We start from the raw sequence: 144179 nt of genomic DNA, 5'->3' as shown, positions 1-144179 counted from the left end.
TGTTCACTCAGGCTCCCATTCCCCTATGAAATAACTTTAACTAATTCTGACTGCAGAAGAGCAAAAGGACATTTTGGATTAAAACTAATGCCTCCAAACAGCCAGCCAGGAGCCAGCCCTGCATACAGAGCACAGTGCGGTGTGCTCAGCATATGATATCACAGCCCTGGAGGTCCACCCAGTGCACCAAGGTAACATCTGTGCTATTCACAGTGTCTTTCCTTCCACGATCTCCAAAATCAAGTCTGATCTAAACGTGAGACACTGCAAGGAGAGTGATCTCTAATGAGCATGTAGATTGCATAGCAAAGCACAGTCTCTTCTTTAGTTGCATTAAATTGAAGTACGTAATTAGAGCAATGCATAATTGATGGTTCGTTTTCAGGAGAGGAGATTTTCCTCCACGTGGTATGTCAGTTTTGGAGTCTGTATGACAGTGAAGATTTGATGAGAAAGGGGCCTCTACTTAGCAAACTTCTTTCAAGAGACCAGACTGATCAAAAGAACCCAGGCCATTTCCTCTTCCAAAGCATGGCGTACGGATTGCTCCATCACAGGCCAACTGTGGGACCGCTGGCCCTTCATGTCTGTCCAGCAAAAGGAGAATCATCTTCCTCATCTTTTTCTCGAGGGGCCTAGCTAGCTTTCACACAGGTTCAGCGTATTTCCCAAGGTGACTCAAGCCAATACTCAAGCCTTCTGTCTCCCAACCCAGTTCTTTGTTCAAAGCTCCACATAGTCACTCAGAAAAAGAGGGTGTCATCTTTATGAGTTTCTCCCCACCTCATAGAGAATGCATGCACTCTGCCAGTGGTTACTATGGTTACCATGGTGTGGTGACTCTTGCATGCACCCCTTCTTCTCCACAGTACATGCACTGTGTGCAGAACTTTGGTTTCATCGCATACATGCGTCCACATGCACACACACACACACACACAAATTATAATGAGTCATGGAGACAGGAAGATAGTTCATGGGAGACTCATAGTTCTGCCCAACACAATATCCTAGGGTTTTGTAATCTCTCTCCTTAAAAATCAATACTTTGGCCACCTGATGCAAAGAACCGACTCATTGGAAAAGAGCCTGATGCTGGGAAAGATTGAGGGCAGGAGGAGAAAGGGGCAACACAGGATGAGATGGCTGGATGGCATAACTGACTAAGTGGACGTGAGTTTGAGCAAATTCCAGGAGATGGTGAATGACAAGGAAGCCTGGCATGCTGCAGTCCATGGAGCTGCAAAGAGTCCAACACAACTGAGTGCCTGAACAACAGATGGAACTCGTTACACATACACATACAGCCAACACCTACCCCTTCCCCAGGTTCCTAATCACTAGCCTGCCTTCCAGGTCCCCCACCATGGTCAGAACTGGCTTTCTCAATGCCCAGCTCAACCAGGCTCCACACATAGGTCACACGTGGATTAAGAAGTAGGAAGTAAGTGCCACCCCCTTTCACCTCATCAACCATTTAGAACCAGCCCTTCATGGGGAAGGAACAGCACTGGGCCATAGTGATTCAGAACTGAATTGAGGCCGCATGGAGTTGGAGTGAGCCTCCGACTCTCAGTCTACGGTGCTACCCCAGGGAGCACCATCACATTGTCGCCTCCAGGGGGCGCCATTCACAAACTGCATTGTGAATGACACGTGGGGGCAGGCCACTGTCCGACCACTAACCAGCAGTGAACTAGCAGAGCTACTTGAGTCAGTGCTTAACAATCCTGATCCTCAGTTTCCTGTTATTTATAAAGTAAATAGTGTCTACATCAAGGCAATGGCACCCCACTCCAGTATTCTTGCCTGGAAGATCCCATGGACGGAGGAGCCTGGTAGGCTGCAGACCATGGGGTTGCTAAGAGTCAGACAGGACTGAGCGACTTCACTTTGACTTTTCACTTTCATGCATTGGAGAAGGAAATGGCACCCCACTCCAGTGTTCTTGCCTGGAGAATCCCAGGGACGGAGGAGCCTGGTGGGCTGCTGTCTATGGGGTCCCACAGAGTTGGACACGACTGAAGCGACTTAGCAGCAGCAGCAGTGTCTACATCTCTGACTTACTTTTTATTAATATTTAAATTCTTTATATTGGAGTATAACTGATTAACAAGTTGTAATAGTTTCAGGAGGACAGCAAAAGGACTCAGCCATACATATATGTGTATCCTTTCTCCCCCAAACTCCCCTCCCATTCAGGCTGCCACATGACATTGAGCAGAGCTCCCTGTGCTATCCAGGAGGTCCTTGTTAGTTATCCATTTCAAATATAGCAGTGTGTACATGTTGATCCCAAACTCACAAAAGATCCCTTCCCCCTACCCTTTCCCCAGGTAACCAGAATCCAACTTATTATTTTTATAGTCACCCAATTTAGGATCATGCCCACAACAAGGACTGTCAGAGGGCTTTGCTTTAAGGGCTTCGTAAAAGGAAGTGTACAAGCCAAAGGTTTCCCATCCCTACCTGTGAGCCTTACTTAATTTGCCAGCCAATCTCAAAGCCAGTTAGCTTTTTACTGCCTAAGTTCTTCATGGAAAGGAGTGAAGTCAAGGAGAACAAAGCTACTACAGGACATATGGAGTTTTGATTAGGATGGTAAGGAGCCACACCTTCCACCCCTAACCTGCCCCAGTGGAACCAAGGTCATGCCACCTGAGCCTCAGAAGAGAGGAACCATGAGACTCTTACCCCACTCTTCTCTTGAATACAGAATTAACAAAAATAAGTCTTGGATACAAAGGAAAATAACCTCTTACATTTTTACCATATTGTACATGTCCTATATTTTGTGGCCCTTCCCACCTAAGGTTCTGGGAGAGAGCTATGCTCTAAGGCTAAAGCGCAGATGCCTTCATAGATGCAAACATACACATCACATGTAATGAGTCGACTTCTCTCCTACTCATGGTACTATGCGTGTATCATGATTAAGAGAACTAAGAAAATCACCACTCAAGTCGTCTTCAGTGTTCCTCAGTTAGGTTGAGGAACCTAGGAGACAAGTAAGGAAGACACAATTATTCCCAGTTTACACATGAGAAAACTGAGTTTAGGAAGGTGAATCACCCATGGTGACTAGACGGATAAGTGATAGAGGTAGAACTTGGTCTCCAAACTCCAAACCAAATGTTCCCAAAGGCACTCACAGAGGTGCCCAAGATGTATCTTAACTCAGCAACTCTAATCCTCAATCACGAGTGCAGGAGTGCAGAGACTTTCAAGGAAAAGGGAACTTAAAGTTCATCTGCTGCAATTCTCTCATTTTACTGATGAAAAAACATTTGAACAGGTATCACTGTAATGTCCATTTCTTTCTAATGAGGTTGCTTCCACGTCTCAGTTAATAGTTCATATTAATACAGCTTTGCTAATGTGGGCACAGTGGAGGCTGCTAAATAAAAAAGAAAGATGCAATGGTATCTATTCTTTTTCACTAACTGAATCACTCGGACTCGATGGACGTGAGTCTGAGTGAACTCCGGGAGATGGTGATGAACACGGAGGCCTGGCATGCTGCGATTCATGGAGTCACAAAGAGTCAGACACGACTGAGTGACTGAACTGAACTGAATCACTCTGCTATACACTTGAAACTGAGAAAGCATTGTTAATCAACTATGAACTGAACTGAACTGAACTGAAGTCGCTCACTCGTGTCCGATTCTTTGCGACCCCGTGGACTGTAGCCCACCAGGCTCCTCCGTCCATGGGATTCTCCAGGCAAGAATACTGGAGTGGGTTGCCATTTCCTTCTCCAGGGGATCTTCCTGACCCAGGGATTGAACCGAGGTCTCCCGCATTGTAGGCAGACGCTTTAACCTCTGAGCCACCAGGGAAGCCCAACAGGCCTAGAGCCCCGAGTGCATCCAGTGGCCCAGAGTCCTCGGCGGCAGACACAGAAGGAGGCCGTGTCAGCACGGTCAACTCTGCTCCAATATAAAATAAAATTTTAACTAATAATAACAATAATGATAACAGTAAAGATAAAAAGATGCAATGGTAATAGACGGGTTCACAAGTTCTGTCTTTTTAGTGACATATTTATGTCCAGTGCCTCGGCTGGCCACAAACTGGCAGGGTGACCTGAGGAAAGTCACTTCAACCTTTCTGGCTGAAGTTCCCTCATTTGAATAATGAGGAGCTTGGATTGGCAAATTTATTTTCCATTAAGGTCCCTTCCAATTCTAAAATCCCTTATCTGTGAAAGTGCATTAAGAAGTCATCTCCTGCAGCCTCCCTCACCCCTTAGAAGTAGCACCTCTTCAAACCATTACTGGTAAGAGAAATCTTAGTCCCAGTTCATCCTTCTGTGTGTCCTCATTCTGCAGATAGCTTTGGTGAAGGCACTTAGTTAAAATCTGTAAGGTCCAAGCAACATTAACTCCAAACAGCCAGACCAGCCTTTCAGACATTAGATGACAAGAGTGTCCCATTCCCTAGATGCAGCCCTAAAGCACCCAGCTCTGTACCAGAGGGAGTGATGTCTATACTCACATTGGCAGAGTCTTCTTTTTCAGGCACCCTAGATTTACTGCTCTAATCTCAGGCAGCCACCTGCTTCAAGCCCTTCCATCTCCTGGAGAGGAAGCTGGATGCAAGGTATTCCCAGCAGCTCAGTCTTAGGGTCAAAGTCTGATAGTTGCAGTTCTTCTACAAGAGAAAGACTACCAGTTGTCCAAAGGAAGTATTGAAAACAAGAATAGGAAGTCAGGGTAGGGAGTCCAATAGATACTATGAAGATGACAGCAGCAGGTAACAGGTTGGACAACACATGATGCTTTTAGAAACAAAAAGCTTCACTCAAAATTGAGGGGTTGGTTTTAAAAAATTTTTGTATTTTTAAAAGTATAAAAACAGAAAGTAAAAATACTAAACTACCAAACAAAGACGATAGTTTCTCCACTCAATTAAAAATTAGCCTTGTTACATGTGACTGTCTAAATGATAAAAAGAAACAAAACCAAATAAAATATACAATATCCTTTATAGACTACTCTCTGGCCTTCCCCTTTCCGCAAGTCCCCAAGACTCCCCACACAATCAGACACGTACCACACACACACACACACACACACAGAGACATACTTAAAAGACCATTTTCATGAATTTAGGGTCTAATCTTTCAAACCATTTTACAACTTAGTTTTTGTACCTATGTCTACATATTTAGATCCACATTTAGATTCATTTTATAACTGATCACACTCTCTGAATTTTTCATTGCTGGCAATGCTTTGGGAGATTTTTGCACTTAAGATGCCTTTTGCTTATTCTAAAATATATTGATTTCCATTGTACAAATAGCATGTCTGCGTGCCAAATTACTTCAGCTGTCAACTCTGCAAACTTATGGACTATAGCCTACCTGCCAGGCTCCTCTGTCCATGGCATTCTCTATGCAAGAATGCTCGAGTAGGTTGCTTTGCCCCCTCCAGGGGACCTTTCCGACTCAAGGATCAAACCCACGTCCCTTACACCTCCCACACTGGCAGGTGGGTTCTTTACCACTGGCACCACCTGAGAAGCCCATACAAATGTATATATATTTGCAAATGTATATATGTATATGCACATAAGTGACATAATATGCCTATTTATTCCACTAATGATAAGGCACATCTAATCAGAGGTTCACTCAAAAATACCACACAACTTCTCCTAGCAGTTCTTTGGATTCCTGTGTCTTCTGTCAGGTCCAAATAGGCCAGGTTCCAGAGTGCCCACCTGGTGTTCTTGTCTAGCAGAAAAAAAAGTTATAGTAACAGAAGTTCACAGGGCATCTGATTTTAACCGAGAACTAATGTATATAATTTTTTAATGTATATAATTTTGTGTGTCTTTTGACATTTCCTTAGAGTAAGAAAAGTAATCCATTTTATTTGGGGACCACTGAAACAATATCATTATTGTCATAAATAGAGAAGGATCAGAGAAACACCAGCTCCAAAACTTACCGTCTTTCCTGACCTTAATCACTAGCCAGCCTCCCTTCAAAGGCAAACAATCATACAGGCAGTGAAACACTGTCCCTTGAAGGATCTCCAAGACCTACTTCCGGATCTCCAAGAACTACTTCAACCTCTGGTTTTGCAGTTGAGCCATAGAGGATGAGGGAAGTGTCCAGTGCTGGGAAGGGGTACAGAGGCTCAAGTTCCAGATTGGGGTATTGGACTTCCCAAGTCATGTGACTCCTTTTCCCAGAAAGCTGGGAGTGAGCAGCAGGTTCTAGCCATAAATCCTAGAGTGGGACTTTGATTTTCAAATAATCCTTCAGCAAAGGAGATTCATCCAACTGCTTCATCAACAACTTATGGGGAAAGGGCTCTCCAAAAACCCAACTCACACTTCAATCAGAGCAATACCAGCCTTATCCAAGCTTCAAGAGAACCTTTAAATTAAGGCTTGTGCCAATTCAACCCACTGGTAGTAACTATGTCAAGTACTGTGTTGAAATATTGAGACCCCTTTCAGGCTCTGCAGCAAAGAATTCTGTGATCAGTTAGCAATGTCTATCATTGCCACTAAGGGAAAAAAGCATGATGCTACTAGTGTGCAATTTTTATATTGAAAGAATGATAAAAATATTAATATTCCTGTTGGATGCTAAGTGGTTTCTTTACTAACATTCCTCTTCAAACTTTCATGTGCATGCTCCCTAAAAACTTTTTTAAAATCTATGTATTCCTGCATCCTTCTTTAGCTAACATCTAAATTTCTCATCATAAGTTTAGAATCACAAAGGGTGATTTATTAAATATTATAAATATTAATATTTTAAAATAAATACTCATGTTAGTAATGTAAGTTTTATGAGATGGAATTTAAGTAACATAATTTACTTTTCACCACTATCCATTTCTTTAAATACATGAACAATTCTTTGTGTCAGGATATTTACAACACTCGTTTTTCTCCTTGATTTTAGTTTCTTTCTACTTCTCCACAAGATCTTATCCTAATTAACATTTTACTTGCTTAAAAATGCTTTATCAAAATTGACTACAATAAGATATGTACATTATGTTTTAGGTATTTGATAAACTATAAGGCTTTATGAATTTAAAATTTTTTTCCTGGATTTTAGTTATTGTTATAATTATTAATATAAAATTGATCAAAGTAACATGAATATATTAAAATTTTTGCTAATTATTAAATGCAATTTTTTAAATGTTATCTTTTAATGAGATTGATGAGGCTGGTTTCTTTTTCAATTAGAGCTTCAATGTGAAAATAAAAATTACTTATAGCTAAACTGAGATAGTTTAGAATCCATTTAGGAAAATTGTGAAAGACTTTGACACAGGCAACAAATATTATTGGGTCTTCTTTCAACGAAAAGCTGTGTGTTGTCTAGAAAGATATCCCTGCCCCTACAGAATTTATCTGGTTCTATATGTGACTTTGGTTGTCTTTGACTGTTTACTACTCTGTAAATTGTTAACACATTGAATGTAATAAAAATTATTCTTATCCATAAAAAATGTAAACTAATTCCATCCAGTAGAGATGCAGTTGATTTCTGCTTTTTAGAAAACATGGCTCCAAACATTAGATTCCATTGCTCTAGAAGATAATAGCAAGTTTTTCATCTATCATCACATTCATTGTAGCATTTATGATTGCCTGCATATATGTATGATTCAGGATTTTTCATTTTTGAAAATTATCTTGTAAAAACCAATTATATTTATACTTTGTGTTTTTATAGACAATAGCACTAACTTTGTTCTTATAAATTTGTGATTCATATATATATATAATAAACTTTGTTCATATATATATATGTAGTGATAGGAATGAATTTTTAGTTACAGCAGTGTCACTCTATTTGAAGTTCTGAGTTATAGGTCAAAAATCATATAATAATCTAAAATAAAAATTTATTTTTGTGGTCTTAGAGCTGAAAACGCAATTTAGTCCTCTTTCAGTTTTGAGCCTCACAGTAAGACTTAGAATGGGAGAAACTTATTCATTTATTTTGTAAAGTGGAAGAAAGATAGTTGTAAATAAGAAGGTAAGAGAGAAGCACTACAGGTCTGTTTAAGAGAGAAATCTTAGGAGAGAAAATGTTTATGAATCAAGGATATGGATACTGCTTCCCTTAAAAATTCTCTGGAAAGTCTTTGTGAACCTCCATGAACATATGTGTCCAGCATGAAGAGCATTCCTTTAAGTCACTTGGGGAGAAAAGCCACCCCAGGCTGAGCAGCTTGATTCAACAGACTCAGCTGAGAGTTCTCCAGACTTTGACTTTGCTTTCCAATCTGCCATTTTTTATTCCTTCCTGCTTTACTTCTAGCATCCACCTTGCTGGACTTCAGGTTTCTTCCAGCAGTTTCTCTACAAGCTTTGCTTGCTTTGCCTCAGGATAAAGATTGACTCACTCTTTGATTCACTAATTTCCTGAACTCACCTGACCCTTTGGGTTTGCTTTTCTCCACAACCTTGCATTTATGCCAGGGAGTATTTACAAAATGCATTTTAGGCTTCCACCTCCAAAGCTTTCAAGCATTAAAACCTGTGAGAGTAGAAGTTATAGCCCAGAACACCCCACAAAGAGCACAAATGTATTGTCTCGCGCTTTAATTTAAACTTTCTTTTGAACTTTGCCTTCTATTTCACATTTTATCAACATTCATCTTCGTTTCTAAGATATTTAAAATCACCTGCCACTGAATAACAGAGAAGGCAATGGCACCCCACTCCAGTGCTCTTGTCTGGAAAATCCCATGGACGGAGGAGCCTGGTGGGCTGCAGTCCATGGGGTCGCTGAATCAGACATGACTGAGCGACTTCACTTTCGCTTTACACTTTCAAGCATTGGAGAAGGAAATGACAACCCGCTCCAGTGCTCTTGCCTGGAGAATCCCAGGGACGTCAGAGCCTTGTAGGCTGCCATCTCTGGGGTCGCACAAAGTCGGACACGACTGACGCGACTTAGCAGCAGCAGCAGCAGCAGCAGCAGCCACTGAATAAAACTGATGCTGAAAAGGACATGTCAGGAATATCTTGTGACTCAGTCACCTGTTTGCATTTCACTGGGAAGTTCTACTTAAAAAGTAGATCACGAAGCCATTAAAAATCATGACATGACATGTAATCAGATCAGACTTAGCCAGAGAGCTGAGAGAATGAAGCACAAGTTTTAAATTTAGGAAGAAGGTGGATAAGAAGGATGGGAACATACAATCCTTCCACTCCAAATGCATGTTGTAATGGAGTCCGAGACAGTAGGTGGGGGGAAGGGAAAAGAAGGCATGGAGAGAGGAGAAAGAAGGCACATAGAAATATACTAAGAATAAAGGTCAACAAAACCACTGGTGGTAGTCAATAGCACATAATATAGGCAGGAAGGCGTCCCTGATAGCTCAGTTTGTAAAGAATCCACTTGCAATGCAGGAGACCCTGGTTCAATTTCTGGGTCGGGAAGATCTGCTGCAGAAGGGATAGGCTACCCACTCCAGTACTCTTGAGCTTCCCTTGTGGCTCAGCTGGTAAAGAATCTGCCTGCAATGTGGGGGACCTGGGTTCGATCCCTGGGTTGGGAAGATCCCCTGGAGCAAGGGAAAGAAAGGTTTACCCACTGAAATATTCTGCCCTGGAGAATTCCATGGACTGTATAGTCTGTGGGGTCCCAAAGAATTGGACACAGCTGAGCGACTTTCCCTTTCATAGGGAGGAAGCAGAGCTAATGCTTCTATTCAGACTTCTAAGAAGCATAACCCCAAAGCTTCAGAAATAGCCTCTGAGTCAGCAGCACTCTAAGGAAGGAGATCACTTTATTTTAAACTTTTTTTATTTCTTTTTGCTATTTTCAAGGGTTTGTTTGTTTTTCTTCAATATGTATTTAATTTGGCTGCCCTGGGTCTTAGTTGGGGCATGTGGAATCTTTAGTTTCAGCATATAGGATCTAGTTCCCTGATCACGGATCAAACTTGGGCCCCTTGCATTGGAAGCACTAAGTCTTAGCCACTGGACCACCAGGAAAGTCCCAAGGATATCACTTTAAGAAGTGACAAGAGAAACACTGACTCTTCCTCACCAAAAAAAAAAAAAAAAGGCAGTATCAGCCTTGCCTTTCATCTCAGGCAGAGTTAGAACCATATGTTCACTATTTGCATGGTTTCAGAGGGAGAAATAAAAAACTGCCTGTTATTTTCATACCTCATTTGCATAATGGACAAAAAAAGAACACACAGCCCGCAGGACGATGGCAGCCTCTTCAGGCCCTTGGGATGACCGGAATCAGCTGCATCCTTGAAGCCCAGCAGAGGGCAGACACACACTCCCACAGGTTCACGTTACAGCAGACGTCAAGACCTTAGCTTACTTTATTGATAATAATTGTACAGGCTCCCACCAGCCTCTAAATCACGGAGCATCTAACGATAATGCACTGGGTCTTCGTTGCAGCACACAGGCTCTTTGTTGCTGCCCGCGAGCTTTCTCTAGTTACAATGAGCGGGTGCTACTCTCCTTTGCGGTGCATGGGCTTCTCATTGCGTTGTCTTCTCTTGCTACCAAGCACAGGTTCTAGGCACACAGGCTCAGTAGTTCTGCCAGTTGCCCCTTGGCATGTGGGATCTTGGTTCCCAGAACAGAGATCGAACCTATGTCTCCTGCATTGGTAGGCAGATTCTTAACCACAGGACTACCAGAAAAGTCCCCAAAATTCAATAATTATTGATCCAAGGGCTAGGGCAGGGCAACTGGGTGGAAGCCACACAGACGCAGAAGGCTTTATTACTGCCCTCAAGTAGCTTCCTTCTTATGCATGCAAGATGGCCAACAGCCAAGCTCATTAAATATGAACATACTGCAAATAGGATCCACCCATCAATATTTGTTACTCATCTACTCGGTATCAAGAACCACACGAGATGCTATGAGAGACTCAAAGAGGCAAAAGATTTGGAGCCAGACTTGAAAATGTTCACAAGCTGGTTGGGCGAATGGGATTCACCTACAGGTGACATTTATTGAGCAATGAAGAGATAAAGTGTTTCACAGGCTGGAATGGGTGTTCAAAAAAAGAAGGGGTCTATGAGGCCTGGAATAGTCCCAGAAGCTATGAAAAAAGAGACGTTTAACCAAGCCAGTAGGGTAATTAGCAACTGGACTGACCTGAGCTAGAAGACGCCTTTACGAAGACAACAGTCAGAATGGAGGTACTGAAACAATAGACATGACAGGAACCAGCGTGGGGTGGGAGGCCCAGCAACAGACCATGATCATGTGGACAGTTTGTGTCAGGAGTGGGGGAAGCAGTTGAATGAAGGAAGGTTAGGCAGAGAAGGTAGGCTTGAGAAGGTCATCAAAAAGAGGTTACAATTAGTTCTTGAGTAAAGGAGGGACATGGGGCTTCCCAGGTGGCTCAGTGATAAAGAATCTGTCAATGCAGGAGATGCAGGTTTGAACCCTGGGTCAGGAAGATCCCCTAGAGAAGGAAATGACAACCCACTCCAGTATTCTTGCCTGGGAGATCCCATGGACAGAGGAGTCTGGCAGTCTACAGTCCACAGGGTCACAAAAATGTTGGACAGGACTTAGCAACTAACCGACAATGACAAAGGAAGGGACATAGAAAAGCAAAGTCTGAAGAAGATCACATGGAAATAAGTGTGTTAATCGAATTGGATATGTTTACCTTATAGCTTAATCTGGAGAAAATGCTGGAGGAGGTAAGCTGCAAACTCAATTTGCGGTGTTCACAGTGCTGAGTGCATGGCAGTTGGCCTTCGTTCAGTTAGGCATTCAGCAGAAATGGAGTACCTACTGTGTTCCAGGCATTTTGTTTGGCACTAGAAATGCAAACATAATGACTAAAATACCATTCTTTTCCTGGAGTCCATAAACTTCTCACTTTGGCATTGTTCGGTTGACTTGGTCCTAATTCTTTATGCATACACATCCTTATCCTGGTGTCATAGCAACTGGGTATATTTCCTGGCTCCACACACTTTGGCCTTGGCCAGGTGACTTCCTAGGTCAATGGTGTGTAAGTGATATGACACAGCAGTAGTCTGAAGTATGCTTGTGTGGCTGGACAAGCTCTCTTGAATTTCTGCTGTCTCCATGAGATCTTCCCCCATAGACCTTCTGTCCCTTCAACCTGGATACAGAATGAACAAGTACAGCGCAGAGGTACCCAGTCAATCCACAGAAGTGAAGCCCAGAGAAATATCAGCTGATCAGCAGATATACAGGAAATAAATGCCCATTGTTAGATGCCACTGAATGCTTGTGTTTGTTATACAGCAATAGCTGACTGATACACTTGCTCTCAAAGTGAAAGTGTTAGTTTCTCCGTCATGTTCTACTCTTGGCGACCCCATGGGCTGTAGCCCGCCAGGCTCCTCTGTCCATGGGATTTTCCAGGCAAGAATACTGGAGTGGGCTGCCATTTTCTTCTCCAGGGAATCTTCCCAACCCAGGGATCAAACCCAGGTCTCCTGCATTGCAGGCAGATTCTTTACTGTCTGAGCCACCAGGGAAGCCCACTTACTCTCAAGGCTCTCCTTAACCAAGCCACAGTCTACATTTACAACATTATCTCCTACTTCCCCTCTACGCATATCTTATAGTCCAAGTAAACTGGACTATTCACGGGGCCCTCAGCCAATCCTGCTTTCCCACGTTCATGTATTTATTTGATTCAAATCTTACTACCAACATCAATCAGTCTCTACCTGTCAAAATCCTAGTCATCCTTTTAAGTGTCATCTTACATGCTGTCTTCCTTGAGAGTTTTTCCTTATACTAACTTTATGGACATTAACCACCCTAGATTTACTCAAGCCTGACTATCTCCTCACCCCCAGTCTGACTCACCTGTCTTACATCCCAGCCAGACTGATCTTAGTAACACCTCATCTTGTTTCTACGATCACAAAGCCCAAACCCTCTCTGCTACCACCACAGACCAACAGGCACTTACAGGTAACAACTATGTCTGTGCCTTGGACAGACTGGACCCACTGAGGCTCTGACCTCCCCAACAGTCCTTGAGGGCTGGATAACACAACCCAAATCTGGGAGGTTGTTGGGGTCCACAGAGTGGATTTTGACTTAAAGACAAAGAGAAGAGAAGCAAGAGCTCCCTCTCCTTTCTCTATGATGCACAGATAACAGTCCAGAGCAATCTCTCTGAAAATGGCCCATGTGATGGAGCAGCCATCTGGTTTTCTGCAAAGCTCCAGCCAGCTTGGTAATGCAACATCTTGCATTTGCTCCTCCTTTTTGCTTCACTGCTGCTTCCCTGGGATTGTACCACCAATAGAGTATTGCCATATGAGATTTTGCTTCAAGTTCTTTTTTCCTAGAGCATCAATCAACACACTAAATAAATACAATCTCTTCTTCCTTTGACCCCCAAATGGCACTTTTAACATCCCATTGATGACACTCATTTCATTTTGCTTTGTATTAAAGCTATGTCTGATGGGTCCACCCACACCTTTAGATGTAGTGGGCACTCAGTAATGCTTTGGCGCTCAGTCGTGTCTGACTCTGCATGCTCAGTCGTTTCTGATTCTTTGAGACCTCATGGACTGTAGCCCGCCAGGCTCCTCTGTCCATGGAGTTTTCCAGGTAAGAGTACTGGAGTGGGTTGCCATTCCTTCTCCAGGGGATCTTCCCAACCCAGGGATCAAACCCATGTCTCTTGCATCTCCTGCATTGGCGGGTAGAGTCTTTAACCACTGGCACCATCTGGGAAGCCAGTAGTGCTTTAGTTAGATGGAATTAAACTGGTACCATTAGATTCCAGTCAATAAGTAAAAACGACCAGAACAATCAAAATATTTTGCCCCATTGGCCCCATGAACTATGTTACTTTCAAAACTCTACTCCAGCTTGTGCTTTTCCCAAAAACATTGACACAAAATACCTTTTTGTTCCATTGGACCTCACTACAGATACCAATACTTGCAACAACTTCATGAGGATGAGAAAAGGCAGAGAAAACAGGTAACTAATTAATGAGGGACAGTTAGTATTTTCCAAATCCTCAATAGAATAGCAGAGTTATCACCCCCTTGTCACCACCATGACAACCTCCTCCTTCTACCTCTGTGTAAAGGTCTAATTCTAGACCTTTCCAAACACATCGCGTTCTCATAAATCATGGTGGCATTAACTGACTCGCCTTAGACTCACAGTCTATCACTACAATGATGACAACGGGAAAAATATTACAAAACTCAATGCATTATTGATGCATTCTGTAACAAACGCCCATTCAGTAATTACACTCCCTCTTATTAAAAATGCAGGATAGTGTATGTGGCAAGAATTTAAATGTTTCTTAAAAGCTATAAAAATAAATTTGAGAATTTTCTGATTCATATGCATGGTGGTTGTAATGTAGGCATATTGATGCCAGGATACATATAAAGCACCATTACCTTAGCATAAGTAGTGATTCACTGGTTGTTTTTACCCACTCTCCATAATCCCCTTCCCATGCCTCCACCACCAAATCCTCATTTGTGGCTTAGGACATGACCAAGTGAGTAACGACAAGGTCAGGTCCCTAAATGGGACAAGAACAAGGAAGGTTTCCAAATGCTGCACATGGGTCTGCAGAAAAGAATGTGGACAGAGCCATGGCAACAGGACAGCTAACAAACAACTGCATAACTACTCCCTTGCACTCCTGCTTTGAGGCCCCACAACCCCCGGGGGGTGGGAGGAGAGGGGTGGTCTCTGTGTAGAAAGGACTCATCATTCACTGTGGCCACAAACAGGTCTTAGAGATTCGACTCCACCAACATAAATGCACTGGAGGTTCATGTCCCACCATTCAGACTTCACTCCACAGGTTGCCCTCTCGTTGTTTCCTTTGCTCTCTGAGTTTGGTTAACGTTCACGCATTTTCCAGAACAATCATTTTGCAGACAGAAGAGCAGGCGATACAATGCTCTGGGATCCTGAGAAAGCCAGGGATGGAGGCAGGCGAAGAGAAGCCTTTGAGAAAAGGAGGTTTCAGTTCTGTGAGACAGTGAGGCACTTTCATATTAACAGATAAACAGGACTTTTAAGTTTCATTTGCCTGAAAACATTCTTTTGAAACTGACCCTTTCTAACACTTACAACTAGTAATGTTTTATTCTTAGACTCAGAGAATAAAAGATAGTTCCCTGAGGGTCATTGACAACCTGGATCCTGTGAATGGAAATGAACTGGGTAAGGAGGAAACAGGAAGCTTTGTTCCTTCAAGAACAGTTAAGGGGACTCAAGTACTGTTCTAGGTTGAGTTGTGTCTCCCAGAAATGACACTTAAAGCCTCACCTCCAGAACCACAAAATGGGACCTTATTTGGAAATAAGGCTGTTGTAGATATAATTACCGAAGTTAAGGTGGTGTCTTCAGAGTCCCTTGGACTGCAAGGAGATCAAACCAGTGAATTCTACAGGAAATCAATTCTGAATATTCATTGGAAAGACTGATGCTGAAGCTGAAGCTCCAATACTTTGGCCACCTGATGCGAAGAGCCAACTCACTGGAAGATTCTGATGCTGGGAAAGACTGAAGACAAAAGGAGAAGAGGGTGGAAGGGGATGAGATGGTTAGGTAACATCACCAACTCAATAAGCATGAATTTGAGCAAGATCCAAGAGATAGTGAAGGACAGAAGAGGCTGGAGGGCTGTAGTCCATGGGGTTCCAAAGAGTCTGACTTGACCTAGTGACTGAACAACAACAAAGATGATGTCATGCTGCAGTAGGCTAGACCCTTAATCCAATATGACTGGTGACCTGATAAGAAACGGACAGAGACACAGAGGGAGAATGACCATGTGGAGACACAGGGAAAATGCATGTGAAGAAGAAAGCAAAGATAGGAGTGATGCACTTACAAGCCAAGGACCTCCGAGGATGTCTGCCATCTCCAGAAGCTAGAAGCATGAAACAGCTTCTCCCTCCAAAGGCTCCAACACTTGATTTCACACTTCTAGGTCCTAGAACTATGTAACAATAAATTTCTGCTGCTTTAAACCACACAGTTCATGGTACTTTATTACAGCAACCCCAGGAAACAAGTATTGGTTCTTACCAAGGAAATGCCTCCCCACATGAGATGACCTCTACATCAAGCAGGGTGTACACTCCCTCTGTGTGGGACCAGCAAGAAGAAACACTGGCTGCAAGAACCACTGGCTGCAAGACATGGTTCAACATAAAAAGAACCATGTAATAATTAGAGTCGCTCATCTCACTGAGAGTGGACCACCCAGAAGTCCATGAGACCCACTGTATTTTAACTGTTCCTACAGAATCTAGATGACGTTTTATAAGTGGGAATGGTACAGGTGGTTCATAGGTAAGATCTTTTTACCTCTAAGATGTTTTAATTCTATGTGGTTCTCACTAATACGGTTTGCCACATTCCCATCCTGTTCCCCTAAAGAGAGTCATATGACCTAATGAATATCTGAACACCTGGACCTATATGGCCCTGAGGTGCTTGTGTGTTATATATATTTGCTAACATACTCACGTTTATTTTGTTTCATGATAGTCGTAACATAATGGGTATGCATTTCCTAAATACCCACGAGTTTCATTTTGTTTTTCATAGGAAGAAATGCTGTAATATGCTGATGGTGGTGGGAAATGGTGGTTAGTTTGCAGATGAATGATCAAGCTTAAAAACAGGAAAAATAAAAACAACCTTTGGCATCAGGACACAGGATGCTGTTTAGTCCATGGTGAGAGGGTTTGTACATCTTGCTTCAACAATTACCTAAAACCAGTCAAGACAATTTTGGCACTTTGTGGGTGGCTTTTCCCAGCTTTGCAATAAAATGCTATTTGCACTACTTTAAAATGTAAGCATTGAGGGTCAGTACCATGTCTTATAATTAATGAGTTACATTTAAACCTGAGCAGCCACTCTGTGTGAGCTCCAAGTCGAACAGATCGGAGAGGTCTTGTAAATGAAATTGCTATTCAGCAAACATATGTCCTTGGCAGTCCCATTTGAGGACAGCCAGTGGGAAAATAAAAACAATAAAAACCGATTACTGCAATTTGTACACCAAGGACTGCATTTGATCAATGCATAAAAAAATTCCTGGGTACAAATGGAAAGATGGCACTTAAGAGGTTTCACCATCTTCTTTACTGATGACTTTTCACGAGCATCAAAGGACAGAGAGTGAGAAAAAGTAAGGGAAAGAGGCTCATGGTAACATCCAGTTACTTCCAGCCTCTGGTCTTGGTTACTGTGCTCCACAATAACAACAGTGAGATGGGCATTCTAGCTGATAGGAAAGAGACTGAGAGAACTTGTTAGTGACTAGTTCAACCAAATGACTTGGACTCCACTTCCACCCCATCTGGGTATCAGTTCAGTTCAGTTCAGTTCAGTCGCTCAGTCGTGTCCGACTCTTTGCGACCCCATGAATTGCAGCATGCCAGGCCTCCCTGTCCATCACCAACTCCCAGAGTTCACTCAGATTCACATCCATCAAGTCAGTGTTGCCAGCCATCTCATCCTCTGTCGTCCCCTACTCCTCCTGCCCCCAATCAGAGTCTTTTCCAATGAGTCAACTCTTCGCATGAAGTGGCCAAAGTACTGGATTTTCAGCTTTAGCATCATTCCTTGCAAAGAAATCCAGGGCTGATCTTCAGAATGGACTGGTTGGATCTCCTTGTAGTCCAAGGGACTCTCAAGAGTCTTCTCCAACACCACAGTTCAAAAGCATCAATTCTTCAGCGCTCAGCCTTCTTCACAGTCCAACTCTCACATCCGTGCATGACTACTGGACAAACCATAGCCTTGACTAGACGGACCTTAGTCGGCAAAGTAACATCTCCGCTTTTGAATATGCTATGACTCAATTCTGACACTAACCATCCAGGATTATTACCAAACTCCATGGGTTTAGGGATTCAGTCCTCCACAAGACCAACCTACTCCGGCTTCCAGCCACAAGTTACAGGGGTCCCAGGCCACCCACATGTCTGACAAACTTGTTACAAATTTGGAGGTTCTTAGGACCCTCTTGGGTTCAATAATTCCCTAGAAGAGCTGACAGACTCAGGAAAGTGCTAACTTACAATTGCAGGGTATTACAGAGGATCCACCTAGGGCTGGGCCTAGGAGGGAGTCACAGCCTCTGGCCCTTGCCCTCAGGCATATCTTCCTCCTAGCACAGCAATTTGTTCATCAACCAGGAAGCTCTACTGAGCTCCATGGACAGAGTTTTTACCAGCATTTCCTTACACAGGCACAATTGATTCAATCATTGGCCACAAGATTGAATTCAATCTCCAGCCCCTTCCCTTCCTCAGAAGGGAGCTGGTCCAAGGTTCCAAACTCCTAATCACATATCTAGTCTCTCTGTTGACCAGCCTCCATCTTAAAGCCATGGAGGAGTCCACCTCGATTAAGCTCATTAACATAAGAAAGACACTTAGGAAATTCCAGGGGTTTTTGAAGTTCTGTGTCCAGAACCAGAGATGGATACTAGATATCTTCTTTATGTTATTCATATGTTATACCCCACATTCAGTTATTCCTCTATACGATACAAACTTTTTCAAAATGTCATCGACTTGACCTTCACAATATCTTCTATATCACTAAGTACAAACCAGTTGCCATCTGCCATAGTAAGTGGAAAGGGACAGACAGAATTGTTTGAAGCTGAATTTGTCATCATCTCTCACTAGGTTCAAATGAGGAAAGACCTAGGAATGAATGCTTGTTCTGCTTATAGACATATTGTTCTGGCAGAATTGAAATGTAAGCAGTTATTCCTCTTCACTAAAAATTCCAGAAGTAATCATCACTAACTTTTATTGAGCACTTATTATATGCTAGGCATCCTAAGCATTTTATATGTATTTAATTATTCAAGCCCCTCAAAAATCTTATGAGGTATTAACCAATCCCCTCTTGATGGACAGTTAGATTGTTTCTGATGTTTTTCTTAACAAAAAACAGTATTACAATGAAAGACAAGGGTAAACCCCAAGGTTTGACTGTCATGAACCAAAATTTCACCCACTTATTATTATGTCCATTTTGTAAATGAGGAAAGCAAGGCACATAGAAAGTAGAATTCTGGTTAAAATTTCAAAAAATATGGAAATAAGTTAAAATTCCCCTCCCCCTTCAACTCTCAGGCTACTCACTAGAACTAACAACCACTAACATTTTCTTAAGAATCCTCCCTTATATGAAGAATATCATTCCAGAATTTTTTTTATCTATCAGAATATTAAAATAGATGATAGAAAGAGATGGATTATAGATAGATAGCTCTTTACAAAAATGGAATCATAGTAAAATATATATCCCTTTTTACTTAATGCTATTAATTGGATATTTCTCCATAGTAGCACATAGAAATTTACTTTATTCTGTTTAATGATGATGTATCATAATTTAACCCATCTTCTCTTGATGGACATTTAGATTGCTTCCAGCTTTTTTCTTAGTAAAGCAATATTACTGTGAAAAATGACAGTAAACCCCAAGGTTTGAGTATCACAAAGTAGCACCCCATTTATTCCTCACCTCTCACCCAAGAATGCAGTAGAATTACAGCTACGCTAACAATATTGGCCCTGAGACAGCACCAGAGTCTATACCCCAGTGGTCTTCATGAAGCCATGCAAAAAGCATCTTGGGTCTGTTTCTGCTCAGTGCCAGGATGCAGACTCCAGTTGGAGAGCTGTCCTTCCCACTAAAACAAAGTAGAAGATAAACCTTTCCAATATTTCAGAACAGCAGAGAACACAGAAATAAGGCACTCAAGCAGTTGGCCAAAATGCAGAATACTTACATCAGAGTCAAGCCCAAAGCCTAAACTGGACCTTCCATAAGGGTAAGAACATCCTAAGAGGAAGGGCAGGTATTTCAGAGTCAGGAGCCACTGTGAACTTGACTTTTACCACTATACTGACCTGGGCATTAGCCCCATTTCCTAATGTCTAAAAGGCAAAAAGGAGTAACAATTTGGGGCATCCAAAGGAAAAATATACACAAAAATGTTACATAAAATACTATGAAATACCAGCTAATGACATCTTCTAAATATTCACTCGCATATGCCAGAGATGTTTGTTATCATCTTGTCTATGCAACGCTTCATTCAGACACTTTAAATCTGCAAGCTGCTTCATCCTATAAAAAAGGATGATATTAATCTTCCTCATTTTACATACCTAAAAAGCATGGCAGAGTTAGAGAGGTATGTAAGGGACAGGTGGATGTGGTTATAGCTGAAGACACTTGACAAGGAGAACCAGAATCAGAATGCTGCTGGCTGCCAACTCAGGGCTCTTTCTGGACATTTACATCGTTGTTTTCTGCTGTGGGCATCAGCACACAATATAGTGCCATATTCTATCATCTGTGGCCTGGAGTAAAAGATGTAGCAAAGTATATCATTATCATTATCCTGTGCTCATTTTTATGAATCTATTTGCCTCTTTTTTCTATGGTGGCTTAATTCCCCTGGATGCAATCACTGGCCACAGATAGGTGTTCCAAGAATCATAGAGCCACAGTTAAGCTGAATGATTGATGGTCGTCCTGAGTTCCTGCCTCTCCTGGCCGGGGCAGCTCGTAACTTGCCAGAGCCAGACCCCAGAGGTGCAGGCTCCATTCGCATAAGAACAGATGAACCCCATCAGCATAATGCAGGGCATGACCAAGGAATGCGGAGTGTTATTAGGCTGGATCTCCTCTCTGGAGAGTCTAAAGACAGGGATCAGAAATGAAAGGATTAATAATGCTGGACAGTCCCTAGGCATTTAGCATGATGATTCATCAACCTTATAAAGCACTTAACAGGACCCTTGCGGTGTAACTATATTTACTTTCAATGCAGAATGGCACAAAACAAAAGCAAAGACTCAGACTTCAGAGAGCTGGTTTCTAGTACAAGTCTTGCCACTTTTCAGCTGTGAGACTTCAGGCAAGTGTCTTACCTCTCTGGGCCACAGTTTACTTATCTGCAAAATGGTGATAAACGATACCCGACTTGTCTACCTCTGAGATTGTTGGGAGAATCAAGTCAGATCACTCACATGACACTTTTTTATGAACTCAGAGACAGGACATAAAAGTGGTTTCGAAGACACTGTGATAGTGACGATTGATGGATCGATTGATTGATTAATTGATGGTATCCTTCTTTCCCAGAACTAGCATTCCCCTTCAGTGAACAGGAGAATCATGATTAGACTTTTGTGGAAGAAATTTACTCCTCACAGGATGCTCTTTCTAGAAATGAGTTTGCAGTAATAATCCTACAGTGAACCTTCCTGGTGGGAAGAGACTAGATTCCAGAATTTTCCACTTTTTCAAAGCCCATTCAAGAGGCAGTGGGAAGTCTGCCACCAGATCCTCTGAACTAAAAGTCAATGTCTACGAGCAGCTAGTAAGTTCGAGCATATGTGTACCTCTCTTTCCATGCTAAATTTTCAGCTTAAAAGATCTGTCATTAGAACCATTAGCTTTGAAAGTAGATTTGCTGAGCCTGACTCTCTGGCTTGATAGGCAATATTTTGCAAATGTAAATGTCATCTGCAGAACTGCAAGTATACTTTTATTTCCTAAAGTCGTAGTAAAGGAGATGAATATCCTTGTTCTAGGAGAGTCACAGGCACTATGAAGTTTCTTTCTTTTTTTTTTTCTTTCCTGTTCTCACCACAAAAAAGAAATGACAATTATGTGTCATGACCAAGGTACTAGCTAACACTACAGTGGCAATCATATTGCAATATATAAATTGTGTACAACACATTGTACACCCCAAACTTACACAATGTTGTGTGTTAATTATATCTCAGTAAAATAGGTAGATAAAAATAGAGAGATGATAGATAGATAGTAAAGTATGATAAATAGATATATTGATAGGTAGATGTGTGCATGCTCAGTCACTCTGTTATGTCCAACTCTTTGCAACCCCATGGACTGTAGCCCACCAGGCTCCTTCTGTCTATGGGATTTCCCAGGCAAGAATACTGAAATGGCATGCAGTTTCCTTCTCCAGGGGATCTTCCTGACCCAGGAATTGAACCTGAGTGTCTTGCATCTCCTGCACTGGCAGGCAGATTCTTTACCACTGAGCCACCTGGGAAGCTCTTGTCTCTTGAACAATGTAGGGGTTAATGACGCTGACCCTCCATCCAGTTAAAAATCTGAGTATAACTTTGCAGTTGCCACCCACCTCCATATCTATGTTTCCACATTTCCAAGTTCAACCAACCATAGACTCTCTAGTACCACAGTACATATTTAGTGGGAAAAAAATTCATGTGTAAGTGAACGCTTGCAGTTCAAATCCCTGGCATTCAAGAGTCAAATGCAGTTACAATATATTTTTTTCTTGTGGCAAGAACTTTTACCCTCTTCAGTTCAGTTCAGTTCAGTCACTCAGTCGTGTCTGACTCTTTGTGATGCCGTGAATCACAGCAGGTCAGGCCTCCCTGTCCATCACCAACGCCCAGAGTTCACCCAAACTCATGTGCATCAAGCCGGTGATGCCATCCAGCCATCTCATCCTCTGTCGTCCCCTTCTCCTCCTGCCCCTAATCCCTCCCAGCATCAGAGTCTTTTCCAATGAGTCAACTCTTCGCCTCAGGTGGCCAAAGTGTTGGAGTTTCAGCCTCAGCATCAGTCTTTCCAATGAACACCCAGGACTGGTCTCCTTTAGGATGGACTGGTTGGATCTCCTTGCAGTCCAAGGGATTCACAAGAGTCTTCTCCAGCACCACCAGTTCAAAAGCATCAATTCTTCAGCACTCAGCTTTCTTCACAGTCCAACTCTCACATCCATACACGACCACTGGAAAAACCATAGCCTTGACTAGATGGACCTTTGTTGGCAAAGTAATATCTCTGCTTTTCAATATGCTATCTAGGTTGGTCATAACTTTCCTTCCAAGGAGTAAGCGTCTTTTAATTTCCTGGCTGCAATCACCATCTGCAGTGATTTTGGAACCCAAACAAATAAAGTCTTACACTATTTCCACTGTTTCCCCATCTATTTCCCATGAAGTGATGGGACCAGATGCCATGATCTTAGTTTTCTGAATGTTGAGCTTTAAGCCAACTTTTTCACTCTATCTGAAATACAGTATTAACTATAGTCACCATTCCATACATTACATTTTACATCTTCTTTACTTGTCTATTTCATATGAAGTAACCTGAATGTTCTTCCCGTAACAGATATATTAACCCAAAAGACTCGTGCAACTCTTTCACACTTCTCTGACAGATCAGAGCTTTAGGGGACAATATACTGGCTGGTCCTGCTTGTTCAGTCCCTTGGGACCCAGGGTGGAGCCAGGAAGGGTGAAAGGGGGTCACAAAGAGATCAGTAGAGAGATTCGTGTGCTGTGTCCTGCAGCAGACCTGGAGCTAAATTGGAAATGGATATTAAACCAAGTTGTCGACCCTGAGGCTTTAGCCAGCAATGGCATAAAGGCAACCGGCCAAAAAGGGACATTAAAAATGAGGATGCATCCCAGTGTCACTACCTGTGGGAGCATCTTGTCAATTGCTGGCATCCATTCACCAATGTGTGCCAGCTTCGCCTATGTGAATTAAGACAATATAATCCAGGTAGCACAGTGGTAAAGAATCCACCTGCCATGCAGGAGATGCAGAAGAAGCAGGTTTGATCCCTGGTCAGGAAGATCCCGTGGAGAAAGAAATAGCAACCCACTCCAGTATTCTTGCCTGAGAAATCACATGGACAGAGGAGCCTGGTGGGCTACAATCCATGGGGTTGCAAAGAGTCAGACACAAATGGGCATGCACACACAGGCTCTCTAACACTTTGTGAGTGGCATGACTCCAAAAATCTGCTTGTCTAAATATTTTTAAATCCCTTGTTTAAAATGTGCATCTCTACTCTTTAATATGGATTCAGAAAGGTACAGTGTGGGACCAGCAATTATCTAATCAGTCTCCCTGCCTATAGGCAGACTTCCTGCATGTATTCCCAGCAGACAAAGTCTGTCCTCAAGGAGTCCAAAGAAGACAAGCTCACCACTTTCTCAGGTAATTTTCCTATAAATTTAATCATGTTTACCAAAAAGAAACTTGTCCTCCTGGCATTGTGCTTCCCAGTTCTGCAATCACCAAGCCCATATTTGCTCTCCCCTCTTTCATTTTTTCTTGATTTCTGCTCTATTTCCCTAACGACCCTTTCTCACCTAGCTTTTACAATGCACCAAATTTCCTTTTCTTATTTCCAAGGGCATTAAAATAGATAGTATATGCTTAAAATTGTATTTGCCAGAAACTATGTAAAAAAAAAAACAAACCTAAACTTGACTTAATTTATCAGGCAGGAAGGTGGAAGCTCCCTGGCACCTAACTAAGGACACGTGCACAGTTAGAACAAAAAGATGCATCATACTCAGTCTAGCTGGACACATGCCATGGCTGAAGCCAGGAAAGAGATCAACAGAGCCCCCATCCAGATCTGTGGGCTCTCACTAAAAGGCTCAGTATTTACCTCTCCTTCCACAGGTCACTGTCCTTACACCAACCATCCCAATGACACTCCTTCTCTGAACCTTTCCTTGAAAAAGGAGCTGGGAATGCTGCCAAGAGTCACATCTTCCAACTGAAAAATGGATCCCAGGGGCCTTTGTGCATTGCTGCCAGGGTTGGCTTATCCCTCTAAGTCAACTTAACAGAAGTCCCATGGTGCTAGACTTCTAGATTATGTATTTAGGGAAAGGAAGATGCTTCCAGCTTCCCTATCACCTTGTCTTCCCAACACCCCATCCCCCCAAACACACACACAGAAGGTCACTGATAGACATCTATTGGCCTCCTGGAGGAAGTATGACCCTGTCTGCAGGACTGCAGAGGTTCCATTTGCATTTAGAATTATTATACTAGGTCAAGAACTTATTAAGAGTATAGTATACACATATAAAATAACATATCAAATATCCCTGGCAGGCAGTCCTGCTATTGTACAGATTCACTTGTTAAACAGAATGCTGAAAGCCTTAGTAATAGAAGTTGCGGCAACAGTAGTAATAGCTTATAGCTACCATTTACTGGCTGCCTCCTATGTATTAGATATTGTTCCGGGTGTTTCACATCCATAATTTCCAGTCATCATGTTCATCCTTCCACTTAAGTTTTTGATTCTTCTAGTGATGCTGAAACGGAGGCTCAGAGAAGCTTAGAAGTATGCTCAAGGTCACAGTGTTCATCATCAGGGAGACAGAGCCAGGATGCCGGTCCTGCTCCATTCTGGTCCAAACCCTGGGCTCTTCACACTGCACCACATCCAAGCTCTCTTCACAGTGAGAACGAGGGAGAAAAAGGAATGTGTGGGTTCCACGTCCAACATGTCCGTTAGCTAAATCTCCTTGGATGTAATTTATGACCCCCTTACTTGGTTGAAATGAGTTGGCTTCTTTTTTGACTTTTTCCCTTGCAGACATTTTGGCTCTCTCCTCTGAATGCTTTTCTCTCTTCTTAATCTACTTTTAGCCTGTGAATATTGGCAGATATAAATCATGCCCCTTCTTTGCATCTCACCTAGGCACACATCATAATGCTCTTGGCTATACTGTTCATCTTTCACCGTATATTCTCTGCTTTGCCAGTCCCATGCCTTTCTCTTCCCTTTTTCCAACTCAGTCATGTAGGATAAATAATGCACTTGCTCTGTAATTGAAAATTAACCTGGGAACAGAAGGATAAGTCACAGTATGTGAGGAGGACAGGTTCTGGGGAATAGTTCATCTCTTTCCTTATACTAAATGGTTTCACCAGATGTTATGAATGTAAGGATATAAATCATAGCCCCCAGAAATCTGAGTTCATAAAAAAAATTTAATTAAAAATAACAGAATAAGGGCTACTGTAAGTGGAAAAGATTGCCAAGCTATAGACTATGTTATTTAATAATAGGCTCTGCATCTCCAAATTATCATCAATTTTATGAACCTAGGCACTTTTTAAAACACTGCTCTGTTTAACATTCTTCCTCACTTTACCTTAAACAATCCTACTCTCTTCCCTGCCCTACTTTTTCCTGCCTTAGCTAATTTAACTTATCTGTTGGGGCTCGTGTTAGCTACCAGTTTTCCCCAGAAGTCTGTAGACTCCCCAGATCTGAGTTAGAAGACCTGCCTATGGAGCCCCAAAGCGCTGTATACTCCCCGCATTATAACTCTTTAAGTCCTCACTCCCAGCCCTTCTTTCCACTCTTCAGTTCAGTTCAGTTCAGTTCAGTTCAGTTCAGTCGCTCAGTCGTGTCCGACTCTTTGCGACCCCATGAATCACAATACATCTCCATCACCAACTCCCAGAGTTCACTCAGACTCACGTCCATCGAGTCAGTGATGCCATCCAGCCATCTCATCCTCTGTCATCCCCTTCTCCTCCTGCCTCCAATCCCTCCCAGCATCAGTCTTTTCCAATGAGTCAACTCTTTGCATGAGGTGGCCAAAGTATTGGAGTTTCAGCTTCAGCATCAGTCCTTCCAAAGAACACCCAGGACTGATCTCCTTTAGAATGGACTGGTTGGATCTCCTTGCAGTCCAAGGGACTCTCTAGAGTCTTCTCCAACACCACAGTTCAAAAGCATCAATTCTTCGGCACTCAGCTTTCTTCACAGTCCAACTCTCACATCCATACATGACCACTGGAAAAACCATAGCCTTGACTAGACAGACCTTTGTTGACAAAACAATGTCTCTGCTTTTGAATATGCTATCTAGGTTGGTCATAACTCTCCTTCCAAGGAGTAAGCGTCTTTTAATTTCCTGGCTGCAATCACCATCTGCAGTGATTTTGGAGCCCCCCAAAATAAAGTCTGACACTGTTTCCACTGTTTCCCCATCTATTTCCCATGAAGTGATGGGACCAGATGCCATGATCTTCATTTTCTGAATGTTGAGCTTTAAGCCAACTTCTTCATTCTCCTCTTTCACTTTCATCAAGAGGCTTTTTAGTTCCTCTTCACTTTCTGCCATAAGGGTGGTGTCATCTGCATAACTGAAGTTATTGACATTTCTCCTGGCAATCTTGATTCCAGCTTGTGCTTCTTCCAATCCAGCATTTCTCATGATGTACTCTGCATATAAGTTAAATAAGCAGAGTGACAATATACAGCCTTGACGTACTCCTTTTCCTATTTGGAACCAGTCTGTTGTTCCATGTCCAGTTCTAACTGTTGCTTCCTGACCTGCATATAGGTTTCTCAAGAGGCAAGTCAGGTGGTCTGGTATGCCCATCTCTTTCAGAATTTTCCACAGTTGATTGTGATCCACACAATCAAAGGCTTTGGCATAGTCAATAAAGCAGAAATAGATGTTTTCCTGGAACTCTCTTGCTTTTTCGATAATCCAGAGAATGTTGGCAATTTGATCTCTGATTCCTTTGCCTTTTCTAAAACCAGCTTGAACATCTGGAAGTTCACGGTTCATGTATTGCTGAAGTCTGGCTTGGAGAATTTTGAGCATTACTTTACTAGCATGTGAGATGAGTGAAATTGTGTGGTAGTTTGAGCATTCTTTGGCATTGCCTTTCTTTAGCATTGGAATGAAAACTCACCTTTTCCAGTCTTGTATTTCCACTCTTACTCCTAACCAAATCCTAGGAGATACACATGTCCATGAAGATTAACCACTCAACAAAGTGATCTTGAAGTTCGTGGATCTCCCTAATTCTGCTTGTTTTCTCCACTGCATTTTGACCACCCATCCTCATGGCCACATCCTGGGTTTTGTCACCACCCCAAAATCTCAAACTCCAATATTCTGCTCTCTGGTCCTTTGTCTATCCTCTAAGTTTTCATAGTTTCTTATCCCTACTACGCTTGCTCCCTGGCCTGACAGGTATTCCAATATCTTGACTTCTCAATTTTTTTTTTTTTTTTTTTTTTGCAATCAGCAATACTTTTCCTTCCCATTCAAGCCTACATACCTGGATAGGTTACCCAAACTATCCTGTCTGCTAACCTCGATTTCCTTGCATTGTTATCTGTCTACCACGTTTCTTAGGAATATTCCAACCCTGAGTCAATCCTTCAGTCCTCTTTCTCCATCCCTGTACCCAGCAGCTGCACCTGATAACAAAAACCAGGCAGCTCTCAGGGTTGGTTCCACTATATATTCATGGCTTCCAAATTCATCTGATCTCTAGCGCCACCCAACAAAGCTTTCGCTTATCTTTGGTCAGCACCCTCTTCCATTCTCTGCAATAATTATTGCCAATGTTGACCGGTCTATTTCTATCCTTATCCCTTAGATTTCCTTCTGTCAGTAGATAATCTTACCTATTCTCCACCAGTGAAGCTGAGGTTATGAAGTGTGATCTCCCTCATCTTTTCCCACAATTATCTGTTAATTTATTTACATCCACATCACCTTTGATTCTTTCTCACCAGTCTCAGAAAGTATGGTTTCCTTTCACCTAGGACCTGGCTCCTCTCTCCCTGGACACCACCTCCTCCAGAAACTTTCTCCACAACTTATCCTCTCTCTTCCACAAAGACCATGAAAGAAACACAATGCAGCACCCCAGCCCTCAAATAATTTAAAATCTGCTTAGAAACACACGGTAAAGAGCATTGGGCCAAACAATAAAGCAGATGAGTAAAATCCTCAGCCTAGGATTCTACTGCTGAATCTACTGCTGCTGCTGCTGCTAAGTCACTTCAGTCGTGTCCGACTCTGTGCGACCCCAGAGACGGCAGCCCATCGGGCTCCCCCGTCCCTGGGATTCTCCAGGCAAGAACACTGGAGTGGGTTGCCATTTCCTTCTCCAATGCATGGAAGTAAAAACTGAAAGTGAAGTCAGTCGTGTCCAACTCCTAACGACCCCATGGACTGCAGCCTACCAGGCTCCTCTGTCCATGGGATTTGCCAGGCAAGAGTACTGGAGTGGGGTGCCATTGCCTCCTCCTCATTAATCTACTACCCAATCATAAAAGTCAATACTGAAAAGGACTACAAGGTTGTCTGATACCCACCCCAATACTATAGGGATATCTGTTCCAGACAGGCATCCAAGTAAATGAACCAAGGAAGATAGTTGTCTCATCTTACTAAAATCCTCCAGAGATGGAAATTCCAATAAGTTTCCATCCCAAAGTGGCTGTTGTACTTCCCTTGAGAGCACTCAGAGGCATATATTTTGATGGTGAGCCAAACATCTCAATTTTCTCCTATTTCTTAAAATGCCTCATTCAAAGGACCACAAGACAATCAACCAAAATTACTTCCTGGAAATGAATAATGTGAAACTCTGGGAAAGTATAGTCAGCCTTGGGACCCTCAGAATTACAATAGATCAATTTCTTCTTGGAGAACTTGAAGATAGCTTAGAAGAATAGAGTGATCTTTGCCTGGTAACCAAGAGTAACCCATATCTGGAGAGTGGGACACACACACACACACAGGCCTATTGCCCCAACCAGAATCTTGTCCCTCTCTCCATTTCTCTGCGTTTTCATTTCTCCCTGGAAGACTTAGTCTAAAGCCCTGAAATTTGCCCAGCCTGCCTGATGGAAGTTATCCAACTCTATGCAGTGACTGGTAGAGTTTCTGCAACAAGGTCATTAACCCTTGGTCATCAGCCAAACCCAATGCAAGAATCACAAGACTGATGTTCTCTATTAGCCATGGAACAAATCCACTGTTCCTCTAGCCTACAGCACCATAGATGCGAGACACAGCCAGACGCTAGAGTCTAACAGCAAGGACCACTGCACAGTGGCAGCTAGAATTCTCCAAAGAAGATCCCTGCCAATGAATGTGAGACCATCTGTAATAGTCATTAGTAAAGCCATGTTTTAAAGTTCCTGCTTAAATTATATAGCCAAACGTTATGTCCAAGATATATAGCCCCCAAATTTTCCACTCCTAAAATAGTTTTCTTTTTTGGAAGGATGTAGTTACTGAAATGCATGAAGAAGGCTTGAAATGATTGGGAAACAGAGTAGTGGTATGTATTAGAGGGCAGGGAATCAATTTAAGGACAGGACTGAGAAGCTGGACCTGTCTCCACCACTAATGTAGGGACAACAGTGACCAAGCTGGAGTTCTCTGTATCCATGACCACAAAACAGAGAAAAATTAGAGAACTAGGAATACAATGCAAGTAACTAGAAGTAAATGATATAGTTTAATATATATGAGTATAAATATATATACACATATATAACATTACTGCTGCATATTTTTAAATGGACTTTGCTTTTAATCAAAGAAATTAAACAATTGGATGATTTCATTTATCCATTTCAAATCACTAGCTCCTCCCACCAACTCTGAGAAGCATCATAACATGTAAGAAAAGAATGCTACATGGGCAGTCATTTAAATTCATTTCCCCATGAGATATCCAAGGCCCAGAAAAGTTAGGTGACTTATCTGAGATCTCACAGCTTTTAAATAGCTGAGTCCAAATTCCAACCCAAGTCTTCTGATTCCAAACTGTGGTGAAAATGCTGCAGGTTCTCACAACTTGTCACTGAGACTCACCAGTTACTGCCCCTCCTAGAATATTCTTCCAAATTACAGTACCACATGCCTCTTGTCAAGCAAGCTCTACACTAAGTTTAAAGCTTCCTGGAAGCCTTCCAAGCTCTGCCTGTTCTAGCAGGTCCAGGGCCTCCAGCTTCAGTACTGAAAGTATGGAATTTTGTAAAATTATTTGCATATATGACAACTATTCAAAAAGAATGGGACTTGAGGAAATTGCCAGTACAACAAGTGCAACGGGGATTCGGCTGGGAGCTCCGTACCCTATTAGAAATGTGTATCTGGTATTACCTATGGCTGTTTTGTTGTATTCTTCAAGAAAAATGGCCATTTTTCTAGGCTATAATGGTTAAAGTGTTCTAATAGAAAAAGTTTTAAAAGAAATACTTTTATATTCTTATCATCAACTTACAAAGTAAGTTCTCTGGAATATAATTATTTAAAAGGATAGGTTAAAGCAATGTCGTTGAATACAAGTATAATGCAAGTAATTTCGAATCTCATGATAGCCACAATTTTAAAAAGTAAAAGGAAATGGGTGAAATTAGTTTTAATAATACATGCTATTTAACTCAATATATATTGAAAATATTATCATTTCAACATGGAATCAACAAAAATTATTAAGACAGTTTACATGCTTTTATTTTAATTCTAAGCCCTGGAAATCTGGATTAGTCACATGTCAAGTGCTCAATACCCACACATGCCTAGTAGCTACTGTACTGCACAGAACATTAGGGAAACCTGGTCATTTGGTTTCCCTAGGAAAACCATTCCCTGGTCATTTCACCCAAGGGAAATGCAAAGTAGAGGATATTAGATAATAAGAGATCAAGTTTAAAGGAAAAAAGGAACCTACAAGTGTCAGGTATGCTTACGTAGGCTTGCATGAGTATGAAGAAAGATGTTGAAAACTATATTTATCAGGCTTTTAATACTGTCTATTTCAACAGAACACAATTTGAAGAGGCTGTGTTATGCCCAGAGTCCGAGTCCCCAAAACTGAGAGAATAAGACGTCCACAGCAATGCAAAAGCATAAAGGGGTTTATTACAAGCTCGAGCCTGGGCCTAGGTTTCATCCAGCACAGTGGAATCTGACAAAGGCCCTGAGCTCTGAATCACATATACTTTTATACAGACGGTTCTTTGTTTCTGTAACAGCATAGCTGATTGGTTAAACCATACGCGCGCGCGGGACTTTTAAACCTCGCATCCCTATCTGGATTGGCTCGGGTCTGGCGCAGGCGGGGGCTATGGGGATTTTTTCTGATTGGTCGAGCTACACTGCCTGCGGGAGTTCCCAGAGCCTCAGCTTTTCTCCGGCCTAGCCTCCCAAGTCTGTCCCGTTTGGTCCTAACAGCTGGATGACAGAATATTACTAGCTATTTTATATACTTTTCAGGTGGCACTAGCTGTAAAGAACCTGCCTGCCAGTGTTGGAGATACAAGAGACTCAGGTTCAGTCCCTGGATTGGGAAGATTTCCTGGAGGAAGGCATGGCAGCTCACTCCAGTACTCCTGCCTGGAGAATCCTATGGACAGAGGAATCTTGCAGACTACAGTCCGTAGGGTGACAAAGAGTCAGACATGACTGAAGCAACTTAACATGCACACATACATACAGCTTTGTATTGTTTCACACACAGTGCAATGAGCCTGTATTAATTTTACACTTTGTCTTCAATCTACTAAACTGGCAAATGGTGAGGGTAGGATGGGCTTTAGAAGAGGAGAATTTTAGTTGATACAGCTATCAGAGCTGTTTTCAGAGCTGTTCAAGTTTTGAGAAAGAAAGGAAATTAAAGAATTGTTTTTATTTTGCTCTGCACACTTAATGCTCGGAGACGATGCAGGAAAACAGTAAGTTGTCACTGAAATTTCAGAACCAAATATGAGGGAATCAGAAGCCAATGCCTCCTCCTGCCCCATCCAAGAAATTCTTCCACCTCGGCTTGAAAGGAAAACATTTGTTTTACCAGATGTACCCAGGGCCCAAATGTCACTTCTCTGCCAAGAATCCCATTCCAACTCAGCTGTCTTCCTCACGCTAGTTTTTCTTCACATTTCAAACAAAAACACCAGAATTTAAAGTGAATAGTGAAGTGTTTGTTGCTCAGTCTTATCTGACTCTTTGTGACCCCACAGACTATAGCCCGCCAGGCTCCTCTGTCCATGTATTTCTCCAGGCAAGAATACTGGAGTGGGTGGCCATTCCCTTCACGAGGGCATTTTCCCCACCCAGGGGTCAAACCTGGGTCACCAGCTTTGCAGGTAGATTCTTTACCATCTGAGCCACCAGGAGAGCCTGTAGTAGAGCAAAAGTAAAATAACATTGCCCCAGTCAGTCCAAGGCCATAGGCTACTCTGAGAAATGGATAGCAGACAGCAGGGTATCGATACAATTCTGAAGGTGGATGAGGATCACCAAGCCCAAACCCATCCCAGCAGAGAGAGGCCAGAAAAAGGCTAGAGGAAGGAGTTCCAGGAGGACTCAGAATAGATCCTCAAGATCACCCTCCCCACTTCCTCTTGACAACTCTTCTTCTTATTCCTATAATTCACCAGATTACAGCTTAATATTTGCACAGTGCAAACTGAAATGAAAAACTGTGTCAACAATGCTAGGAATGCTGACAAAAATACAGCCTAAGACACACAGTTGCCTGGATGTTGGGAAAGCTTCCCCTCCGGCATGACCCACTCTAGGGCATTCATTGCCTGGTTTCCTGGCCTGTCTCCCCCACTAGCCAGATGTTCCGTTTCAGCACTCGCTGTCTCTCACTCAGCTTTGCATCACCAAGGCCTATTATGGTGCCCAAGACTGATGCTCAGGTAATAAGTTTTTTGATAATACCAAAATCTAAATCTTATTAGCTGTTTACCTTGTGCCAGGCACTGTGTAAAAAAAGAATGAAAGAGTAAATTGTTAATGAGGAATGAATGAATACTGAATGGGAAACCTAAAATAAACTACATGTCATCCATCATGGTCATAATTGTACTAATTATCTCAATACTGAGCATATTCTTAAATATGCAATGCAAAGATTAACAATTTGTAAAAAATGTGTACCCTATTGTGATATTGTAATTATAATAGATATGTATTTGGGTCATCCTTCTTGGTTTTTGGCTCACCTCCCGAAACCTTTGGCAATGGGATTGCCTTTTTCTATTCTATTTGGTCCTTTGTCCTCAGTTCCTGAAATCTCTTCAGAACCATCAAGGTGAAATGGGTATCACATTATTCATAACAAAACTCTTTCCACCACAGCTGAGTTTATGTTAATGAGGAGACTTTTGGAATCACTTAAGGATAGGAGCTGGTTGCCAAAGGGAATCAACCCAAAGAGAAGGTTGGGATTTTCATCCCCACTCCCTGATTTCTGAGGAAAAGAGAGGGACTGGAAGTTAAATCAGTAACCAATGGCCAGTAATTTAATCCATCATGCAAATTTAATGAGGACTCCATAAAAATCTCCCAAAAGGACAAGTTTCAAAGAGCTTCCAGATTGGTGAACCAGAATGCTTCTGCATGCCATTGTGACAGGACCCAAATTCCAGTAGCACAGAAACTCCTTTGCTCAGGAACTCATGCTATGGATCTCTTCACCTGGTTGTTGCCTCCTATCTTTTAATATCCTTTGTAATAAACCAGAAATCAAGTGAGTTAACTGGTTTTCTGAGTTCTGTGAGCAAATTAACTGAACCCAGTGAAGGGGTTGTGGGCACCTGTGATCCTTAGTCAGTGAGTCGGAAGCACAAGTGACAACCCAAACTTACAAGTGGCATCTGAAGGGGCAGGCAGTCTTGTGGGAGGGAGCCCTGAAACTAAGGGATCTGCCACTCTCTCCAGGTAGGTAGACGGTGTCAGAAGGGACTTAAATAGTAGATCACCCAGCTGGTGGTGTCTGAGAATTGCCTGGTGGTGGGTGAAAAAAGCCCACACATTGTAATTGGCCCCAAAACTGAATCCATGAACTACATCTTACATTGAAACTTCAGTGAACATAATTTGTCCACCCATCACCATTATGGCTTCCCAGAGCTAATGGTAAAGAACCCACCTCCCAGTGTAGGAGACCTAAGGGTCTAGGGTTCAGTCCCTGGGTAGGAAAGATCCCCTGGAGGAGGGAATGGCAATTCACTCTAGCGTTCTTGCCTGAAGAATCCCATGGACAGAGGAACTTGGCAGGCCACAGTCCATGGGGTCTCAAAGAGTCACAAAGAGTGGGACACAATGAAGCAACTTAACAATACACAATACTACAGAGGGGCCATTTAAGGTATTTCCATCTTTCAGGGTCATTATTAGGAATATCAGTTATCACATTTCATGGATGAGGGAAGAGTTGCTTGATATTCGGTTCTTATTGATAAAACACTGGGAAAACATCCTTTTCTGAGGCAAAGACATAGTTGCTACACAAACTTAGTCACTTCTGAACCCCTGAACCAGAGAAAGAGGATCACAAATTTCCCCCTCCCCCAAGAGGCAATTACCATGGGCCCAAAGAGACATTTCTGTTTGGTACTTAGCCTAGATTTTACGCAAGGGACTAAAATGTTATACTATTTCAGTCCAATCCATCAAAACTAATGAGCCCTCTGCACTTTATGGCTCTTCCTCTCCATCATAGACTATTATCGGCGACCTATGAGTTCGCCCCTTCTAAGAGCTGCCTGGGGGTTCATCCACATAATTCGGGCATAACTGCTTTGCAGCTGTGCAAGCAGCCTTGCATTTTCGTGCAGATGGCCGTGCTGAGAATCAGTTCATCAGACAGCTCCAAAGAACTCTGTGCAATTAAGGATATGCAATCTGGAAGAGTCCCGAGCCCAGAGAGGGTGCCCAGTGCTCTCTGTCCAGTCTTCCAGTGATCCCTGGCTCAGCTCTGCCCCTCCAGTGGTGAGAGGAGTGACCTAGAAGGAAAGGGGCAGGGTGCTCCTGGACAGTGCGTGGTGGCCATTCTGAAATTACAGAAGGAGAACAGATGGAGAAGTAACCTCAAATAAATATTCATAAGAAGAAAATCAATTATCCACCTTATGTGCCACCTGCCCTACCAACCCAACTTAGCACACAGCTGCAGGAGGCAGAGAGGGCACATGCGAAAATTACAGGCTTCCCCTTGAAGGTATGCATGCAGTCCAAGGGGCCAGTGCCAAACCAGGGATTTTGGCCCACCTGATCTGAAAAGATGGAATATTTTGTGTGTATGACCTTTAAATCAGGAACCAAAGCCATAGAAAGATGACATGGGGTAATGGAAAGAGCAAAGCTTTCCAAGTCAGACTGGCCTGGGCTCCAATTCCAGAAGTGACCTTTCTTACCTCCTGCCACTTAGCTCTGATTACACTGGACAGGGTACCAGACTCTGAACCTCACCATTCTCACCTGCACAGTAGGGAGAGACACCTACCTGTGCTGATGAGGGGCGAGGGTCAGGGCACAAGGACTGAGATAACAGAGATGAAGCATCTAGGCACAGCCAAAATGAACAAGGATTAGTTCCTCCTGCCCCCAAGGATACCATGCCATAGGTGAGAGACTGGAGTTGCCCATGTCAAAACCATTAAAATTGTTTGGCTTCCCCTGGGAACTCGGAGGTAAAGGATCTGCCTGCAATGCAGGAGACATGGGTTCCATCCCTGGGTCGGAAAAATCCCCTGGAGAAGGAAATGGCAACCCACTCCAGTATTCTTGTCTGGAAAATCCCATGGGCAGAGGAACTTGGCAAGCTACAGTCCACGGGGTTGTAAAAGAGTCAGACATGATAAGGTGACTAGCAACAAGAGTGATGGACGAAGGTATGTAATTTCTAGAAGTTTATGACTCCACAAATCTTTAGGTACTCGAGATATAGCTAAACGATTTGGTATTAATATAAAATGTTTCTTGACTATTTTTCAGTTGTTATTTTTAATAATGTAGCTGCAGACTTCCCTGGTGGCACAGTGGATAAGAATCCACCTGCCAGTGCAAGGGACACGGGTTCTATCCCTGATCTGAGAAGATTCCACATTTGACATTCTGCAGAGCAACTAAGAGCGTCCAAGGCTGTGCACAGCTACTGAGCCTGTGCTCTGGAGCCTGTGAGCAGCAACTGTGGAGCCTGAGCCCATGGACTGCAATTACTGAAGCCCACATATCCTAAAGCCTGTGCTCCGCAACAAGAGAAGCCGCCATAGAGAAAAGTTCATGCACCGCAAGTAGAGAGTAGACCCTGCTCACAGCAACTGGAGAAAGCCCATGAAAAGCAATGAAGACTCAGCACAGCCAAAATGAGATAAACAAATAATGGAGCTCCCTAACATAAATCCTTTGTTCCTGCTCCCAGAGCTATGACATGGACAAAGCCACTGTTACCAAGTCCAAGCTCGCTCTGCTCACCGCACGATATAGGCCAATGAATCTGAGAGATGAGGTGTTGAGGCAAGGAAGAGACTGTAATCATGGAGCAGGCAGACTAAGAAGATGGCAGGCTAGCACCGCAAAATAACTATCTTTTGGGGGCCTGGATGCCAGGTTCTTTTATCAGTTCAGTTCAGTCACTCAGTCATGTCCAACTCTTCGTGACCCCATGGACTGCAGCATGCCAGGCTTCCCTGTCCATCACCAACTCCCAGAGCTTACTAAAACTCATGGCTATTGAGTTCAGTGATACCATCCAACCATCTCATCCTCTGTTGCCCCCTTCTCCTCCTGCCTTCAACTTTTCCCAGCATCAGGGTCTTTTCCAGTGAGTCAGCTCTTTGCATCACGTAGCCAAATTATTGGAGTTTCAGCTTCAACAGCAGTCCTTCCAATGATTATTCAGGACTTAGTTCCTTTAGGATGGACTCGTTGGATCTCCTTGCAGTCCAAGGGGCTCTCAAGAGTCTTCTCTGACACCATGGTTCAAAAGCACCAATTCTTCGGCGCTCAGCTTTCTTCATAATCCAACTCTCACATCCATACATGACCACTGGAAAAACCATAGCCTTGACTAGACGGACCTTTATTGGCAAAGTAATGTCTGCTTTTTAATATGCTGTCTATGTTGGTCATAGCTTTTCTTCCAAGGAGCAAGCGTCTTTTAATTTCATGGCTGCAGTCACCATCAGAAGGGATTTTGGAGCCCCCAAAAGAAGTGTCTCACTGTTTCCATTGTTTCTTGTATAGATTAAAGAGAAGGAAGCAATGAGGAACTAAAGTCAAAAGGCAGAATAGAGAGGGAGACGCAGAGGGGAAGTTAAGTGAAAGGGTCTTCTGTCTTGCAAAACAACTCCCAGGGGATGGCCAGCCTTCAGAAGGGGTGTGTTAATCTCTTCTATTCACAGGTGAGCAGAAGCAAACTTTGTCTCCCTGAGCTGAACAAAGGCACTTTAGTCTACAATTAAGCAGAGGGGCAGGGCCCTCTAGGCAAGCCATTGAGTGCGATTATAATAATAAAAACAAGAACAGTTTCCAACACGGAGTCAGAATTGGCTTCCTCCCTGCAACACGTGGTGGGCTGCATCTATGGGGTCACATAGAGTCGGACACAGCTGAAGCGACTTGAAGCAGCAGCAGCTGCAACACCACCAAATTTACCCAGTATTATGCAGGTCAGGAAGCAACAGTTAGAACTGGACATGGAACAACAGACTGGTTCCAAATAGGAAAAGGAGTACGTCAAGGCTGTATATTGTCACCCTGTGTATTTAACTTAGATGCAGAGTACATCATGAGAAACTCTGGGCTGGAAGAAGCACAAGCTGGAGTCAAGATTGCCAGGAGAAATATCAATAACCTCAGATATGCAGATGAAACCACCCTTATGGCAGAAAGTGAAGAGGAACTAAAAAGCCTCTTGATGAAAGTGAAAGAGGAGAGTGAAAAAGTTGGCTTAAAGCTCCACATTCAGAAAACTAAGATCATGGCATCTGGTCCCATCACTTCATGGCAAAGAGATGGGGAAACAGTGGAAACAGTGTCAGACTTTATTTTTAGGGGCTCCAAAATCACTGCAGATGGTGACTGCAGCCATGAAATTAAAAGACGCTTACTCCTTGGAAAAAAAATTATGACCAACCTAGATAGCATATTAAAAACCAGAGACATTACTTTGCCAACAAAGGTCCGTCCAGTCAAGGCTATGCTTTTTCCAGTAGTCATGTATGGATGTGAGAGTTGGACTGTGAAGAAAGCTGAACATCAAAGAATTGATCCTTTTGAACTGTGGCGTTAGAGAAGACTCTTGAGAGTCCCTTGGACTCTAAGGAGATCCAACCAGTCCACCCTAAAGGAGATCAGTCCTGGGTGTTTATTGCAAGGACTGATGCTAAAGTTGAAACTCCAATACCTTGGCTACCTCATGTGAAGAGTTGACTCATTGGAAAAGACCCTGATGCTGGGAGGGATTGCGGGCAGGAGGAGAAGGGGACAACAGAAGATGAGATGGCTGGATGGCATCACTGACTCAATGGACATGAGTTTGAGTGAACTCCAGGAGTCGGTGATGGACAGGGAGGCCTGGTGTGCTGCGATTCATGGGGTCGCAAAGAGTAAGACATGACTGAGCGACTGAACTGAAAAAACTTTGAGTCCCTCAAAATTACAAATTATACTTTCAAAGAAAGAAAAGAAAGAAAGTGAAGTCGCTCAGTCGTGTCCGACTCTTTGTTACCCCATGGACTGTAGCCTAGCTGGCTCCTTTGTCCATCCATGGGATTTTCCAGGCAACAGTACTGGAATAGGTTGCCATTTCCTTCTCCAGTACTCTCAAAAGTGTTTTACAAAATGGCAGACATGATTGGCACCAAAAAGTCAAAGTCAAGGGCAAAGACGCCCCCATTTGCCCAGGGGCCCGTTTCTGAGCTCAGGGTTGTAGCCCCATATTCACACCCCACCCTCTTCCCTGCCATGCCCAGTAGGAGGCAAAGGTTGGTCTCCATCATCCCTAAGATGGTGCTATCCTATCCCCAACATCATGAAGCCATCTCAAAGCATATTCTGCCTTCCCACAATGAAAATCTCAGCTCTTGAGACTTCCCTCATGGTCCAGTGGTCAAGAATCCACCTTCCAATGCAGGGAACTCAGGTTCAATCCCTGGTTGGGAGCTAATATCCCACATGCCAAGGGACAACTGAGCCCACTTGCCACAACTGAACCCACACACTCTGTAGCCCTCAAGCCTTAAGTAATGAAACCGGCAAGCTGCAAAGACCTCACATAGCCAAAAAAAAAAAAAAATCCCACATTACTTAAATAAAAAGAGAGAGAGAGACAAAAATCCAGCTTTCAACATTATTCCCTTCATCCCTTGAGGGGTTGGGTAGCAGCCAAAAGAGGGACCCTATGAAAAAGACAATTTCTATTCCAAGTGCTTATGATTTACCTCCAGATTGTATTCTTTTTTGCTTTGTCTTTCACTTTCTCTGTTTGTTTGCTGAGAGTGCATTTGAAAAAGCAGGCAGTACAAAGAGGAAGAGAAAGGATTTGTGTGATTGATGACTCCACCTGATAAACACCCTGCCCTCATGATTCAGTGGTGCCAAAAAAGAATTGAATTATTCTAATTCCAGGCTGTGGAACCACTTTCCTTTGCCAAAGCATAATAGGGAGCAAGTCGCTGGAAGCACCTGGAGCCCTTCCTGCCTTTCAGACAGCCAGGTGGCCATCACCACTACCATTCCACCATGTGAAGACAGATCATCAACCACACAGAGCATTGGTAACCTGGAATTCTGCTTCTATATAGGAATTTCTCACCCTCCTCTCAGGGATGGGGACCAGAGTTTAACTCAGTGTTGGTAGCTGGCTTCACCCGCATGACGTATCTGCCTTCTGTCCATAGCATCCACACTCCCCACTGATGGCCATGATCACCCCCTCAGCTCCCCTACCCACCCAATTCCCCCAAGTAGAGACAGATAACTTATAAGAGAAAAGGCAGCAAACAAGAGACCTCTCCTGTGGTCCCACCATCTCTCATACCCTGAAAGGAGAAGCACATACCCACCAGCCCATCATCAGAAGCCAGCAGCATCTCCGTTGTTACTGCAACCTCTGAACTCTTGAAACCTCAGGCTTGAGGGTAGGAAAAAAATGCAGGTTTTCTCCTCAAACCTGCAGTTGTGCAGGAGGACCTGAAAGGGTAGGACAGCCCAGAAAAAGAGAGAGAGGGAAGGAGGAGAAAAAGAAAAAGATTGGCTGGTAAGACCCTGCAGTTTGGGGTCAAGACCCCAGCAAGTCTTCTTCCTACAAGTTCATGAGCACTATCCTCCATCATAGCCTTTCTAAGGGTTTGGAAAAGAGCCCTAAAAGGGCTCTAGAAAGAGCCCCTACATGGGGCTGTCTGGAAGCCCACCCCTTCTCACCCTCCGAGCCACATAGCCTGGTCTCAGTCTCACCTGGGACATATGCGTCCCCTCCTCCATGCCCCTCTCCTCTCTCCAAGGCCCCTTGGTACCCACCCAGCCTTCCCCCTCCTGCCTTTTGCTTATAGGCCCATACGCTCTTTGCTTCTGTTCACCCAGCTGTATCCCAGTCCCATCTATCGGAAACAAGTCCTGACCCAGCTGGTCCTCTGGAGACTTTGATGAAGAACCTCAAAGCAGATCACAAGAAAGAACCCATGAGGCCACAGAGCTGGTATTTATCATCATTGTTTCTGGATTCTCTTCTACGTTTTCCTACTGTTATCATTCCATAAAAATCCTGATGAAGGCCATTGAGGGTGATGAAGAGAAACAGAAAAAAGCAAAGAAAGCCTTCATGCATCCTGCTCCAGGATGCACAGGCCTCGGCAGAGCCGTTGGAACACACGGGCTCAGGCCAGTGTTTATCAGCAGAGCCGGTGATGATGGGAGACTGAAGGATTATAGAAGGCAAGACAGATGTGGTTCTGTGAGTAGTTTGGAGGTCAACAAGTCACTCTGTCCAGCTATGAATCCACGTGGTGTTACAGCTTGGCAGACATGGAGATCTCATTAATTTTCTTTTTTATGGCAATCCTGGATGTATTGCAACCCCGTTCCTGTATGTGTACATATATATTCAGGTCCTGACAGCTTCACAGAATGCCTTTCCCACACAAGAAGGATATTCTCTGTAGCAACCCGCAGCCAAAGCTGGGACAGAGCTGGCATTCAGGCATCAGCAGGGAAGCCATTGAGACTAGCCATGCAAGTATTACATCTAGGAAGAGGGCTCACTTGTCTGCCCTGAAGATTCAGGAAGAAGTAAGGATCTTGCCATCACCTCTAACTGCCTGGTCCAGATGTTACCAAGTCCAAGTTCATTCTGCTAGTTGTATGACAGACCAATGAATTCAAGAAACCAGGTGTTGAGAAAAGGAACATGGCTGACCAAGAAGATGGCAGACTAATGTCTCAAAATAACCATCTTGTCAGGGTCTAGACACCAGGTTCTTTTATAAAACAGAGACTGGGGGGAGGTGAAGAAACAAAGTAAAAAGACCATCAATTTTAGTAAATATCTCCTAGAATGGCAAGCCTCAGGCAGGGGATGTGTTAATTTCTCCCTTCCTGCCACCCACAAGTGGACAAGGTGCTGAACAAAGACACTTTAACAGTTAGGCAGAAGGGCCCCCATTCTCTGAGGTAGGCCATTATGTATGATTACAACAAAAGCAACAAAAAGCAAGTCAAAGAAACAGTTACAACATGGAGTCAGAACTGGCTTGTCCCTGCATCACAGCTGGTAAACAATCATATCAAGGTTCAGCTTTAGACGTAGCACCTGGCTTTGCAAAAGGCTGGACAGAGGCCTCGTCAACCCCTCCCCCAGTGTTATTCTGGGAAAAGAGATGAATGATGAGATATTAAATCCCATGCCCTCTCCCACAAAACCAAGCTCATAATTTTCTCCCAAAGACAATTTGCTTCTCCATAACAGTGCTTTGACATAACATCTGCTATGTTAAAAGTATTTGAACACCCTCTTTCCTACTCTACATCCCTGAACTGTGGCATTCCTTTCTGCTTTTCCACTCCCTGACCTAAGCCTGCATCCAGGAGCTTATGTTTTCCATCCTCACTGGCTTCGGAAACCTGATCTGGGCAACACTCATTGGCTTCAGAAACCTCCTTGTTGTCTTTCACAACAAAGTTGCCTCTGCCTGGAATGTCCTTCTCTCTCTCCTTGCCCTTTGGTCCAAAGGAAATTCCCACTTCCGATCTTACCAGGGACTCCACCACACTGCCAGGCTGTGCTGACTCCTTCCTGCCTCCCACTTCGTACACTCCTCTCCTAAAGCCTTGACTACACTATTTTGCAATTACATGTTTACCTGTATCCTCCCAGGAGTACTTTGTTCATCTTTATTTTTTTCATTGCTATGGCCCCAGCCAGCACAACACACATTTCAGATGAATACTGATGAGACCTTGGTCAGTCAGTTGGGTCGCTCAGTCATGTCCGACTCTTTGTGACCCCATGAATTGCAGCACACCAGGCCTCACTGTCTGTCACCAACTCCCGGAGTTCACTCATACTCATGTCCATCGAGTCAGTGATGCCATCAGCCATCTCATCCTCTGTCGTCCCCTTCTCCTCCTGCCCCCAATCCCTCCCAGCATCAGGGTCTTTTCCAATGAGTCAGCTCTTCGCATCAGGTGGCCAAAGTATTGGAGTTTCAGCCTCAGCATCAGTCCTTCCAATGAATACCAGGACTGGTCTCCTTTAGGATGGACTGGTTGGATCTCCTTGCAGTCCAAGGGACTTGCAAGAATCTTCTCCAACACCACAGTTCAAAAGCATCAATTCTTCGGCGCTCAGCCTTCTTCACAGTCCAACTCTCACATCCATACATGACCACTGGAAAAACCATAGCCTTGACTAGACGGACCTTTGTTGGCAAAGTAGTGTCTTTTCAATATGCTATCTAGGTTGATCATAACTTTCCTTCCAAGGAGTAAGTGTCTTTTAATTTCATGGCTGCAATCCCCATCTGCAGTGATTTTGGAGCCCCTAAAAATAAAGTCAGCCACTGTTTCCACTGTTTCCCCATCTATTTCCCATGAAGTGATGGGACCAGATGCCATGATCTTTGTTTTCTGAATGTTGAGCTTTAAGCCAACTTTTTCACTCTCCTCTTTCACTTTCATCAAGAGGCTTTTTAGTTCCTCTTCACTTTCTGCCATAAGGGTGGTTTCATCTGCATATCTGAGGTTATTGATATTTCTCCCAGCAATCTTGATTCCAGCTTGTGCTTCCTCCAGCCCAGCATTTCTCATGATGTACTCTGCATCTAAATTATATAAGCAGGGTGACAATATACAGCCATGACGTACTCCTTTTCCTATGTGGAACCAGTCTGTTGTTCCAAGATCTTGGTATCTCTGTCTAATTCTCCAAATCTCTCCAGAGGCCAGCACTATTCAGCCAGAGCTGCACTCCTGCCCAGCTTTGCAGAGCAAGAAGGGAAGTTGTAAAGGATGCTCGCCACACCTGATGCTTTTCCGTCACACATCTCACTGTAGAGAACCATCAAGAATAGGCCACCTAAGAGAAACCTTTTTAAACTGTGCTTTGAAGCCAGGTATGGTGGAAAAAAACACTTCATCACATCAGGAGGGTCAACAACACACTAAGAGAGAGTCAGAAGAGGGAAAACCTCCCTGTGAAATGGAGCAGGACCACATGGTCCTTGCCACCCCTCCCCTCCATGTCCTCAGCCTGCCTTTTGTCTGCAGAAAAACTTTAGCCAAAGCAGAAGTTTAATCAGAGAAGTGAGAAAATGCAGGAGCAGAACTTCCCTGGTGGCTCAGTGGGTGGGAGTCCACCTGCCAACACGGGGAACACAGGTTCCATCCCTGGTCCGGGAAGATTTCATCTGCCAGAACAATTAGACCCATGCCCTACAATTCTGAGCCCGCACTCTTGAGCCCACAACAGCAACTACTGAAGCCCACCCTCCTGGAGCCTGTGCTCTGCAACAAGAGGAGCCCCTGCTTGCTGAAACTAGGGAAAATCTGTGCACAGCAACAAATAAACAGCCAAAAATAAATAATTTTTTTAAAAAATAGAAAATGCAGAAACAAAGGAAACCAAATAATATAGTCACTATGTTGTAGCCACGCGTTCCGGGAAACAAACGCACTCAAGGACAATGCAGATAGTAGAGTGCAGTTTATTACATCGGCGGGCCCAAGGCACATCGGCGGGCCCAAGGCAGAGTCTCCTCTTAGCCAAGGACCCCGACGAGTTTTTGCAAAAACCTTATATACCGTAAGTGTACATGCCCAAACCCACCTTTCCAAATTCCTTGAAACTAGTCTGGACAAGGTAAAAGAGAGATATGATCAAACTTAGCCCATGATTCATGTGTCACAAGACTAGATAAACAGTGGACATTTATCAATAGCACTGTGGTCATATCCCGATAAACATAATGGAATTTACGACTTTGTTCTTTTACAGAAATAATTAGCATACTCTTTTAGGCAACGGAGAGTCCAAGTACAAGTCCTGAGGCTCTTTTATCCAGGGGGGTCTGGTTTCCCATTGGTATGCCGCTTCTATAGACACCGGGCACAAAGTTCAGAGTCCATTGGGAGGGTGACCATGTGTGTAGCCTAATGTTTGCAGCCTGGCCTAAGACGGAGTCCAGCTCTGTCTGTTTCCTCCTTCAATTAAGCATAATCAGGGACCTTTAGCTCCTCCTCAAGGGCAATAGATAATATTCTGAGCTATATCCTGTGAACCGTCTTATAGACACTGAGCCCCTACCAGATGAAATTAACCACAAGATGACCAAACTGTGGCCGTGACGTAAAGTGCCTCAATTCTGAGAATTGGCCTCAAAAAAATGGGAACAAACTGGCCCTGGAAGTGAAGATTAGCTGTACCTGAAACAACCAAGATGACGCTGGTCAGACCACCAATGACCAATTTCAAGATGACAGTCAGAGCTGACTGTGCTCTTTCTGCATGTAGCCCCCTCTTTATAGGCAAGCACCTATAAAAGCTCTTGCCCCCTGATTGTTACGGGGGGAACTGGCCTTTGGACAGATATCCACCCTTCCCTACCCCCAGTTGCCAGCATCCAGGATAAAGCAAACTTTCCTTTCTACCAACCTGGCCTCTTTACTGGCTTTTGAGTGGTGAGCAGCCAGACCCCACTTGTGGTAACACCCACACAGCAGAAGGGCCTCAGATCCTGACATAGCAGCAGCAATGTCCTGAGGACGCCAGCCTTGTACCAGCTCCCTCTGCCCAAGAGAAGCCTGTTCCCCTTGAGGGCCCTTAGGCAGAAGTACCTCCCACTAAGGCCATCTGAGGGTCAGGGGAGCAAGATGCATCATCAGAAACATGTTTACCCAGCTGGCCACTGGTGGTCAACTATTCTTTACCAGAACTTGATGATAAATTCCATAACCCATCAGAACTTCAGCAGATGGAAAACTTGATGAAAGAATCACTTAAAATGAGAGGATCCTAATACAGCCTGTGGGCCTCTGTTAACCCATCTAAACACCACTCTACTCCAAGCTCAAGGGTAGTCGCCTCTTCATCACAATAATTCCTAAATGTATGGGACCTGGCCACCTCTCAAACATTTCTCTTAATAGACAGAGGTTCCTACAAGGTGGAAGGCCTTGACTGCCTCCATGAGGAGGAAAAAATATCAAACCTGATTGACCTTCAAACTAAGTCCATTAGTGTTTCCTATCCACCCCGTTTCTGCTTCCTTGGTTAAAAATAGGAAAGGCATGAATTGGTGAAGTATCAATAAAAAAAGAATGTGATTTGGAGTAACACAGACCTAGGTCCTAATCTCAGCTCCTGTTACCTGGAGCAAGCTCCTTGATCTTGCCAAACCTCAGTTTCTTTGTCTGCAAAATGGGATTGAAAATAAACACTTCAGAAGGCTAAAGTAATAAATAAACAAGATAATGTCCAAAATCATCTAGCAGGTTTCCTGCAATGGAAGAAACTCAGTAAATGCTACTCCCTTCACTTGAACACAGGTTCCCAAAAGGCAGGTGTTATATGTGCAGAAGGGCTTCCCAGGTAGCACTAGCGATAAAGAACCTGCCTGCCAATGCAGGAGACTTAAGAAATGTGGGTTCAATTCCTGGGTTGGGAAGATCCCCTGAAGGAAGGTATTCTTGTCTGGAGAATCCCATGGACAGAAGAGCCTGGTGGCTTATAGTTCATAGGGTTGCAAAGAGTCAATTTAACATGCATACATGCAAAAAGGGCTTCATAGTCAAATAAATTTGGAACATGCTTGCTTAGACAACTTGAAATCCATTTTTTCTCTGCAGGACTTTTCAGAGCCTTTAACCTACCAATATGAGCTCCAGGAGGTGCTACAGTCTTCAGGCTTTCCAGGCTACTGTGACCATAAACGCTCTTCATGGACACCACTCAGGGGCAGTGCTCTGTGGCTTATCATTTACAAAATGATGTTTTAAATTAAAGACAGCATATCAACTAAATGCCACACTGTTTAAATTACCTCTTCTGGATTATGTAAATAGCATTGTTTCCCTTTAGGGAAAACATCGTCAAAGTAGAGAAGCGAAACTCAGTTTTCTTCCCCAAAACTCCTGCATCAAATGAGTGCTTAACCCAGCCTTTTTCTAGATGTGGACCAGCAGTACCCGCTGCCTCAGCTTCACTGCTAATTATCTCTGCTGACGCTCCCCAGCACGCGCTTCTCTGGAAGAATCAGGGGCCAAAAATAAAAGTAGAGGGGTGAACGCTTAAGCATTTTTAGGTTTTCATCTGATTGGATATCTCATATATGCATGTACTCTAAATAGGGATTTCTGGGCCAAACTGTAGCAGCGGAGAAATTTTCAACCACTTTATTAAGTTTTCACACCCTTGTAAAGGAAGCAGGCTAAAGACTCACACACTCAGCTGGCAGAGTTAGAAACAAACAGCCAGAGAGTTCAGCCGGAGGGCAAACTGCCATGCGAGGAGGGCACGGCCTCCCTGAGGCTCCAGTTTAGACTTAAAAGCATCTTCTATTATCATTGTCACTTCTACTCATCAGTTATGAATCCTGGCATGTTGTGAAACACACCAATTCTGCTGGTGAGTAAATTTCATCCTGCAGAGGAAGGGAATTAACAAGAAAGCTCCATCTTTCCAAAACTATTTGTCAGGCTTAAAGAGCTCCTCCAGATGCTGTGGTCCAATCCAGCTCTGCCTAGTGACCTGCCTATAAGCTTCACAGCTGAGGTGGTGGATTAGACGCAAGGACAGTTTATCCCTTCATGCAGATGAGAATGTCAGATGGCTCACCTTCACCACTGTCCCCTGAATCACAGGGCACACTTAATCCTGCATCTAAACGAAACACTGAGCACAATGATATCGGACTGGAGGCGAGAGCTTTGAAAACAAGTGTTACATTTATGAAGTTGCGATCTCAACATCCTGCTCACCACCCACTCCCAGCTCCCTCTAGCTGTGTTCCTCTCAGTAACACCCCAATGCCTAGAGCAGCACCTGCTGCAACGAAACATGCACTGTCATTTCCGCAGAATGAAGAACCATCTGTTGAGTGGTTATGCTAGGAAGCCCTTGGTAGGGCTCTTATCCGCACACAAGCTCTGCTAAATAGATAGTCATCCCATTTAACAGATGATAAAATCAAGGCTCAGACACATCCAGAAACATACCCACGGATGCTCTCACAGTATCTATATCCCAGGCAAGGCCAGAGAGGCCCAAGGAGATGGACAGTCAACCTCGCCATGTCTGAAGTGGAAGCCATCTGCCTCGGTCACGGCTGGTTGCCCTTCCAGAATCTTCCAGTATCGTTGAAAATGGGAAACAATAGTGCTCCAATTGTAATCTTGCAACAGTAATTTCCCTCATTCACCAAGTGCTTCCTATTCATCAGCCATTTTTCTGAATGATTTATATATGCTACATATTTAATCCTCACAACAACCCAGTTGACTAGGTATACGATTCTTGTCACTCATTTTACAGAGGGGAGAAATGAGGTCTGTAAAGGTCAACTGCCTTTTCAGAAGTTCAAGAGGCAGAATTCAAATTCAGGCAAAGCAGCCTGGCTCCAGAGCCCACACAGGCTCCAAGCGCTCAGTCTTCCCGCTCTCCTGCGGTGCTCTCAGGCTGCGAGGACTTCCTCCCTCGAGCATTTAAGTGTATATCTGAAAGTAACACAACACTGAAAACCATCTATACTTCAATTAAAAAAAAAAAAAAAGCAGAACTCGGGTAACGAGCAGAACTCTTCTAAAAGAGGCAAATTTGAGCCGAGGCAGGCTCCTGCAGTTATTTGCAGTTACCACTTACTGCCTGAGTCTGCTTCCCACGTGGTGCAATGCTAAAGAACCGGCTTGCCAATTCAGGAGACACAGGAGACCGCGTTCGATCCCTGGGTGGAGAAGATCCCTGGAGAAGGAAATGGCAATCCAGTCCAGTATTCTTGCCTGGGAAATCCCATGGACAGAGGAGCCAGATGGGTTACTGTCTGTGGGATCATGAAGAGACAGACACAACTAAGCTACTAAGCACATCCAGCCTTCAGGGGGTTGCTGGGAAGGCCTAACCCTCAGTGGGTCCAGTCTGTCCAGCACACAGACATATTTGTTACCTGTAAGTGCCTCTTGGTTTGTGGTGGCAGCAGTGATGGTTTGGGCTTTGTGACCATAGAAACAAGATGAGCTATCACTAAGGTCGGTCTGGCCTAGATGTAACACGTGTGGGTAAGACTGAGGGTGAGGAGATAGGCTTGAGTACATCTAGGGTGGTTAACGTCTATACAGTTAGGTTTAGGGAAAGGTCTCAAGGAAGAGAGCATGTAAGATGATGCTTAAAAGGATGCATAGGATTTTCATAGGCAGAGATAGAATGATGTTGGTAGTAAGATTTGAAAGAAATAAATACATGAATATGCGCTACAGTCCATGGGGTCACAAAAACCGAGCATGCATGCATGCCTGAGTCTGCAGTGAGCCGCCCAGAAACAGCTAGTGTTCCCCAGGGGGGTCTACATGCCACATGATGAGGTCCCTGGTGCCACCAGCAGCCTCTCGATGCCATCTCCAACCCCAGGAAGGTGGAGTGTGGCATATATATGGGAGGTGTGAGAGAGGGAGGTGAATAGAATAATGAGATTAAAATGCAAGTGGGGCCTTGTGTGAGCAGGCTGATGACATCAGATAGAAGTATAAGAAGTATCCTGACATCTTTGCCTGTAAAAGCTTCCAAGCACCTCAATTCCAATGAGCACTGGAATACAACAGCACCAAGCAGTTCTCAGATACCAGCTGGTGTCCTACAATCTGATTCAGTTTAGATACCACTTACCCAGTGACAGCGTCAGATCCCACAGGTCAAGGACTAGGTGGCACCAGGCTGACCCCACCCCGCCCTGCTCCAGATGCCAATCAGAAGCCCTGGTCGCTACCCGGTGCTTCTGACCCACCAGCTACAGATGGGAGGCTCCTACATCCTCTCCTTGGACTTCAGATGCCAGTTACAGTCGAGGGGGTTACTTGTTCTTCTGACTGACTGGCTGTGAATCAGAGGTTCCCCCAAGCCCTCGTCAAGTTTGAGTAATTTGCTAGAGCAGCTCACAGAACTCAAAGAAACAGTCTACTTACTAGCTATTTTAAAAACAGCTTCCCAGATGGCACTAGTGTTAAAGAATTCACCTGCCAGTGCAGTAAATGTAAGAGATGCAAGTTCGATCCCTGGGTTGGGAAGATCCCCTGGAGGAGGAAATGGCAACCTACTCTAGTATTCTGGCCTGAAGAATCCCGTGGACAGATGGACAGAGGAACCTGGTGGGCTACAGCCAGTAGGGTCACAAAGAGACGGACACGACTGAGCAAGCACCCAGGAATAGCCCAATGACAGAGAGGCATATGGCAAAGCATGAGGAACAGAGCCCCCACCCCCTCTCCATGCGTGCATGCTAAGTCACTTCTGTCCTGTCCAACTCTTTGTGACCCTACGGACTGTGGCCCGCCAGGCTCCTCTGTCCAAGGGATTCTCCAGGCAAGAATCCTGGAGTGGGTTGCCATTTCCTTCTCCAAGGGCTCTTCCTGACCCAGGGATCGAACCTGAGTCTCTGTATGTCTCCTGCATTGGCAGCTGGGCTCTTTACCGCTAGTGCCCTTTCCAGCCTCTCGCCAAATCTCCACGTCTTCATCAGACGGGAAGCTCTCCTGACTCTCTCTTTCTGTTTATTATGAAAACTTCATTAAAAAGGAATGACTGATTAGATCATTGGCCAGCTTTGACTCACTCGCCCACTAGACCCTCTCCTCTCCCTGAAGGTCTGGGGTGGGACTGAAAATTCCAGCCCTCTAATCATATGTTCCTTGCAGTCCAAGACTGCAAGGAGATCCAACCAATCCATTCTGAAGGAGATCAGCCCTGGGATTTCTTTGGAAGGAATGATGCTAAAGCTGAAACTCCCGTACTTTGGCCACCTCATGCAAAGAGTTGACTCATTGGAAAAGACTCTGATGCTGGGAGGGATTGGGGGCAGGAGGAGAAGGGGACAACAGAGGATGAGATGGCTGGATGGCATCACTGACTCGATGGACATGAGTATGAGTGAACTCCGGGAGTTGGTGATGGACAGGGAGGCCTGGCGTGCTGCAATTCATGGGGTCGCAAAGAGTCAGACATGACTGAGCGACTGAACTGAACTGAACTGAATCATATGTTCACTCCAAAGGCAATCAAACCAGCCCCCAACCTTAGGGGAGAACCAAAAGTCATTTCATTAACTTAAACAACATCTTTCTCACCGTCATCTCTTAGGAAATTTCAAGGAAATTTTGGAACTGCGAGCCAGAATCTAGACGAAGACTCCTCAACCCTAACCCATCCCTGTTCCCGAAGTTCTGGCCTAAGGTGTCTACCCCTCACTCCTCCAGGGCTCAGTCCATCTGTGGCTCCCACCTCCCCTTCAGGAGGATGTATGCCCCCAGCCCAGACCTCTCTGGCTCCAGGCTGGAATTTCCAGCAGCGCCCTGGACACCTGCACCTGGGCATCCTGCCAGCTGCACGGATCTCAGTCTGGACTCATCACCTTCCCAAAGCACATTCCCAGTCAGAGGTGCAAGGTCTCTGTCCAACCACTTGTTCCCCAAGCAGAGGGCAGGTCCAGCCACAGTCGGCAAAAACCAGTCACCGCCCTTAGGAACAAAGGAACTCAGACAGTAATCCAAGAAATAGATCTAAACTATGACCCAGCTGGTGATGAAGGCAAATGCAGCAGGCTTCAGAGATAGTTGCAGAGAAAGGCTCTATCTTATGCATATTTTTAATGCTACAGGTCAAGATGTGTGTGTCAGACATGTATTCAGTCATGTCTGATTCTTTGCAACCCCGTGGATGTAGCCCACTAGGTTCCTCTGTCCTTGAACTTCTCCAGGTAAGAATACTAGAGTGAGTTGCCATTCCCTTCTCCAAGGGTTTTTCCCAGCCCAGGAATTGAACCCAGGTCTCCTGCATTGCCGGTAGATTCTTTATCGTCTGAGCCACCAGGGAAGACACGAGCAAGTTGCACTCCTTCAATAAATGAGCCTGGAGAGAGAAAAGAAGATCTGACCATAGGACACACTGATGTTTAGGGATGAGGAGGATGAAGGGCAGCCTGGGAGACAGAGAAGGTGCTGCTAGGGAAGTAAGAGGACGAGCAAGAGTGAGGGTCCTGAGGCAAAGCCAGAGAAAGGCTTCTGGAAGGTCAACCAAGGCTGGGGCCCCAGTGGGGTGAAGACTGAAAAGAGACCATTGTTTCTGACAGCACAGAGGTCACGGAGACAAGACAGGGTAGACTGGATGGCGTGTGGGGAAGAAGACAGGTGAGAGAATCGAGAGGTGAAACGAACTAGAAGCGAGTCTTCCGCGGAGCTTTGATATTCAGTGGAGCAGAGAGAGGGAGCAACAGCTGAAAGAAAACAAAGTCTAGGGTGGGGCTTGTTATGGTGGGAGATTACTGCCTACTTGTAGGCTGGCGTAATCCAGTGGAGAAGGAGAGTTTGTGGAAGAGAAGGAGTCTTTGCAGGAGCGGAGCAGAGCAGTTGATGGGTAAGAGGGTTGAAGACATGGGGCGCCTGGGGACAGTGTGCTTCCAGCACAGCAGGGAAGGTCTGGTTGATGCCTCCCTAAACTCCTGGTTGCATCTCTAATCTACACTCCTGATTCTTCAGGCTTTACTCAATCGCCAAATGTTGTTGTTTATTCACCCCATACTATCAATCACTTTCGCCGCTTGATTTTTGTTCTCATGCCGTCATTCACAACTCTATCATTACAAGCCTTCTTCTCAAGAAAATACGTTTGCTTCAGTGTTCAAAGCAGAATCACATAGAGCCCTTACGCAGCCCAGATGAGCAGGATAAGCAGTCTGTCCCTATCAATGGATGAGGTCTATGGAGAAGAGGAGCTCCTTGCTGCCTGGTCCCGCAGTCACTGGAGTTCAGTGACTGTGACACTTGACAAAGTGTCAAAGTGACAAAGACAGCTTGTCTTTGCTGTCTCCTGCCCTTTCGCTGTCCTAAGGCAGAGGCCCAGGGTCCCTGCTGGAGCCCAGAGAATGAAGGCAGGGCAAAGAGAAGCCCCACCACCACACGGGCTGTGACCAGTGCTCTCCACACTCACCCACAGATCCCAAGGCCACCAGACATGCTCATCCAGCAGAAACAACCTAGACCGAGGGCAGTGGCTCTTAGCAGATGATCTCTTTCCAGCCAAGAATTCCTCAGGGAGGAACATGGCTCTACCGATGGCTAGAATCAGTCCTGGCGTCTCCCCTGGCTTTGCATGGAGGTGCACACCTGGCAGGCACAAGCCAACCCCTGCTGAAGCTTCTCCCCCGCTGCCGAAACTGGGGCCAAGGTTAGCTCATCCCCAGCAGTGGAGGTACCCCAGGCCCTTCACTGAATCAAAGTCCAGGCCCAAGAAAGGAGGAAGGTGCTCCTTCTCCCAGCCCGTGGAGGGCCTCACTCTTGCCTCGGATGATTGACAGTTGAAACATCAATTTCTTGAACAGTAAAATCCCACCCCTGGGCTTCCCAGTGAGCTCAGTGGTTTAAAAAAAAAAAAAAAAACCCACCTGCAATGCAAGAGATGTGGGTTCAATCCCTGGGTCAGGAAGACCCCCTGGAGAAAGAAATGGCAACCCACTCCAGTATTCTTACCCAGAGAATTCCATGGACAGAAGAGCCTGGTGGGCTATAGTTCATGGGGTTGCAAAGAGGCAAACACGACTACGTGACTGAGCATGCACGCACAACCCCCTCAGACTTGGTAATTCACTAAAATGACTCACAGAATTTAGAAAATTACTGTATTTGCAATTACAGTTTTACTACAAAGGATTCAAATAAAGACCAGCCAAATGAAGAGACACAGAAAACAAGGTCTCAAATGTGGAGCTTCCATCTCTTCTCCCAGGGCAGTGGAATGTGTCATTCTGCTGGCACATAAGTGTGCTCACCAACAGGAAGCTCACCCATCCAGTGAGTCTCAGCATCCAGAGTTTCCAGGAGGGTTTCATTACATAGGCAAGGTTGATTGAATCATTGGTCATGTGATTGAACTCTCTCTCCAGCCTTCTCCCAGCCCCCACCCCATCTCTTCCACAGAAGTCAGGAGATCCGATTGATATCATGTGGCTCACAGCTTTCATTCTCTGATCTCATGGTTGGTCTTTCCCATGGTCAACCACCAACGTAAAACTCTCTGGGTGCCCATCATACGTGACCTCATTAGCATAAGCCCAGGTGAGGTCCCAGGGCCCACCATGAATAACAAAAACTCCCTCCAAGGAACCTGGGACAAAGACCAGACATTCTTTATTATACAACAGTCACGTGGGTCATCAACACCCATCTGGCCAAAAAGGGAAGGGAGAGAGTAGACGATTTCCCAAGAAGTGTGCATGAGCCGGGCCTGGGAGTGATATACATACACCTAATTGCAAGAGGATCTGGAATTTGGGGCCTAGCTGTATTCCTAGGAAGAAGAGAAAATAGATTTGTTAAACAGTAAGGTGGCTCAAACGGTAAAGAATGCCTGCAATGAGGGAGACCCAGATTCAGTCTCTGGATTGGGAAGATCCCCTGGAAATGGGAATGGCTACCCACTCTAGCATTCTTGCCTAGAGAATTCCATGGACAGAAGAGCCTGACAGGCTACAGTCCGTGGGTCACAAAAAGTTGGACATGACTGAGCAACTAACACTTAACAATGCCACACAGATACCTTATTAGCCTGGGGTAATAATATTTGTCTTAGAGGAATAGACTGAAGATGAGATTATAAAGTTTCTCAGCATATTACTTAGTAGATGTTGGGCTGATGACTAACCTCTTAACTATTCTCCCTTCCTCCTTTCTCCCTGGTCTGTCTTCTCTCCAGTTCTTTTCTACCCTTTGTTTCTCTATAATATTTCTGCAAGCTCTACTTTTTGCAAGTCATTACCTATTCCCACTCCATCTAAAGAACTTGGATAGTTTCTATTGTCTTCACGGCAAAGTCCAAAGAGAACCTGGCATTAGGGCTGCCACCCCAACTTTCTGACTGCCCCCCCACTACCCCTCATCTTGAAACAACTCCTGCCCTCAGAACATACCATGCAGCTCTGCTTCAGTTGGATTCTTTATTTGATCTCTGCTGCTGCTGCTGCTGCTGCTGCTGCTGCTGCTGCTGCTAAGTTGCTTCAGTCATGTCTGACTCTGTGCGACCCCATAGACGGCAGCCCACCAGGCTCCCCCGTCCCTGGCATTCTCCAGGCAAGAACACTGGAGTGGGTTGCCATTTCCTTCTCCAATATTTGATCTCTGGCCCCACCTAAATTGTACTCATATTTCAAGAAATAACTCATTTCCCATTTTCTCCATGAACCTCTTCCGACTACACAGGTGTTACTCCCTCAGACTGAACATATCATCTCTTCTTACTGGACATTTGTGATACTTCTTTATATTATTTCATTAAGTTCCATCTGTATAAGTATTTCTCCCTTTAGTCTAATTTCCTAAGAGCAAGAGCGGTACCCCTTGCATCTCTCTAGGTTACCTAGAGTAGTACCTTTTGCAGAGAAGATATTTCAACAAATAGTTGTTGATTGAGGCATAAACTTCAAGAGAATAATGCACTAGGAAGAGTTCAGATCTGAGCTTAAAATCCAGTGACAACATTTTCAAGCTGCATAATCAGAGACAAGGTCATCCTTGAAGATCTCTTTAAGTCAAGGCTAATTACCTCTACCAGACAGGGTGGTTATGAGTACTAATGGGATGAATGTATACAAGGCACTTCCTGAGTCCCTAGAACAGTGTGCCTTCACAAATGTTAGTTCCCTTGCCCAGCCACCCTACCTGAAACTGATGACATAAAATGAGCTGGGAGGAGACAGGCAAAGCTGACAAATATATCTTACATTCCAAAGCTCAAAGATCCTGGCCCCAGGGGTGTGGGGGGGGGGGTGGGGTGGGGGGGGAATAGGGGTGACCACCTCTGTTGATAAGATGTGAAAGACAAGATGCTCTTTGACTCTAAGGGGGCCTGAAATGAGGTTTAAGGGATGGTAAGATGCTAGCAAATTCGAACTCAGAGTTATTTCAAGAAAAATTTGCATCCTTTGGTCTGACCTCACCAGGGAGCTGGAGACCATTTTGTCAGTTTGGCAGGAAGGTGAATATTCCACCCTGAAGAGCCATGGACCCAGACAGCCCTGGTTTAATGACCCAGCAGTAAGGGGACTGGCCTGTCCCAAACGAACAAGAGAAGATGGGGGATCACTCAGTCAGGCCTGGACCAATAGGCACACACCCCCCTTCCATACTGACAAATGTCTTAAACTGGCCATTAAGAGAGCCACCCTGTGGGACATCCTGTTGAGTCCACAGTTGTTTATAACATGATAAATGGGTGTGACTCCAGGTAAAAATAAAGCCCTACACTATGGGGAGGAGTAGATGTGAGTCTGTGTGTCTTTTGAATTATCACCAGTAGTTGATCAAGACTCACCGCATATTCTTTGCAGAGCAGCCTCACTGTTGTTCAGTTGCTAAGTTGCGTCCCACTCTTTGCAACCCCGTGGACTCCTATGCAACAGGCTCCCCTGTCCTTCACTATCTCCCAGAGTTTGCTCGAACTCAAGTCCATTGAGTTGGTGATGCCATCTAACCATCTCATCCTCTGCTGCCCTCCTCTTTTGCCTTCAATCTTTCCCAGCATCAGGGTCTTTTCCAGTGAGTTGGCTCTTCCCATCAGGTAGCCAAAGTATTGGAGCTTCAGCTTCAGCACCAGTCCTTCCAATGGATACTCAGGGTTGCGTTCCTTTCGGATGGTCTAATCAGAGGGAAAAGGCAGAACCTCTGCTTCTTGTACAGGGCAGTGGAGTCTCCCGCCCACCTGCTTTCTCAGAGAGACCTGAGTTAGCCTCCCAACTCTACCACCCACCTGCCCCAGGACTTTCAGAAGTGATTCACCTTGATGTCCCCAGATGTACTGCCCTCGCAGGGGCGCTGAGCATCAGCCAAGGAAGCAGATGTCCCTACAGAGCCAGCACCATCCCTGCCGTTCCACTCACGAATGCTGTCAGTACATTATCAGACAGGAGATGGAAGAGCAGAGCGTAACTTTGGCCACCAGATGCAAAGAACTGACTCATTGGAAAAGACCCTGATGCTGGGAAAGATTGAAGGCGGGAGGAGAAGGGGGCAACAGAGGATGAGATGGTTGGATGGCATTACCGACTCAATGGACATGAGTTTGAGTAAACTCCAGGAGTTGGTGATGGACAGGGAGGCCTGGCGTGCTGCAATCCATGGGGTCACAAAGAGTTGGACATGACTGAGCAACTGAATTGAACTGAGTAAATTGTAACTGTTTATTAAGCATGAATAGGGATCCAGTCTGAGCAGACACAAGCAAAAAATGAAAAGGGATTTTCATGGCATCGGCCCCTCCGCATCCAAGGCCCCTCAGCGGGATTGAAGGTCTCCTCTGACATCACGTGGGGCTGTCTGGTCACCTGTTTGCAGACCTTCTCAGGTCCAATTGATGTGCCTTCCTTTGGAGAAGTTCTGGCCCTCTTGCAACCACCCTGCCCAGTCCATCTATATTTTACAGATGAGAGCAGAACACCAAGGCTTCAGTGAAATGACATTTCCAAATGACATTGCGGGGAATGGCTATGCCCCCCAATTCAAAGACCTATTTGTTGGCAGAGCTGGAATGCAGAACTATTGGGTCTGAAGCCACCATCTCAGGCCTGTACCCTTCTCCCTTTCTAAAGCCCTGACCCTCCTGGGACTTTGCAGTAGTGGCTACAGGGTTTGAAGACAACTGGCAAAAGGACAGCGAACTTGCATGGGAGCCCATGAGTCCACGTCCATTTACAGTTGGGATGGAGAGTCCCCATGGTGACTGCCAGGCAGAGGGGCCAGTGGGCAGTCTGGGCCCATAACCATGACAACAGGCAAACAGCACTTTCTCCTTTCCAGACCCATCTGTCCATCGCCACCTGTGATCTTCACTCCACTTACTTTCTAATGTGGACAAGAAAAGTGATCCTTCTTCTAACTGGTAGGAAATCTGAGCTCAAGAAAGTGGCATCACTGCCTAACCGCAGGGCCAAGCCCCTCACAGTTCAGAAACAGCCCACCTAACAATCAGAAGGGTCTTCTCATGAAAACTGCACATTTATGCCACAGTCATGACAGAGAAACATCAATGCCAGATCCCAGGCCTGTATCTGAGCCCAGCTGCTTCTCATTCTCTTCTGAGGCCAGGCCTGCTGCGAGGTTTCATTTAATTGTGTATTTTTATCATTTGATATCTGTAGCCAGATGCCTGTAGGCAATAAATGCCCTTTTCCATCAGTTCAAGCAAGAAAATGTACCTGCCATGGTACCATTTGCTTCACTGGGCTGCTGACTTATTTTAAGAACTAAATCTTTGCTGCTACCCTATTTTTCACACTGGGCTGTATGTACTCCAAGACTGACATTAATAACTTACACGGAGGGCAATTTCCTTTCGAGTGAGAACGTAGCGCCACCTAGTGTTCACTTGCTCAACCGCAGCCAAAATAAATAGCGGTAACGTTGACAAATGAGAAAGTTTTGCGCTCTCAACCAGAATTTCTACACACATTCTTCTCTTCTCACATAACAGAGCTTTCTTGGCAGGATTATATTTGTCTTATTTTTAAGATAAATAAGTTAAGACACAAGGCTCCAACAAGAAAGCTGAGTAAGTTTTCCACTTGCCAACTCGGGGTCATACTTTCCAACTTGGGTGGCTGTCATTTATAAACGATGAGCTCATGAGAGAAGAGAGCTAATGCAACCCCCAGGTGCCCAAAGCACGACCGTGGAGAATGGCAGCCCTCCCGCGGGACCTGATGCAATCTTCTTGACTTTATTTAGCCTTTCATACCAGCGTCTCTAAGCTCTGGGTGCAGGATTATCCTCACAGCACCCCCTAAGGAGTACAAATCTCATGATGTTATTACCTGCAGGTTACCACAGGAACTCATATGAAAGGAGGTGTTAAGTCTTTCCTCTGTGGTGCTACCCAGAGATGGGGTTGTTCACAGGCCCCTAAAACTCACTGCCCCTCTACTTCCTTGCCAGTGCAAGAACTGATATCTGTCATCCTATTATCACTCTGGGCTCCACGCTCCCAATTTTTTCCAATATCTACACAGAATTTCTTGACCCTGGCACCACTGAGATGGATAACTCTTTGCTGGGGGTGGGGGTCAGTGGTCTGTTCTGTACACTGTGGATGTTTAGCTGCATCGCTGTTTTTATACCCACTAGATGCCAGTAGCATCCCTCTCCGCATTTATGACAATCAAAATATCTCTAGACATCGCCAAACGTTCCCTCGGGGTGCAAAATTACCTCTAGTTGAGAGCTACTCTTCTAGAAGGCAAATACACAGAAATATAAATACAATAATACTAACAACAGTTGCTGGTGCTGCTCCCATTTGAAAGGTACAAATTGCATGTGAAGAGCTTGATGATACTATCTTATTTAATATTTGCAACCAAGAACCGATCTGTGTTGACTCTCTAAGGAAATACTTATATTGCACATAAAGAGACTAGAGCTCAGAGATGTTAAGTAACATGGCCAAGGTCACACAGCCAGCAGCGGCAGAGTTATCATTTAAAATCGGCCTTTTGTGACTCCAAACCCTGAGCTCATCACCACCTCCAGATTCTGGGACCATAGATCACAAATGTTTCTGAATAGCCCTGATTGTCCACAGACCTAGCGTATGCTTAGCACTATTCAAATAATATATCCAGATCCAGGTTTAAAGACATAAAGACTGTGGCTCTTCTCTGTAAGTTCAGTCCAAAGTGTTACAGTCAAGGTCTTGCTCCAAAGGAGAGCCCTGGGCCTGAGTGCAGACACAGTGGTCAATAATTCACTGTATGACCTTTATTTGGGGTCAGTTATTTAAGCTCCCAAAGTCTCTATATAGTCACCTCCAAGATAAAAAGGATGAGTTAGAGATTTTCAACCCTGGCTGCACACTAAAATCATATGGGGATCATGATAGGGAGCAAAAGAATCATATGGGGAGCCTAGGAATCACCCCAAAACAATTGAATCAGAATTGCTGGGACCTGGACCATAACATTTCTGAGCTCCCGGGAACTCAATGAATGTGCAGTCAGAACTGAGACAAATAGGACTAAGCCCCTCAAGTTTTGTGTTTCTACTTTAGGACCCGATTCCCCTTAGAGAGGAGGTCCTCTTTTCCCCTTTCCATGATACACAAAGCTGGTTTAGGGGTGCCTGGTTTCTCTGTCTCCAAAGACTGTCCCAAAAGCCTTGTACAATTTCCTGGGACCCCCTCAGTGTCTCAACTGCCCTCCAGTCTCTGAATGAATCGTTTCCAGCCTCCCACTGTACCAACCAAAAGTCTGGAAACCCCACCCCACTGCCTATGGCAGCTGGGGGTGGCAACTCCTTCCACAAAAGGCTGCAAAGAGCAGGGAGCATGACAGAAGACAGCTGCATCCACTGAAAGACTATCCCCCTCCTGGCCTCGTTGAGTGCTTGCCCTGTCTGACTTTAATAAGGTTAATTCTAATCTGTGGTCTTTCAAGAGGTGAGAGAAGCTCCCCTTTCTGAACATGACTCACTGCCTCCCATTTCAGCCCAAAGGCAAGCGATAACATCTCACTCAGCAGGTGCCTGAGAGGAGTTCTGGCTACAGAAATGCGACTTCTTCCCTTCCTCTGCCTCCCACCACCTCCATTTCTGCGAGCAACCTCACTACATTGGGAGGGCTTCACGCAGTACTTTAAGGTACAAAAGAAGTAATAAAAGTAATTTGCATCAATGAAGCATTTCTGAGACGCCAGGCTCTGGGTAAAGTATTTACACGCACTGTTTCATTTCTTCTTCGCAAGCACCCTCCTGAGAAGGTACTGTTGTTATTAACGTCATCATCATCATTATCCTCATTTTACAAATGTCTGCGTTCACTGTTCTTGTTCCTCGGCCTTGGTCCCCATGGTGCCACCAACTATCTGAATGAAGCCGGGTTCCCACTGGCCCGTGCAAGTGCAGGGCCCATGTCCAGTTTAGTTCACCACTGATTCCCAGACTGGCAGAAAAAGAGCCAGAATTCAAACTCAGGCAGGCTGGCCCCTATGTGCCTGTGAATCTATAAAAAAGGCTCAGAGGGACTTCCCTGTGGTCTAGTGGCTAAGACTGTGCTTCCAATGCAGGGGGCCCGGGGTTCAATCCCTGGTTGGGGAACTAGATCCCACATGCTGCAACTAAAGACTCCACATGGTACAACTAAAAAAAAAAAAAAAAAAAAAGGGCTGAGCAGGCTCTCGGGATGTAAGCCATGAAGGACACAAGAGCATATCAAAAAAGATATGGTCGGTGTGGTCAAGTGCTACCGAGACACCAAGACTTTATCCATGAAGAGGCTAGGGAGGGTCATTTCATAGTTGTGGGGTGGAAGGGAGTTGGTGAGTTGAATGAAGGGGAGATGAAGAACAGAGAGAACTGCTACCTAGCCCAAGCTCACACTGTTTGCTGCACAACAGGCCAATAAATGGAGAGACAAGCCACTAGGGCAAGGAATGGAGACTGTATTCAGAAAGCCAGCAGCCCAAGAAGACCGTGGACTGGTGTCCCAAAGAACCATCAGCCTTCCCCAGTTAGAGGTCAGATGCCTTTTATTCTAAAATGGGAGAAGGGAAAGTCCTAATTCTGGCCAGACTCCAAAGGAGGTGTGTTCATTTCTTCCTCCCTGCAGCCATTCACATGTGGGCCTGGTCAGAAGGTTTCCTGTGAGTTAAATATATTTTAGCTTAATGCTCCTGACCTGGGAGGCACGGTGTCCAGAGATGGGCCATCGTAATGCCAGCTCCAGGCAACACTCCCCTTAGTGATTAACTTGTACTAAAATATAAAGGTTCTTCTCTGTTACAGAAAGAGTGAAGACAACTCCCTGGAGTAGAGGGAGACTTTTGTTTTGATTTGTTTTGCTTCCTTTTATCATGCTTTCCATGACAGAGACTCAAGCATGTTAAAAGGTGATGGGAGGTGTCCAGCGGAGACAGAGAGGCTGAAATGTTTGAAGGATAGAGGGCAGAGTGGAACTGCAGGTCCCCGGCTGTCTCTGCCACAGTCGGAGGGAAGGCCAGAAAGCCAATCAGACATTATAGGCCCAGGTGGGTGGTACCTGAAGGGGACTGAGGCTGGCATCTTTACACCAAAATTACATTCTACCCGCATGACCACCCTGGGAAGTATGGATGCTCAGTCCCTCTGCACAAGTGAAGAAACATCCTCAAAAATTCGATAACTTCAGGATCTTCCCTGGTAAGTCTAGTAGTTAAGACTGTGCTTCCAACATAGGGGATGTGGGTTCAATCCCTGGCACCAGAATCCCGCATGCTGCACAGTGTGGCCAAAAAATATTAATAAAGTAAATTTTTTAAAGTTTGGTTAAAACAAAGAAAAGAAAGGTTTGGTTTAAGAAAAAAAAATTTAGGTGACTTTGATGCAGCCAACAAAGGGCACAGCTTGGCTGAGCACCAGGTCCCTCTGGCACTGAAGCCTGACCTGGTCTGTGGTTGCAACCTGACACCCTCAGCAGAAGGTGACCAGGACCAAGTGCCGCCAGATTCGAGCCAAGTCAACCAGATTCCCCCAAGTCCCTGGTCTTCCCACTGCCCTGCCCTCCCCCTGCCTTTTGATCTGCAAGTGGTCAGCCCTCACCTCCCCGGTGTGAGTGAGTCTTTGTTGGCTCAGCAGCTCAAGAACAGACATCAGGGTCAGGGAGCCCACTAAATGAGACCTTGTTCGAGTTAGGAAATCAGTGCAGCAAGTTAATTCATCACCACGGTGGGACTGCATGTGTGTGTGCTGAGCCGCTTCAGTCGTGCCCAGCTTTGCAACCCTGTGGACCACAGCCCGTCAGGCTCCTCTGTCCGTGGGATCCTCCTGGCATGAATACTGGAGTGGGTTGCCCTCCCCTTCGCCAAGGGGTCTTCCCCGCCCAGGGATGGAACCTGTGTCTCTTCCGTCTCCTGCATTGGCAGCCAGACTCTTTACCACTAGTGCCACCTGGGGGCTAGAGGAGCATTTTCCCCATCCTCCTTGGTCTTTGCCCTTCCAGGCTCCTCCCTCCCAGAACAACTTAACACCAGCAGCTAACTGATGTTTAGGCTAACTGGCTGTGCACCCTGACCCGCTGACACCCCGGCACTGCTTGTTCACGCCTATCTCCAGACTCAGAACTGGAGCCGAATCAGAGTTCATCCATCAATCACATCCAAAGGTCCAGCAAGCCAATTAAAATCCTATCTGAGAGAGCTCTGTTTGGTGTGAAATGGGACCAAAATCCAGGAGGTGAATTTGTTACAATGATTTTAACAAGCAGGGGCATTTCATTAGACCCTCACAGAACAGGGAGGCATTCAGGCTTGAGCTGCCCCCAGGAGGTCAGACTCTGCCCACCCACGAGTGGGACACGTCTGGCCTGTTAAAATCAAACACAAACAGAGACCAGACTCAAAAATCCCCTGAGCAGACAAGTTCAGTTTAGTTATACAAGCAAAGCTTAATTTAGCTTCTTTTGCAAGACAAGCAAGGTTAACTTGACCTGGATCACTTCTTCCTTTGGCTGCTGAAAATCATATGCAAAGCTTCAACTGTTCCCCCAAATTGATATGAGGCAACCAAAAAGCTGATTCCTTCTAATATTGTAAATAATTCTGAACTGGTAACTGAGAAGAACGTGAAGAGTCAACAGAAGCACCTCCACACTGTATAAGCTGCTTCATAACGATATTCCTCGGAGCCTCACTCCGTTTCAGTTTGACTGCTCCCCATTTACAAACTGTCCTTTTTGGTGCGTGCACAATACTTTCCTATTTACTACTTCAGTGGTTCATTGGTTCAGTTGCTGTGTAGTCGCTAAGTCATGTCAGACTCATTTGTGACCCCATGGACTGTGGTCCACTAGGCTCTTCTGTCCACGGAATTTCCCAGGCAGGAATACTGGCGTGGGTTGCTGTTTCCTTCTCCAAGAGATCTTCCTAACCCAAGGCTCAAACCCTCAGCTCCTGTATTGGCAGGTGGGTTCTTTACCATGGAGCCATCAGGAAAGGCCTCGTTGGTGTTACTCCTGGCCCTTTCCTGAACTCTTTCTGAACTCTGGACAGCTGTAAGGGGTGTGGGCCCAGGATGGTGAGAAGGACTGTGTGCCCTGGGTCATTGTGGAGGATGTTACTGATCCTCCCAGCAAGGATCTGGGCAAATAGAGGAACAGGGTCAGCTAGGACTCAGGGCCCCTGACCCCAGCTCCCAGGTTCTGCGCCCCTGAGCGCCTCCTGTGTCCTGAGTTCCTACCAGCTTGGGGAGGTGGGTAGGCCAGAATTCAGACACCTGAGCCAGGCAGCCAGCTTCACTGGACACCAAGAACATGGCAATACGCTCGGGGATCTATCCCTCCTCTCTAGCACTACATGGAAACCTGGAGGACAGGGATTTCCTATCCTCTTCATTTCAAATCTCCTGCAACTAGACACCTGTATGCTCCTTGCTTCCTGGGACACAAGGCCACGGTGCATAAGCGCTGTCACTTCCGCTTGTGAATCTGTATGGGGTTTATAAAGCAACAGGGTCCTCGGCTTCCCGCCCCTCCTCTTCTTTAGCATTGCTCCTCTCTCCCTCCATGCCCAGACCCCAGCTAAGGGGTCCTATTCTTACCTCCCACCCTCAACTCAGTAGTGAGGGGCCAGATCCCAGGGAAGACCCCCCCCAACTTCCTCCCTCCCTCCACACTCTGATCCTGGGGGTCCCCACTCAAGAGCCTACCTTTCATCTTAGACCTGCTGTTGCCAGCCCCTGAAGCTTCCACATCTTCAAAATGAAGTGCAGGCTAATTGAACTTGAAAGTCCACCCTGACCCTTGAACCGCACATGCTCTGACCTTGAGTCTGACTGTGGATGCGCTGGAATAAGGCCTGCCCCCGGGCCAGCGGGTGCGGGAAATGATGCTGAGAACGGTGCAGAAGAGCCGATGGATGCCCGGGCAGGTGCTGAACCGCCGGGCTCGGTCCTTCCCCTCCCCCCACCGCGATGCAAGGGACTCAGCCCCGCGCAGCTGGAGAGAAAGGAGAGCTTGCCGGTGGGCAAGCAAGGCAAGCTGCCTGCCGTGAAGAGTGCTGCCTTACAGCAGAAAGAACAGAGAGCACAGCCAAGGGACTTCCGCTTCCATCTCCTCCTCTCTCTCCACACAAACTGGGCCCCCACTTCCCAGTGCCTCAAGCTGGAATCTCTCCCTGAGATGTTCTCCTCCGGGAATGTTCAGCCCATGAAGCACAACGTCTGTCACCTTTGTAGCTGGCACTTCACCATCTCTGCCCAGAGTCAAGTTCTCAATTGTGTTGAATTCCCCGAAGTGCTCCAGGATAGAGCCAAAATGATCAACTCCATTTTACAGGTGGTGAAAGGGCTTGATAAAGGAGGTCAGGAGAAGGACGAAGGGACATAAAATTAAACATAAAACATCCATACACTTGTTTTTCTAATACCAGACTGAAAGTGAAAGCTGTGGCCTGCCAGTCTCCTCTGTTCATGGAATTCTCCAGGCCAGAATACTGGAGTGGGCAGCTGTTCTCTTCTCCAGAGGATCTTCCCAACCCAGGAATTGAACCCAGGTCTCCTGCATTGCAGGCAGATTCTTTACCAACTGAGCCACCAGGGGCTTGATAAAGGGGAATCAGAAGGAAGAAGTGATGTAAAAATTAAATATAAAACCTCTTTACACTTGTTTCTCTAACACCAGACTACTTATGAGCAAATTAAACTCTTTACAGGATGCCCACCCTCCTGATCCTTCCTTTCATCTCATCCTTCATCTTTATGTCCTTTATCCTACAACTCAAAAGTTAGAGTTGAGAGGAGAGGGGCCTTTTTTCTATCACATCCCATTGTGACTGCCAGCACATCCTATTCACCAGGGCTGTGAGGAGGGTTGGTGCAGGTGAAAATCGCTGGTGAATCTCCACTTGCCAGAGACAGCACAGGGTCAAGAGAATGGAGGTGGAACAGGAGGGAAGGAGGCAGGGCACAACCTTGAAAAGAATGATACAGCCACAGGACACGACAAAAACTGGTTAGAACCAACTAGGTGCAAGACCGTGGAAGATTCAACTTCCGGTGGACCTTGAGCCTCATTATACACTCACTAGTGCCATGACCGTTCTGAGGCCAACCATAAAACATCAAGAGATGGGAATATCAGACCACCTTACCTGTCACATGAGAAATCTATTTGCAGGTCAAGAAGCAACAGTTAGAACCAGACATGGAACAAGGGACTGGTTCAAAATTGGGAAAGGAGTAAGTCAAGGCTGTATATTGACACCCTGCTTATTTAACTTATATACAGAGTTCATCATGTGAAACGCTGGGCTGGATGAAGCACAGGGAAATAAACGATGTTACAAAATTCCAAGCTGGATGGAGAGGCCTTGGAAGTAAGGGAGGATGATGAGAAGACATCTCCCAAAGCGGCTTCCTGATTTCTGCTGGCTCACAGAATGAACGGCATCGTAGATGTCATTCACTCAGCATTTATTGAGCGCCTACTGTGTGCTACACACTATTCTGGGTGCTAGGGATACAGCAGGGAGTAAAACAAAAACCCCTGGCCTCAAAGAACCCACATCCTAACCTAGAGAAATAATAAACATAATAGTAAGCACATTATCTAGTAGGAAAGGTTAGGTAAGTAGCATGGAGCAAAAGGGCAGGATAAGGGGGACGGCGCAGCTTTACGTAAGGGATGGGAGGGTCTTGTGGCGAAAGGTAACGTGAGCAGACGCCTGAAGGAGGTATAAGGGAGAGAAGCCCTCAGACCACTGGGAGCGCCTGATCCTCATCCTCTTCTTCACGCGGTGCTAGCTCCTGCTGCCGGCATGATTTCATGCCTTCAGTAAATAGTTAATTAGGCAAAAGGAAATAAGGCATCGTTTCATCATCCAAATCATTTTTTAAAAGAGTAGGGACAAGCTTTACTTATTCACTCTAATGTCTAATAGTATGTAAGTACAAAATAAATAATGTGTTGAATCAATTAATTCATCCATAATCAATAACTTAATAAAAACCCTACAACTTCCCTGTAAGTGTGAAACATGATACAAATTGTCATATAAACAACAGATTGGAGACTCTTTTAAGATATAAAAGTACCACTAGTAATATCAGAACACTATTATATTTTTGCTTTTTCCCTTCCAGCACTTATCTGTATCTATAACTTATCATAGATATGATTTAGTGATTCATAATCATAAACACACGATTTTGAGAAGGGGTTTTTTCTACTTATGATGTTGTTTCCTTAATTGCCATTGATAGAGGATGCACACACAGGCTAAACTGTTTTCCGACTGCCAGAAAGCAGTATTGTTTCCAATGTCCCTGAATTAGAGCGCGCCAGGTAGCAAGAAGGCTCCATAGCTCAGTGGTTAGAGCACTGGTCTTGTAAACCAGGGGTCGCGAGTTCGATCCTCGCTGGGGCCTCTCACTCGCTTCTCTTCACTTTTTAAATTGTCCCGTTGTAAACGTGCCCCAAAATACAAAATCTCTGATAAACGTTACTTCTTGCAGGATTAAAAGTAACTGCTCCTGACATGCTTTACTGTGCTTTAGAACTGACCCGGAAGAGAAAATACCGGAATGCAACAAAGAGCAGGAAAAGGAAAAGCGATCCTCGGCGACGCGGCGCTACCAGGACCTGGGGCCCAAGCTCCCGAAAAGGAGGCGCGAGGCTCCAGGGGTTCGTTCTCACGCCCTGCAAAATCAGACTGGCGCTCAGCCACAAAAGGGCAGAGGGGGCGGCTGGCGCCCGGCACTCCGCCGCGGGCGGGGCGCGCGCGGAGGCGGAGTTGCGCCTGCAGTTGCGCCGCGAAGCCGGCGGGGGGCGCTGTGGCTAAGCGCCCACTCGCCTGTCCGCGGCCGGCTTGCGCGTTCTGAGCCTATTCTCCGGACTCAGTGTGGCCAGCGTGGCCTGGACCGAGGCCCGCGCTGTGATGACACGTGGCAGCCCGGGCTTCGGAGCCCAGCCTGGTTCCAAGGCCCTACCCCTTGGAGAGGAAGGGGGAGCGACTCCCAAAAATAAACAGTCCCGGTCTGCTTGGGAAGCCAAGTTTTGCAGCCGGTCCTGTGTCTCCGTTTTTTTCCCCTGAATTGCAGAATGCCGCGTGACTTTTAAAGTCACGAGAGCCTTTTCTGAATATATGATTCCCTCCACCCACCATTTCTTGATAAAGGATTGTTTGTAAGGAAGCCACTAGCCACCTGTGTCCCTTGACTGAGTGCCTGAAATGTGGATATTCCGGACTGAGATGTGCTGAAAGAATAAATTACACATTGGATTTAGAAAATTTAGTACAGAAAAAGAGAACTATCCCGTTAGTAATTTTCATTGATTATGTATTGGTATAAAGCTGTCATATATTGTTTTTCAGTCGCTCAGTTGTGTCTGACTCTTTGCGACCCCGTGGACTGCAGCAGGTGCGCGCGAGGCTTCCCTGTCCTTCACCATCTCCAGGAGCTTGCTCACATTCATGTCCATGTAATATGGTGGGTTAACTAAAATACATAGTTGCATTACTTTTACCTATTTTTAATGAAAAATGCGAAAAAAATTAGAAACAGAAAAATTTTAGTTACAAGTGTGGCTTCCATTTGCAGCTCTCACTTCTGTTGGATGGTGCAGAATCCTGTGACCTTGAGTTCAAGTTAATTCTTAACCTGTGCTCATGCCAGGTAAACCTTTCATCTCTGGGTCTCCCAGAGCCAGTACTGTGCCTGGCAAGCCGTAACCATGGCGTTGGTTGAGCTGAAATTACATACCTCCCTAACATAAACTCCACAAAAAACAAGAGAATGTATTTCTTAAACTAGGTTCATTTTGAGAATGATGTAACTGTAAGAATTTCTATCTTGGTTCCCAAGATGTTAGCTCTAGAAAAACACACTCATCTTTTATTCGTTATTTAGACTTCCCTGGCGGCTTAGATGGTAAAGAAGCTGCCTGCAATGCAGGAGACCGAGATTCAATACCTAGGTCTGTAAGATCCCTTGGAAACAAGGATGGCAACCCACTCCAGTGTTCTTGCCTGGGAAATCCCATGGACAGAGGAGTCTGATGGGCTACAGTCCATGGGGTCGAAAAGAGTCGGACACGGCTGAGTGACTGACACTTACTTACTTACCCCTTTGTGAAAGTTCATGGGCATTGCCAGTCATCTTCCAGAAAACAAAACCAATTGGCCAGAGAGGAATACCTTGCCTCTCCCCCAGGTTCCCAAGCATTTCAGGGCACCTATTCAGCTCCCATCTCTAGACCCACTATCCTCCTGTTGAAATGTTGTGTTCAGAAGGCCTTGAATTTGATGGATGTGGTCCTGTACTTAGACACATGAACTCTGAACACCTTTCCCTCAGGACTCCAACACTTTCAGACCATAACCTTTTTTTAAGTATAGTTGATCTAAAATGTTGCTTTATTTTCAGGTGCACAGAAACCTGTTTTTTTTGTCTGTTTCTTATTTTTTTGTTTTATGTAGTTTGTTAATCTCATACTCCTAATTTATCCCTCCGTCTTTCATTTCTTACTTCTAATGATTTTTGTGTGGAGTCTTTAAGGTTCTGTGTATAGAAGATCATGTCATCTGCAAATAATAACAATTTTACCTCATCCCTTCCAATGTGGATACCTTTCATTTCTTTTTCTAGCCTGACTGCTGTGGCTAAAACTTCCAATACTGTCTTGAATAGAAGTGATAGAGTGGGCATCCTTGTCTTGTTCCTGAATTTAACAAGAAGGCTTTCAGGTTTTTACATTATTGTGTTGGTTGTGGGTTTGTCATAAATGGCTTTTTTTGAGATATGTTCTCTCTATAACCACTTTGGTGAGAGATTTTTTTATCATGAATGGATGTTGAATTTCATCAAATGCTTTTTCTGCACCTATTGAGATAATCAAGACTTTCCAGGTTGCTCAGTGGTAAAGAATCTGCCTGCAGATACAGGGGACAGAGGTTCAATCCCTGGGTCAGAAAGATCCCCTGGAGTAGGAAATGGCAACCCACTCCAGCATTCTTGCCTGAGAAATCCCATGGACAGCGGAGCCTGGGCGGGGTTACAGTCCCTGGGGTCACAAGAGTCAGACTCAGCTGAGTGACTGAGCATGCATTGAGATACTCACGCGGGCTTTGTCTTTTCTTTTATTAACGTGGTGTATCACACTGATCGGCCTGCATATGTTAAACCACCCTTACACCTCTGGAGTGACTCCACCTTGATCCTATTGTATGATCTTTCCCATGCATTGTTGGATTCAGTCTGCTAAAATTCTGTTGAGCGATTTTACATTCATATGCATTAAATAGGACCAGACCCACGCGTCTTTGAGGAAAGATTGTATGGGGGGAAAAAAGTGAGACAGAGTGAACACATATATTTGTTCCAAAGGTTAGATCCAGTCTCCCTGAACTGAAGCAAGATTTTCAGCCATCTTTTAACAAAATGATGCAGAGTGTAAGCCCTCCCTCGTTTCGTTGGTGTCTTCATCTGAGAAGCTAAAAGTGTAAAATGTCAGGGTTGGTCAGACCTGAAATTCATTTTTTATCCTAGAGAGAGTGTACAAAGAATATCACCTGCCATTTCAGCAAACAAGTGATGCTGTGGCCATCAGCCACGGCAGCCACCCCTGACGGTGCCCCTTCAGGGGAATTCAGGTTGGAGAAAAGCAAGATACTGGCTCTAGATAGTTAAGATGCATATCTAAGGAGTAATTTCAATAAACCCAGACTCTTTTCCATCTTCCCATACATAGAAAAGCATTGAAATCTTTAACATGAGATGTCCATTTTTGTGTGTAATCAGCATTAATCTTTTGATGTTCAACCACATGTTGTTCATCTGTTTTCAACAAAAACTCCTGTAAACCCTGGCTCCTCCCTTACCTCTTGGGAACAGTCACTCAGAGCTATCTGAGAGGCTGCTATCCCGAGCTATAATCCTCAGTAAGCCTGCCAAATAAAATATAACTCTCAACTTTCATCCGTGCAATTTTTTTCAGTCAGCAAGAGTGTTCATAAGAGCTACGAAGGTAAGCGAAAGTAAAGCAGAGCAAAACCATGAGATGGGGTAAAGGAAGGTACGTGCATGCTCAGTCACTCAGCTGTGTCCAACTCTTTTTGACCCCATGGACTGTAGCTCACCAGACTCCTCTGTCCATGGGATTTCCCAGACAAGAATACCAGAGTGAATTGCCATTTCCTCCTTCAGAGGATCTTCCCTGTCCAGGAATCGAACTCACGTCTTCTGCGTCTCCTGCATCAGCGGGCAGACTCTTTACCACTGAGACAACTGGGAAGCCAAGAGAGCTAAGAGATGATCTAAAAATGGTCTTCAGAAAATGATGACCAATGTTTTGCATCTTTAATAAAGAAGGAAAAAAAGAGAAAGAGACTCAAAGAGAGGTTTAGTGTATTTATATTAGGTTAGGTTACCCTACGAATGGAAATTGCTAAAGAAAAAAATGGAATCTGTTTCTTTGGAAGTCTAAAATAATCTGTCCGGAATATGTTCAACCTCATCTAAAGCAGGAATCACACGACCTCTAAAAGTCCTTAACAACCCTGGCATTGTTGGTTTTGTTCTGCTTAAGTCAAATTGCCTATACTGTTCTGGATGCTTTGCAGAACTTCAAGAACTTCTTGAAGACAGGTATCATTTCTTCTCTCACCTCTTTCATTCCTCAAATAACTGGTTAAAAGCCACCTATCCTCATTGGGGGCCCTAGAGGGAGGCAAGTTCACAGGAGGCAGACCGGGCCATTGGTTCAAGTCCAGCTGAACAGTTGACTGTCCCCTCACTGCTGTGGTCTAGGGCACACTGCTTAACCTCACCAAGCCTCACTTTCCTCATCTTCAATATAAGTTATATGGCCACACACATGATGCAAAGTCTTGAGGTTTCAGAAAACGTGTATAAACTTAGCACACAACAGGTAGGCACAATGGAATCACCTTTATTATGCTATTTGCCAGAGCAAAACAGTAGTCACCGGAGGTACAGAATAGGACCTGCCCTTATTCAGACCCTGAGCTTCAATGAGGGCAAAGGAGATGACCACTTTAGAAGGGGTTCCCCTTGGAAACTTGCCACTACAGGCCTCCTCTCAGAGCTGGGAGGAAGCACGGGAGAGACATGGTTCTTAAGGCAAATTGGTGAGGCACATCAGATTTCTTAACGCCAGCAAACATCAAGGAGCTCAAAGGATATATGTCCATTTGAGCCAGTGTTGACATATCACTGTTGCCCACAGGCACTTACAAAGCAAAATGGAAACACGCAGTGGGATTTAAAGCAGGCTTACAGACTAGTGCACATGATTATCGAGGTGCCCCAAACAGGTGGGGATTGGTCCCCCCACAGAAGCAGACAAGGAGCATCCGTTCCGCTGGCAAGACTTGGGGAGCGGACAACCCGGCCACCCCAACTCAGGCTCTCTCTGCTGGCTCCCACCTCCACCCCCGGCTTCCTGCACGTCTAAGGTCACGTTCAGCACCGGCAGCTTCCACGTGGTGAGGTGGTTCTGGTCCCCTGAGCAGCCACCTTGACCAAAGAGGCGGAGGGAGACTTCTGCCAGCTTGTCTCTGCTGTGCGGCCTGCCTGGCTATGCCACCAGGGCGTTTGGGGATCCCTTTCTTCTTCCCCTGGGGGCCTGGGGACCGCACCCTGGCTCTCTTCTTTGCACCAGGCCCTGGAGATGTCTTCCGGCTGCTTGTGGGAGAAGCTGGCTTCTTGAAGGAATCTTTCTGAGATGAGGCCCGGTTTGGACTGGAAGCTAAAGTTGCAGTGGACAGTTTTCTAGCAGCTTTCTCAGACTGCTCCTTTAGCAAGTCCAAGACCATCTCTGGAAATGAGCATTAATTTAGGAGAAATATTAGTCCTGGAAAGCAGCTGTAAGGAAAGTGCCACCCAAGAATCCTATGCCCACTTGAGGGTTCTTGAATATAAATTCTTTTGAAATTAATATGCTTAATTCCCCAGCCTTGATCTAAATAGATGACTTTTGTAATGTATACCTGTAGAATAGTGCCCTTAAGACAGCACCTCTCTTCCAAAAGTCTTTCCTGACTCCCCACCCTACCCCAAGGAAGAGGTCCTCACTCTCGGGGCCCTCTGAGACCCCTGGACATCCTTCTAGCCAGAATCTTAGTGTTCTTTTATTTCTTCACTTGTCTGTACTACCTGCCCCCCTCTCCTTTGGTTCTAAACTCCTACAGGTCAAGTTGCTGGTGTATCTACCCCAGGGATTAGCACAAGGACTGCTGTAAAGTACTAAATGAAAGAATGAATACATGAGTGATTGAATGAAGGCATGAAGGGCAGCACGTGCTGCCCCTGCTGCGCAACCAAGACATGCAGACTGAGCCACAGGCTCTAGTCCTCACCCAGAGGATAAGCCTTAGGTGAGAAAACAGGACCTGCCATCCCGGGATGGCAGCTATTTGCACGGGGCACTATAGCCAAGGCCTGAGCCTAGAGACAAACATGGACTCACTGGCGAGTGGCCTGAACTGGACCCGCTTACTCTTGGTTTTCACCGGCACTGGTTTGTACTTGCACTTGCCTGGAGGTGCTCTCCTGAAAACAGATGGAAAAGTGAGGACACAAGACTCTGAAGATGGAACCAGGAAATAGGTGGAGAGGTGCAAGAACGGAGATCAGCCTTCCCTCCCCACAGGGGTGGGACAGATGAAGCAGGGAATCTTCAATGAGCTCGGGTGGAGAGGAGGAAGGACATAGACATCACAGGGACACTGCAGGCCTTCGGGGGACAGAGGGGAGGGGGTTGGGGTGTGGCAACAGAGAGCAGGCTTCAAGTCCTAGGGGCCACAGGCAAGCCTTGCTGAGTTTCAACTCTCTCAACTATAACGTAGGAAAAATAATAGCACCATCCTCACAGGGAGATGGGGAGTATTAAGAACTGTGTACTTGGCACACCAGAAGTGATGAATGGATAACTTGTCGTTATTGTTATTTGGGGAGGTTGATTTGGTTTTGGGGGGTTTTTTTGGCCACACTGCGTCGCATATGTAACTTCCCTGATCAGGGGGTCAGGGGATTGAACTCATGCCCCTTGCAGTAGAAACACGGAGTCTTAACTACTGGACCACCAGGGAAGTCCTAAATTGTTTTTTAAACGAGATTTTGAAAAACACCCGGAGCAGTGGTCAGCACATACAAACGCTCTGTGTGTAGTGATGGCAGTGATGGTGATGAGGAGGAGATGACGCTCTGCCTCTGCTCTGACGGCAGTGGCGATTCCCTTTAAGGAAAATCTCTTCAGATACTCATGGCGCAGCCCCTTAAGTAATGCCAGCCCCTCTGCCTCCTAGTATTTTGATTCTTAAACTGCTGTCCCCCGAGCGCATCTTCTGAAATAAAAAGGGCTTTGCAGACTAGGAGTATTTCCAGCTAGTTGGTGGCAAAGCCAAGATTCATACCCAGCATTCAGCATTCATACCCAGCTGGGATGGGTGCGTTTAGTGCAAAGATGGGCTGAAGAATTAAACAGAGCAGAATCAGGATCCATGGCTACCGAAGTTGTTGGGTTTTTTTTAAAGTCTCAACAATTCAAGTCCTCATTATAACTGAACTGAATGGGCGGTGCTGAAAAGAGTTTGATCCAGAAAGAAGGATGTGTTCCCATCCTCTGGCCCCTCTAACTAGCTCTACCTTGGGAAAGCAATTGAAGGCAGTAAGGCTCTGTTACCCTAATCTGCAGATTGAGAGTGTCACCCTGCCTCTCTAAGATTCTGTCAGCATTGAATATCAGCCTGCATGCATAGCACCCAGCACAGTGCCTGGGACACAGAAATGCCTGGATAAATGTCAATGTCTTCTAGGGGGAACAGCCTTTACAGTTGCCTTATGACTGACCTCTTGCTGCCAGAAGTGAGCTAAATTATCCCCTAACCTAGTCAGGAAACTTTCAGAGGAAAGAAGAAGGGATTCACACACTTGTTGTGTGAAAGATGTTGATAGAAAGAGCAGAAAACTCCCCACACAGTCTCTGTCAGTCACAAGAAGTACTTTAAAGACCCTGGGTTTGCCCCAACCGCAGATCACAGGAGATCTGCATGGAGGAGACCCAGCAGTGGAGACAGCTCAGTCCCTAATTCACCCTGGCAACCCTTCCCCCATCAGGAGAGCCCCCAGGCATGATCTCTAGGACAAAGCCCCTTCCAGGAACTTCTGAGAACACCTAATGGGAGCCCTATTGCCAAGAGGAACTGAGCTAGGCTGGGCTTCTGAGCCCTCACCAGTAGCTGGACTGAGCTGCCAAATGTCCTCTGAATAACTGCCCCAGACATGGTAACGTAAGCCTCAGGGGAAGTCCTCCTTGGCAGGTCTACCTTCAGGCTGATTTGTGGGGAGACTTTCTTCCTTTGGGTAAGAATCCTGAGACATTAATAAATCCAGTGCACTGCCCAGAGCTCTCAGGATGGATACCCCGCATCACTCTCCCAGGGACAGATATGGACACACACTCAAAAACCTCACAAATGGGAAGCGGTAGTTTGGCTTTTGCCAGATGAGTTGAAGGCTGGTTAGTACCTGAGAGAGGTGGGCAGAGAAGCAGGGTTACACATAGAGTTCACCAAGTAAATAAACGCTGTCCCTGAATTCTGGAAGCATTCAGGTGGAGACACAGAGAATCCTGACAGCTGAAGATACAGCTGCTTCTGGGACTCTCCTGGGACTGGTCCAAGACTGTGCAGATGCCAAAACCCAGTGATGCTCAAGTCCTCTATATAAAATGATAGAGTATTTGCATGGAACCTACACATCCTCCTGTATACTTTAAATCATCTCTAGATTACTCATGATACCTAAGAATGCAAATGCTATGCAAATAGTTGTAAATATAATTGCAAATATTACATAAATTGTTGCCGAGGCATGGCAAATTCAACTTTTGCTTTTTGTAACTTTCCAGAAGTTTTCAAAATATTTTTGGTCCACAGCTGGTTGAATCCACAGACATGGGACCCACGTTTATGGAGGGCCAACTGTATTTGCCAAAGACCAAGCCATGGAAGGGCAGCAATATTTACTCAGATGGTCAGACTTGTACACCACTGTCAGATGATCCCAGACAGAAGTTTCCAGAAGCATATTTTTTAAAAAACAAACAAACAAGGGACTTCCTTGGCAATTCTGTGGTTAAGGTTCCACGCTTCCACTGTGCAAGTTTAATCCCTGGTCAGGAAACTAAGATCCAGTATGCAGCGCAGTGTGGCCAAAACAAACAAACAAACAAACAAGACAGGAGCCACAGGTCTACACCTAGTCATCCTATAGAGGCTCAAGATCTTCATTTTCAACCACAAAGAGATCATTTCCCAAATATTCCATAACTGTCCTACACTTTCGTCAATCCAATCTGCTTTGAATCTAAAGCAAAGATCTGCTTCGTTGATCACTTCTATTGATAGTAATTCTTGGGGAGTGAGGACTGTCTTTCTGATCCGCCATGGAGATAAGGACTAACTCAAATCACCTGAGAAGAAAAGGAACCCAAATCTCACCTTGATGGGTCAACAAATTTGTAAATGGATCCATGTGGTGCGTAGGCACTGGGGTAAGAGGTGGCCAAGAAGTAGAGCTCCCCTGAGAAAACAGGAACAGACCATCAGGACAGGACACAAGGCCAGGCCCAGACAGCCAAACGCACAGAATATCATCACCAGGGGGTTGTGGCCCTGAAATACACGAGCCCCAGGAAGGGGTCCCCAGAATCCCACCTGGGGCGAGGCGTCAAGGGCTGTGAGCTCCCCAAGGAGAAAGTCCATCTCAGCACCCAGACCACCTCAGAGTGTCACCCAGCAGAGGCAGGTTTCTGCTGGGCGTGCTAAGGTGCTTCAATCATGTCTGACTCTTTGTGACCCTATGGACTGTAGCCCATCAGGCTCTTCTGTCCATGGGATTCTCCAGGCAAGAATACTCGAGGGGGTTACCATTTCCTCCTCCAGTGGATCTTCCCGACCCAGGGATAAAACCTGCATCTCGTACATCTCCTGCATTGGCAGGCAAGGTCTTTACTACTAGCGCCATGTGGGAAGCCCATACATTCCATAAACCAAAGGCTTCTCATCTCATTTATTATCACTTTGCTTTCAGAAACTTCACCCCAATGAGTCTCCATCTCCCTCCCCAGCTCTTCAGTACTGATAAAGATTCTCTGTGAAACCCAGAGACAGGCAAGCTACAGGCTGAAGACCACTTATTATTGAGTTGGTCAAAGTCCATTCAGGCTTTCCATAACATCTTACAGAAAAATCCAAACAATCATTTTGGCCAGCGTTGTTCAATCACTAAGTCGTGTCAGACTTTGCAACTCCATAGACTGCAGCACAGCAGGCTTCCCTGTCCTTCACCATCTCCCAGAGTTTGCTCAAACTTGTGTCCATTGAGTCGATGATGCTATCCAACCATCTCATCCTCTGCTGCCCCTGTCTTCTTTTGGCTTCAATCTTCCCAGCATCAGGGTCTTTTCCAATGAGTCGGCTCTTTGCATCACGTGGCCAAAATATTGGAGCTTCAGCATCAGTCCTTCCAGTGAATATTCAGGGTTGATTTCCTTTAGGATTGATTGGTTTGATCTCCTTGCAGTCCAACAGACTATATGTTACCCCTTCTTTAGGGCTTCCCTGATAACTCAGTTGGAAAAGAATCTGCCTGCAATGCAGGAGACCCCCGTTCCATTCCTGGGTCAGGAAGATCCACTGGAGAAGGGATAGGCTACCCATTCAAGTATTCTTGGACTTCCCTTGTGGCTCAGCTGGTAAAGAATCCACCCACAATCGGGAGGGCTGGGTTCGATCCCTGGGTTGTGAAGATCCCCTGGAGAAGGGAAAGGCTACCCAATCCAGCATTCTGGTCTGCAGAATTCCATGGACCGCATAGTCCATGGGGTTGCAAAGAATCGGACACAACTGAGCGACTTTCACTCACCCCTTCTTTAGTGCATTAGTCCCCGTTGCCTGCCCCCCACTTCACTCTGTCCTCCAGCTCTACCTTCTTCAGTCCTGGCTTCCTTATTTCCCATGATCTTCCCTTCACTCCTCAGTCCCTCAACTTGGTCTTCTCGACACCCCGAAGAAATCACCTCCACCCACTGTTCCCTTCGTCTCTTTCACAAGGGCCCCTGTGTCCTCCCATTTTCTCCTGTTTGAACTCCAAAAAACACCATTCCCTTCTCAGAGTAGGTACCTCATTCCACCTCGTATCACGGTTTCCTATGAGAGACAGTGAAGGGTTTATGAGCCCAACTTCAGCTAGATAAATCTGAGTCTGAATTCTGATAACACTCGTTACCATCTGTATTGTCCTGGGCAACTTCTCCACCTGGGTAACCCTCATGTTATTTATTCTTTGTAAAAGAGAGATAAGAATACCTCCCCTGATTATTAGGTATTGAGTGAGAAAGTGTTCAATCATCAGCAGTTCCTCTTACTTCCTTATGTCTCCGTTCACTGTGATAGCTTTTTGAGCTTGGCACAATCTCTGTCCTACCACCCTGGATTTAATACTTTTGCTATTATGTGCTTCATGCAAGCCCTCTCGATGTATGGAAGGAAACATCTTACCAAGGTACAAACTGGAAAAGCCTAGAGCTTTAAACGGCTCTGGGCTATTTAAACAATCTTCTTCCTTGAATTTGTGGTGAACAGTGACTAATATTTGTTTGAGCCCAAGTGTGAGGCTAATGTTCTTTGCAGAGCCCTGCACAAAATGTAACAGCTGCCTAATAGACTGGTTTTGTGGACTGACCCTATAATCTTCCCCTTGTAAGGAGCAGTGAGGGTGGGGGTCTGAAGAGTTAGGACAAACCTTAGCCTAGAGCCAGTTGGCCCCTCTGATTAGAAACCATCACCTCATCCGAGGTGATGCTGACATGAGATAAATGAGTTGTCTACCAACATGTACACAGGTCACCCTTGGGCACAGGTCCCTGTAAACCATGCAATTTCTGGTCTAAAAGAATTGGAAACCCTGTGTTGCTGCGTATTCCCTTCACATGACTATAGTTTATGTAAAGTGTATATCCTAAACATGCCATAGACTTCCCATCGTATTTTTAGAAGACAATGCTAGACGTGAATTTTATCTACAGGGTCTAACTGACATTTCTAAAGCATTGTTGTTGTTTAGTCGTTAAGTCGTGTCTGACTCTTTTGTGACCCCATGAACTGTCATCTGCCAGGCTCCTCCATCCGTGGGATTTTCCAAGCAAGAATAGTGGAATGAGTTGCCATTTCCTCCTCCAAGGGGGCTCTTTCCCTTCCAGGAATTGAACCCATGTTTTCTGCATTGGCAGGCCGATTCTGTACCTCTGAGCCACCTGGGAAGCCCCTTTAGAATTATATTTTAGGGTAAGAACAACAAACCAAAAAACTGTAGCAGGCTATATAAAGCAAAACATATGCAATATGAATTTATTGCAATCATTATGACCTCAGCCATCCCTCTCAGGAATGTGCTTCAGTGACTGACATTCAGAAACCCAACCCATCAGAACCCAGCCATACAGCCCCACGCCCACAATTCACTCCATCTACTCACTCGTTTATTTGTCCCAGCTGTCGGCTAGAAGAGTCAGGAAATAACCGTAGCAACAGTGAAGGCAGAGCTCTGGTGCAACTAAAATGGGGCTTATCACACTCGGTTCTAAATATGTCAATAATGGGGAAGACTATGACACACGCAGAAAATCTGAATCACTGTGCAAAAACAAAAGCATGCGACTCTGAAGGAAATAACTTGCCTCGGGAACAGCCACCCTGGTTTTAGGGCTGCCCTTGGGCAAAGTCTGGCTTGGGAACACCTTGGCAAGTCCACTCCATCAAATTCAGCCAAGGGCACTTTTGTTTGCCAGATGTACTGAGTGGCGTTCAAAACCTGCCTTGTTTTCTCCTGCGAGAAGTCTTCGGGCTAAACAAACCAAGCCACCAAAACCTGGCTTTTCTGTGGCCTCCTGAAAAGGAACAAGCCACAGAACGTGGCAGCCCAGGGACCCCAGGCAGGCTGCCCCCAGGGGTCTCCAGGCTCTGGGGGCTCCAGCCTCCTTGGGGCACCAGCAGGGGAGAGGCCCCACCATGGCCTGTGGCTGACATTCATTTACATCATCCACTTTCCACTGAACATGCCAGCCTGTGGTTTCTCCCCTTTTTCGTATGTTTGGACTTCCAATTTGGAACTTACAAAAACTTTTCTCTATTAAGAATCCTTAAATTTTCCAAAATATCATCTGCTTCTATAAAATATTCATCTCAAACTATCTATTCACCAGCTATTTGAGGACTTCTCTGGCAGTCCAGTGGTTAAGACTCCTCACTTCCAATGCAGGGGGTGCAGCTTTGATCCCTGGCCAGAGAACTAAAAATCCCATATGCCATATGGCATGGACAAAAATAAAATTTTAAATTAATAATAATGATAATAATAAACATAAGCTAGCTGAGAGGAAGGGTGCAGCTGCTGAGTGGCTTTCTTTATGTCCCACTCAAGTGAAGCTTTTGTACAGCCACCCTTGGGTCAGAGTAGAAAGAAACCAAACATTGAAGAAACCATCAAGGCTCTGGTTAACACTTGTAGAGAGTTCTGTGTCTGGAAGGGATCCCTAAGAGATCATTTTGTTCTCTTCCGTGCCTCAGAGCATGGCTAGATGCAATTTCAAATACCGGAAGGATCACAGGCCTTGTCACCACTTATGTAAACAAAATAAACCTTTAACTTTCAAAATGACACATAACTTATATAAAGCTCAAATTAAAACTTCATTTTCTGAGTTCACAATTTGAGGATATTTATTATTTTCGCTGTTTGTTTTGTATGAGGATTTTTTGTTTCCTTTTGTTTTGTTTTTAGCTTTTTATTTGATATTGGTGTTGAGCCAATTAATAGTATTGATAGTTTCAAGTGAACAGCAAGGGACTCAGCCATGTATATACATGCATGTATTCTCCCCTAAGCTCCCTCCCATCCAGGCTGCCACACTGAGCAGGGTTCTCTGTGCTAAACAGTAGGTCCTTGTTGGTTATCCATTTTATTTTATATTTTTTAAAATGGGAATATAATTGCTTTACAATGTTGTGTTAGTTTCTGCTGTACAGCAATGTGAATCAGCTATGAAAGTGAAAATGTTGGTCGTCTCGTCATGTCCGACTGTTTGCAACCCCATAGACTGTAGCCCACCAGGCTCCTCTGTCCATGGAATTCTCCAAGCAAGAGTACGTTGCCATTTCCTTCTCCAGGACAGCTTCTTGATCCAGGAGTCGAACTCGGATCTCCCACATTGCAGGTAGATTCTTTAATGTCTGAGCCACCAGGGAAGCTGTGAATCAGCTATAAGTGTGTATATATATATATATATATATATATATATATATCCCTGCCCTCTTGAATCTTCCTCCTACCCCCACCATCCCACCCATATAGGTCAACACAAAGTGATATTGATTAAAGCTAAATCCCTGTCTCTTTCCCTTCGCCTCTCTCTCTCTCACATGTGCACAAATGCCTTGCTCTGCTGAGGCCCTTAACATACGCCTAATGGCTCTAGTGTGTGGCCTCCTACCTAGCTGTCTACCCTTGTCCCAGCTCTCTCAAGAAAGAAATTCTCCCTTGTTCATTCACAGAAGTTGCCTAACAAACTCTGGGCAGGACCAGGAAGAGCCCAGGCCAACCAGTGGCTGATCATCAGAGGTACTTTCTCCCAGGCAACAGCAGCAGGATCAATACCCACTGTTGGCTCTGTCCACGTTTGTATAATCACAGATCAGAACAGAATTAGGGAGGAAGCGCACACGCACCTCCTTCACAAAGGACTGGACAGACTACCTTGGTCTATCTGCACAGTGAGCTGTACAGCCAACCAAGAAGGGGTAAGTTGGCATAGTCAGCCTGTTTCCTCACTGGTGAAATAAACAAAATAATTACATTATGAGGGTGTCATGATTACTAAATAAGATTTTAAAATGTGAAGTACCTAGAACAGTATCCAGTTCATTATAAAAGGTGGCTGATAGTGAAAATAGAAGAAGTGGTAGTTTCTATTTAAATAATAAGAGTAATAATAACAACAGCAATGATAATTATTATATAAATGTTTGGGGCTTCCCAGGTGGCTCATGGTAAAGAATCCACCTGCCAAGGAGGAGACGCAAGTTTGACCTCTGGGTCAGGAAGAAACCCTGGAGAAGGAAATGGTGACCCACTCCTGTATTCTTGCCTGAGAGGTCTCATGGACAGAGGAGGCTGGTGAGCTACAGTCCATGGGGTTGCAAAACAATCGAACATGACTTAGCGACCAAACCTCAAGATAAATGTTCAGTTCACAATGCCTGTGATTACCTAAGATCCAGTGACCAGAAATACAATACACGGTTAACATTTGTTACCTGCTTCATCTTCAGCAAAGGAGATGATAAACTTGCTGTGTGTGCTGATCAGCCCTGGGAAGGCACAGGACTCCGTGCTGCCCAGGCAAATGTCCTGTTTCTTCCATTTCTTGGTTTTTCTATCTTCCTGCAAAGCCATAAGTCGACTAGATGAAAAGCAAAACCTTATATTTTAGGAATCCATATCTCTACCCGGCAGGATATTTTTTTTCTTCCTACAATCTGGGAATCCTGGCATAGTAGGACTGAGTCTCCCATAGGAGATCAATAACTAACCTCCCTTAGGAATCAGAAAAGCTGCTTTAGAGATATTCCTGACACCATCTTGCCCTAGATGAGGAAGTTCATTTGCTATTATAAGAGGAGTTTGGTGTCCTGTGAAGGTTGTACCACCACAAAAGACTAATTTTTATTAGCTGGCTAATTGCTCATCATCTCTAAGCCTCAGTTTTCTCATCTATAAAATGATGGATAGTAAGAGAATTTACCGTAGGCAAGAATTGTTAAGGTTAAATAAGATAATATATGTAAATATTCATATATTACCAATGTGCTTAGCATATAGTAAGGACTCAAAACAAATAGCTATTATTATTATTATGTCTGTAGAGTAGCAGATGTTACTTTGTATTCCACTGTCCATGTATCTGAACTAAAAGAAGGTTTTTAGAAGAAAAGGGAGAGAAAATTGGGTAAGCAGGGGTATAAGCTGAAAAGTTTTACAGAAACAGAGATGCTCAACCCACGGTAATTCTAGTGCATATGATTCAATTAAAAATCACTACATATCTGTTATGTGTGGGGGTGAAATGGTGGGTAGAGGTTATGGGAAAAACATAAAGAACAATTAAATCCCAAAGATCTGACAAATTCCTTGACAGGCAGACTACAAAGACTCATTCAGAAAGAAATAAGCTGAGTAGCCTGTGTCTGGAGATGGAAATGGCAACCCACTGCAATATCCTTGCCTGGGAAATCCCATGGACAGAGGAGCCTGGCAGGCTATACAGTTCATTGGTCAAAAAGAGTCAGACACGACTTAGCGTCTAAACAACAACAAGCCTATATCTATTTAAAAAACTGAATTTGTATTTAAAAGTCTCCACAAGGAACACTTCAGAGGACTTCTGGTTTCCGGTCCAGCATGTAAGAAGCTTGGAAGTTGGTACACCACCCTAAAATAAGCAAAAGACTGAAAAATTAACAACTATTCCTAGATTCATAAAAGAAACGAGGTCACAGGGAAAACCACTGCCCCCAACATTGGTGAGACAAGCAGGCAGATACAGAGAATCACAACTTACAGAAAACCACAAGCACAAACCTTCACAGGTATCAGTTCTGGGGCTGGAAAACCTAAACTGTAATTGACAAATTGCTAGACGTTCCATATGGGCAAAGCATGAGTTAGACAGAGGTGGTGAGCCATCCAGAGTCCCTACACTTTTGTGAGTTTTACCTCCAGGAGCTTGACCAGTTTCCCAAAATAAATATCAGGAAAAATTTGCTTGTGCTTCCAGCAGAAGGAGGGGGAAAGGAATCATTTTGAAATACATCAGCGCTTTCTGTTTCTGCTAACAAATGTCTGTCCTCAGGAGAAACTAACCAGAGACTAACCTTCCAGGATTTTATCAGAACCTCACAGACCTGGGGAAAGGAAGTACCTAACTCTATCCAACTCTAGCTGTCCTGTCCCACCTAAATGTGTACGGAGGCAGGAGGGCTTCTGAGAAACACTGATGAAGTTCACAGTCCAGAGGCACAGGCTCACTAAAAAACTCAGACCTAATCATAAGACTAGAACACTTTCTCTCCCCCACACATCACTACCACTTTGCTAAAGACCAATTTACAGCAGTTTCTCTTACCCAGTGCATCATATCTGGCAATCAGGAAAAAAATTACAAGAAAAAAAAACATACTTTGAAGAGACAGAACAAGCATCACAACCAGATTTGGATGTGGCATGGGATGTTGGAATTATTAGATTCAGAATTTAAAACAACTATGATTCGTATGCTAAGGGCTCTAAGGATAAAGCAGACAGCATGCAAGAACAATGTAAGCAGAGATAAGGAAACTCTAAGGAAGAATCAAAAAGAAATGCTAGAGATCAAAAACACCATAATTTAAATAAAAAACGCTTTGACAGGCTTATTAGTAGACTGAACATGGCTGAAGAAAGAATCTGAGTTTGAGAATATCTCAATAGAAACCTCCAAACTGGAAAGCAAAGAGAAAAAAGACTGACCCCAAAAAAGAACAAAATATCCATGAAAAGTGAAACAACTACTAAAGTTGTAACATAAGCATAACAGGAATATCAAAAGGAAAAGAGAGAGAAGAGCAGAAGAAATATTGGAAACAACAATGACTCAGAATTTCCCAGAATTACTGTTAGATATCAAACCACAAATCTGGGAAGCTCAGAGAATACAAAACAGGATAAATTCTTTAAAAATTACTTATAGGCATATCTTATTCAAACTATGGAAAATCAGGCATAAAGAAAAAGAAAATCTGAAAAGAAGCTGGGGATAGAGGAGCGGCACTTTCAATGTAGAGGAACAAAGATAAGTTACATCAAACTTCTCTTCAGAAACCATGCAAGCAAGAAGAATGCAGAGTGAAATATTTAAAGTGTTTGGAGAAAAAAGTCACCAACCTATACCTGGTGAAATTATATTTCAAAAACGAAGGACAAATAAAGACTTTCTCAGACAAACAAAAATTGAGGGAATTTGTTGCCAGTGCATCTATCTGCCAGTGCAAGAAATGTTAAACGAAGTTCTTTTCAGAGCAGAAAAATAATATCAGTCAGAAACTCAAATCTATACAAAGAAAGGAAGAGTATCAAAGAAGGAATAGGTGAAGGTAAAAATAAAACCTTTTTTTTAATTCTTCACTGGTCTAACAGATAGAAGTTAGTTCAATATACTAATAGCAACAATGTATTTAATTATGTATGATTACATATACAGTAAAATAATAGTATTATTAAATTATAAAATGTTAATAATTATTATATATCACTGTTATAATTATTATATATGCTTATATATAAGTGAAATGAATGATAACAATTAGGGACAAAAGGGAGGAAGTAGGATTATCTTATTGTTGCAAAACACAGACTACCCAGGAAGTTTTGTAATGTTGTTTGAAAGTGAACTTAGCTTAGTTGTAAATGTATATGGCAAACTCTAAGCAACTTCTTAAAAAAGATTTCAAAAAATAGTATGATCAATATGCTAACAAAGGAGAGAAAATGGAATCAAATAAAATGTTCAATTAAATCTGCAAAAGGCAGAAAAAGAGTAGAAGAAAAAACAGGAACAAAGAACGATATCAAAAAATAGAAGAGTAGTGAGTATGGTAGATATTTCAACTATAGCAATAATATCTTTGAATGTCAATGGTCTAAATGTACCAATTAAAAGACAGAGATTGTCAGAATGGATCAAAGAACAGGGCCCAACTACCATTAAAATGGTCATCCACCATTAAACATCAGATCTAGATGGTTTCACTTGGAAGGAAGAAACACATTTTACACAAATTAGTCCAGATAATTAAAGAAAAGGAAACACACTTTAACTCATTTTATAAAGCTCACGTTAACCTGAGGCCAAAATCTGACAAAGGTATTATAAGAAAGGAAAACTATAGCTCATCTGTTTCTTTATGAACACAGATGCAAACATTCCAAACACATTAGCAAGTTGCATTCAACAATATATTAAAACAAAAACAATATATTAATCAAATACAACATGACCAAGTGATATTTTTATCCCAGGAATGCAAGATTGTTTCAGTGATTTAAAAAAAAAAAAATCCATCAGTGCAATTCACCATATTAACAAACTAAAAATGAAAAAGCCTCATGATTCTCTCACTAGATGCAAAGATGCATATGACAAAATGCAACATCGTACCTAATACAAACTCTCAGCATACTAGGAACTGAAGGAAATGTCCTCAATCTGATAAAGGGCATACACAAAACACAGCTGACAACATCAATCTTATTGGTAAAAAATCTAACGCTTTCCCCCACTTTTATCCAACATTGTACTAAAGGTTAAAATGAAGCAACAAATCAATAAAAGAATAATAAAAGGCTTCCACTTCAGGAAAAAAAGTATCCATATTCATAGTGAAATTATCTTCTACATAGAAAATCCAATAGAATAAACAAAAAAAAAATCACTAGAACTAATAAGAAATTAGTTACATGTTATAAATTAATATATGTTATATATATGCTGAATATATATTATACTTGCTTTATATATATACACATATATAGCAACATTCAACATAGCATCAAACACTATGAAATACTTAGATGTCCAAGACCTTTACACGGAAAACTACAAAGCTTTGCAGCAGTTTTATTCACAATCTCCTCAAACTGGGGACAGCCAAAACATCCATCAACAGGAAAATAAATGAATAAACTCTGGCATATTCATGCAATTGAATGTTACAAAGCAATAAAAGAGACAAACCACTGATACATGCAAAAGCATTGACAAATTTCACAGAGGTTACTCAATGAAAAAAGCGTCTGTGATGAGAGTGGTTGATGTGGCTGATGTGGGGGTGGTGGGGAGAAAGTGATGGTGTATTGACAGGCAATAGGCAAGAAGGAACCTTCTACAGTGATAGAAATGGTCTTTATCTTGATACGATTGTCTTAATACAAGTGTGTACATTTGTAAAACTATGCAGCCACACTGTTAAGACATTGAATGTTGTGATGTGCAATTTATACTCCGATTAAAATGGGAGAATGGCATTGAAACATGTATGATATCATATGTGAAACGAATCACCAGTCCAAGCTTGATGCATGATACAGGATGCTCGGGGCTGGTGCACTGGGATGACCCAGAGGGATGGTATGGGGAGGGAGGTGGTGGTGGGGGTCAGGATGGGGAACACATGTACACCCGTGGTGGATTCATGTTGATGTATGGCAAAACCAATACAATATTGTAAAGTAAAAAAAAACAAATAAATAAACAGATGTGGACGTTAAAAAAATAATAATGAAATAAAACAAACTGTTGAAAAAGAGAGAGGGGACATCAATCCTTCCTTACCCACTCATGAAGTCCCCAAAGATGTAGAGACCATTGAGATTCGGTGATTCACATCCACGGTAGACGTAGCCTCCAGTGACTGACTTGCCCACTGCATGGCCATAAGCATAGATTGGAAGAATATCGTCTGTCCAGGAAGAGGAAAAAGAGTGTCATAGCTAAACCCGGGAGCTTCAAGGAGGAAGAAGGCAGTTTTTAAAACCAATTGCCTTACTGAGTGGAGAATGTTTCATCTCTTGGTCTTTGGGAGGACAGAAAGCCAAGTAAATCATGTTTATCTTCTCAACAGACCAGTCATGATATTCGTGAGCTTCCTATTTGATTGGCCTCTGAAAGCACAGAGGAAGCCTAACGTTCCCCTGTCTGTGGGGCAGTGACCTGGAAATGCACACCCTTAAATTTTTCCCCCAGGTCAATATGGCAGATACTCAGGTTTAGGATTTGGAATATTGTAAGGACCGATGACTGCTTTGAGACTTTCTCAGAACAGACCATCCCTTGTTCTCTGCCTGCATTTTGTCTATAGAAAAACTTTAGCCAAAGAATAAATTTAATCAGAGGAATGAAAAAATACAGAAGCAAGGAAAATAGTCAAACAGAACAAAATATTAGTTATTTAGTCATTAAACTAAATCAAGGACCTTTAGTTGCTCCTCAGAGTCTATAGATATATACTGAGCCATATCCTTTGAGCAGTATTATAATGAAACTCCCACCAGACGGAAGAAGTTAACTACATGATGGCCAGACTATAGCCATAACATAAACCGCTCCATCTCCCACAGTTCCAAGAACTGGCCTCAAGGAAATGGAAACGAAGCATTCCTGGAACTAAAGATTAACTATACTTAAAACAATCAAGATAACTCTGATCAGACCACCCTGCATGACCAATTTCAAGAAAACTGTCAGAGATGGCTGTCCTGTCCTACATAGCTCTCTCCCTCCACCTAGATGCCCCTGAAACTCCCATTTAAAATTCTTTCCCTGATTAGCAAGGGGAAATTGGTTCTTTGGGACACAAGTCTGCCTTCTCCCCAGGATTGCCAGCTTCCTCAGGAAAGCTATCTTTCCTTGCCCTCAACACTTGTCTCTCAGTATTGGATTCCTAAGTAACAAGCAACCGAACCCAAGTTCAGCAACAGAAGGACGCAAAGACCAAGCAATGGTGATAAAGTCAGAAAATTAGAATTTTAAGCCAGATGGAGTTTCTAACGCACACCTTGATGACTGATGTTTACGGACTGTATATGGGATGTCATTTCAGTGGCAGTTTCAAATAAATAAAAACACACAGCCACTTATTTTCCTTTGAGGATGGTTCAAAATTATATGCCTGAAAATCCTGTGAGTAACTTATTTGGAATATAGATTCCTAGGTCAATCCCACCACGCCCCCAATCCACTCAGGATTCAATTCATTAGTTAGTGAGAAGAACTGAGAGGGTAACAGGCAGGAAGGCTAGGGGTCTCCAAACAGTGGAAATAGCTTGCAAGTGTCAGACATTTTTATCTCTCAAAAGCAGCAGGAGGAAACAAACTATCGATATTTTTTCCTTATCTATACAAATTTAAAAGGAGGTTTCTCTTAAATTCTGTGTTGCCATAGTGACACCTGGTTCCACCTGAAGTTAACCAATGCCTTTTTCTTATGGAAATGTTTATCTTAAGCTATGCTAATGTACTATACATTTACCCAAACTCTGTCTTCAAGTCGGTTCCGCCTTTTGGCTCAGAACCTACTTGATAAACCAGTATGTTATACTCAGATATTGTTCCTCTAATCTATGTGAATGAAACTATTTATATGGTGATCTGCCCTTCTTCAAGATTCAAGTTAATCATTTTATGGCCCAAGATGAATCATTTGGTGCCAAGATTATCCCAAAATGCATCTTATGGGTGAGGGGCCTGGTGCCATTCTGAGTTTTAAGACATTCCTTTCTTTCATCAACAGACTGCTGGTGACTATAAAACATCCAGCTGAAGACTAGCAGGGGGTACTCTTTCTGCCCCCTTCTGATGCCTGTGTCAGAAGCTTTCTCTTTCTCCTTTATACTTTAATAAAACTTTATTACACAAAAGCTCTGAGCGATCAACCCTCGTCTCTGGCCCCGGATTGAATTCTTCTCCTCTGGGGGCCAAGAATCCCGGTGTCGTGATTCAACAGCAACCTTTCAGAACCACTAAGAAGCATGATTCCACAGGACACAAACAAAGGCACTGTAAGGGCCTGCAGCGCAAGACACCTCAGGTTTTATTCTCCCACCTCCACCCGCAATTCATTCAGTTCACCCAAGAAATAAGAGGGCTTCTCACTTACCCAAAGAGGCATTTTGACAGAGCTTTTTGTCGTAACATTCAAACCCCTCCTTTGCCCTCCAGCCGTAGTTTCCACCTTTAACAATGATGTCAACTTCTTCAAACCGGTTCTGTCCCACGTCCCCACAGAACATCCGACCTCGGCCCTGACGCGTGACGGGGTCCCCTCGGTCCACGGCACAGCGCCACATGTTTCTGATCCCGTAGGCGTAGATGGCGGGATGGGCCCCTGGCTCAGAAACAAATGGATTGTCCACGGGTACTCGGTACCGCTTGCCGCCTGAGCTGGCCCCATTCACATCGATCCTTAACACTTTCCCCAGCAGGGAACTTCTGAAAGGAAGAAGGCCAGAAAGAGAAACAGGAGAAATATGAAGATGTGAGATTGCTGGGTCACATGCTAGTTCTACTTAAAATTCTTTGAAGAGTCTCCATAATGTTTGCCATAGCTGCTGCTCTGTATATTTTGTATTCCCACCAACAGTATGCTGCTGCTGCTGCTAAGTCGCCTCAGTCGTGTCCGACTCTGTGCAACCCCAGAGACAGCAGCCCACCAGGCTTCCCCGTCCCTGGGATTCTCCAGGCAAGAACACTGGAGTGGGTTGCCGTTTCCTTCAATGCATGAAAGTGAAAAGTGAAAGTGAAGTCGCTCAGTCGTGTCCGACTCTTCGAAACACCATGGACTGCAGCCTACCAGGCTCCTCCGCCCATGGGATTTTCCAGGCAAGAATACTGGAGTGGGGTGCCATCGCCTTCTCTGCACCAACAGTATACAGAGGTTCAAATTTCTCCGCATCCTGCCAACACTTGTCCTTTGCTTTTTATAATAGTCATTCTAACAGGTCTGAGGTGATATCTCACTGAGGTTTTGACTTGCATTTTCCTGATGATTAATGACACCGAGCACCTTTTCGTGTACCTGTTGGCTATCTGTATGCAAGAGCAGTAAGTACCACAGACCCACTCTATATTTTCCCCACAATTAACAATACTGTACTGCACACTTAAACTTTTTAAGAGAGTGAATCTCAAGTTATGTATTCTAAATAATATAAAACATCTCAGAACTAGAGGAGATGGCCCAAGATAGTCTACTAGGAGTGGATCTCAACTGACAACCAAGAATCACATGGGGAGATAATATAAACACACATAGACACACACACACACACGTGTGTGTGTGTATATATATATATATATAGTTAAGACTTTCCAATTTTTGACTCAAAGAGAACTACTAGGCAAAAGTTTGATGCAGCCTTGGTCCACGTGACACTGAGCAAGTTGCAGCTTCAATTTTTCTATTTTTACAGTGGGGTGGCTTCTCTCAGGTTTGGTTGAATACTTTGAATTTTTTAAAGGAACTGGTTCTATTCTTCCTCATGTAACAATGTGGGCAGTAGAAAGAACAGAGGCTTTTGATGACTGTGGTCTTTGAGTCTCCGTTTCCTGCTTCATAAAGCAGGGGAGAGTAACACCACCTTGCAGTGTGGCTGTGATGCAAGGGTTAAATGGGTTAGTGTGCAAATATCATGTCATGCAGTTTCTGACATACAATCAGCACTCAACAAATGCAAGCTCTTTATTATTATCAACCCTGATATTTTTATTATTAGGGATAACAAGAGCCACAGGCTTGCTGGGTACAAAGGCAGAAGAGTCACGTGACCTTCCTCTAGATGGCACAGCCTCGCCAGATTGTCTGAGTTTGAATTCTGGTTCTGCCACTTACTTTCTGTGTGACCTTGGATAGACTACTTCACTCCTCTCTGCCTCTATTATCTTGTCTGTAAAATGGCTATCATAATACCTATACTTCACAGGATCCATTCATTCCAAATGTATTTATGGCATGACACCATTGCTAGGCACTATTCTAGGGGCTGGGAATACATCAACCAAGAAGAGAGACTGAAATTTTTGCCTCTATGGCTGTCAGAATTATGGGCTCAAATAAACATAAGGTATTTAGAATAGCATTGGACACACAGTAAGCAACAAATATACATTGCTGTTGCTTCTGTTAGCCTCATTAACTAACTACTCATGTACCTTCATGTGAGACACAGTGCCTGGAACACAGTAGTCAATAATATTGTTGAGCTGAATTGAACTAAATGGTCAGATCATGGAATAGTAAATAATGTCCTGCTCATATATATTAAAAATCTTGAATTCATCTTTATATGGCCCTCTGAGAGTCATGTTGAACGTCCATAATATTAATTATAAAAATACATTATGCCTGAAAAGTATAGGACAGAATTTCTCTGGCGGTCCAATGGTTAGGAATCCACCTTCCAATGCAGGGGGCATAGGTTTGATCCCTGGTCAGGGAACTAAGATCCCACATTTCACGGGGCAACTAGGCCCACATGCCACAACTAGGGAGAGTGGCAGTAAACAATCCCACATGAGACCCGAGGTTGCCAAATAAATAACTATTCCAAGTAAATATTAAGAAAAATAAAACAAGAAAGGAAAACCAAATGTTCTTCCCATTGTGTCAACAGAGGAGACTACATCTTGCAGTAAATGAGTTGGGTTTGACCCTCTGCAGATTCCATCTCAGCAAAAACATTACACCAGGACAAGCCTGCATCCAGCTTACTTGTTCTGAGCATTTCCAAATTTGCCGAAGGGATCCCCAGCCTGTCCTCCATCCCCAGTGAATATGTACATATACCCATCTAGGCCAAAAAGAAGTTGTCCACCATTATGATTTGAGGCTGGTTCTTCTATCTCCAAAATGACCCTGAAATGAAAAAGAAACCACACTTTGATGAAAGCTGATACAGCATCCTCTTGAGACACCAGAAATGACTGGTCCAAGCCAGCCAAGGACCACGAAACAGGTAGCTCGGCAGCTCTGGGACACCCCTTGCTTCCTAGTGTGACTCTGTCATGGATCTTTTTATTTTTTCACATCCTGACTTCACGAGGTGTAGACACAGCGGGGTAACCATCACCCTTTTCTGGTGCTCAGCCTTACTCTCTTCTCTACAAGACCTCCCAGCCCCATCCTTTCGACAGTCTAGCAGAGGTTAGTCTATCACTTCTTCATGCTCTTTTCAATCTCTAAACCTGTCTGTATGGGAAAAGTGAGATAAGGCGGAATAAAGTAGGAAAAAAGGGTGGAGGGTGGAGCAAAAGAGCACGAGCTTGGGGTCAGTTGGAGTTGGGCCCTTCATCTGACCAGGCTTAATTACCTTGTGTCAAGCTTTCCAGAAAGGATGGGAATTCCCATGTTCAAGATAAAAGGCCTGAGATCTAATGGTCACACAATAATCAGAAGCTACTGTTATATTTAATGTGGATATTATCTAAAATCATTTCTCAAACCCATAAGGAATCTGGCCTTTGCTTACCCTCTATAAAATCAAGCAAGCACGGTTCTAGGTAACTGTAAAGATAGGTGGTTATAGTCATGAAGACCGTCCACTCAAGATTCTAGCTTGGGTTACCCCACTAATCAGCAATAACTTTTGTCCTCATTATAAACTAGCAGATCTAAACCCAGGAAAGTTCCTCTATTTCATCTCAGAGGACCAACTGGCAATATTTTGGAACACAGCACACAGTTGCAGACTCTCATGCATATGCCTCACCTCTCTGATTTGGGATCGGCTTTGTTGGGATCAGCCCGAGAAACCTTCATCTCACTAATCCGGATCTTCTCTACCCTCTTCTTGCCCAGGCATGAATAATAAATGTAGAACTTGCGGTTGCGGCGGAATCGGGGATGAAAAGCCAACCCCAAAAAGCCTCTCTCGTCCCCAATCCAGGGAGTGGTCAGCACGAGGCTCTTGAGGTCCAGAAAGGGTTGTTCCAGGCGACTCCCATCAGGCAGATAGACCCACACCACCCCCACCTGCTCGGCCACGAAGAAGCGGTGGGTGCCGTCCCCAGCGTGGGCCATGCAGACTGGGTTCCTCAGCCGGTTGGCCACCTCGGCCAAGCAGAGCTGCAGGCAGCCCCGACGGTCCTCGGCCACCGCCCCCAGGTTGCGGTTGAGATGGTTGCTCCTCAGGATGTTGGGGAAGCAGTAGTCCTTGTCGGGAAGGTTGAGGAGGTGGCAGAAGCGCGCACCATCCTTTCCAGGGGATTCCTGGAGGCGGCGGTCATTGGTCAGCAGGGCGATGGCGGAGTGGCAGTTCGAGTGGAATGCAGAACAGTAGTCAGAGCAGAGGCCAGGAAGGTTCCGGAGGGGCGTGCGCGTGTTCTCAGCGTCGTAGAGGTGGGCTGCGTAGGGGGAGCACTCCTGGAAAAGAAGAGTGACCTCAGCCCCCAAGAGTGACCTCAGCCCCCAGGCAGACTGGCCATGGTAGGGCTGGAACCAATTTTTCTCTTTTCAAGGATTTGACTTTTTTTTTTTTTTTTAAGAGTTTTAAAACCTTGACTTCACTTTGGTTTTATTACAGAAATATTTCCCTCTTGATGGAATATACTTATTTTAATTTTTTAAAGTCATAACTGTGTGGATGTTCTAATCAACTTTATGTTTTGAGCAAAAAGAGGGAAAACAGTTCTGGGGAAGAACCAGGATTCTGGAGCTTCTGTTACTAACTACTGAAAAGAAAGCTCTTCTTTGGGACCCACATTTCCTACCCAGTTAATGCTCTTGGAAAGTAGAAAGGGGAAAAAAAAATTCTCTCATATTTACTGTTATTATAACTTTGCTCTTGACATATAGAGTTTTGTTAAATGATAAAAATTTTTTTTAATAAAAAGAGGTAGTACCAAATGTCTCATCTTTTCCCCTTTTTTTTATTATAAGTGCTGTAAGATTTCATTATGCACATCTGAAGCAGTGTGGCAGAAGTTTTACATTTGCTGAATCTCAGTATCGGATCTGTGTGAGTTGCTCAGTTGTGTCTGACTCTGTGACCCCATGAAACAGCTAGGCTCCTCTGTCCATGGAATTCTCCAGGCGAGAACACTGGAGTGGGTTGCCATTCCCTTCTCCAGGGGATCTTCCCAATGCTGGGATCGAAGCTGGGTCTCTCTCATTTCACATACTGCAGGAAGATTCTTTACCATCTGAGCCACCAGAATCTGTCATGTTATTTAATTTTTCTGTGCTTTTCCATTTTTTTTTTTTTTTCTTTTGCCACATTGTACAGATGTGCAGTGTGTGGGACCCTAGTTCCCCAACCAGGGATGGAACCTGTACCCCCTGCAGTGGAAGCACAAAGTCCTAACCACTGCCAGGGAAGTTCTATTCAAAATATTTTATAAATTTAAAAATAAAATTATCAAAATGAACATGCAATGTATCATTCCCAGAGATTAGGCATGTAGTGATTTCTTCTCTTCAATGAAAGGCAGAGGCAACTGCAATCAAGAAAGGCCCGTTTTTGTTCGTTTTGTTTTGTTAATTATTGGCCTCGCTGGGTCTTCGTTGCTGCATGGGCTTTGCTCTAGTTGCAGTGAATAGGGGCTACTCTCTAGTCGTGGTTCATGGACTTCTCACTGCAATGGTTTCTCTCTCTCATCACGGGCTCTAAGGTGTGTGGGCTCAGTAGCTGTGGCACATGGGCTTAGTTGCCCTACTGCACGTGGAATCTTCCTGGACCGAGGATTGAACTCATGTCCCCTGCATTGGCAGGCAGATTCTTAGCCACTGGACCACCAGGGAAGCCCAGAAAGGCCAATTTAAAGGGGGTGGTTGGGGCCGTGGAGTAGGGCAGGGTCCACTCTGGAAGCTGCTTCTGATCACAGACGCCTCCCTGGCACCTGCCGGCCCAGGGCTGTCTCATTCACATCTGTTCTCTCATCACCTAAGAGAGGGATCAGCAGCATTTCTCAGATGTGTTGAGTTCCCCATTTTTTCTTATTTCAACCCTGACTGCAGATTTGCAGAGCAGCAGACTCTTATCGGGAAGAACAGAAGAAAGAGCCCAGGGATTCACAGCATCTCTCCCAGAGCTGTTTCCATTTAGGAGACTTGTCAGAGCTGCTGACAAGAAGCCAGATGAACTGCTCTGAGTCCCACCTGACTGACCTGTCCACTCCTGGGGAATGGAAAGAAGAAGTGAGATGGAAGACAAAAATAAGGATGAAATACCCAGGAACAGAGGAGGCTGTGGACAAGTAACCACCTGCATGGCACACTCTTAGGCATCATTTAGAATCTGCACAGTTGCCTCTACTCAATCAGCTCAGGAACTATCACTTCTGTCTTAGAAAACAAAGGTCCAGAACAATCTCTCCTAGGTGCCAGACACTGTCCTCTGCACTGGGGCTGCTAACAGTGAGTGAGATGCCCAAAGGTGCTGTCCTTCTGGAGCTTATGCTTGCCCTAGGTCAGGGAACCAGTGAGTGGATTGGCCAGGGCTGTTGTGACTCGACTTTGGCATGGTATGACCGAAAGGGCACGAGACTTGGAGCCTGAGCCTGTGGATTTGCCATGGCACTCTTTGACCTTGGAGAGTGAAAGTGAAAGTCACTCAGTCACGTCCAACTCTGCAAGCCCACGGACAATAGTCCATGGAGTATCTCCAGGCCAGAATATTGGAGTGGGTAGCCGTTCCCTTCTCCAGGGGTTCCTCAAAACCCAGGGATCAAACTGGGGTCTCCTGCATTGCAGGTGGATTCTTTACCAGCTGAGCTACCAAACCTCCTAATTCTGGGACTTCCCTGGTGGTCCAGTGGCTGAGACTCCTCATTCCCAGTGTAGGGAGCCTGGGTTCAATCCCTGGTCATGGAACTAGATCCCACATGCTGCAACTAAATACATAAATGTTATTAAAAAAAAAAAGTCATGCGTAAAATGGGGGTCCTGGTAGCTGCCTGCAGAATCATTGCTGGGAACATAGTCCATATTTGGGGAAGAAAGAGGGAGAAGAAATTTAAGTTGTGAATTTTAATAAATATTAATAGATGCTTGTAGGTCATTCTTTTTGTTTTCCATTTTTAAATTCTTTCTTTTTATTTCTGGCAGTGCTGAGTCTTCCTTGCTGCCCGGGCTTTTCTCTAGTTGCCGAGAGCAGGGCCACTCTCTAGTTGTGGTGTGCAGCCTTCTCACGGCTGTGGGCGTCTCTTCTTGCAGAGCACAGGCTCTAGGGTGCGAGGGCTCAGCAGTTTCCACCCTCCGGCTCTAGAGGACAGGCTCAATAGTTGTGGTGCAGGGACTGCTCTGCGGCATGGGGGATCTTCCCAGATCAGGGACTGCATTAGCAGGCAGATTCGTTACCACTGAGCCACCAGGGTATTCCGTTTTTAATTTTGTTGAAGCATAGTTGATTTACAATGTTGTGTTAATTTCTGCTCTATGGCAAAGTGATTCAGTTATGCATACGTATATTCTTTTTCATATTCTTTTCCTTTATGGACATGTGTAGGTTATTCTTATTCCTCAAATCCCTAAAACAGGAGAGCTGCTGAATTTGGCTTTCTGAAACCTCATGCAATAAAGGGAAGGGGGAGGGAGGAGACATTTTTATCTGGGGACTTCATCCAGAAATGGAGTCTCAGTGTTGCTCCTAAGAGCTGGGCTTCTGCCCAGATGGTTATCCCAGAGTTAATTCTCCAGGAAACAGCTGAAGGGTGGAGCCTGAGGTGAGAGAGGACAGCCCAGGGCGATGCCTCCCAGGTGGCTGGCTTCTGTTCCATTCACTTCACAGGGAGGTGGGGTGGCCAGCTGGCTCTGGGATCACAGCGGGGGAGCCAAGTAATTGCACTGACATGCCTGGGGGCTGGGGTGGCGGGGGGTGTTCCAATCTGCCAGGATTTGCTGTCTCATCCCCAACCCATCAGTAGAGTGCTTCTCTTCACGACAGCTTCTTTCATCTGCCCTCCAACTAGACTCTCCCTGGCACCCCTGAACCCCTCTTCCCACAAAGTCAGTGTCCTCAGCCAGCATCTGACATGGGTTCAGGCTGAGCCCTACAGAGGTGATGTCTGCCAGGGATGTGGGTTTTGGCCACTAGAGAGCCAGGAGAAGCAGAACCTCTGAGTAATTGCCACTGAGCAGCTTGACGCTCTCCCAGGCCAGGTTTGGAAAGCTGGGGAAAGCCCCCCTCATCACACCAGAGAGCCCCTGGTGCAAATGACGCAGCCGAGGACTGCATTCCAACAGATGCCACCACTCCGTCCACACGCTCTGTGAGCACCCACGGGAGCTCGCAGTGTTCAGTGCCTTTCAGGGAGGTCCCAGACCGCAGCTGTCCCGAGCTCCGTGATTAATACACCAGAGCCCAAACTCCACCTCAGTGTGCCAGTCCAGAGCCCAGAGCCCCAGGTGAAGGCAGCCACAGGTGAGTCTCTCGCAAGGGCTGGGCGCCCAAAGAGCCCTCCCCCCAAGACCCTCACCAGCCATCCCAACATCCTATCAGCTGGGGCTGGAAGGCAGCCTCCAAAGCTGGCTCCCTCACCTTGCCTCAGGGCTCCTGCTCAGGCCTACCTGGCAGAGGATGTCTTTAATGTAACCGCCGCACAGCTCGTGGCCCTTCAGGTCGAAGTAGTCCATGATGTCCCAGTACCGGGCAGCAATGCGGTGGTCCTTACGCTGGTCACAGCAGCCGAAGGACTCATAGTCAGAGCAGAACTCGAGATGCTGGAGGGGCTGGAAGGGGGGCCGGTAATCCAGGCACTGGGGGTGTCCGTGCAGCAGCCCCACCTGGCCCAATAAGACTATGAGGCTGAGACAGAAAATTCGAGGAGAGGTGAGGAGCCGGGGGGTCCACAGACTCCAACCACCTCTGGGAATGAACCTTCTGAGCATCTTGCCGTAGGGACACTCTGGCTACTACTGCGTGCTCAGGCTGGCTTCCTGCTCCGGGCTGGTTCCCTCACTCCCACTCCTGCTGTGTTTTTCTTCCTTCCTTCTCTTCTCTCCTCTGAAGGTTCATTGAGGTGGTTTCTGAAACATGTCCCTTCTGGGAGCTGGACCGCTGTCTCCTGTGAAAGCAGTGAGCAGCGTCCAGGGCCTTCCAGTCCCCTAAACAGGAAACTGGTAGAGCCTGCTGGGAGTGTAGTTATCCGGGTACCAGCAGAAAGGTACAGTGATGTCCACAGCAGATGAACTGAGTTTATTAAAACTGCAAAGAATTCCTATGGGAAATTCCCACTTTGTTTACAGCCCTGTTCCCAAGCTGAGCAGTCAGGATCTCCAAGGAGAACAGCACACAGTACATGGTCCTGGACGGCACACTGGAAAGCGGTGTTCCAGTGTGCCTTTTGTGCCAACAGCAACACGGGGAACTCGGGTGTGGATCTGGGAAGACCAAGGTGGGGTGGGGCAGGCAGCGGGGCCCTGCAGTTCCTGAGATCCAGAAAGGTGTGTATTCTGAGGGGTAGGAAGACAGGACATTTTACAAATCAAGAGGAGATGGTGAGTCATAGCTATCATGGTGATCATTTTGGAATGTAGAGAAATATTGAATCATTATGTTATGTAAAAGGAACTAACATATGTTGTATGTAAATCAATATACTTCAAAAACAAACTCACAGAAAAAGAGATCAGATTTATGGTTATAGGGGATGAAGAATTGGATAAAGACAGTCAAAAGGTACAAACTTCCTCCTTATAAGACAAATAATAGGGATGTAATGTACAATATGATACATATCATTAACACCTATATGTTTTATATGAAAGTTGTCCAAAGAGTCAATCCTAGAGTTCTCATCACAAGAAAAAAATTTTTTTCTATTTCTTTAACTTTGTATCTATATGAGATGATGGATCATCACTGAATTTATCATGGGCATCATTTCATGATGTATGGAAGTCCAATTATTATGCTGTACACCTTAAACATATAGTTCTATAGCTCAATAAAATTGAAAAAAAAAAAAGAGGAGATGGTGAAGGAAACAGAGAGGTTCACACCCAGTGTAAACAAGGCATCAGCAAGGACTATCTGGGATGGTTTCAGCAGGAAGCACAGAACGTCTGGGTTATTTTTGCCAAATCTGTATTTTTGGGAGGTCAGCCCTCCTCACTTAGCATGTGTTTCAACATTAGCACTGATGAATACTAATACACATTTTGCTTTATCAGAGTAGGAAATGGCAGTCCAGCCCAGCGTTGTTGCCTGGAGATTTCCACGGATGCAGGAGTCTGGCGAGCCACAGTCCAAGGGGCCAGAAAGAGCCGGATGCGAGCAAGCACGTTTTGCTGTATATATGCCCCTTGCACATAATGGTCCTTTGATAAATATTTCTTGAATGTGTGATGAAGTACACAGATCCCAAACTCACCCCCAAATGGAGGCATGAACAGGAGGAGCTCAGGCTCACAGGAGACATTTGGTACCTGAGCTCACTTTCCTTTGGGTTTTTTCCACAAGTTCACTCCACCCTGAAATGTCCTTACTGGCAAACACTGCCCTCTGAAATGCAGATGAAGTCAAAGATTGTTCTGGATGGAGGAGGGCTCCCCACCTGGCACCCCCTTCACCACCAAGAGCCTTTGCCAGAGCATCACCAAGAAGGGACACTGAGCCTCAGTCTAGCCAAGTCTGTGCTCATGATACTTTGGATTATGAAAACCCAGCTGCTGCTGCTGCTAAGTCGCTTCAGTCATGTCCGACTCTGTGTGACCCCATAGACGGCAGCCCACCAGGCTCCACCGTCCTTGCGGTTCTCCAGGCAAGAACACTGGAGTGGGTTCCCATTTCCTTCTCCAATGCAAGAAAGTGAAAAGTGAAAGTGAAGTCGCTCAGTTGTGTCCGACTCTTTCTGACCCCATGGACTGCAGCCTATGAGGCTCCTCTGTCCATGGGATTTTCCAGGCAAGAGTACTGGAGTGGGATGCCATTGCCTTCTCCATGAAAGCCCAGAGTAGCTTTTAAACTATGTTTTTATAACTATGAGAAAAGTCAAGAAGAGGGACTCATTAGAATGACTCCCCAGCACAGCCCTGCTCTCCCATGGGTATGGCTCAATAGCATACTTTGTTGAATGTCACTTTTCAAAACATACATAACACAGCATCTGTTATTCATTGCAACTATGCTGATTCCACAGGGTTGTTTGCTCAAAGGTCAGATAATGTCATCGCTTGGGAAGCCTTGGGCGGGAGGAACTGATCTTGGAACAACCTCAGCCAGTGAATTCACAGCCCTGAGACCTTCTCAGAAATGGGAGGTGACCAGCTGCCCTGTAATGGATGAAAATGAATGCATTCTCTCGTTCCATGTAGGACCAGGAGTACTTTTTGATTCTTTACTGACATATGTGTCAGTTTTCCTTTCGCCAGGAAAAAAAATTGAGTCCAAAGGAATGCCTCCTTTTTGGAAAATAATTTTAATGATTCTATTTACATAATTATGGCTAAGCATTAAAAAACTTATACATAATTAAACACAAATCTATGTAAGTTCAAGTCAGATCTTACTGTTTGGGGCAGTGATTATAAAATTAGCAGGGAGATATTGGTTTGCAGGTCCCATCAGAAGTAATGACAGCATGAATTTCTGATTATTAAAATATGCAATGTTTCAGGTGGGACTGCAAAACATTTCAGATATAATTACATGATACATTTGGTTGTGTAATAATGATGCAGTAATTAATTTTATAACAGATGTCTCAGTGTCAGTTCGGTAGGTTTTTATAATTATGTGCAAAGGATTATACTGGAAGAGGAATGTTTGACAGAAAACTGATGCATGAGCTAAACTTTTTCAAGAAGTTTGTCCTCTGAGAAGAAACATTAAAATAAGTGTCTAAATAATACAAGGCGCATTATATTGAGATAATAAGCAGTTTGTCAGTGGATTCCAAGGAGGAAGAGATGACATCAGGCTCAAGGGAATGAAGAAAAAAATCATAAAGAAGGCTGAGCAGGGTATTAAAGGGTACAGGTGGGGAAGAACGGGCAACAGTTTCTGACTGTGAGGTAAGCCTAGGAGATAAACCTGGAACCACAGCTGGGCCCATTCCGAGTATCTGAAATCACTTTAGCTCTCACCTTTGAAGCAAACATGGTATTTTTCTAAAAATTACTGCATTCATTTGCTAGGGCTGCTACAACAAAGTACCACAAACTGGGAGTCTTCAACAACAAGTATTTATTGTTTCATAGCTCAGGAGGCTGGAAGTCTGATATCAAGGTGTTGGCAAGGTGGGTTCCCTCTAAGGGGCAGGAGGGAGAATCTGGCCCACGCTCCTCCCCTAGCGTTTCAGGGTTTACCAGCAATGTTCTGCATTCTTTATAGATACATCACCCTGATTTCTGTCATTGTGTTCAGATGACTTTCTTTCTCCGTCCATGTCTGTGTCCAAATTTCCCTTTTTCATAAAGACATCGGTCAGATTAGAGCTCACTTTAATGATCCTATTTTTAACTTGATTACCTCCGTAAAGACCTGATCTCCATATAAAGTCACATTCTGAGGTACTGAGGGTTAGCATTTCAATATATCATTTTACATATATATGAAATATATATGCACCCACACACTGGCATGCCCACGATGTTTCCTAAGACAAGTGCCTTTTAAAAATGATGTTAAGAATCTGGTGTTTATCTTAGAATCAGGTCATAGACTAGGATAGAAACAACATAAAAAGCAATGTTCCAGCTCAGTAACCTCTCATACAATGTTTACTGCTTTCTGTGGCATCTGCCTTCTCTAACAATCTGAAAATGAGCAGGTGTGTTTGAGGTTAGGGAAAGTATTAAAAAACTGTTATTTGTATTATGTATTATAGTGTATGAAGCATTTTCTCACTTCATCTCAGGTGATCTTCACAATAACTCTATTAGTTAAACAGGGCAGATATTCCGCTACCAAGGTACAGACAAGTGACTTCAGTCTCAGATTCCATGAAAACACTTAGGGTCATGCTTTAGGTGAAGGAAAAGAGATGGCATGAAAATTTAGGTGTTCCAAGTTACAGCCCAGATATTGCTCACTCCATCATGATATATAAAAGCTTTTTCTTTTATAAATATAGCAATAATTTTACTTGTCTCTATTCTATAGGTAAAGAAACTATCAAAGCTTATGTGAAACCTAACAGCCTCTTGAGGTCTGCACTTGGCAGAAATTCACCAAAATATTACTGCCTATGGGATAGGCACAATCAGTCAATAACTTTCCTTTCATTCAGTTCTATTCAATATTTAATAAGCCAGAAATTGTTAGGTGTTGGTGACGTGGAGATTATTAGTGTTAACCACTCAGTCATGTCCAACCCTTTGCAACCCCTGGACTGTAGTCTGCCAGGCTTCTCTGTTTCCAGGCAAGAATCCTGGAGTGGGTTACCATTCCCTTCTCCAGGGGATCTTCCGGACCCAAGGATCAAACCCAGGTCTCCTGCATTACAGGTGGATTCTTTACTGTCTGAACCACCAGGGAAGCCCAGATAATACACTACTAAGAAAGACAGATGTACAAAGATCATTAAACAATGTGGTGATTTGACAGAGGCTGCAGGGGAGGGACTGGTGAGGACACAGAGAGGGAACCTTCCATGCCCAGGAGAGGGGAAAGGCGATGGTTCCCCTGTATTCTTTGCCCTGATCCCTAGCTCAGGGCTCTGCAAGTTATAAACACTGACTAACCTGGGAGGCGGTACACATACCCCAGGTAGTCTGTGATCTTTGGAACTACACTGATTGAGTTAGAATCCTGATGCCAACACCTACCAGCTGTGACCTTGGGTGAGTTATTTAATCTGACTATCCTACTTTCTTTCTTGGTTAAGATAGGGGATAGTTTGTAGGATTGCATGAAGAGATGATGAAATGTGAAGCCCAAAGTACTTGATACACTTTAGCCATTATTATTCATGAAACTGGCTATTAGTGGGCTTAAGAAATTTTCAGTTGATTCACACTGCTCTCATTGCATAATTAGATACAATTATGCAATCATATGTACTCATTTCTCTTTCATCCTCACCTCCGTCCTGCTAGAGATCAGAATTCATAAATTCTATTTTAGAGCTTTTGACTAAAGGTATCATGGAGTAGATGGGATGTGGACATCCCTATAGGGTTAATCTTACATGGAACTCCTGTACCACCCAAGCATGGACTCCCAGTGGTAAAGCCAATCCTGATCACTGGTAGCTTTCACTTGCTTTACTTTGGTTCAGTTGGGCACCTGCTTGTCTCACATATATAGTATAAGGTTGGGTAGTTATTCATTGACGGTCATTTATTTATGAAATATATCAAGTTAAATTACTGACAAAGCATAATTTGTCTCCTAATTTTCTCACAGAGGGTTTGAAATTAGTAGGAATATAAGCCAATAGTGGGCTTCCATGGTGGCTTAGATGGTAAAGAATCTGTCTGCAATGCAGGAGAGCCGGGGTTCAATCCCTGGGTCAGGAAAAGCCCCTGGAGAAGGAAATGGCAACCCATTCCAGTATTCTTGCCTGGGAAATCCCATGGACAGAAGAGGGTGGTGGGCTACAGTCTATAGGGTCACAAAGAGTCAGACACAATTGAGAGATTAATACTTTTGCTTTTAAGCTTAGTGAGGAAATAGCAGCAGAAAACAGGACTTTGAGTATATAATCACACACAGAAGCCAACAGGGGAAATGTGTGGTTTGCCATCTGAATACTGGACTTGCTCTGAAGTTAGGGAGCCTTCGAGGAACTCAAATACTAGTTATCTGAACAGTAAATGTACCTGGGCCAAGACAGTTTTGAAGAAGCACTACGGTTCTAACGGTTACTACAACGTGTTATAAAACTCACTCATATTCCGGGAAAGTTGTTCTTGGCATCTGAGCAAAGCTTCCCCATTGGGCTTCCTATATAACACTCAGACACTGTTTCTCCACTGTCCAGCCATCCGCTGCTGCAGCCTGGTCTCTGGGAGAAAGGAGAGGGACACAGGAGTTCTAGAGCACGTCTTTGACTGCTGTGCCAGGCAAACAAGTGGACCAACAGAGCTGGAGTCCTTTAAAGTTAGGCCAGTGCCAGCTGAAAACAAGCAGGCCTTCTACGCTCTGTGACGCACATGTCCTCTAGAGTCAGAGGTCCCTCTCTACCAGAGGTCACGTAACCCCACACTGCCATGTCTCATTACCAAAGAGAAAGGGGAGGAGTCCTCTTCTAAATTCTTCTGTTTCCTCAACGGAACTGATCACCAATATATTCTTCATGGTGGAGCTAAACCTAATGTGGATCACTGCATTGCAGGCAGACACTTTAACCTCTGAGCCACCAGGGAGGCCCTAAGTAACATCTAAAAGAACACAAGTTCATTTAATAGTCCCACAAGTTATGTTTCATTACACAATTGTCAGAGGCAAATTAGCTGCAAACTGCAATAACTGTTGTAGCGCTATATTCTCAGATTAAACAAATATATTTTTATTTGAAGATTATTCCTTAATGTTACATTTAACAGTACAAAAGGGAAAAATGTATTTACAAAGAACAAATGAGACTTTTCCTCTAGCTATAACTGATAGTAAAAAAATATATAAAAATATATACAAATAAACTTTTTGTAGTCAAATAAACTACTTCCTTAAAATACCAAATAAAATACACTTAAAACTATCACTGAATTACTACTCTGTAGCTACTCATCTGAAGTAACTAAAATTCAGTGTCAGGGTCCTGAATTTACAATGCTGTATTTTTTCACTGATTTCTTCATCTGCTTCATTTTCTTCTTTAACACTTGATGATCTTGCTTTGAAATATACCGAAAATATTTACAACCTAAAAAAAAAAGGCAAAATAAACAAAAAGTTTTAATACTTTTCAAATTCTTCAAGTGCTTTTCTACATTGTAAAAAATTCTGCTTCAACTCTGGCACACTGATGATTATATAAACAGATGGATTTGTATTAACCTATGCACATATGTCTAAGCTCATTCTCAGCACTATCACCAGTGAAATGGACTGCCTCCTGCCTACAAAAATACTTCTGATCCATCATGATTAAAACTTACTTCGGCTTGTTTTCTACCTTCCCTCCCAAACCTTAGTTAAGGTGATACGCATATTATACTGTGCTCTGCTTAGCTGTTCAGTCTTGTCCAACTCCTTGCGAACCCACAGACTGCAGCCCGCCAGGCTCCTCTGTCCATGAGGATTCTCCAGGCAAGAATACTGGAGTGGGTTGCCATGCCCTCCTCCAGGGGACCTTCCCAACCTAGGGATCGAACTCAGGTCTCCCGACATTGCAGGCAGATTCTTTACCATCTGAGCCACCAGGGAAGCCCAAGAATACCGGAGTAGGTAGCCTATCCCTTCTCCAGGGGAACTTCCCAAACCAGGAATTGAATTGGGGTCTCCTACATTGCAGGAGCTACCAGGGAAGCCCATGTATATCACATTCATATATTAAATAAGCCTTCTCCAGAAGCAAACTACAATAGCTTCCTTCTCAATGACAACTTGGTGAAACAGTCACAGAGGTATCTGTAACAATTAGAAAGTCCTCTGTAGAAAACCTTGATGTGAAGAATTAGGACAGACAAATTCTAGGTTAGAAGAGATCAAAAATTATCTCTCATTCCCACCATCCAGTAGGCAGCCAGAGGTTATCAAGGAGTTCTGCCAAAGGTGCTCATCACACCTTCTATCTGCTTTTCATACTCTTACAGTGCTAAGAGGATCACTAGTTAAGTATCTGAGAGACATGAGTCAAATTCCTATAAGAAAAATGTAAGCTGGGTATTATAAGGGATTTTCTATTTAATAGATGAGACCATAAATCACATATAAAAAATTAATATTATTACAGTCTCAGCTTGCATCTATTCATCTTTCCTAGAAATTGCTAGGCTATATATTGTACCTAGAGTAATGAGTTTATTATCGCTGAAAATAGTATGTGAGACTGGCTAATATTTTGTTAGCTGGGAAGCAGTGGTATATGCAGTGTTAATAATTTGTGCTTCTAAATGTATCTGCCACTTTAGCCAAAACAAAGTACAGATTTCTGCTTCTGTCTAGAATACAGAAAGCTGGAAAGAACTTTGCTCCCATCGTAACACAGAGAAAAAGCCAAATAAACTACAATCTCCTAACTTCAAGCCCACCCGAGCTGAAGTCACATGACAGCCGAGAGCCTGGACGGCGAGGCGGGAAAGGCCCCTCCAAGGAGAAGTGGGCCTGGTCGCCTTGAGTGGAGCATGGGAGGAAGGACAACCCCTACACCCTGCTCCGAGCACAAAGCAAAGGCCGATGACGGCGAGAATTCAAATCCAGGGTATGATGAGGGTAACCAGGCCAAGAACAAAACCCAGCTCAGCTCCCGATAGACTGACTTAACCCCCACACTAACATCCTGAAAAAAGAAGCAGTGAGCCCACTCTCAGGCATTTTATGCCTGATATGCCGGATACTTCAGAGCTTATGCAGCACTTTAACGTGAGCTTTGCATGATGCTTACAATCCTGTAAGCAAATCAGGCACCTGTTACACTGCCCATCTCACACAGAAGGCTCCCAAAGGCTACCTGCTTGGCCTAAGTGATGCAGTGAGTAACGGATAGAACTGGAAAGTTAACCCAGGTCTTTAGATCCCGCTCAAACACAGGTACATTTTGATATCTGTACTAGAAATCTTTATACTCCTAAAGTTGGAAATCACAGTCCAAATCACATTTTTGTGTCTGTCGTCAGTATATTAGGGAGAAATTTTTAAAACTACTCTCATGTTTATTAACCCCTTTCCTCCCACAAAATCAGCATCTGGTTAATCTTAGTAACCATCTGAAACATTAACTGAGAATACTAATGCTAATTCCAAACTAGCACAAACTATATCTAAACTGACCTGAAGAATCTGTTTAGAGCACTTTAAATTCCCTGGCCACACAGTGCTTACTTGTGGCCACAGTGACGTTCCTTTCTTCATCTCTGGACAAGATGGACAAGTCTCATTTCAGTACTGGCTACCTTTCCATATTTCAGTGAGAGAAAGCAGGTAAGAGTTTTAACAACCAAGATACTCCCCAAAGAAAAGATCAATTCCTTTAAGAAAATTTTTAGGTAAGTTAATAGGAGGTATGTTTTTCTTTTCGTAAGGGAAGAAATGACTCATTGTTACAGAACAGGGAAGTTAATAGAACATAAAAGTGTCATTTAAAAAGGAAATCAATAAAGAATACTTTTCTATTTCTTGTAGACAATCTCAGTCAACTTTCTCTTGTAGCACAGCCAAATGGTTACTGTGAAAACAGCCTGCATCCTTTATCTCAATGGCCCTTAAAAGATACTCAAATCAGAGCATAAAACCCAATGGCAACAGTTTGAAATCACGGTTTCTAATCCATGGAAATTCTCTACCAACAGATCACTGCCCCCCACCCCCCAACTCAAGATTCATTTTTCTATTCATCAGTTATTTCTCCAGCATGAATGCCCACACAGTAGTTTCAAAATCGCCTAAAAGTTATGGCTAGATAAAAAGAAAACAAAACATGTACCTTTTCCTAACAATAACCCAGCTACCAAAGCTTTCTCACAAGCCAAGGTTTTATCATCCTTCCAATTGCTTTTTGCCCAAAAGTAGCTGAAGTGAAAGCTTGGCCACCAGCTTTTCCTGGAGTTCCACTCTTCTTGAACCCAAGCAAGACGACTCCTGGAAAAGAAAAATGTCAAAAGCGAAGGTCAGTGACGGAAACAGACCTATGTGGTCAGAATGTGAACTTCAGTCAGGTCCATGGAAAGAAAACAAACCAGACGTTCTGAAACTAGCTTCTGGGTATAGCCATGGCACAGAACATACAGGAAAGCAAATCCTCTGGAGACTTCTTTGATCTCCACATCCCTTTTTCCATCAATGAAATAGCCAGTTCAGCACAGCACTATGGTTACCAGCATAGATTCTGAGGTCAAAGTCTCAGATTCAAATCCTGCATCTTCCATTTATTATCTATGTGATCCTATGCAAGTTGCTTAACCTCTCTGAGCCTCACGGTCCTTGGGTACACTAATGGCACCCATCTCACAGCCTTGTTATTAAGACTAAACTGGTCCATAATGTGGCAGGTGTCATAGAAAACTCTCTGCCTGCTGTCCAATACAAAGTAAAGTTTCAATAAATGTTAGCTATTATTATTCATTACTTTAAAAGTTCCTTTAAATTTTATAGGCTACAAAGAATTACTATCCAAACTGAGATGCCATTGTTATATATTTACATGAACACATGGGTTTGACAGCTAAACCAAGGCAATGCTAAGTGTTCATCAACAATTTAATTGAGCAAAGACTTATTTAGCACCGATTTGTCCTTGCGGCAAAACTTCCCTGTCTTCAAGAACCTTATGGTCAGTAGGGGTTTAGATTGAGATTTGGAAAGTGGCTTACAGTGAGCACACCAACATATCACACCAAAAACACTTCATGATCAGGACTGTTCTGTCTCTAAGGTCCAGTCAGGTCTGAAGCCTGAAGCAAGTTCCCACTGATAATTCATTTCCTAATAAACTAAAATGGATATAATAACTCAACGAAACTTTCATTCCGTGATACCCTTTATTTTCATGCACAAGGTAAAAATGACGAGGGACACGTCTCGTCTTATATTTGAAACGTGGCGTTGATGATCACTAGGGTCAGAGGTAGAGTTTCAGAGGCTCAGCTCACAAGGGACTCCATAAATATCTGTTGAGTGAATCACCAAGATGATTTTAAAAGGTCCTTAAAAAAATCCACTGAAAATAGCTGCGAGAAAAGCTGCTTTTTATGTGATCTTACAAGCAGCTGACACAAATTACAAAAAGCTTTACAAAGAATCTCGTCAAGAGTGGAAGTAACCCCTTTCAATCTTTATTTTCTATAAGAAAGTACACAATTATCCCTTAGCAGAGTAGTGGTAACTGACAGTATTTATTTTAATAGCACAAAAAATCTTGATAGAATTTTTTATGTTTTACTTGTGATTTCCTATTTCCTGTCTTCTGATGTATTCAGAAGAAAACAGCTAAAAACACAGTTTAAGAAATCTAAAACAATAAACAAAGAACTTTAAAAATTGACAGATATTAGCTAAAATTTTATAAAGTATTATTTATGCTGATCTAGTAATAAACACTGTGTGTTTCTTACTTACCCCATTAGAGTCTGTTTGAGATATTTTGCCAGGTATTTCCAAGCAGTTATATTTTTAGTGCATCCAGCAAAATCTAAAATTCCAAATAACACCTCCAATCCCAGTTTATGGTGTTCTTCCTTGTCTGTGATGTTCAAAACAATTAAGAGTTTACAGAAAGCACTGAAGAGCACAAAGCTAAAAGATTACATTCCATCGACAAAATATCACTGAAGCATAAGCCTTAAAGTTTAACAGTTTAAAACCATTCTCATGATCACATTATGATCAACATATGCTCCTGTGATGAATCTGAAAAATTCAATACTTAGTCCATGCCAATGAAAGCAGGCATGGTGAGTCTGACCTCTGTATGGGTTTATACTATTCAGAATGTTATTTAAAGTACCTACCCTACTGAGGCATTTCATACATATTCTTTTCTATTAGGAGAGGGACAGAGGTAGTCCCAGTACCTACTGGACTTAAGCAGATTTCCTCCTATGAAGAAATGTTCTTTCCTATACTGAGTTGAATAACAGTAAAGATTAAAACGAGCTGAATTACACAAATAGAAGCCGTTTTTCTTTTGCAACCATTGCCTAATACTCTACAGCACAGGTCAGCAAACTTTTTCTGTAAAGGGCCAGACACTAAACATTTAAGATTTGCAAGCCTTACAGGTTGTCATAACTATGCAACTCTACTGTTGTAGGGCAAAAGCAGCCACAGGTGATATGTAAATAAATGGGCATGGCTGTGCTCCAGCAGAACTTGATTTATAAAAACAGGCAAGAGTTGGATTGGGCCCACAGCCACAGTTGGCTGAGCCCTAGTCTACAGTTTGTCTGCACAAAGAGATAGAAAATAAGAACTACTTACCTGATTTTCGCAGTAACCTGTGGAATTCTAACATCAGTTTATGAGATGGTACAATCTGATACAAAATCTGGAAGAAAGAATAATATTGTAATTGTTACCCATTCTAAAGGCATTAGTATACTTTCAGATAAAATTCTTACTATCTAATATGCTCTCAGAAAATGAATCAAGGATTTAAAAGATAGTTTGCTTTTATCCAGTTTTAATATTGGTATAAAAATGTATTCTATGAAAAGATATTTAAAACAAAAAGTCCCTGCTAAAAACAAGATAGCTGGTTGGGTGGGTGGGTAGTGTGGATAAACAAAGACTTTTTCTTTTCTCCATATTTATACTGTTGACCACACTTGAAAAGTTTACTTTCTTTTCAGCACCCAGGACTGAGGAGAAAATAAAGGAAAAGAATATCACACAGATAAGATATTTAATATTTACTGATCACAAAAGGTCACAAAATATATAAAACAAAAAAGCAAAGCTAGTTATTTTGGAAGATTGTATAAGGAACACACTATAGAGTATTCAAAAGTCAAGCAACTTCCCTGGTGGTCCAGTGGTTAAGAAATCTGCCAATGCCGGGAACACAGGTTCGATCCCTGGTCTGGGAAGATTTCACATGCTGTGGAGCAGCTAAGCCCATGCACCGTAACTACTGAGCCTGCACTCAAAGAGTCCAGGCGCCAACACTACTGAAGCCAATGTCCCTAGACCCCACACTCCACAAGAGAACAGCCCCTACTCACTGCAGCTAGATAAAGCCCACACACAGCAACAAAGACCCAGCACAGCCAGAAAATAAATTCATTAATTAAAAAAAAAAAGCAACGCAGAACTTTAAAGTAAAGATTAAAATGAGGGTGACAGAGGGTTTCTGTAACCCTGATCCGCTCCCCTCAGTCTCACTTGGGCAGAGGATGCGGGAATAGTAGTTGATGAGAGGAGGATCTGCCCGAAGCCCACAACCTCCTGTCTTTATCTCAGTGTATCATCCATACATTGTCATTTTCTCTGGATGCTAAAACATGAAAGTTGGAAAGTGGTGACCTAAGAAATGTCTTAAAAGTATTTAATTCCCAACCCTGTTCAAGCACTGACCTAAGAATCCCCTACCTTAAGCACACTTATCAGCTTCTCTCTTGGTGCCTTCTCTCTCTTTAGAAAGTTGTATAAGTAGACATGAGCGTTTGGATTTGATGGGAATTTTTCATCATAGGCGTAATTGTTAAGCACCTCTCGGGCGCCATCTTGATCCCCGTAGAATTCCAGCATCTATATAAAATAAGTGATGATATCTTAGGTAATTCTGTAAGACACCTTTATGAAACATCACGTACAACTTTACTGATGAGCACAAAATATCGTACAACTGCAAAACAGCATTTATTGTATAGGGAACAATAGTGATGCTAGTTTTTGCTTCCATCAGTGTATGTTACAACCTCCATGGAATAGAGAAGATCACATCAAAGGCCTACACAGTTTCCCAATTTTTCCTTGTCATATTTTGTTACTGAAAAATATAGCAACTTCCAACATAAGAACTGTTCCTGTGAGAAACAAAGGCTTCAAAGTAGGGCAAACTAAGGACCAAAAAAAACCACATGATGCCACTAACCTCAGTGCTCTACATACTCCAGCCGCAAAAGGAGAGCATAGGAACTATAACTCCTCTCCTTTCATTCTTTCCCATCCTGACACAGGAGCTTCCAGATTCACTGGCATACAGTTTCAGAGATTACCTTCTGACAATGTAATCCTCACTTCAGCACTAATGAAACTTTCAAGAAGCAGAGTATTTTGATGGTGTATTCCTAGTCCTCTATCCTTTCGCAATAACTCTGAGATAGCAGAATGTCCTTAAGAACTTCTAAGAGCCATTCTTCATTTCACAGATTGTGACCTAGTTTCAGATTTTTGTCCCCTTCCCTTCTTGATCCCACCATATCATAAAAAGATCTTTCTGCTATTCTTTTAAGCTCAATCAGAACAATACAGAATTGGCATTTACATCTACTGTGCTATTTATTTATAAATAAATAAACCATCACCCTCGCACCATCCATGAGCCCTACATCCTTGGGTTTTGCATCTTAGGGTTCAACCAACCACAGACTGAAAATATTCGGAGAAAGAAAATTTCCAGAAAGTTCCAGAGTGCAAAACTTGAATGCGCTGCACAGAGGCAACTACTTACGCAGCATTCACATTGTGTTAAGTATTAAGAGTAACCTAGAGATGATTTAAAGTGTACAAGAGGATGTGCATAGGTTACATACAAATACTACACCATTTTATATAAGGGATTTCAGTGTCCATGGATACTAAGGGGTGACTGCATTTGGCCGTGACAGGTTATCCAGTGGTGAAAATAAACACAGTAACAGTTACTGTATAGTAGGAAAATAAGGAAAAATTATTCAGACCAAAAAAGGGCATCCTACTGTTTAAAAAATAATTTTCTCCATTATTTGCCTTCTGATGGATAAAGATTAAGCTTAAAATGAAACTAATAAAAACTTATGAAAAGTCTACTTACCTCTATATAACTCTTCACAAAAGGGTCCCAAACTCCAGGAATTTGAATCAATGTGCAAAGGTTTATAGATGTCTTCCAGCTGTGGTTAAGCATATTCTGGGATGCTGTGTTGTAAGCATAATCATCTTTAGCTGCCCAAAGACAAAAGATTTTTTAAAGTAGTCAGTACTGGAGACTCACGCAGAATCAGTAATTGATAAACTATACATAAGAAAAGCCCAGACTGTAATGGCTTCATTGGTGAATTCTAACAAAGACGAGTACTAATTCAAAGAAGAGCAGTAATTCTTTACAAACTATCCCCCCAAAAACGACAGAGAGAACACTTCCCAACTTACCTATGAGATCAGTATTACTCTAAGACCAAAATCAAACAATAACAACACAAGAAAATTACAGACCAACATCTCTTGTATAGATGCACAAATTCTTAACAAAATACTAGCAAACTGAACCTAGCAACATATAAAGCGGGATTTATTCCAGGAGTGTAAGGTTGTTTAGCATTTGAAATAAATTAATACAATATTCCAAATCAACAGAATAATGACAAAAACCTCATAATCATCCCTACTGTTGTGAAAAAAGCATTTGATAAAATTCAATAACTTTTCACGATAAAAACACTCAATAGCTAGGAATAGAAGGAATTTCTTCAATCTGATAAACAGCATCTTGTGAAAAACTCACAAGTGATATCAGAATTCATGGTGAAAGACTGCATGCAAGGGAGAATTACTCTCCTGCCATTTCTGTTCAACACTCTCATGGAGGTTCTGGTCAGGCAATTGAGAGAGAAAATGATATAAACAATGTTCAGATTAGAAAGGAGGAATTAAAACTATCTCTACTTGAAGATGACATGGTCTTCTACATAGAAAATCCTAAGAATCCACTAAAAATTTATTAGAATTAATGAGTTCATAGTTGTATAATATAAAATCAACATACAAAAATCAACCAATCATCCAAAAATGAAATCAGGAAAATAATGCCATTTACAATAGCACAATAGCATCAAAAAACAAGAAACAACTTAGCTATAAGTTTTACAAAAGAGATAACAAAATCACATCTGAAAAGTATTGTTCAAGGAAATTAAAAACGACTTAAATAAATGGAAACACATCCCATGTCCAAAGGTTAGAAGACTTATTAAATTAACTTATAGTTTTAATGTAAGTTCTATCAAAATCCCAGCTCATTTTTTTTTTTTTGCTTAAATTGGCATGCTATTCCTATAATTCATATGGAAATGCAAAAGACCAAGAAAAGCCAAAATAATATTTTTTTTAAATTCGGAGGATTCACAGTGTGGCCTCAAAAGTCACTACAAAACTCCAGTAACTAAAACTGTGTGCTGTAGGTATTTGTATATATATATATGAACTTCCAGGGTGGCTCAGCAGTAAAGAATCCATCTGCCAGTGCAAGAGACATGGATTTGATTTTGCTAGGAAGACTGCCCTAGAGAAGGAAATGGCAACCCATTCCAGTACTCTGGCCTGGGAAATACCATGGACAGAGAAGCCTGGTGGGCTATAGACCATGGGGTGGCAAAGAGTTGGCTATGATTTAGCAACTAAACGACAACAATGTACATATACAGATCAATGGAAGAGAATTTACAGTCATAAATAAAACTTCATATATGAGTAAGTGATTTTTGATACAAGTACCAAGACAATTCAGTGGGAAAATAATAGTCTTTTTAATAAATGTGCTGGAACAACTGAATATCCACATGTATAATTACAAAGTTGAACCTCTATCTACCTCACACGACATACAAAAATTAACTCAAAATGAATCAAAAAACCAAAATGCAGGAGTAAAACTACACACCTCTTAGAAGAAAACATTAGTCTAAATCTTTGTGACCCAGGAGTAGGCAATGGTTTCTTGGATGTGATACCAAAAGCATAAGCAACAAAAGAAAAAGCAAATAAACTAAACTTCATCAAAATTATAACATTTCGTGACTCAAAAACATCACTAAGAAAGTGAAAAAGGTAACCCACAGAATAAAACATTTCCAAATCCTGCACCTATCTGATAAAGGACTTGGACCTAGAATATATAAAGATTTAAAACTCAATAATTTTTAAAAAGTACTTCAATGAAAAACCTCCCAAGAGAAAAGAATCTGAATGCAAATCTCTCCAAACAAGACATATGAATGGCCCAAAAGCACATGAAAAGATGCTCAACATTATTAGCCTCTAAGGAAACGCAAATCAAAACCACAATACACTACCTCACACCCACTGGGACAGTCTTATCAAAGACAGATAATGGCAAGTGTTGGGAAGGACACGAAGAAATCAGTATCCTTCACATACACTGCTGGTGAGAATGGAAAATGGCACAGCTACTTTGGAAAACAGTATGAAGGTCCCTCAAAAGTTCACAGCAATATTATTCACAATTGCCAAAAAGTGGAAACAACTCAAATGTCCACCAACTGATAATGGATACTTAAGTGTGGTATATCCATACAATGGAATATAAATAAATAAAAAGGAATTAAGTGCCATTACATGCTACAACGTGGGTGAACCTTTAAAAACATTAGGCTAAGTGAAAGAAGTCAGTAACAAAAGACCACGTATTTCAGGGCTACATTTGTATGAACTATGCAGAATAGATTTCCAGAAACAGAAAGTAGATTGCTAGGTTGCCTAGCAATGCAGGAACTGGGGAAGAGTCAAGAGGGACTGCTAATAGGTACAGGCTTTCTTTTTGAGGTGACAAAACTGTTCTAAAATTGATGATGGTAATGGATGAACAGCTGTGAATATATTACAAAACACTGAATTTATTATACTCTAAGTGAGATCAAATTGCCAACGTATGCTGGAACATAGAAAAAGCAAGGAAATTCCATAAAACATCTACTTCTGCTTCATTGACTATGCTAAAGCCTTTGACTGTGTGGATCACAACAAACTGTGGAATATTCTTAATGAGATGGGAATACCAGACTACCTGACCTGCCCCCTGAGAAATCTGTATGCAGGACAAGAAGCAACAGTTAGAACTGCGTGGAACAGTGAAAGTGAAAAGTGAAAGTGAAGTCGCTCAGTCGTTTCCGACTCTTTGCGACCCTGTCGACTGTAGCCTACCAGGCTCCTCTGTCCATGGGATTCTCCAGGCAAGAATACTGGAGTGGTTTGCCATTTCCTTCTCCAGGGGATCTTCCCGATCCAGAGATCGAACCCGGGTCTCCTGCATTGCAGGCAGATGCTTTAACCTCTCAGCCTGGTTCAAAACTGGGAAAGGAGTGTATCCAGGCTGTATATTGTCACCCTGCTTATTTAACTTATAAGCAGAGCACATCATGCGAAATGCTGGGTTGAATTAATCACAAGCCGGAATCAAGACTGTCGGGAGAAATATCAACAACCTCAGATATGCAGATGACACCACTTTAATGGCAGAAAGTGAAGGAACTAAAGAGCCTCTTGATGAAGGTGAAAGAGGAGAATGAAAAAGCTGGCTTAAAACTCAACATTCAAAACACAAAGATTATGGCATCCAGCCCCATCACTTCATGGCAAAAAGATGGAGAAATTGTAGAAACAGTGTCAAATTTCATTTTCTTGGGCTCCAAAACCAATGTGGATGGTGACTGCATGCCATGAAATTAGAAGACACTTGCTCCTTGAAAGAATAGCTATGACAAACCTAGACAGTGTATTAAAAAGCAGAGACATCACTTTGCCAACAAAGGCCCATATGGTCATGGTCAAAGCCATGGTTTTTCCAGAAGTCGTGTATGGATGTGAGAGTTGCACCATAAAGAAGGATGAGTGCCAAAGAACTGATGCTTTCGAACTGTGGTGCTGGAGAAGACTCTTGAGAGTCCCTTGCACAGCAATGAGATCAAACCAGGCAGTCCTAAAGGAAATCAACCTTGAATGTTCATTGGAAGGACTGAAGTGCTTTAGCTGAAGCTCCAATCCTTTGGCCATCTGATGTAAAGAGCTGACTCATTGGAAAAGACCCTGATGCTGGAAAAAACTGAGGGCAAGAGGAGAAGGGGATGACAGAGGATGAGAGACTGTATGGCATCACTGACTCAATGGGCATGAGTTTGAGCAAACTCAAGGAGATAGTGAAGGACAGGGAAGTCTGGCTTTCTGTAGTCCATGGGGTTGCAAAGAGTTGGACAGGACTTAGTGACTGAACAACAATGACAACAAGTGGGTGAACCATATCAAGAATCATATCTCAATTCTCAATAAAGCTGTTATTTAAAAAAAAGAGAGATTACCATACCACACAATAAATTGGGTGACATGAAAACTCCTGATAATAATAAATGATAAGGAGACAACAGACAAAAGAAAACTCAAAACAGACTACTAATGGGATATAAATTAGTAACCACTTTGGAAAGACTTTAGCCTATTATGTAGTACAGTTGAAGATACACATGCTTAGTGACAATTCTACTCTGAGAAACACATGCATATGTGTACCACCATCCGTGCCCAAGAATTTCAAAGCAGCGTTAATTATAATATCCCCAAACTATTAACATCCTAAATAGCAATCAATATAGAGAAGGAATAAATTGCAAGGATATCAAACAATATATTGTTTCACAACAACAAAAATGAACAAACTAGAGCTAATTCAACCATACAATCACATGTTAAATGTTGAACAAAATATGCAAGGTCCCCCAAAATATGTACAGTGTGGATCCAAACAGGACACTAAAATTAAGGCAAAACTAAACTACATCGTTTGCAGATGCACGTGCTGTGCTGTGCTCAGCCGCTTCCGTGCTGTCAGGCTCTTTGTGACCCTATGGACTGTGGCCACCTGGGAAGCCCCTACAGAGGCATACTTGAGTGGTAAAGGTATCTTTAAAAACAAAGGAGCTGTTATCATTAAGGGGCTTCCTAGGTGGCACAGAGGTAAAGAATCCACAGGCAAGGCAGGAGATGCAAGAGATGTGGGTTTGATCCCCGGGTCAGGAAGAAGGAAATGGCAACCCACTCCAGTATTCTTGCCTGGAGAATTCCATGGACAGAGGAGCCTGGTGGGCTGCAGTCCATGGGGTCACAAAGAGTTGGACATGACTGAGCTCTGAACACTAATTATCATTAAAGTCAGGACAGCGGTTTCCTCGAGACAGAATGGGAGATGTGATCATGAAAGAACACATGGAGAACTTTCAGGGCGACAGCAATGTTGCGCTCCTTACTCTGGGTGTAGTTACATAGATGTTTGTTTTACAATATTCATTCTATCATACATTTGTTTGACACACTTCAGGATATATTTCACAATCTTAAAGGTTTAAAAAGAAAATCTGTCCTTTGAAACAAACAGAAGCACAAAACACTTTTGGGTTCCAATGCTTCTTTTTGGCCAAAATAGTAGCCTCCTTTTACCCAATACATAGATTAGTATACTCTTCCCAGTGAATCTATTGCATAAATATCAGTATGAACTTGGAAATGAAATGGTAACTGGAAAACAAGTGTAAAAGGATATAAGAAAAAAAAAATGTTAAGAAAGAAAGGCAGATCCCTGAGTAAATATAAGTTGGGTGTGAATTTACCATGGAAGGGGGTTCCCAGCTACCAAGTGCATCAAAGCCAACCAGCACAGGCCACAGCAGAAAGGAAAAATCCCAAGGCAACTCTGAGCACATGTTCATGTGTTACATTTCATAAGTCTGGTTATATAAAACTAGTCCTAGTTGGGGTTTTTTTTCCCATTAAATAGCCATGTGAGGTTAAAGACCATCTAAAGAGCTCCACATTTTATCCCATCTTTATCTCTTGTTGCTCCAGAAGAATGTCAGCTGCAGAAGGTACTGAATTATCTAACCATGAAAGTGATGGTATAAATCCATGTTCCAACTGATTTAATCATCTGTATGCTTGAGTTCTACCTAAGTGTGTGAGAAGAAAAGGAAATAAAGATTTTAAAACTTACCTAAATCAGTATCAGTGAGCCTTCTTAAAAAGAACATTACAGTGGGCATTTCAGCAAGGTTTGTTGTGTTGTGTTACTCGCTCAGTACTGCCCATCTCTTTGTGACCCAATGGACTGTAGCCCGCCAGGCTTCTCTATCCATGGGAGTCTCCAGGCAAGAATACGGGAGAGGGTTGCCATTTACTTCTCCAGCTGATCTTACCAACCCAGGGACTGAATCCGGGTCTCCCGCACTGCAGGCAGACTCTTTACTGTCTGAGCCACCAGGGAAGTCCTTCAGCAAGGTTAATGAAAGAAATACAGATATGTGACCTCAAAAGACTGATGAGTCTAGACAAGGAGACACAACACAGAACACACATGAAAAAAACTCAGAATGATTAAAACAGCAAAAGGTGAAGAGGCAACTGATACAGGCTGAACATGCAGCTGGTACGTTGGGTTTAAAGTAAAAGGAGGAGAGGTCTAACGAGTCCTGAAGACAGATGGCATCCTGGAACAGGAGGAGGCACAAGAGGCCTCGCAAAGTTATCATGATGACAGTATTTCAGAAGTGTCTTGGGGGTGGTTAAAGACAGGAAACAGGAAGGGAATTTGCGATTGGTGAACCCACCCACCCAGAGACCAGGGAAATACTACTATCAATTAAGGATATTGAGGAAATATAGCTTAATATAAATGAAGTGATACATGTCAGAACTGGGATTTGGATGAAGGAGGTGAAAACAGAAAAAGGTTAATCCTAGAGAAGTTATGGAGAAAATCTATATGAGGGTAAAAAGGTGCAGAGAATCATACAGCTTCGAAAAACACAAATTTAGGGACAGGAGAGGACATCATCACCACTGCAAGTAAAAGACAAGGCAGGTGGAGGAGGACACATAGTTTTGGGGGTGATCAGTGAGTCAAGAAAATTGTCTGTGATGACTTTTGTACAGAAATGAAACAACTTTATCTTGCCCTATTCTTTGAACATATTTTCCTAAGAAACAACATTACAAAACAGACTAAACTCCATTGTAAACACACAGGAAGAAATGCTTCCTCTATGCGATAATGCCCATGGATGAAAATTTGTAACCTTTCTTGGAAATCACATTTCTAAGAAATGAATGAATCTAGGACTATTCCTGGTGGCACAGTGGATAAGAATTCACCTTCCAATGAAGGGGACAAGGGTTCTTAGTCCCCTCGGACCCTGGTCCAAGAAGATTCCACATGCTGTAGTGCTTAGCCCATGTGCCACAACTACTGAGCCTGTGCTCTAGAGTCCATGAGCCACAACTACCAACCAGAGCACCACAAGTACTGAAGCCCACGCACCCTAGATTCCGGGCTCTGCAACGAGAAGCCACTGCAATGAGAAGCCCATGCACCACAATGAAGAGTAGCCCCCGCTTGCTAAACTACAGAAAGCCTGCTCACAGCAATGAAGACCCAGTGCAACCATAAATAAAAATAAATCTTAAAAAAGCAACAAATCTAAAATGGTCATGAACTTAACCTATGAATTACCTAATTTATGTCTGAAAAGTCTTTTGTTTAAATATCAGAAATTTTATAAAGGATGAAGCAGAATTTTACAAGCATAGCAACCTCTGTTCTCTGTACTCTCTGGATAAAGCCAGGCTTGGAAGAAGAGGAATTAGATTACTCAAGATTCCTTCTGTCCCTCTGACAGTCTTATCACTCATCACGCATATTTACTCACCGAGTTGAGATAATTCCATCTTCTTTTTATACCAAGAATAATACTGTAAAAGCCCTTTATAGGCCTGAATAAGGTTGACTAACACTTCTTGGGAAGAAGACTTTTCACCATATCGCCATGTCTCTGCCTGGGTAAGAATTCTGTTCGCATCTTCAAGCAATCCATGATGCAGAAGGTATAATGCATGTTGTAAGGAAATCTGCAACATTAAGAAAAGCCCACTGTTATGCAGGTCATTAGATAACCATTAGTTTAAAAACTCAGTAAATATATGATACACGCTGGGCTAAGACCTTGGGAGAACACAAACAATGGAACATTGTCCCCATGATCAAAAATTTCAATCTAGCAGAAAGATGCATGAAAAAATTGTTGTTGTTTAGTCACTAAGTCGTGTCCAACTCTTCGCGACCCAATGAACTGTGGCCTGCTAATCTCCTCTGCCCGTGGGATTCTCCAGGCAAGAATACTGGAATGCATTGCCATTTCCTTCTCCAGGGGATCTTCCCAACCCAGGGATCAAACCTGCATCTCCTGCTTGGCAGGATTCTTTACCAATGAGCCACCAGCGAAGCCCATACATCAACTATATGTCAACTTTTCAATTAAAAAAAGAATAATTACATAACGAAAGAGCAATACAAATAGGGAGAGCATTAAGGAGGAGAATAATGGGAAATACACTTAATTATATGAACAGTGTCAAAGTTCAAACCTTCCTCTTCAACTATTATAACAATTTCTCAACTCGTGTCTCCTGTCTTGTCCTCCTACAATCCATCTTCCATGTGACCACCAAAGAAATCTCATTGGTTATTTGTGTAAAATTCTTCAACAGTTCCCACTGCCTACAGAATAAAAAATCTCAGCTCTATAAAGATGGCATACAGAGCTCAGCTTACTTCCCCTGCTTTCTACCTATGTGATTTTTAGAATAACTAAAGACACATTAGACACAGAGGTATCAGACTCTTTATTATCCCCTACCATGCCAGACTACAATTTCCTCCAGTATGCACAGCGAATACCCACTAGCTTCTTCAGACTCATCTCCAGCATCACATCCCTTCTTTGCCCAACTCCCCTAACTCATTCAGTCCTAGCCCTTTCCAATTCCAGAGAGCCAACCATTTTCGACTTTGTCTTCTCACTGTAATTGCATTTCTACCATGGCAACCATAACCATTTATTTTATTTACATACCTGTCTCCCTTTACTGCAAGAACCATGTCCAGCAGATTGTCTGGGAAACAGCAGCAGGTGTTTTTTTTTTAAAGTGTTACTAAAAAATCTTCTCACTACTGCACTTGACTAGTCTTAAAAAAAAATAAATAAATAAAGTGTTACTAAAAAATGTCTTTTGTCTATCCTAATTACCACCCTCAGACTCTGGAGTATGAAATAAAGTTCCTCCCAGATTTCTTTACTTCACTTGAGTAGATTCTATGAGCTTAGAAGGAGCTAACCAATAATTTAGTTAAAACTCTACCTTCCCTCCCTAAACGGCTATCTAGTTTCTCCCTGAAAGAAGAGAAGCACACACCACCAGGGCAGGCTATCCCCTTTCTCCAACTGTTCACCGAGAAAGTTCTTCCTTAAGTGGAACCATATGCTGCCTCTGTTTAGTTTCTACTTATAATGTACATGGTCTACCAGAAAATAAGATCCTAAGGGAGAACCTGGCACATAAGAGAAACAAAAATTTTTTCCTAAATTAATAAAACCTGTAAAGAACTCTAAACTAGGGGAAATCTTTTTCCAAAATTAGAAAGCAGTGGGAATATAAAATGCTACAGCCACTACGGAAAACAGTTTAGTGATTCCTAAAAGGGTTAAACATAGAATTATATGTCTATACATTCATGTTTTTATAATACACATATATAAGCACCAGCTCATTGGAAAAGACCTTGATGCTGGGAATGATGGAAGGCAAAAGGAGAACGGGACAACAGAGGATGAGATGGTTAGATGGCATCACTGATTCAATAATGCACGTGAATTTGAGCCAACTCCAGGAGGTAGTGCAGGACAGAGGAGCCTGGCGTGCTACAATCTATGGGGTCACAAAGAGTTGGACAGAACTTAGTGCCTGAACAACAACAACAAATATGTGTATATGTGTGTACACGACATAAAACATGACCTAGCAATTCTACTCAAAGGTATACATCCAAAGAAACTGAAAGCAGAGACTCAAACAGATATCTGTATGACAGCAATCACTGAAGTGTTATTCACAATAGCCAAAAGATGGAAACAACCAAACAAGGGATGAAAGGATAAGAAACTGTGATAGATACATACAACAGAATATTGTAGTTATACTGAGCCGTAACAAGGGATGAAGTCTGATACAGGCCACAACACAGACGAATCTTGAAAAGATGATGCTAGGTGAAATAACCACTTATACGAAATACCTAGAATAGCCAAATTTATAGAGACAGAAGTAGATTAGAGGTTATGAGGGGATGGGAGGAGGGGGGCGTTACTGCTTAATGGGTACAGAGTTTCTGTTTGGGGTGATAGAAATTTTGGCAATATTGGTGATGGCTGCACAACAATGGAAACGTAATTAATGCCACTGAATTATACACTTAAAGATGGTTAGAATATTGCACTTTACGTTACATACATTTTGCAACAATTTAAAAATATCTGAAAACTAGGGCTGCTGCTGCTGCTAAGTCACTTCAGTCGTGTCCAACTCTGTGTGACCCCATAGACAGCAACCCATCAGGCTCCCCCGTCCCTGGGATTCTCCAGGCAAGAACACTGGAGTGGGTTGCCATTTCCTTCTTCAATGCATGGAAGTGAAAAGTGAAAGGGAAGTCGCTGAGTCGTGTCCGACTCTTCGCGACCCCATGGACTGCAGCCTACCAGGCTCCTCTGTCCATGGGATTTTCCAGGCAAGAGTACTGGAGTGGGGTGCCATCGCCTTCTCCGGAAAACTAGGGCAAGTAAAAACAAAACAAGAATAGGAGGGTAAACATTTTACGCTTCACAAGACTATTGGTCTCAGTCACAACTGCTCGACTCTGCCATTGTCTGGCTAAAAGCAGCTACTGGCAATATGGAAATGAATGGGTGTGGCAATGTTCCAACAAAACTTTATTTAGAGGTACTGGAAAAAATTAAAAAGCAAACGTGTAAAAATGTGATTGAGAAAGTGCTTTCAGTCAAATATATACCACAGAGAGGGAGATTATCATAACATTTTGGAGGATGTCAATTCTTTTGGATAAAACTTTTATTAAAGGACACTTTAATTTGGATAAAACTCCGCCTAAACATGAGAAACAATGAAACATTTTCACACATGGATCAGAAGAGTTAAGGCTGTGAAAATGTCCACACTACCCATACTACCCAAAGCCATCTATAGATTCAATGCGATACCTATCAAAATACCAGTGCTATTTTTCACATAAATAAAAAACACAATCTTCAAATTTGGATGCAAAAATTTTATTATTCACAAAAAAAACGTGAATAGCCAAAACAATCTTGAGAAAGAACAATGCTGCAGGTATCACACTTTCTTATTTCAATCTATATTACCAAACTATAGCATTCAAAACAGACACATCAGACAAGTGGAAGAGAATTAGGAGTCCAGAAATAAGCCCATCCATATGTTGTCAACTAATATTTGACAAAGGAGCCAAGAATACTCAAAGGGCAAAGGTTAGTCTCTTCAAAGAATGATGTTGGGGAAACTACAGACGTTTATTGCAGAAGAATGAAATTGGACCCTTAATTTAGACCACTCACAAAAATTAACTCAAAATGGATTAAGAACTTAAAGGTAAGATCTGAAACTAAAGCTCTCAGAAGAAAACAGGAAAAAAACCTCCTTGATATTGGTCTTGGTAGTGAATTCTTGGCGTATGACACCAAAAGCACAAGCAATGAAAGTGAAAATAAACAAGTGGGACTGCATCAAACTAAAAAGCTTCTGCACAACAAAGGAACCATCAACAAAATGAAAAGCCAGTCTACTGAATAGGAGAAAATATTTTCAAATCATGTATCTGATAAGAAACACCTAAAATCTATAAAGAACTCATACAGCTCAATAGCAAGAACAACAAAAAACATATTACAATTAAAAATGGGCAGAAGAGGGACTTCTCTGATGGTCCAGTAGCTAAGACTCCGTGCTCCCAATGCAGAGGGCCGGGGCTTGATTCCCAATGTGAGGGTCAGGGAACTAGATCTTGCATGTTGCAACTAAGACCCGGTGCAGCCAAATAAATAGATATTAAAAAAAAAAAAAAAAAGGTTGGGGGAGGAGGTTCAAGAAAGAGGGGACATATGTATACCTATGGCTGATTCATGCTGATGTATGGCAGAAACCAACACGATATTGTAAAGCAATTATCCTCCAACTGAAAATAAATAAATAACTTACATTTGGGCCACAATAGTGAAAGTTCTGCACCCTAACCACTGGATAGCCAAGGAATCCCCCCACTTCAAACGAGCTAGAATGGCTAGCATCAAAAAGACAAGAGAGGACTTCCCTGGTGGTACAGTGGATGGGAATCTCCCTACCAATGCAGGGCACACAGGTTTGATTCCTGTGTGGAATCCCATGTTTCACACGTGGAATCCCAGAAAGATTCCACATGCCACGGAGCAACTAAAGACTGCGTGCTGCAACTACTGAAGTCAGTGCACCTAGAGCGGGTGCTCTGCAACAAGAGAAGCCCCTGCAACGAGAAGCCCGTACCCCGCAAGGAGGAACAGCTGCCGTTCACAGCAACAAGGGCTCCCAGAGCAACGAAGACCCAGCAGGACCAAAAGGAAAACAAAACAAAAGACGAGGAATCACAAGTGTTGGTAAGGATGTGGAGAAAAGGGAACTGCTGTATACTGCTGGTATACATTCCCTTCGGAATGTAAAGTGGTCTAGCCACCATGGAGAATGGTGGTATGGTGGTTCCTCTAATAAATTAAAAACAGACCTAATATACAATCCAGCAGTCCACATTGGCATATATATCCAACGTTGAAATCACTATCTGGACGAGATGTCTGCAGTTCCATGTTCACTGAAACACTATTCACAAGAGCTAAGACATGGAAGCAATCTAAGTAAGTTATGATGGATGAATGGACAAGGAAAATATTGTATACACACATATATACAATAGCGTATTATTCAGTCATGCAAAAGAATGAAATCTTGCGTGTGTGGCAACATGGATGAGCTTTGAGGGCATTATGCTTAAGGAAATAAGTCATACAAAAAAAGTAATATTCTCTCATCTCACTTTCAGGTGGAATCTAAAAACATCCAACCCATAGAAACAGTAAAATGCTGGTTGCCACAGGCTGAGGGCTGGAGTAGTCAAGGGACACAAACTTTCAATTATAAGATGAGTAAGTTTGAGGGTCTAATATACAGCATGGTGACTATGGCACTGTTAACTTGAAAGCTGCCACGAGGGTAGAACTTCAACATTCTCAACACAGCAGCAACAAAACGATATTATGTGAGGGGATGGTGATGTTAACTAACCACACTGGGGTAAACATTTGGCAATATATACATGCTATTAAATGATCACATTGTATACCCTAAATGAAGTTAAATCATATGTCGATTATAACTCAACAAAGCTGGAAAACTTTTCTCAAGTATTCAAATTCCCAATTTGTTTAGCTCTTTCCCTTTTCCAAAAGCACCAATTCTTAGACAGCTCAACTGACTTAAGCAGACATATTAGAATTTGGTCCATCATCATAGTGAAGCACACAAGCCATTTCTGGAGGACTGGTTCTGGCAGCCAGAGATACACAGAGAGAAGATATTTGCACTCCCACAACGTGGTAGGCGACAGGAAATGAGGAAGTAAGTGGCTCTCATAATCCAGTCTTTCTTTCAGCTTGTCTTACTGACCCAGGTGTGTTACTCCCTTTCCCATCTTTTCTGCATTCTTACCTGCCTTATCACTGAGACAAGCAATTTTAAAAAACGAACGCTGCAGATGTAAATGCACAGAGCCTACATTCTCACCTTCAAGTAATTCGTGATGCCAATATTTTTCATCCGGTCGGCAAAGGTATTGAAAGTCTCCACGTTGCTTTTGGGATGATAATAAAGAATTTCACTTCCAAGCCTCCAAATAATCTGTCAAAACAGAAGTTACTAACAAAACTGTAAAACCCCTGCCTTAACCAATGTCTCAGAAAGCTATTTTCTTCTGATTACAACATTAAAAAACAACCTATAATTCCTTTTTCTAGATACCACTACTGTCAACATTTTACTGTACTTCACCCAATGAAAATATTATTACATTTTATGTGATTAAAAGCTTTTCCTGTTGATTAAAATACCAGGTGTCATTAACAGTGTCATTTTGAGCCAGATGTCTAAAGAAGGTGAGCAGTTAAGATACATATTGAAGATAACGTTTTTATTTATTTTTATTTTTTGTCCTCTGAGGCATTTTATTTGTATGTACATCCCTAGAAAAAGAACCCAAGGATTGTCCCTCCTGTATGTTTTCGTCTTGCTTCTTCATGGTCCATGATGCCAGCTGAGGTTGTCAGTACAATGAAACCAAACTGACGGGATGGAAGCAGGTCATTCTGCCATTTTTCTAGATCTTTGAGTTGTACATCAAATCTGGGGCTGATCACTTCATACTTATTTAGCCTGCCTGTGAGGTTCACAACAATATTCCCAACCCTGCAATCATCAATGATTTCAAATTCGCCAATGTAACCATGCTTCATCATCACTGTTAGAAATCTGACGACGACTTTGGAGCACGGCCTAATAAGGACCTGGCGTTTGCCTCTCTTCTTGGCATTGTTGATAACTCTTGAGAGCATCAGCCAGGACATTCATGCGCACCATTATGGCGGCACGGAAAGATGGCGGAAAGAGCTGAAGATAACATTATTAATTAGGAGAAAAACATTAAAGCTAGAAAACTAAGGTTCCATTAACACTGGCTTTTTCACTGCTCTGATTATGTACCAAGTGAGAGCTATGGACTCAATGTTTCCTCACATTTCATCAGGTCCTACAACTATTGACTATGGTTAGTCTGTCTTTAGAGCTTCAACTTAAGAACCTGCATCAGCTTTATTTATTATAAATTTTAATAAAAATATTTTCTCCCCAGGGCACCAAAACTTTGATGATAGCACTTGCAGCTCTTCTTTTACATGAGGGGAAATCTCTTCTTTTCTTATTCCATTTAAAGTACTTCAGTGATACTGATCTTCAAAGTAAACTGGTTGTCTGGTATAATATTGGTTTAGTATAATCATAATACTCAGATAGAGTTCCTTTATAGATAATCAAATTGCAGTATTTTGAAGCTTAAAGAAAATGTGGAGATTATCCTACCACAGCTGTTCTTAAATACACATGTATGTAAGAATTACCTGGGATACCAGTTAAAAATAAATATTCCAGGGATTCAGACTTGGACTCAGTAAAACTGGGGTGGAGGGCAGGAATCTATACTTTCAACAAAGGCTTTATGTGACTCAAACAGAGCCCAAACAAGCATCTGGTAACCACTGATTTAATTCTTTCAACTTATAAAAACAAACTCTGGACAAAAAGGAACTGTAATCTGTCCAATGTTTTATAGATCCAGATTAACTTTAGTCCATAAACTAAACTTTCAATCAATGGTTAAATTTTTTTTTTCATATTTTTTGGTTCTATTAGACATCTAACTGATGCACCCTAATAGTAAAAGCTACTTGAGATAGCCACGCGAAGTTATCTGTGGATATACTGTCTTTTATAAGACAAATTTAACAATACATGCCAAGCACTGTTCCAGATCCCTACCCTGGTGGAATTTACATTCTGTTGTAGAGAGACTGACAATAACCAAGAAATACAGTAACTAAACTGGCAAGTATTACGGGAAAAACAATGAAGCAGAGTCAGAAGACCATGGGTGCCAGCTGCAAAGTGAAAGGGGTTGGCGTGCAGTTGCAACTTTAAATAGTGAAGGGAGGCCCCACTGCAAGTATGATGTGAAGGAGGGTGACCACAGTGATAGTCAAAGAAATAGCAAAGACAATCAGGAAGAGTATGGTTGTTCAAGGGATGAGCAAGAAGGCCAGTGAGGCTGGAGAAGAAAAGCAAGTTAGATGGTAATAGGAGATGAGGTCAAAGGGGAAAGGGAATGAGCAAAGCACGGAGAACTTGCAGGTGATCAAAAGGGCGCTGGCTCATACTCTGAGTGAAACAGGAAAGCCACTGCAGGGTTTTCAGCTGGGCAGTGACATGATTTGACTCATGGTTTAAAAGGACTACACCATATCATTAATCATTTGAAAAATGCCCATCAAAGCTACAATGAGACACCATGTCACAATCACTAAGTGGCTGTGTTCAAGAAGACAGACAATAATACTGTCGGCGAGGATATACAAATGTTAGAAACCTTGTATGTTGCTGGTGGGAATGTAAAACAGTGCAGCCAATGTGGAAAACTGTCTACCAGTTCCTTAATAGGTTACATATATTTATCATATGCCCCAGCATACTCCTCCTCGGTATATATACGCAAGAGAAATTACAACAAACACCCATATAAAAACTTGTACGTGGGGGGGCAAAAAAAACCAACTTGTACATGAATGTTCACAGTAGCATTATTCACAGTAACAGAAAGAAAAACTACTCAAACTTCTAGAAACTGATGTGTCAGTTTCTTCTCATCAAATGAGATAAAGCCTTACACTGGAATATTATTTTGCAATGAAAATCAGTGAAGAACTAATATGCCACAATATGGTATATGGGCCTTGAACACATTATGTTCAGTAAAAGAATTCATTCATAAAAAGCCATATATTATATGATTCTACTTATTTGAAATGTCCAAAATAAAAAGTCGATTAATGGTTGCCAAGGGTTAGGGTCTGGAAAAGAGGGACTACAAGTGGTTACAGTGTTTCTCTTGAGGGGGCAACAAAAAATGTTCTAAATTTAGATTGTGGTGACAGTTGTATATCTCTTGGGAATACATGAAAACACACTGAATTGTTCAATTTAAATGGGCGAACTGTATGGTGTTTAATGTATCTCAATAAGGCTATTTTTTTTTTTTAAAGGCTCAGTCTGGTTATTATGCTGAAAATACATTGGGAGGCAGAGGAGGGTAAGCAGTGATTTAAGTGAGGTGATGGGAGTTTGAGTCACAGAAGCAGCAAAAACGATGTGGTGAGAAGTACTCAAGACTGCAGGGAACAGGTTTTCAAAGGAGAGCCAACAGAATTTTCTGATGGTTTGGATATGAAGTGCAAAAGAAAAAAAAAAAACTCCAAATTGGGCCTCAAAATTAGATTAAGGGAACCGTGATCTGAGATAAGGAAAATTAGGCTGGACAAGAAATATCAGAAGAAACAGTTTATATTTGCTAGTATGATACGATATATCGTACTAGCTGGTATTAGACACTAAGAGGTGAGGTTGAACAGAATGTTGGGTACAGCGATCTGACTTGACAGATGTCAGAGCCACAGATACACAATGGGGGATCACGAGCATACAGACTGAATGAAAGGCTATGAAACTGAATGAGACCAAGAGAGTTCAGATAACAATAACACCTGAAGATTGGAGTTCTCAAGGACTCCCACGTCAGAAGGCCAAGGAGACGAAGAGCAATCAGAAAAGGAAACCGAGGAAGGGCCAATGCGGTAGGCTGAGAGTGCAGAGTCCTGGGAGCCAGACAAAGAATTCTGTTTGTTTCTTCATCACACAGAAGGGAATGACCTGGTATGCTTAATATTGGTAACAATCAAGTTAGATGAGTACTGAAAATCAGCCACTGGATTCAGCAAAGTGGATACCACTACTGACCCTGACAAGGCAATTTGGTAGAAATAATGATTTGTGGGGGAGTCTAACTGAAGAGGGTTTGGAACAAATAGATATATAAACTCTTCCCAGGAGTTTTGCTGAAAGGCAGAGTGGAGAAATGAGTACAGCTTGTAGAAGAAGTAGAAGGCAAGAGATGATATTAAGTGGGAGAGAGAATGGCATGTTTCCATGAAGATGGGAACCATCCTATAGAAAGGGGACCATAAGGACATGGGGAAAGATGGAAGAGTTACTTAAATGAATGAATAAATATTTGGGAATCTGAGAGTTCAGAGTTAAAGTATTTTTCATCTCCTTAAAATGATAATAGAAAAATGAAGTATGAAAAAAAAATGTCTCGGTACAAACTCAATTTGAGATCTTGCAAAAGCTGTTCTGGGTGGAGTTCAAGAGGTAGAAACTCCCAGGATTCTGTGCTATCTTCCAGGGGACCCACACTTTACTTACCTCGGGTGCACCCTGCCTTTTGTTGCTATCTGTATCTTCCAAAACCTGAAGGTAACTGTGCATGTATTCTGCAGCTCGCTGCCACTGGTGCTTCAGCAGAGCTTCTTGGATAAAACTTAAACAAGCGCTTGTTGTCTGAGCAAAATCCTTCTCCGGTTTTCCTCCAGAGGCTATAAAGGTTAAAGAGGAAAGTCTTGAGCCAGTGACCTCAAATCAACAATTCAAGAATCTTACTTCTGATAAGGACAGTTTTAACAAGTAGGTATTACTTAACCCAAACCATCCCTAATACCAAAGCTAGCTTCACTTGAAACCAACTCTTCCACATCATTTTAACTAGCTGTGGCAAATGAAAAAAAAAATTGTATTTAAGAGATGTCTAATTTGATGTTCTTGGGCTACCAAGGTCACCAGTTCCTTCAAATCTGATTCAACTATCCTTGCACCCTTGCACTAAACAGTCTGGGAAGAATATCTCAAAGAGGGACCCCAGTGCAAAATACCAAGTATTCAGAATGGGTGAAAATCATCAGGGTCATCCTAAGAAAGCGCTGTTTTTTTCCCTACCTATGTTCTGAAAACACCAAGAGGTGCACTTTTATTTTTCATGGACCGAGTTCCCAGTAACTCAAAGCTAGTAAATGCATATGAAATTATAAAATTTTGACATTAGTATTTGTATCTCTAAAATACTGACAATCCTCATGTTAAGAATATTAGGGTTAGGACTTTTCTAGCAGTCCACTGATTAAGACCTCACACTTCCAATGCAGGGGGCATGGGTTCAATCCCTGATTGGGCAACTAAGATCCCATGTGCCTCAGCCAAAAAAACTGTTTAATGATGAAAAAAAAAGAAATTTGGGCTTACTTACAACTTCATCTATGACAACAAGCTGCATATTGCCACCTCTTCCTCCCTTTGCACATCACTAAATACTCCTATGGGCCAGAAGTTTTCCAGTTGGGGTGCCCTCACCCCTGAGAATGTGCTTAGTCACTCAGATGTATCTGACTCTTTGTGACCCCATGGGCTGCAGCCTGCCAGGCTCCTCTGTCCATGGGGATTCTGCAGGAAAGAATACTGGAGTGGGTTGCCATGCCGTTCTCTAGGGGATCTTCCCAATCCAGGGATCGAACCCAGGTCTCCCACACTGCAGAGGATTCTTTACTGTCTGGGCCACCAGGGAAGATCCCACCCCTGGGAATACACAGAGATTAATAAGTATCATGCAAAAATAGCTTTATAGCAATCAACGTGCACATCTTCAACTTTCTCACATACTCTTTCCTAAAATTGATCTTCTAGAAAGCTGTGCATATAGACAAGGCTTCATCATCAAAATAATTCTGATATTACCTTAAGGTGAAAATACAAGTGTTTAGTGTTGAGAAAATGAACGACTCTAACATCCATTTGCAAGTCAGGTGATTTCTAGTTCTTTGCTTATCAAAAGTGTAGAAGAATCTAATAATTTTTTAGAACACTATGTAATTTTTTCACAAGTAAGTGAGGAGGAGTCAAAGACCTGATACATTGCTAAAATTAAACGCCATCCACTGCCAACTACTTACTAAAGTGAGTAAAGTTTCTCAGAATTTCTACCAATTAAAACCAAACACAGGGGCTTCCCTGGTGGCTCAGTGGTAAAGAATCTGCCTGACAATGCAGGAAACATGCGTTTGACCCCTGGTCCGGGAAGATCCCACAGTCTGTGGAGCAACTAAGCCTGTGAACCACAATTTTTGAGCTTGTGGTCTAGAGCCCAGGAGCCACAAGAGAAGCCACCTGCAACAAGAAGTCTGCTGACCCCCAAAGAGAAAAGACTACGAAGCAATGAAAACCCAGCACTGTCAAAAGTAAATTAAGGAAACAAAATTATTTTAAAATATACAATAGAATTAAAGTTAAATTTTTTCTCATTCTAGAAATACATAATATTCATCCACAGATATAAGAATTGGAAAAAAAGTGATATCCTTATCCATTTTATTGAGATAAATAACCAATAAAAATTAACATTTAACACTTAAAATTTAACAAAAAAAGTAATACATTATTTTAATCAGCTGTGTAAAAAACTAATTATAATAATGTCTCAATCCAGAAGAAATTTTAATAGTTAAAAACTTCACAGGATATTAGCAAAAATTAAATGTGGATGCATACTTTATGGAAGAATAAAGGAACAATATAAAATTTCCATCTATTAAACACTTTTTCATAAACACAAAATGGATGACAAAAGATATCCCATTCCTAAACTATTTAGACTCTACCAATTATTTTTTTAATTTATGGCCGCTCTACACAGCATGTGGGATCCTAGGATTCTCCACCAAGGATTGAACCTGCATCCCTGAAGTAGAAGTATGGAGTCTTAACCACTGGACCCAGGAATTCTCACCAAATACGTTTAAGTCATAAATTAATCTCATTTGAAAGTGCCAATATATGCTGAAAATCTTGCCTTTTGGAACTACCAAACTTATGATGCAATTTTTAGATGACACATTAAAATAGTGCAAGATAGTACCTAATTTTTTAGGGGAAAAAAAAGGTAGACTTTCTTTTGACTAGTGCTTCTCCAACTTTTTAAATGTATATACAAATCACCCAGGGATCCAGACGTAGTCCTAATACCACCAGAGAGCTTATTAGAAATCCAGAATAGTATGCCCTGCCCACCTCTCTGAATTAGAAGCTGCATTTAACAGGATCTATGGCCAAGTTCCTAGGATATCAGTAGCAACACCAGGCAGCTAAGCCAAGAAACTGACAAAATGCCTCTTCCTAAAAACCTCATTTATTCACCTAAAGGAAAACTGATCTCAGGCCAAACTCCCTTCTGTTATACCTCTTAAGTTTTCACAGCTCAGACTGGAAATCGACTTTAGACGAGGATACAAAAGTCCTTGGGCAATGCCCCTCCTATCTTACACCTGAGCCTAATTATCTCAGGAATAGCTCAAAGAATAGCATTCTTTGTAAGCAAAACATAATGTTATTTGTCGCTGATAAACTTGAAGAATAACTGTCAAGGAAAATATATCTGATGGAATGAGAACTGGTGTCATCAACCTAATTTCTAATTCCCTTGAGAGAACCTAGAAACTCATCAGCCTGTCAACAAGTATTTTTTGAGCACTGCCATGGTCAAGCACTAGTCTAGGTACTCACCATAGAGCTTTATTCCAAATTGGTGCCCACCTTCAAAGTTTTTATTCTGGGGGACACACCATTCAAAACACCCAAAGAAATTTAAAAGAATAAAAAGTAAATAATTGTAAGGCAACTAGGTTTTCCTATTGTGGTTAATTACCAATAACACATCAATATTATCTGCAACTATATTCTCATTGCAGACAGAAAGCAGTAATATTTGGGGTTTAACAGGCTATCCATAAAAGATGAAACATTTTTAAGTATGTAAATTCTGGTCTTAAACCTACTTGCTTATGGACTGACTCAAGCTCTCCATAGAACACTTGACAGACACATGCCCAGGTATGCAGTACCTAGCAGAAACTAGATTACTATTAATAGCTCTCTACAAGGGGCAAGAAACACCCTCTCTAAAGTTCCATTCTTTGAAACCTGACTCAAAGCATGTATATTAATCCAGTAAAAATAAAATGAGGAAAGAGGCAATAAATTATTACATTTTCAACACTCACTATGCGCAAGGCTCTATGCTAGGCACTTTTTCCTCTTTTTAAATATATGTGTCTCAAAGCAGGTTTTGAGATCAGATAGGCCTGGGTTTGACTCCTGATACCAGCATTTAGAATTTTAACTTCTTTGAAATTAAGTTCCCTCATCTGTAAAATGCCTGGTACATATATTTACTGAGAATTAATTTACTGAGATAATTAAATAGATAATATTCAGGTTAAAAAATAAAGAAATAAGAGTTAAATTCTAGGAGCCAGGGACTCACAGTCAAGGGGAAAGAAAGCTAGGCTAAGAAAGATATACTTGTGAGCAATTAGAAAAGTGCTAGTTCATGATAACATAAAGATAACTGATTTTTTAAAATATATTCTGATAAGGTATTATCCCATAGAATAACTTATTTCTACATTAGAGGAACAAAGAAAAAAATAGTCTTTTCTTGAAATCTACTACAGATCAATTCTACTTGGGCTTACTATTACTGTTAAGTCACTTCAGTCGTGTCCGACTCTGTGCAACCCCATAGATGGCAGCCCACCAGGCTCCTCTGTCCATGGGATTCTCCAGGCAAGAGCACGGAGTGGGGTGCCATTGCCTTCTCCACTATTAGGGCTTATTTCAATGCAATTCAACAGAAATTTCTGATATGTATTCCTCAATAGCAGAGATCTTATCTTCTTCAACAAATCTGTCCCCTATATTAAGCCAATCCAGGGATATAGTAAAATGCTCAGTAAAAGTTACTGGAAGAAAAAAAAAAGTGTATCTACCACAATACAGACTGTTATTAATTCAAAGAATTCTAAGAGAAAAAAAGAATCTATTTTTTTCATGTTTCTTTTTTATTAACTGCCTTAAAAAAATCCTCATATATTATTATCTTGAAAATTAAACCAGCCTGGGTATCCAATTTTGTATCCATATTGAATCTTATCATCTACTTGCATTAAAGCTGAAATGGTTATATGTTATTTTACTTACCTATGGACTCTATATGCTTCTGGAGCCAAGGGAAACACATTCCTGAACTAGAGCGCACACACGGTTCCCCCTGTTCATCCTCTGTCGTGGGTCTTATCAATTCTTCACTGAAATCACTCATATCTATTCCAAACTGAAAATATCAGTTACTTTCTGTACATCTTAATCCACAGGTTTCTGAGTTATACAGAAAGACAGCCACTTTTATCTAATAAATACCAATGATCAACAAAATTAACTGCACCTGGTAGTTCCTTTCAAGAAATTAATTTAATTATGTCAGCAGCCAAAATGAATGACCCATTTAGAAACTATTGACTACTTCAAATACTACTATATTTCAAGAAGATACAAGAATAGATAAGATACTCTTTAATTTAAAAAAAAAATACTAATCCAGAGGAAGAAACATATAAATGACATATGAGGTAAAGGTGAGTGCTCAGTCGTGTCCAACTCTTTGGGCCCCCTAGGGATACAGCCTGCCAGGCTCCTCTGTCCATGGGATTTTCCAGGCAAGAATACTAGAGTGGGTTGCCATTTCCTACTCCAGGACATCTTCTTGACTCAGGGATCAAACCTGCATCTCTTTTATCTCCTGCAATAGCAAGGCAAAGTCTTTACCGTTGAGCCACCGGGGAAGCACAAATGATGTATAATAAGACAATATGAGAAATACAATAACAACAGTAGTAATTATCATTCTCATTGAGTCCTCTCTATACACCAAGCCTACAAAGTATCTAATTTAATCCTTACAGAAATCTGGAGGTGAGTACTGTTATGTTCTTCCATTTGCATGTTGAAAAAACTGAAGGGCTCAGTGAAACTATGTAACCTGGACCAATGTCACAAAAAAGTGAGGACAATATTCTGGGAACTAGAATGTGTTCCCAAACACAACTGACATGAACAGAGTTTGGGGTGTTCGTGGAAGAGGGAGGAAGAAAGCAGATGGCAGGAAAAGAATCTACAAAAACAGCTTTGTGCCAAGCTGAGTTTAGACTCAATCCTCAAGATACTCAGGACTCCTCTCCCTCCTTCCACATATCCAATGTAGGTCCTGCTGGTACTACCTGCTAGTACTTCTCCCATCTTCGCCAAGCTCCGCAAACCTACACCACTCCCCCAGCTCGGGACTCCTTCAGACTGTGTCTGGATTACTGCATTAGCTTTCCAACTAGTAATCTTGCCTCAAATTTGGCTTCTCCACATCACCAACCGAACAAACCTTTCAAAATCAGATTAAAAGCATGTGTTTGAAATAACATGAGTTTTGAACCCGACTCACACGTTATTTTAGAGTGCTTCCAGAAGAAGCTCTCCCAACCCAAATCCTAAAGCCATTTAGGCGTCGTGTAGTTGTCACCGTAACCAAAGCTGCTCCACCCCTTCAGCCCTGCCCGCGGAACGCGTTACAGAGTAAAAGAGAAAATATAAGAACACTGGTAAAGCCTAAGGTAGGCCTTCCTCTTCCACGTGAACGCAGGCAATAAGAGATGGACGACAACCGCGGGACTTACCTGCCTGAAGCCAGAATTTTTCTGTGATACCAAACTCAGTCTCCTGACTCCGGACCAGCGGGAGGAAACCCTCACACAACGTGAAACAAGCAAGTTTCGAGAACAAGCTTGCAAAACGGGACTCCTGCGCTCTGGAGACGCGCAGACGCAGCCCCGCCCCTAACTCTCGATTGGGCAGTGGAGGAGCCTCGACCCCGGAAATAACCCGGAAGTGGCGGTGGATTGCTGCCTTGCCCTTGCAGCTTAGTTTGTCTCCGCGGGAAAAGTGAGAGACTTTAATTGCAAAAGAAGATTAACGCACGGGGAGGCCGGCTGGATAAGGGTAACAGTCAAAAAAAGCAGAACGTCACTTTATCCGAGTAGTTCCCCATACGACGACCTTTCAGATACTGCTGGGCTTGCGGGTGCGCGCAGCCAGCCTCGGAGGCGTGGCTCGTGGCCCTGACAAGATAAATCTGCATAGCCTTTTAATCGGAGAAGGCAATGCCAACCCACTGCAGTACTCTTGCCTGGCAAATCCCATGGACGGAGGAGCCTGGTGGGCTGCAGTCCATGGTGTCGCTAGGAATCGGACACGACTGAGCGACTTCACTTCTACTTTTCTCTTTCATGCACTGGAGAAGGAAATGGCAACCCACTCCAGTGTTCTTGCCTGGAGAATCCCAGGGACGGGGGAGTCTGGTGGGCTGCCGTCTCTGGGGTCGCACAGAGTCGGACACGACTGAAGCGACTTAGCAACAGCAGCCTTTTAATTGCGTCCTTGAAATTTTGTTTTCTTTTATTTAAGGTTTAGCTTTGAATTGAAATGACTGACTGCTCCCCCCAAATTTAGGGGAGAATATCTTTTCCTCTCAGCGAGGGTGGTTCTGTGCACCCGTCTGGAGTCACTTTTCATGACGAGTGTTAATGAACTTACTAAGAAATAAGTGTTGAAAGTAAGTTTCTAATATAAAGATTTGGTTTGGCTACATTTCTTCCCTTGCTGTGAGATGTAATTTCACCCAAACCAATCTAAAATGGGTTTTACCTGGCTAGAAATTCATGCTTCCACAAAAATGGGGAAGAAATTTTTGACAACTTAAAGTTACCAGTCAACTCAAAGCAACAGTAGACAAAAGAGAGAAAGTTAATAACATATCTTTCTTTTTTTCTCTGACAGACTACCAGATTATTTCCATTATTAGCTACACAAGTTGAAGAAACATATTTGCTGAAAGTAAGTCAATAATGAGAGACAGAATGAATCAGGAGCTATTCTCTCTGTGTCAGTTTTCTGTGGGAAAGTAGGCTAGAGATGGAAGTTTCCACAAAACCAGCTGCCTGGTGAGCACTTCCTCTAAGCGCTGGAAACATCAGGGCACTCAAAAGGGGTCAAATCAGCTGGAAAACATGCAACAAAACTGCATGATTTAGAGGGCTTGACATGGAATCTTAGTTCTCTGACCAAGAATTGAACCTGGGCCGTGGCAAGTAAAAGCACCGAGTCCTAACCACTGGACCACCAGTGAATTCCCACTTAATTATTATCCAAATAATTTTACCTACTGCCTGTCAGCCTACATTTACCTAAGTCTGAGTTGATAAATATGTTCTTTTGTTAAGAATAAAGGGGGAAATTCCTTTACAATATTCCCAATAATTTAAATATATCTATAATTTGACTCCCAATACAAAGGGAAAAAAAAATTCAGTTTTAAATTCAGGATAAGATAGTACAGAAGAGGAAACAAATGTGGGAGTGTGGCAGCAGAACAATATAAGACCCCTCTCAGAGAAGGGTAATACAAATTCAGACGTGTAATATATCTACTAAGGTAGTATTCGCTTCAGTGATATATATAGGGCTTCCCAGGTGGCTCCGTGATAAAAAACCTGCTTGCAATGCAGGAGACTTGGAAGAGACATGGATTTGATTGCAGGGTCAGGAAGATCCCCTGGAGAAGAAAGTGGCAACACACTCCAGTATTCTTGCCTGGGAAATCCCATGGACAGAGGAGCTGGTAGGCTATAGCCCATGGGGTCTCAATAGAGTTGGATACAACTTTGCAACTAAACAACAAGATATATTTTTTTTCTTAGATTGATATTATAAATTTTTAATTTTACAGCTAAGAAAAACTTCTATATGTTTTTTTCTTAGATTGATATTATAGTTTTTTTTTTATTTTACAGCTAAGAGAAACTATGAAATACAGAATTTTCACAACCACAGGTGCTTTATTAACTGGTCAGATTTTAGAAAAAGTTACAAGCAATGCTTCTCGACTGAGACATTAGTACCATTTCTACCAAAAGGAGTTTGGAAATTACTGTGTATGAACTGTAACAAGTCTGCTGTGGTTGTATGTTTCATCAAGACCATATTTTCTCCCTCTCAGTTCTCAGTGTCTCCTTCCAGGAGGCACTTTTGACCTCACAAGCACAATTTGGAGAGAGTTATAACCCTCCATGCTATCTTTTAGTAACAAAGGAGCAGTTTCCAGGGTGAAAGTGAAAGTGAAATTGCTCAGCCGTGACTCTGCGACCCCATGGACTGGGGCCTACCAGGGTCCTTCTTCATGGGATTCTCTAGGCAAGAGTACTGGAGTGGGTTGCCATTTCCTTCTCTAAGGGATCTTCCCTGATCCAGGGATTGAACCCAGGTCTCCCACATTCCAGGCAGATGCTTTAACCTCTGAGCCACCAGGGAAGCCCTGTGTAGGTACTATCAAAAAGTGTCCCCTCTGTGACAAAGTCATTGATTTGCTGAAACTCTTCCCTGGTGGCTCAGACAGTAAAGCATCTGCCTACAATGTGGGAAACCCGGGTTCGATCCCTGGGTCGGGAAGATCCTCTGGAGAAGGAAATGGCAACCCACTCCAGTATTCTTGCCTGGAGAATCCCATGGAGGGATAGCATGGTAGGCCACAGTCCGTGGGGTCACAAAGAGTCAAACACAACTGAGCGACTTCACTTTCTTGTATCATCAACCATCCCTATTGGCTGTAAGAGCCTGAGATTCTGCTGTTTATTTAAACAACATAAATGGACAACATTATAATATATTATCCCATTTATTCGTATAGAAACATTATGAGGTTTTACCATGAGCCACAGTGTTGTAGACAAGAACTCTTAAGACTCAAAAAAGTTAGCACCTTGCCTAGGGTCATACAGTTAAACTTCTGATAACCTATTTTAATGCTTTTGACTCCATTCTCTGTGTCTGCTAATTGTCCCAGTAAGGAAGTAATCCCTATCTGAAAACTGTAAATAGATAAAGCCAAACAGTCTACACTGTGGAAATTGTGTTGTACAGGCCTCACCCTGGTATTTGTTCAAAGCACCAAATATTTGACTTCTATGAAAATAGTGCCAAAGTAAATTAGGCAGACCCAGAAACAGGAACTTCTATATAAGCCTATAGTCTCTTGGCAATTTTATGTGTTTGAGTTTCTTTCTTTGTTCAGTAGAAATGGTAATAATATTTGTCAGGACTAGACAAATAGTACATGCTGATAGAAGACCTTGCCTGTATATGACTCACTCCCAGGAGAATATACCCTTTGACAGGACTTTGACGTGGCTTTTTAATTGTAGGAAAATAATTTAACTCTACTGGCTGTTCCCATTGCAAATCTTCAATTCTCTTTGGCTTTAATACAGGATACTGCTTAAATTCCATTTCAGTTATATGATCCATTTGCTTAAAGTCTGATAGCTTTCTGTTTTTTACTCTAAATCTAAATTATTGTGCTTGATTAATAATCTTTTATAATCTGATTTACTCTCACCACCCAGATTATCTCCCACTACTCTTGTTTTAAGATTTTTTATTGAAGTATAGCTGATCTACAATGCTGTGTTAGTTTCAGATGTACAGCAAAATGATTCAGTAATACGTATACATATATCCACTCTTTTAGATTCTTTTCTCACATAGACCATTACAGAGTATTGAGTGGAGTTTCCTGTGCTCTACAGTATGTCCTTATTAGTTACCTATTTTATGTATAGAGGTGTGTATATGTCAATCCCACTACTTTTTAATAGGATCATTTCAATCCAGTAGTTTAGGGCTCATCACTGTCCTCTTTTCTCCTATGCTTCTTTGTGCCCATCTCTACCCTCCCTGCTCTATCACCAAGCAACCACTGTCATAGGTTAGTCTGAATTGTCTAGAATTTTATATAAATGCAGTTTTACAATGTGTATTATTTTTTGGATCAGGGTTATTTCACTCAGAATCTCCTTGTTGTTGCTAGTATCTATAGTTCCTAATTATTGCTGAGCAATATTCTAAACTTTCACATCTATTTACCTGTGAAAGGACAGCTGGGTTTTTGTTTGTTTGTTTTTGTTTTCACTGTTACCAGTGAAGCCACCGTGAACATTTGTGAACAAGTCTTGGTGTGGATGTATATGTTTATTTCTCTTGAGTGAATACCCAGGAGTGGAAGACTGTATTTGTATGATAGGCATAATTTTTAAAGAAATTTCCAAACTGTTTTCCAAAGGGGTTGAATCATTTTAAATTAGAACCAGCAATGTTATGAGAGATCCAATTATCCTCATCCTTGGCAGCATTTATTATGATCAATCTTTTTAATTTTAGCCATCTAGTGGATGTGCAGTAATATCTCATTATGGTTTTAATTTGCAGTTCCCTAATGACTCATGAGACTCTTCCCCGGTGGCTCAGACGGTAAAGTGTCCGCCTACAATGCGGGAAACCCAGGTTCGATCTCTGGGTCGGGAATATCCTCTGGAGAAGGAAATGGCAACCCACTCCAGTACTCTTGCCTGGAAAATCCCATGGACGGAGAGCGTGGTAGGCTACCATCCATGGGGTTACAAAGAGTCAGACACAACTGAGCGACTTCACTTTAATGACTAATAGGGCTTCCCAGGTGGTGTAGTTGGTAAGGAATTGGCCCACCAATGGAGGAGCTACAGGTTCGATCCTGGGGTCGGGAAGACAGCCTGGAGAAGGAAATGAGAACCTCTTCCGGCATTCTTGCCTGGAAAATTCCATGGACACAGGAACCTGCAGGCTTAGACACAACTGAAACTGCCTACTGAACACAATGACTGATGATACTAAGTATCTTTTCTTCTACATATTTGCCACATTTGTGTCTTGTTTAGTAAGGTATCTGTTCAAATCTTTGACCCACTTTTTTCAAATTGGGTTGTTTTTATTGTTACTAATGTTATAATATTTATATATTCTAGATATAAGTTCTCTGTTGAATACATGATACATGCTTTGCAAATATTTTCTCCCAGTCTGTGTGGTTTACCTTTCCATTTTTAATAACAGAGAATGTATTAACAGAAATGAGAGCAAATGTTTTTATTTTTCTAAAGCCCATATTAATTTATTGATTTTAGAGTTTATGGGTTTTGTGTGTATTTTTTCAGTCTTAGTAAACCCAAGGTCGCAAACATTTTCTCCTATAGTCTCTTCAAGAAGTTGTTCCTACATTTAGGTCAGTGATCTATTTCCAATCAGTTTTTGTATATGGTATGTAGTAAGGGTTGAGATTGATTGGTTTTTTTAACCAATGGCTATTCAATTGTTCCAGCACCATTTATTGTAAAGATTAACATTTTCCCACTGAACTGCCTTGCCATGTTTGTTGAAAATCAATTGCCTCTGTATGTGTGGGTTTATTTCTAGAATATTCTGTGCTGTGGACCTATGTGGTCTGCTTATAGGATCATCGAAAAAGCAAGAGAGTTCCAGAAAAACATCTATTTCTGCTTTATTGACTATGCCAAAGCCTTTAATTGTGTGGATCACAATTAACTGTGGAAAATTCTGAAAGAGATAGGAATACCAGACCACCTGACCTACCTCTTGAGAAACCTGTATGCAGGTCAGGAAGCAACAGTTAGAACTGGACATGGAACAACAGACTGGTTCCAAACAGGAAAAGGAGTGTGTCAAGGCTGTATATTGTCACTCTGCTTATTTAACTTATATGCAGAGTACATCATGAGAAACGCTGGGCTGGAAGAAGCACAAGCTGGAATCAAGATTGCCAGGAGAAATATCAATAACCTCAGATATGCAGATGACACCACCCTTATGGCAGAAAGTGAAGAAGCACTAAAGAGCTTCTTGATGAAAGTGAAAGAGGAGAATGAAAAAGTTGGCTTAGAGCTCAACATTCAGAAAACGAAGATCATGGCATCTGGTCTCATCACTTCATGGGAAATAGATGGGGAAACAGTGGAAACAGTGTCAGACTTTATTTTGGGGGGCTCCAAGATCACTGCAGATGGTGATTGCAGCCATGAAATTAAAAGACGCTTACTCCTTGGAAGGAAAGTTATGACCAACCTAGACAGCATATTGAAAAGCAGAGGCATTACTTTGTCGACAAAGGTCCATCTTGTCAAGGCTATGGTTTTTCCAGTGGTCATGTATGGATGTGAGAGTTGGACTATAAAGAAAGCTGAGTGCTGAAGAACTGATGCTTTTGAACTGTGGTGTTGGAGAAGACTCTTGAGAGTCTCTCGGACTGCAAGGAGATTCAACCAGTCCATCCTAAAGGAGATCAATCCTGGGTGTTCATTGGAAGGACTGATGTTGAAGCTAAAACTCCAATACTTTGGCCAGCTGATGTGAAGAGCTGACTCATTTGAAAAGCCCCTGATGTTG

The 144179-nt window shown here is 43.0% G+C and overlaps 2 protein-coding genes, 1 non-coding gene and 1 pseudogene across 4 annotated transcripts; 1 reads left to right on the top strand and 3 right to left on the bottom strand.

The window, feature by feature from the left end:
• The first annotated feature begins 67483 nt into the window (after positions 1-67483).
• Positions 67484-67556, top strand: TRNAT-UGU. The gene has a single exon. It is a non-coding gene; the product is annotated as a tRNA-Thr (tRNA).
• A 4502-nt stretch (positions 67557-72058) lies between these two features.
• Positions 72059-99035, bottom strand: HHIPL2 (HHIP like 2). Its single transcript, XM_040263076.1, has 9 exons — positions 98363-99035; positions 93567-94219; positions 92570-92713; positions 89960-90291; positions 87637-87763; positions 82526-82671; positions 76652-76733; positions 73618-73700; positions 72059-72966 (listed from the first exon to the last, which is right to left on the bottom strand). The coding sequence occupies exons 1-9, from the start codon at positions 98681-98683 to the stop codon at positions 72551-72553; spliced, it is 2304 nt and encodes a 767-aa protein (XP_040119010.1). The 5' UTR covers positions 98684-99035; the 3' UTR covers positions 72059-72550.
• A 6105-nt stretch (positions 99036-105140) lies between these two features.
• On the bottom strand, positions 105141-137679 carry TAF1A (TATA-box binding protein associated factor, RNA polymerase I subunit A). Of its 2 annotated transcripts, none has more exons than XM_040263074.1 (11): positions 137531-137679; positions 136008-136130; positions 131352-131521; positions 127053-127166; positions 121025-121223; positions 113356-113486; positions 111930-112088; positions 110820-110886; positions 109959-110082; positions 108328-108482; positions 105141-105606 (listed from the first exon to the last, which is right to left on the bottom strand). In XM_040263074.1, the coding sequence occupies exons 2-11, from the start codon at positions 136126-136128 to the stop codon at positions 105494-105496; spliced, it is 1353 nt and encodes a 450-aa protein (XP_040119008.1). In that variant the 5' UTR covers positions 136129-136130; positions 137531-137679; the 3' UTR covers positions 105141-105493. The 2 variants fall into 2 exon arrangements, with proteins under 2 accessions (XP_040119008.1, XP_040119009.1); XM_040263075.1 differs by having other exon boundaries at positions 137565-137668.
• LOC120880009 lies at positions 127469-128146 on the bottom strand (annotated as a pseudogene).
• Positions 137680-144179: the final 6500 nt, after the last annotated feature.

This window comes from Oryx dammah, unplaced genomic scaffold, assembly GCF_014754425.2.
Source record: "Oryx dammah isolate SB20612 unplaced genomic scaffold, SCBI_Odam_1.1 HiC_scaffold_21, whole genome shotgun sequence".
Lineage (NCBI taxonomy): Eukaryota > Metazoa > Chordata > Mammalia > Artiodactyla > Bovidae > Oryx > Oryx dammah.
This window is presented reverse-complemented; position numbering and strand designations above follow the sequence as displayed.

Coding starts and splice junctions, on each gene's coding strand:
- HHIPL2 (XM_040263076.1), bottom strand. CDS start 98,683: ATGCTCAGAAGGTTCATTCCCAGAGGTGGTTGGAGTCTGTGGACCCCC. Junction 82,672..87,636: donor TTTGGGGACTTCATGAGTGG/GTAAGGAAGGAT, acceptor CTTTTCATCTAG/TCGACTTATGGCTTTGCAGG. Junction 73,701..76,651: donor AAATTTGTTGACCCATCAAG/GTGAGATTTGGG, acceptor ATCTGTTTTCAG/GAGAGCACCTCCAGGCAAGT.
- TAF1A (XM_040263074.1), bottom strand. CDS start 136,128: ATGAGTGATTTCAGTGAAGAATTGATAAGACCCACGACAGAGGATGAA. Junction 131,522..136,007: donor GAAGCATATAGAGTCCATAG/GTAAGTAAAATA, acceptor TAACCTTTATAG/CCTCTGGAGGAAAACCGGAG. Junction 121,224..127,052: donor GCATCACGAATTACTTGAAG/GTGAGAATGTAG, acceptor TTAATGTTGCAG/ATTTCCTTACAACATGCATT.